The sequence below is a fragment of the Entelurus aequoreus genome, linkage group LG07 (genome assembly GCF_033978785.1).
Source record: "Entelurus aequoreus isolate RoL-2023_Sb linkage group LG07, RoL_Eaeq_v1.1, whole genome shotgun sequence".
Taxonomy (NCBI): domain Eukaryota; kingdom Metazoa; phylum Chordata; class Actinopteri; order Syngnathiformes; family Syngnathidae; genus Entelurus; species Entelurus aequoreus.
In genome coordinates, this window is record NC_084737.1 from 63,807,448 (window position 1) to 63,951,626 (window position 144,179).

Genomic DNA, 144,179 nt, shown 5'->3' on the forward strand with positions numbered 1-144,179 from the left:
CGAGCTATACCGCCCCACGTATGTGGAACTTTTTCAAACTAACGTTGTCGCCACACCCTTCTCTCTTCAGGCAATCAATCAATTGTTGAGTCAAATTAAGCCGCAGGCTCCACTCCTGGTGGTGCCCTTCCGTAAATTCCTTTAACTTTCAGCTTTGCAACCATATAACACCGCTATCAGACAACGCCAGAGAGACGGTCTCTTATTTGTTTGTGTTGAAATATTTTGCCAACAAACCTTCAGCACCACAATCTCCTCCAATATGGAAGATAATCAGGTCTAATGCCTTTAAAGCAGTGATTCTCAAACTGTGGTACGTGTACCACTATTAGTACACAGGCTCCAGATAGTGGTACGCCAATTAAATATTCAAACACAGTGTTACTCTTCAAACTGTGTAATGTTGCAGTGGCCAAAGAAACTAAATATGCTTGGTAAATAAAAACCTGCCTTGTTTTTAAATTAATACTTAGTCCTACTACGCTACTGTATTCTAATGTTGGTCATTATGTTGGTGCTTGGAGAGCCAAGTGTTTGAGAACCACTGCTGCTTAACACATGCGATTAATCACAGAAAAATGATGGCATTATTCATGTATAAACACAGAATGATCCCGTCATTTATTTTGACAGGTCCCAGCACAGGAGGTTATACGGTCAGTGATCACACGGCAAAAAAAAAAAAAGTAGATTTGACAATAAAAACTGGCATCATAGTCGCAGAATTTGACTGTAAAATTTACAATGTTTTTTTCTCCGACTTACTGCAAAATGAATATTTTTTGCCATAGAATCTCGTTCTTACAGTGTATTACTGTATGTCGAAAAACAGTGCCACTGTTATTTTTTACGGTACAATTCTGGCGACTGAGCGGCCTTTTTTTTTTTTACCATCAAATCTACGGACTTATTTTTACAGTACCGTTATACATCAGTGCAAAGATGAGTGAAGAGACTCCAATTGCTCTTCAAAATTAAAACAACTTAAAACTGTTAATGAGAGTTTAGCATAGAAATGACATGCATTCAAGTAAACATTAAAAAAAAAAGTTCCTATGTGACATTATGACAATAAAATTGCATTTGTATGAAAATATTTGGGTCTTTTTTAAAAGTCAATTCCACATAGGCAAATTAGTGCAATTAATCTAGATGAATTACAAAAGTGTGATTCATCTAAATAATTGACAGCACTATTGACAATGCACACATTTTGGTTAAACATTACTAACAGCTGACAAGTGATAAACAGTGCATTCAGTTTAAAAGTGAGGTAAAAACACAATAAATACATGTGTATTGTCATTATAATCAATAGTACACAAATCAAATTATTGAACCAGATAACTTACTTTTGGTGATGGCTAAGTGAGCTTGTGGCACACTCACTGGCTGTATTGACACGGCACTGATACTGTGTTGTTGTTTTATAATGGCACCATCTGCTGGATTTAAAAAGTCACTACATTTGACCTGCAAATGAATTGAATACTTAACAAAAGTAATTATAATGAAAGTATTATGAAACACACACACCAAGAAGTTGTATCTTATTTGGCGATATTTGATCAAAAATGACCCCACACTTTGGAATTTTTTTAAGGTGATGTGCAACCGTACAAGCTGTTACTCACAAGCCAGAAGAAGCTTCCTGATAAACACAGTTTGGCGCTTCAGTGAAACGACAACTGTATCGGTCAGGGGGTCTATTCTTAAAGTGACACACACACGGAGGTATCGTTGGACACTGTATCACTCCTTGAGTTTCATAATGCTTCAGTATCGTTGGACCCATCACTTCCTATTTTTAGTGAGCTAGTACCGTACAAACAAACCAAAGTTATTTTTACAAACACGATACTGTGTCACACTGACGGTATCACTTCTCGAAATGTCCATGAAAAAAAAATAAAGGCTTCAGCCAGGCCTGGGCAATATGGCCTAAAAATAGAATTTCAGATTTTTTTTTTCTTACTAAAAATTTGATTCATGATTTTTTTCGGACTTTTTTGTTTTTTATTTAAAAAAAATAGTAGGTTAAAAGGATACAAACAATGCAGGATACATGGCATGAGCCATTTTTATAAAATGTTTTTTTAGACAGATTAAAATTACACTTTGTATAAAACATTAAAAAAACAAAACTAAATTAAGAGTTTTCTCTGGGTGGCAAACTTCTGTTTTGAATAACATTTTAAAAAAATATTAGCATTTCGCAATGCATGAAAAGAACTAAACTAAACTCCTACATTGATATTATTATAATGCAAACAAAACAAGTATTTCTTATATATATATATATATATATATATATATATATATATAAGAAATACTTGTATATAAATAACCCGTTCATGAATGAGTATATCCGTTAGGCCACCGTGTTCAATAGAGAAGTCTGATCTACAAAATGTGCAGGCAGCATACCCCTTCCCCTTCAAGCTGTCCTGGATGACCTGAAAGTATTTTTTCCAATCATTTTGGAACTTGCAAGCGTACTTCTTCTTACTCATCGTCACCATGTCTCTTCTTCGTTCTTCTGCTTCGTCTGTGTTATGTTTTTGGACATTACTACTTGCCGTAGTTTTGAAGCAATGCATGATGGGAATCCAAATGTTGTGTGTCAGTGTATTAACGTGCCGGCTGGAATAAACACACGCTGAAAAATAGCTCCGTGCCTGCCTACTTTATGGGTTATAGATAAACCTATGGATAACGGACACATATATAATAGTCTCCTTTTCAGGTGAGAGAGGACGCTAAAGGCAGTGCCTTTAAGGCACGCCCCCAATATTGTTGTCCGGCTGGAAATCGGGAGAAATTCGGGAGAATGGTTGCCCCGGGAGATTTTCTGGAGGGGCACTGAAATTCAGGAGTCTCCCGGGAAAATCGGGAAGGTTGGCAAGTATGGGTAGTGGTGTAAAAGTTAATCGGTACAAATGGAAAACCGATTTTAACTTTAGAAATATTAATACATTGTTTGGCGAGCCGCTGGGTCGATCTATATCTAGTATGGATCAGTCCATGTCCGGTTGGAAAGTCATGAATTGGTTGATTGGAGCTCTGCTACTAAATATGGCCGCTTTAATCTTGTGAGACTTCTGTAGTGACGTAAAATGAGAGTAACGTTCTCGTTTGCAACTGACCACAGAGCGACATGGCAGACAGCACCGGAAGAGTTTACAAACAATGCAATCCCGAATCTTAAATCTAAAGTGTGGTAAATATTTTTTTTTTTTTTTTTTAAATGGTCAGTTGGATAAAAGTATGGCCATTTGTAATGTTTGGAAAGCGGCAGCACGACTAATCTTAGTACACACCTGTTGTGACGGCATGAAGACACTCAAGCGGGCAATGTGGGAGCTAGGGATGCTAATGCTAGCAGAGCTACCGACTCGCAAGACAAAGACACTGATTTGAAAGACTTCCAGCTCCGCCGCAAAGGTAATCAGAGCATCTACTTCACTGTTCATTGTGCTAAAGATGAAGGCCTAGCTGCACAGTAAGCAGCAGAGTATTTGAGCTTTTACAATAAAGCTGCTGTTTAGTTTACGTTGTGGCACTTTTTACTTCTACCACCTTAGTCACAAATCCAAACCACTGACTACATGTTTCCTTTCTTTGGAACTAGTTGGTGTTAGCATTAGCCATGTTGTTGCTGTTTGTGAATGTGTGCTAATGAGATGAAGGGAGAGGAAGCTCCTGTGGTCAAAAAGTATGCTAGAACAAGAAGAAAAAAAAAGATAGTTTAAAAAAAATTTAGATCCTCCGCCAAAAAAAAAAAAAACTTGAGTTAATCGATAAATCGCCCAGGCCTAGTTCTAGCCTTGAAGTGAATGCACAAGAGACTTCTGCAAAGTTGAAGTCAAAATACGACACCACCTGTGCCACAGGAGTCCAGTCCAGTCCAGGCTGGTTTCACCTGGAGATGAAGAGTAGCAGCGAGATGACGGAGAGGCTGAAGGACACTTTTAAAGCTGCGTTCCTCAGCAGGACCTCGACGGGGTAATGATCACTGACCTTGAGTGCCTGAGCCAAACAGAAGCACGTCAGACTGTACATGTGTCTTTCAATTTGTGTCAGCACTCTGTAACACAGAACTGTATGAAGAGAAATGTACAACCAGACAAATGGATTTGCCACCATTTTAAGTAAAGAAAAATACTTTAAAAATAAAAGATTAGGTTAAACTTATTCTTGTGGGTGGGGGTTAGGTTTGCACGATATAAACGATATAAATTATTTAAATTTGGCCGACGATGCAGCTTTTAATACTATCATCAAATCAGTTTTTGGAGAATTACTTTAATTAATTATAGTTACTCATTACTTTGCCAAAAAAGTAACTAACGGAAATTACTAGGGGAAGTAATTATTGTGGTACTTAAAAAAATAAATATCTGGCATATTTTTATTTTCATGTCTGACTCTCAACAAAGGTGGACTCCTCCCTTCTCCTGCTTCTTCGTCTTGACTTCACTTTCTTGGAGCCTGTTTTTGCACTGCTCTCCAAAAATCTAAATAACACAACTGATCAACTTGCCTCTCAACGAAATTGACAAGATCTCCTCTTTGAGACATTCAGGGGGAACCTCCCTGTCCTGATGGAACATTTGTTCCTGGACACACAATAATCTCTTGGGAGAAGTGGAGGGTCGTGTGCCTGGCGATTCTTTCAGTCAGTCGAGGACGATGAAGACATCTACCTATTCGTAATCCCGATGAAAGGAGATCTACTGATTAAGTAAGTGTTGCCCTGGCGAATCGACAAATTCCAAAGATGTTAGCAACCGTTAAAGGTACTCCAAAGCTGCCACAAATGATTGAAAGATGAACAGAGCTGTGGGCGCTCAGACTTTTGTGGTTTCTGTACTAAATCGCAAACTGGATAACATCTTGGAGAAGCTGTGTGCTCTGCAAAGCAAAGTTATGATCGTTACGTCAAAGGCGATTAATTAGGTTACTCATTACTAGTAAAAGTGATGCAGTTATTCCCACCTCTGCATATCAGTAAGTGGTTGATATTACAATGATTGAATCATTTGGAAAATTGTTTATCATTTTTGCTATTGTTTATAAACTCATGGGGCAAAAAGAGCCAATATTTTTTTTGCATTTATTTTTATTTTTATTTTTTTACTGTATTATAAATGTTGTACAGTCGAACCTCGATTTACGAACTTTTCAATTTAAGAACTTTTAGATTGCGTGGAATATGCCGTGTTTCTGTGTATTGACGCTTCATTCATTCATTTTGAAGAGATTGAGGAAGCCGCTGTTAAAGTTAAGGATTTTTGTGATTTTTGATCGTTTGTGAGGGCACCTTAGGGACTTCTGTGTGTGTGCGTGTGTTGCGAGAGCAGCACATACAGAGCCGATAAACTTGTTTCTGTTGTTTTGGCTTGTTAATAAAGAGATAGTTAATCCTCTTTGTTATGTTTGTTTGATATACAGCACTCTATAGTGTGTTCAAAGTGTAGAAACCTAAAATATGGAATATTTTTAGGAGCTATTTTTCCTGAATTTAGGATTACCTCCTCTTCTGTGAGTTGATATTCCAACTGGAAGTTAAACGGCTTGGCAGAAAATGGCACAACTGCTTTGGAAAATGCATCACCGTTCACAAGGATCCTGAGGAAACACAAATAAAAGACCCATTTAGCATCACCTGGTTTGAATACCTGCTCCATAGCTAATGTTTTACGAGTGACTGCAGAATCAGCAATACATGGAGAATATGGTGATCACCTGTCATAAGCACATGAGGTGGTTGAACGGACAGTGGTGTCCGTCTTATCCTTTATCAGCCAGGACAGATCCTTTTCTGTGAACAAGCGCAGTTTCTCCCGCCTCCTCTTGGAGAGGTAGTTGCAATCAGCGTTGAAGTCCCCAAGAAGCATCACGTTCTGTTCCAAAAGGACAATAGAGACATTGGGAATGTAGCCCAGCCAATAATTGAGGAAACAATGTGCCTGTACTTGAATTAGCTAAAAAATAAAAAAAATAAAGATAGCGCGCTATTAGTTAGCATGTGTTGAGTATCAAAATATATTAACTCTGGGTTGTACACCTGCAAAGTTAGCGAAAGAAAAGCCAGCATGCTAACAGTTAACATGTGTGAAGTATCAAAATATTTGACTCTGAGGTGTATAGCTGCACAGTTTAGCGAAAGAAAAGCTTGTATGCTAACAGTTAGCATGCCTCAAGTATCAAAATATTTGACTCAGAGGTCAAATATTTGAGCTAATGTGCTAAAACACTAACATTAGCATGCTTACAATTGACAAACATTAGCAAAGAGTAGTGATGGGTACGGCAACACCGATGCATCGGCGCCTGCGTGGAGCTCATAGAGCGATACCCTGTGTCGGTGTGCGTATCGCTTTTAGAAAGTCACGTGACCGAACACGAGCTGTTTTGGTCACGTGACCGCTCATGAGCTGTTCTGGTCACGTGACTGCTCATGAACTGTATCGCACTGACGCCTGCGCGCCAAACTGTTTATTAGGAAGCGGCGCAATGCGTGTTGTTGACGAACACCGTTAGGGCCGCTTGTTGTCACTGTCACTCAAAGTTGCATTTCAAAATTACACAGAATAAATGTGTTTATTTTGTTTAGAATTCAGATGGGTTTGATTTGGTGCGCGGCATATATTGGCTGTGCGGCGCACGGTGTGCGCGGAGGACGCTTGAGCAGTGCGCAATTGCGCAGGCGCGCACCTTAGAGGGAACGTTGCTCACAGGGCACAGAGGAGGCGTCAGTGCGATACAGTTTGCGTATCGGTCACGCGACCAAAGCAGCTCATGATCAGTCACGTGACTTTCTAAAAGCGGTACACGCACCGACACAGGGTTTCGCTCTATGAGCTCGACGCATGCGCCGATGCATCTGTGTTGCAGGACCCATCACTACTGTTACTAGAGAAGGTACAGGAATGACGGCGTGGCGAAGTTGGTAGAGTGGCCGTGCCAGCAATCGGAGGGTTGCTGGTTACTGGGGTTCAATCCCCACTTTCTACCATCCTAGTCACGATACATGTTCACATTATTTGACTGTATCTAAAAAAGATAAAAATATATTTTTATTTAAATGAAGATATGAAATAATCCTAAATGAAATACAATGACTTGGTTTATATTATTGTATATACCAGGTCATAAAATCAGTGTCAGTTGAGTCGGTCCATAGGTTGCCTGTAGGGATTTTTAATGTCCAGCAGATGTCAGTATTTAGTGACACAGTATCGACACAGTATCAATACAGTTTTGCAATGTGTCAAAACGCTTCATGAGGCCTCATCAACCCATCACTAGCAAAGAGTGTTCCCATAATAATACATGATTAATGCGATCATTTTTGTGATTTTGTGTTGACCCTTGTTCAGAGTCAAACGTGTACTCGGATCAATATTTGCAAAAATAACTTCATACCTCAGTTTTCCACATCTTCTTCACATGTTGTAAGACATCGTAAAGTGCCTCCAGCTCCTTACTGGTGTTGGTTGGACTGGTGTGTTGTGGGATGAGGACAAACTCCTTGATGGCTGCATAACGAACAACAGGTGTGTGACTGTGACTGCATGACAAACAACAGGTGTGTGACTAGGGATGATGTTTGATAAGAAATTATCGAGTTCGAGCCTATTATCGAATCCTCTTATCGAACCGATTCCTTATCGATTCTCTTATCGAATTCAGATAAGTTGTTGTATATGGAAAAAAACACAATATTTGGTTTAACAAAAGCTCACTTTTATTTTATAAGAAAAAAATAAAATAAAATAAATATTGACTGTTACCCCCCTAAAAAAAAATTTAAAAAATATTGACTGTATATTAAGTGGGATTTTTCAGAAAAACAAATATATACAGTAACACAAAAACAACCTGTCTCTGTGATCACTATAGGTGTATAAATAATAATATAGTGTTAAATAAAATCAGTCCCTTGGGCACAAAACTGAAAATAATACAGCTCTCCAAAAAGTTGCTGCTATTGGAACATACTAACTACACACACAGGCAGACAGCTAACAAACAATCCAAGACGTCTAATAAAGTTCCAAAGCAGATTCATCCATTTAGGCTCCTTATTGTTGTTGATTTTGCTTTGTCTTTTCCTATCTTTACTTTTGTCTTGCACTGGAATATACGACTGGCAGCCATTTCAAGTCCTCAAATCATCCATTGAAACAGTGCACAAAAATCGTTTTTCAATAAACATCTTAGTTTTAAATTTAACCACTTTCCACCTAATATTGAGTTACATAATTAAGGTAAACAGTGTACTTACAGATGTATCTTTTCCTAGGCTTGTAAGAGCTAACACAACTTGTCTACTTCTCAATTGTCTCATGAACTGAACTGACTCGCCAACCCGGAAGTGGCCAGACTAATGACGCGTAGTATTTTCATATCGCCACAAGGTGTCAGTAAGAGTCTACAATCAAATGGGCATAACATTGCCCATTTGGGATTTGTTCCCAGGGATTCGAATAAAGAACCAACTCTTTTTCTTTACTATAGTGGTCTCGATAAAGGGTACCTGTTCTCAAAAAGGGATTCGAGTCCGAGGACTCGGTTCTTTTCTTATCGAACAACCGGGAAAATCAGTTTCGAGCATCATCCCTATGTGTGACTGTATGACAAACAACAGGTGTGTGACTGTGACTACATGACAAACAACACGTGTGTGGGTGTGACTACATGACAAACAACAAGTGTGTGACTGTGACTGCATGACAAACAACACGTGTGTGGGTGTGACTACATGACAAACAACAAGTGTGTGACTGTGACTGCATGACAAACAACAGGTGTGTGACTGTGACTGCAGGACGAACAACAGGTGTGTGACTGTGACTACATGACAAACAACAGGTGTGTGACTGTGACTGCAGGACAAACAACAGTTGTGTGACTGTGACTGCATGACAAACAACAGGTGTGTGACTGTGACTGCAGGACAAACAACAGTTGTGTGACTGTGACTGCATGACAAACAACAGGTGTGTGACTGCATGACAAACAACAGGTGTGTGACTGTGACTGCATGACAAACAACAGGTGTGTGTGACTGTGACTGCATTACAAACAACAGGTGTGTGACTGTGACTGCAGGACAAACAACAGGTGTGTGACTGTGACTGCAGGACGAACAACAAGTGTGTGACTGTGACTACATGACAAACAACAGGTGTGTGACTGTGACTACATGACAAACAACAGGTGTGTGACTGTGACTGCATGACAAACAACAGGTGTGTGACTGTGACTGCATGACAAACAACAGGTGTGTGACTGTGACTGCATGACAAACAACAGTTGTGTGACTGTGACTCCATGACAAACAACAGTTGTGTGACTGTTACTGCATGACAAACAACAGGTGTGTGACTGCATGACAAACAATAGGTGTGTGACTGTGACTGCATGACAAACAACAGGTGTGTGACTGTGACTGCATGACAAACAACAGGTGTGTGACTACATGACAAACAACAGGTGTGTGACTACATGACAAACAACAGGTCTGTGACTGCAGGACAAACAACAGGTGTGTGACTGTGACTGCATGACAAACAACAGGTGTGTGACTGTGACTGCATGACAAACAACAGGTGTGTGACTGCAGGACAAACAACAGGTGTGTGACTGTGACTGCATGACAAACAACAGGTGTGTGACTGTGACTACATGACAAACAACAGGTGTGTGACTGTGACTACATGACAAACAACAGGTGTGTGACTGTGATTGCATGACAAACAATAGGTGTGTGACTGTGACTGCATGACAAACAACAGGTGTGTGACTGTGACTGCATGACAAACAACAGGTGTGTGACTGTGACTGCATGACAAACAACAGGTGTGTGACTGTGACTGCATGACGAACAACAGGTGTGTGACTGTGACTGCATGACAAACAATAGGTGTGTGACTGTGACTGCATGACGAACAACAGGTGTGTGACTGTGACTGCATGACAAACAACAGGTGTGTGACTGTGACTGCATGACGAACAACAGGTGTGTGACTGTGACTGCATGACAAACAACAGGCGTGTGACTGTGACTGCATGACGAACAACAGGTGTGTGACTGTGACTGCATGACAAACAACAGGTGTGTGACTGTGACTGCATGACGAACAACAGGTGTGTGACTGTGACTGCATGACAAACAACAGGCGTGTGACTGTGACTGCATGACGAACAACAGGTGTGTGACTGTGACTGCATGACAAACAACAGGCGTGTGACTGTGACTACATAACAAACAACAGGTGTGTGACTGTGACTGCATGACAAACAACAGGTGTGTGACTGTGACTGCATGACAAACAACAGGTGTGTGACTGTGACTGCAAGACAAACAACAGTTGTGTGACTGTGACTGCATGACAAACAACAGGTGTGTGACTGTGACTGCAAGACAAACAACAGTTGTGTGACTGTGACTACATGACAAACAACAGGTGTGTGACTGTGACTGCATGACAAACAACAGGTGTGTGACTGTGACTGCATGACAAACAACAGGTGTGTGACTGTGACTGCATGACAAACAACAGTTGTGTGACTGTGACTGCATGACAAACAACAGTTGTGTGACTGTTACTGCATGACAAACAACAGGTGTGTGACTGTGACTGCATGACAAACAACAGGTGTGTGACTACATGACAAACAACAGGTGTGTAACTACATGACAAACAACAGGTGTGTGACTGTGACTGCAGGACAAACAACAGGTGTGTGACTGTGACTGCATGACAAACAACAGTTGTGTGACTGTGACTGCATGACAAACAACAGTTGTGTGACTGTTACTGCATGACAAACAACAGCTGTGTGACTGCATGACAAACAACAGGTGTGTGACTGTGACTGCATGACAAACAACAGGTGTGTGACTACATGACAAACAACAGGTGTGTAACTACATGACAAACAACAGGTGTGTGACTGTGACTGCAGGACAAACAACAGGTGTGTGACTGTGACTGCATGACAAACAACAGGTGTGTGACTGTGACTGCATGACAAACAACAGGTGTGTGACTGTGACTGCATGACAAACAACAAGTGCGTGACTGTGACTACATGACAAACAACAGGTGTGTGACTGTGACTGCATGACAAACAACAGGTGTGTGACTGTGACTGCATGACAAACAACAGGTGTGTGACTGTGACTGCATGACAAACAACAGGTGTGTGACTGTGACTGCATGACAAACAACAGGTGTGTGACTGTGACTACATGACAAACAACAGGTGTGTGACTGTGACTACATGACAAACAACAGGTGTGTGACTGTGACTGCATGACAAACAATAGGTGTGTGACTGTGACTGCATGACAAACAACAGGTGTGTGACTGTGACTGCATGACAAACAACAGGTGTGTGACTGTGACTGCATGACAAACAATAGGTGTGTGACTGTGACTGCATGACGAACAACAGGTGTGTGACTGTGACTGCATGACAAACAACAGGTGTGTGACTGTGACTGCATGACGAACAACAGGTGTGTGACTGTGACTGCATGACAAACAACAGGCGTGTGACTGTGACTGCATGACGAACAACAGGTGTGTGACTGTGACTGCATGACAAACAACAGGTGTGTGACTGTGACTGCATGACGAACAACAGGTGTGTGACTGTGACTGCATGACAAACAACAGGCGTGTGACTGTGACTGCATGACGAACAACAGGTGTGTGACTGTGACTGCATGACAAACAACAGGCGTGTGACTGTGACTACATAACAAACAACAGGTGTGTGACTGTGACTGCATGACAAACAACAGGTGTGTGACTGTGACTGCATGACAAACAACAGGTGTGTGACTGTGACTGCAAGACAAACAACAGTTGTGTGACTGTGACTGCATGACAAACAACAGGTGTGTGACTGTGACTGCAAGACAAACAACAGTTGTGTGACTGTGACTACATGACAAACAACAGGTGTGTGACTGTGACTGCATGACAAACAACAGGTGTGTGACTGTGACTGCATGACAAACAACAGGTGTGTGACTGTGACTGCATGACAAACAACAGTTGTGTGACTGTGACTGCATGACAAACAACAGTTGTGTGACTGTTACTGCATGACAAACAACAGGTGTGTGACTGTGACTGCATGACAAACAACAGGTGTGTGACTACATGACAAACAACAGGTGTGTAACTACATGACAAACAACAGGTGTGTGACTGTGACTGCAGGACAAACAACAGGTGTGTGACTGTGACTGCATGACAAACAACAGTTGTGTGACTGTGACTGCATGACAAACAACAGTTGTGTGACTGTTACTGCATGACAAACAACAGCTGTGTGACTGCATGACAAACAACAGGTGTGTGACTGTGACTGCATGACAAACAACAGGTGTGTGACTACATGACAAACAACAGGTGTGTAACTACATGACAAACAACAGGTGTGTGACTGTGACTGCAGGACAAACAACAGGTGTGTGACTGTGACTGCATGACAAACAACAGGTGTGTGACTGTGACTGCATGACAAACAACAGGTGTGTGACTGCAGGACAAACAACAGGTGTGTGACTGTGACTGTATGACAAACAATAGGTGTGTGACTGTGACTGCATGATGAACAACAGGTGTGTGACTGTGACTGCATGACAAACAACAGGTGTGTGACTGTGACTGCATGACGAACAACAGGTGTGTGACTGTGACTGCATGACGAACAACAGGCGTGTGACTGTGACTGCATGACGAACAACAGGTGTGTGACTGTGACTGCATGACAAACAACAGGCGTGTGACTGTGACTGCATGACGAACAACAGGTGTGTGACTGTGACTGCATGACAAACAACAGGCGTGTGACTGTGACTACATAACAAACAACAGGTGTGTGACTGTGACTGCATGACAAACAACAGGTGTGTGACTGTGACTGCATGACAAACAACAGGTGTGTGACTGTGACTGCAAGACAAACAACAGTTGTGTGACTGTGACTGCATGACAAACAACAGGTGTGTGACTGTGACTGCATGACAAACAACAGGTGTGTGACTGTGACTGCATGACAAACAACAGGTGTGTGACTGTGACTGCAAGACAAACAACAGGTGTGTGACTGTGACTGCATGACAAACAACAGTTGTGTGACTGTTACTGCATGACAAACAACAGCTGTGTGACTGCATGACGAACAGGTGTGTGACTGTGACTGCATGACAAACAACAGGTGTGTGACTGTGACTGCATGACAAACAACAGCTGTGTGACTGTGACTGCATGACAAACAACAGGTGTGTGACTGTGACTGCAGGACAAACAACAGGTGTGTGACTGTGACTGCATGACAAACAACAGGTGTGTGACTGTGACTACATGACAAACAACAGCTGTGTGACTGTGACTGCAGGACAAACAACAGGTGTGTGACTGTGACTGCATGACAAACAACAGGTGTGTGACTGTGACTACATGACAAACAACAGCTGTGTGACTGTGACTGCATGACAAACAACAGGTGTGTGACTGTGACTGCAGGACAAACAACAGGTGTGTGACTGTGACTGCATGACAAACAACAGGTGTGTGACTGTGACTACATGACAAACAACAGGTGTGTGACTGTGACTGCATGACAAACAACAGGTGTGTGACTGTGACTGCATGACAAACAACAGGTGTGTGACTGTGACTGCATGACAAACAACAGGTGTGTGTGACTGTGACTGCATTACGAGCAACAGGTGTGTGACTGTGACTGCAGGACGAACAACAAGTGTGTGACTGTGACTACATGACAAACAACAGGTGTGTGACTGTGACTACATGACAAACAACAGGTGTGTGACTGTGACTGCATGACAAACAACAGGTGTGTGACTGTGACTGCATGACAAACAACAGGTGTGTGACTGTGACTACATGACAAACAACAGTTGTGTGGCTGTGACTCCATGACAAACAACAGTTGTGTGACTGTTACTGCATGACAAACAACAGGTGTGTGACTGCATGACAAACAATAGGTGTGTGACTGTGACTGCATGACAAACAACAGGTGTGTGACTGTGACTGCATCACAAACAACAGGTGTGTGACTGTGACTGCATGACAAACAACAGGTGTGTGGCTGTGACTGCAGGACAAACAACAGGTGTGTGACTGTGACTGCATGACAAACAACAGGTGTGTGACTGTGACTGCATGACAAACAACAGGTGTGTGACTGTGACTGCATGACAAACAACAGTTGTGTGACTGTGACTCCATCACAAACAACAGTTGTGTGACTGTTACTGCATGACAAACAACAGCTGTGTGACTGCATGACGAACAGGTGTGTGACTGTGACTGCATGACAAACAACAGGTGTGTGACTGTGACTGCATGACAAACAACAGCTGTGTGACTGCATGACGAACAGGTGTGTGACTGTGACTGCATGACAAACAACAGGTGTGTGACTGTGACTGCATGACAAACAACAGGTGTGTGACTGTGACTGCATCACAAACAACAGGTGTGTGACTGTGACTGCATGACAAACAACAGGTGTGTGGCTGTGACTGCAGGACAAACAACAGGTGTGTGACTGTGACTGCATGACAAACAACAGGTGTGTGACTGTGACTGCATGACAAACAACAGGTGTGTGACTGTGACTGCAAGACAAACAACAGGTGTGTGACTGTGACTGCATGACAAACAACAGTTGTGTGACTGTGACTCCATCACAAACAACAGTTGTGTGACTGTTACTGCATGACAAACAACAGCTGTGTGACTGCATGACGAACAGGTGTGTGACTGTGACTGCATGACAAACAACAGGTGTGTGACTGTGACTGCATGACAAACAACAGCTGTGTGACTGTGACTGCATGACAAACAACAGGTGTGTGACTGTGACTGCAGGACAAACAACATGTGTGTGACTGTGACTGCATGACAAACAACAGGTGTGTGACTGTGACTACATGACAAACAACAGGTGTGTGACTGTGACTGCATGACAAACAACAGGTGTGTGACTGTGACTACATGACAAACAACAGGTGTGTGACTGTGACTGCATGACAAACAACAGGTGTGTGACTGTGACTGCAAGACAAACAACAGGTGTGTGACTGTGACTGCATGACAAACAACAGGTGTGTGACTGTGACTGCAAGACAAACAACAGGTGTGTGACTGTGACTGCATGACAAACAACAGGTGTGTGACTGTGACTGCAAGACAAACAACAGGTGTGTGACTGTGACTGCATGACAAACAACAGGTGTGTGACTGTGACTGCATGACAAACAACAGGTGTGTGACTGTGACTGCAAGACAAACAACAGGTGTGTGACTGTGACTGCAAGACAAACAACAATTGTGTGACTGTGACTGCATGACGAACAACAGGTGTGTGACTGTGACTGCATGTCAAACCACAGGTGTGATTGTGACTACATGACAAACAACAGGTGTGTGACTGTGACACCACAGGAACTAAAAACCAGGAGCGTAGGAACACACCTGTCTTAGGAGCTTTGAAGCGGACAACAAAGGGTTCTCTGGAGAATGCGTCCTCGTCTCCCGGCCTGCTGTCAGGGTACTGATACTTACCGGTCACCCTGACCGTATCGACCCTGCACACAGTAACACACACACCTGTGTGACATTTCATACATTTATAGAGGGAAATGTGGGCCTTTTTTTGACAAACAAAAAAAAGATTTGAAATTGCACATCTTTTTTTTCTTTTTTAAAGAATCGTTATAAATCATCTTTTTGATTGCAAACTTTTTTTTGGTTGGAAATATTTTTCACAAATCTTTTTTTCTTGCATATCATCTTTTAGTCGTAAATGGTTTTGGGGGTTACAAATAGTTTTTGGCTGCCAAACTTTGTGTTTGCAAATCTTTCTTTCTTTCTGGCTGAAAATATTTTTTTCTTTTTACAATTTTTTTGTTGCAAATCATCTTTTGATTGAAATTGTTTTTGTTACAATAGTTTTTAGTTTGCAAAACCTTTTTGTGGTTGCAAATCTTTTTTTTTGTTGCAGTTTGTTCTTGGTTGCAAATGGTTTTTTGGTTATAAAAACATTTTGGGGGGTTGCAAATGTTTTTCATTGCAAATATTTATTGTGATTACAAATTGTTTAGCAACTTTTTTTGGTTGCAATCATTTTTAGTTACAATTTTGTTTCTGCTTTGCAAACCTTGTTTTTTTTGTTTTTTGTACTTTTTTTGTTGCTAAACGTTTTTTGATTAGAAATTGTTTTTGTGGCTGAAAATCTTTTTTTTTGTTAAAAATCTTTCTGTCAATTACAAATATTTTTTGTTGCAATGCATTATCTCCCCGTGACTGCGTGGGTTCCCTCCGGGTACTCCGGCTTCCTCCCACCTCCAAAGACATGCACCTGGGGATAGGTTGATTAATAATAATAATAATGGATTAGATTTATATAGCGCTTTTCTAGACACTCAAAGCGCTTCACAGAGAAGTGAGAACCCATCATTCATTTTTACAACTCATTCATTCATCATTCATTCTCCGGTGTGAGCGGCACCGGGGGCAAGGGTGAAGTGTCCTGCCCAAGGACACAACGGCAGCGATTTTTGGATGGTAAGAGGCGGGGAGCGAACCTGCAACCCTCAGGTTTCTGGCAAAGCCGCTCTACCCACTACGCCAAGCCGCCCCATTGGCAACACTAAATTGTCCCTAGTGTTTGAATGTGAGTGTGAATGTTGTCTGTCTATCTGTGTTGGCCCTGCGATGAGGTGGCGACTTGTCCAGGGTGTGCCCCGCCTTCCGCCCGATTGTAGCTGAGATAGGCTCCAGCGCCCCCCGCGACCCCAAAGGGAATAAGCGGTAGAAAATGGATGGATGGATTTGTTTTTGGTTACAAATCGTTTTTTGGTTAAAATATTTTTGGGAGTTGCTAATCTTTCTTTTGATTACAAATAGTTTTGTGTTGCAATTTTTTGTGGGTTGCAATCATTTTTTGGTTACAATTTTGTTTCTGTTTTGCAAACCTTGTTTGTTTTTTTTACTTTTTTTGTTGCTAAACGTTTTGATTAGAAATTGTTTTTGTGGCTGAAAATCTCTTTTTGTTACAAATCTTTCTGTCAATTACAAATATTTTTTGTTGCAATTTGTTTTTGGTTGCAAATCGTTTTTTGGTAAAAAAAAATGTTGGGAGTTGCAAATCTTTCTTTTGATTACAAATAGTTTCGTGTTGCAATTTTTTGTGGGTTGCAAATCGTTTTTTGATAACAATTTTTTTTGTGCAAAAATAGCATTTTTTGTCATTTAAAAAAAAAAAAAATGTTGCAAAACGTTTTTTGATTAGAAATCGTTTTTCTGGCCGAAAATCTTTTTTGGGGGGTTACAAATGTTTTTGGTTATAAATCTTTCTGTCAATTACAAATAGTTTTTGTTGCAAATGTGTTCTTAGTAGCAAATCGTTTTTTGGTTACAAATCTTTTGTTTCGGTTGCAAATCCATTTTAGTTACAAACATTTTTTTAAGGTTGCAAATGTTTTTTTGTAAATCGTTGCAAATCTTTTTGTGAATTACAAATAGTTTTTTTTGCAAATTTGTTCTTGGTTGCAAATGTTTTTTTGGTTACAATTTTTTTCTGTTTTGCAAACCTTGTTTTGTTTTTTTTGGGTTTTTTTTACAAATCTTTTTTTTGTTTTTGTAAAACGTTTTTAGATTAAAGTTAAAGTACCAATGATTGTCACACATTTAGAAATAGTTTTTTCTCTCTGAAAGTAATTTTTTTTTTTAACAAATAATTTTTGGCTGGTTACAATCGTTTGGTTGCAAAACTGTTCTGTGGTTGCCAATTTTTCTGTCAATTACAAATAGTTTTTCAATCAATCAATAAATCAATGTTTATTTATATAGCCCTAAATCACAAGTGTCTCAAAGGGCTGCACAAGCCACAACGACATCCTCGGTACAGAGCCCACATACGGGCAAGGAAAAACTCACCCCAGTGGGACGTCGGTGAATGACTATGAGAAACATTGGAGAGGACCGCATACCCCCCCTCTAGGGGTGACCGAAAGCAATGGATGTCAAGTGAGTCTGACATAATATTGTGAAAATCTTTTTGTTGCAAATTTGTTCTTGGTTGCAAATTGTTTTTTGATTACAAATATATTTTTGGGGGTTGCACATGTTTTTGTTACAAATCGTTGTTTTGGTTGCAAAACGTTTTTGAATTGCAAATATTTTGGGGGAGGGCAGGGGGGTTACAACTCAACTTAAATATTGTGAGCAGGGCCTCCAATGAACAAAATGTAAGAAGTATTTTCATTGGTCAGTCTCAGATGATGACTGCTGACTACTTCAGGAGTGAGCGAACATGACCAACAAGACGATTCCAACATAATGTTTAGATTTAAATGATGTCTTGCCCACAATATCTAAGTTGAGTCATATCTACAAAAAAAATAAAAATAAAAAAAGATTTGGGACCAAAAAATTTATTTTCAACCAAAAAGACGATTTGGAACCCAAAAAATTATTTTCAACTGTAAAAAAAAAAAAAAAACTAAACAAAAAAAGGTTTGCAACCAAAAATGGTTTAAATGGAATCTTTGTTTGATAATATGTTTTACTTCAAATTCATTATTTTTGTTGACAAATATTGCATGAAAGTGTCTCTCTACATCAATGATGTCATGTGTATTGCGTACCTGTAGACAAACACATACTGCTCCTGGTAGGATTCCGATCTACCAAGTCTCTCACTCGCCACGGCGTCATACTGGTGATGAATATCAAACCTGAATATTGAGGAAACAACAATAGTTTGATACCATGGGAGCGTGTGTGCGCTCGCGTGCGTGTGCGTGTTTAATCACTTGTTAAGACGCTCAAGCAACATGGGTATAGCTCTTTGTTTGCTGTCTCTCACTTCCTGAAGCAGACTCACATCGCACCGACTGATGATCTGGAAGTGGAGGAAGAATGACTTGTTTAGACACAGACAAGATAAATGCACTTCATCTGCAACCTGCAAATATTCATGAAGTTATTATTAGCTCACAAAACCACCCCCTCACACAACTAAGTTATGTTTTATTTTAAAGAAATGTTGTCTGACGGAAAGTGCTCAAACATACAAAAATTGTTTTCAAAATGTGTTAGCTTGATGCTAAGTTACATTACATATGACATATACTGTACATGCTACTGATTAGCATTAGCGATTCTACATGCCAATTTCAACACCTCCAAATGTGTTAATGAAAACTACAAGTAAGATGCACGTTACAATCAAACAGCTGGTGTGTAAAAAGTACAACACTTAAAATAGGGCTGTAACAATATATAGACCAGTGGTTCTTAACCTGGGTTCGATCAAACCCTATGGGTTCGGTGAGTCGGGCTCAAGGGTTCAGCGGAGGTCAAGACACACCCGACTCATCGTGTAAATAAAAACTTCTCCCTATCGGCTTATTACGGATACGGCAACAGCAGAAATCACACTGATTTGCAGGTGTGTAATTTGTTGTGAGTTTATGCACTGTGTTGGTTTTGTTCTTTGAACAAGGTGATGTTCATGCACGGTTCATTTTGTGCACCAGTAAAAAAACATGGTAACACTTTAGTATGGGGAACATATTCACCATCAATTAGTTGCTTATTAACATGCAAATTAGTAACATATTGGCTCTTAACTAGTCATTATAAGTACTTATTAATGCCTTATTCGGCATGGCCTTATTATAACCCTAACCCTCTAACCCTGGCCCTAACCCTCTAACCCTAACCCTAACCAAATAACTCTAAATTAAGTCTTTGTTACTTAGAATATGTTCCCATAGTGTCCAAAAAACTTTAAATTAAGTCTTTGTTACTTAGACTATGTTCCCCATACTAAGTGTTACCAAAAACATATAACTTTGTCTTGAATTTTAAAAAAAATGTTTTTTATTTTTCACTAAAGAAGGGTTCGGTGAATGCGCATATGAAACTGGTGGGGTTCGATACCTCCAACAAGGTTAAGAACCAGTGATATAGACAAACCGTGGTAATATTCCAGGCGGTTAGTATTACCGCTTCAAATTGTAAGTATTGTAAAACCGTACCGCACCTCGTACCCCTTGGTGCTCATTTCCTGGAGAAGCAGCTAGTACGCTGATTGCTAACAAGCTCAAATGCTACAAGACACATTTACAGTACGTCTTTTCAGCTCTGTCAAATATTTCAGTGTGTGTGTTAGTACTTTTTGCGCACATTTAACAATACCCTGATGACGATAATGATTACCTCTCAATACTTACAGTATAAACACTTTGTAGGAATCAACAAAAGACACGACTGGCACATTCAACTCAATGGCAAAGACTACTTCCTGACTACGGCAACACAACTAGGACAAACTGAAATGAATGCGTACTTGCAAATTTTAGTCAAAAGTGTAAGAAAACAAGATGTAACAACTGGACAGTACCGTTATAATCAGCTCACTGTTCAACGTTAGTGAACGAGATTTTACTATTATCAAATAACTGTATTTTTGCATAATTAATGTTAATTAATTTTAATCAATATAAAATAAATAATTATTAAACTTGGTAACATTTATTATCACCTAAAGACACACCAAAGTACCAAAAATAGGTACAGTTGAGTATTGATTCTTAAGTATCAGTTGAAATGTAAAAATTAATTTTGTAATCCCAGTCCTTTTAATACTTTAAAAAGTAACTTATATTTCAACAATGATGCCACGGTCTAAATACCAGAGTACTGTTAATAACAGGGTGTATTTACAGTATATAAGCCCACACATACACATGATTCAATGACATATTCAGGAGCACCTAAAGCACTTGAAGGTTTGGTGACTCACTAAACTTGACATAACCAATTTCCATATTCCTCATCTTCAGCGTCTGGACCCCCCCAAACCCCCAGTCCAGTTCTGAGCCACGAGTCAAACAGTTTTTCGTGTTCTCCCCTGCCTACTTCACCTTGGCCAATGTGTGCATGACGTCGTCATTCCCAGCTTTGGATTCCCCAAAGTGCTGAAGGTTGAAGGCACATATCTTGAACTCTGAGGCCCCCTGAACGCCACACGCAGCCAAACAGGCGAGCAGGAGGACCAAAGTGTGCCTCATTTCCACCGCTGTGAAAGATTGTGAGAGATTGTAATCGTGTTCCAGTAGTATGAGGCAGAGATGATTGAACATGCATTTGGTATATGTGGAAACAACAACCATCCGTGCAACCGTGTAATTGTTTGAACAACATAGTGACTCTATAGAAGTTGTAATAAGTGCTACTCTGTCAGAAGACCGCATGTAAACAAAGATGTCACATTTGTTATCACTTTTGTTGCAGCACTTGCGGTTGGTTTATTATCAGTCAGCGTTGTCATGTTAGCCTTGGAGTTGTGCTCTTAATATGAGTCACAATTTTTTTTGTAGGAAAAAAAAGCTGATAACAGACATGACAAAACTATAAACATTTGAAACGGCAACTACCTGGCTTTGAGAAACACTGACAGAAATCAAGAACATAAATTGTGGTTGTAACAGTTTCATTTTTAGATCAGAGTAAAACAATGTGGAGTTATCAATTATGAGGAGCAAATGACAGAATCAACCTCTACATATTTTTTTATTATGTATTTCTTTTTTTATTATTTATTTTATATATATATATATATATATATATATATATATATATATATATATATATATATATATATATATATATATATATATATATATATATATATATATATATATATATATATATATATATATATATATATATATATATATACGTGTGTGTGTATATATATATATATATATATACACACACTACCGTTCAAAAGTTTGGGGTCACTCAAACAATTTTGTGGAATAGCCTTCATTTCTAAGAACATGAATAGACTGTCGAGTTTCAGATGAAAGTTCTCTTTTTCTGGCCATTTTGAGCGTTTAATTGACCCCACAAATGTGATGCTCCAGAAACTCAATCTGCTCAAAGGAATGTCAGTTTTGTAGCTTTTGTAACAAGCTAAACTGTTTTCAGATGTGTGAACATGATTGCACAAGGACTTTCTAATCATCAATTAGCCTTCTGAGCCAATGAGCAAACACATTGTACCATTAGAACACTGGAGTGATAGTTGCTGGAAATGGGCCTATATGCACCTATGTAGATATTGCACCAAAAACCAGACATTTGCAGCTAGAATAGTCATTTACCACATTAGCAATGTATAGAGTGTATTTCTTTAAAGTTAAGACTAGTTTAAAGTTATCTTCATTGAAAAGTACAGTGCTTTTCCTTCAAAAATAATTTCAATGTGACCCCAAACTTTTGAACGGTAGTATATATATATATATATATATATATATATATATATATATATATATAATGTATTTTGGGGCCGTACTCTGGCTCCCGCACACACTGGGAGTCAAATGTATTGTTCATGCAGATTCACATATACTCACTTGCATACATACACACATACATAGGTACCTACGCTCCCACATACATATACAAATACAGTACATATTTACACACTCAAAGTTCGTACATTCCACACGCACTCATCATACAAACATACTGTATACACATACTGTACATATACATTCACTGTACAAACATACATATACACACACTGTACATAAACACTCACTGTACAAACACACACATACACATACTGTACATATACATTCACTGTACAAACACACACATACACATTCTGTACATATACATTCACTGTACAAACACACATACTGTATACACATGCTGTACATATACATTCACTGTACAAACACACATATACACATACTGTACATATACAAGTACATATGCACACATACACTCATGCACATAATCACGTTTCATCAAACATATATTAACGTTGTTGCCCTAGGGTAAACTGGGTATAACACATGGCACACTGACAAAGCTTAACCTATATGTTACTATAACAATCTACAAGGTTAATGTAGGTTGCTTCTCTTTCTTCCCCTCCATTTTTCTGCATTCTTTCGTATCTCAAGCTATCATTACGTATATTTATTGTTGCATTTGAACAATTGTATTGTTGATAATAAAGGTAAAGTATTGGTATTGTTTATTATCAATAGCGCTATTTCTATTGGTACTCATATTGCTTAATTTTTAATGTAATAATGCTCATTGTCATTTCTGTATTATTTTTCATTTTCAGTAACTGCTTATTTGCTATTACTTTTACCATCATATTTGTACATGTAGTATTTGCTGATGTTGCTCTGTTGTTGTTGTTGTGTTTGCTGTTGTTGTTTTTGTCTCTCTGTCTAATCCCCCTCTTGTCCCCACAATTCCCCCCTCTATCTTCCTTTTTTTTCTCTTTCTATCCCCTCCTGCTCCGGCCCGGCTGCACCAAATGATAATATACGGTAAATACATTTAATAAAGTCAAATACAAATAAGTCAACAAGAGAAGTATCCTACACTTCTCTTTTGTAAAGTAAATCTGAACAGCCGAAATGGGCATCTACATCTACTATATGATTTGCATGAGAAGCTGGGCAGGACATTATTAAAAAAAAAAAAAAAAAATTAAATTAAAAAAAAAAAAAAAAAAAAAAAAAGTACTTTACTTATGGAATCACTCAATTCTGAGCAAAAAAACGATGAAAACAAAAACAAAAAAAACAGTCCAACACACCACGAGTAGTTCGTTGCACCACCTCTGGCTTTTATAAGAACTTGCGACTTAACGAGTGACAAACAACTCTTCATCAATCTTGCACCAACGTTCTCTGATTGCTGTCGTCAGATCGCCTTGTCATCCACCATTTTCTTCTATCTACACTTTTTGTATCTTTCTTCAAGGAAACGTTTGACACTTCGTGCTTTATCCTACTCAGTGGCCTACTGGTTAGAGTGTCCGCCCTGAGATCGGTAGGTTGTGAGTTCAAATCCCGGCCGGGTCATACCAAAGACTATAAAAATGGGACCCATTACCTCCCTGCTTGGCACTCAGCATCAAGGGTTGGAATTGGGGGTTAAATCACCAAAAATGATTCCCGGGCGCGGCTACGCTGCTGCCCACTGCTCCCCTCACCTCCCAGGGGGTGATCAAGGGGATGGGTCAAATGCAGAGGACAAATTTCACCACACCTAGTGTGTGTGTGACAATCATTGGTACTTTAACTTTAACTTTAATCTATGGCAAGATGCACATTCATGTGGAAAAATGATGTCATCATCCCCAAACATGCTTTCTACTGATGGAATAGAGACACAATGTCAACTTTCATTTATTGAAGATGTAACGATGGCCCGTATCTTCAGTGAGTGTGGAAATGTGCATCTTTTCTTCAGGTAGTTGTCTTCATAAATCTCATTGGAATCAAAACCAAACAAAAGTTCCAGCATCATCACAGATTCACCATTCATCACTGAATATGACTTTCATCCAGCCACACATAGTTCACCATTGCTTTTCCTTAGCCAATCGGAATCCTTATTGTTTATGTTTAGACATCTGCGGTCCTCTCCAAAGTTTCTCATTGTCCCATTGGGTTGAGTTTTTCCTTGCCCTGATGTGGGATCTGAGCAGAGGATGTCGTTGTGGCTTGTGCAGCCCTTTGAGACACTTGTGATTTAGGGCTATATAAATAAACAATGATTGATTGATTTTCTTGTTTTCTTTTAGTCTTTCTTAAATCCAGAAAGTTGCCTTTTGAAACGACCGACAGTTTTTTGTTCACTTAAACAACTGCATGAACATCCCCCAAGTCTGCTGATTACATTTTCCTCCCGGGGGTTGTCTGATGTTAATCATTTAGATTATTAGTTATTCGGACTCTGGGGTTAAACTGAAAGCTCACCCACAGCAACCCTACCTGGCCTCCCCCTCTCCCCCTCTCCAACTCCGCCCCTCCCCCTCCCTCTCCCTCCCCCTTCACCTGGAGGACGATCAATATGCCTCTCTCTCTCTCTCTCCTCTCTGTCCTTGCTCTTCAACTTCAACAGCAATAATAACCAACAATTTTTCTGGTCAGTACCACAACACAGCGGACTCTGATGCTCTTTTTGGTTCCAGTGGACTACACATCATCCACCTTAATGTGAACAGTCTCTCTGGAGCCAAACTTGACCAAATCAGAGAAATGTTCCTCAACACGAAGGTAAAAATCTTGTGTTTCTCTGAAACCAAATTTGATCAAAGTATTTCTGACTCAGAGATAGAAATACAAAACTTTTCGGTTATCAGAAAGGATAGGAATAAACACGGTGGGGGCGTTTGTATGTATATTCACCAGGATATTAAATACATAACTCGCACTGATCTTAACCACAATGACCTGGAATCTGTGTGGGCGGAAATCAAATTTAAAAACGCTAAGCCGGTACTAATAGGGACTGTTTATAGACCCCCTAATCAGAGTGATTTCTATGGGGCTTTGGAAGAATGCTTGGCAGGGACAGACAACATGGAGAAAATTATAACTAGGGATCTGAACACAGATATTCAACGCAAAGATGCGCCTGTCTTCAGATCCTTCAGCAAGTTTTGTAATCTGCACGGTCTTTCCCAGCTAATAGCGCTACCCACAAGGGTGTGTGATTCCACCCAATCAACCATAGATCTCATTCTCACTTCAGACCGGCCTAAAATAAAAAATAGTGGGGTCATGATCTGTGGTCTTAGCGACCACTATCTAACCTTCTGCACCCGTAAAATAGCTAAACCTAAAACTAATGGCCACATAACAGCCCAATCCAGATCCCTCAAAAAATACTCCAATGACAATTTCAATTTAAAATTAGATGAGTGGGACTGGTCCCCTGTGCTCGCGAGCAACCTGGTCGATGTTGCTTGGGATCGCTTCAAAACGGCGTTCCTAAAGATATGGCTTTCACATGGCTCCCGTGAAAACAGTCAGGATCAAAGCCCGCTCGGAACCATGGATGAATCCGGACCTATTAACTGCCATAAAAGACAGAGACAGGAAATACTCTGAATACCAAAAATGTAAAACAGAAGTAGATAACCAACCCAATAATATCAACCTCAAATTACTCCTTTCAACTCTCAAAAAGCAATGCAATAAATTAAGAAATAAGTCAACCAACCTGACTAAATCCTTTAAAAAAAAATTACATTAACGACAAAATAGAGGAAAACACAAATAAGCCACGTGAGCTCTGGAAAATTCTCAACAACCAGCTTCCTGGTTGCAGCCAGAAACTTAAAACAAGACTCACCAACATGAGCATCAAGGAGGGTGACTCCCTCATTACAGACAAAATGGAGGTAGCTAGCAGACTTAACATCTTTTTCACCAGCATAGCCGCAACTCTTGTCAACAAGCTGTCCCACCACTCTGGTCGCTTTGGTGTAGAACACATTAAAGCCTTCTACAGAAAGCTAGGAGTATCCAACGATGATTTCAAATTAGAAATGGTCACAGCTGATGAGGTGTTTAAAAAATTGAGCGCGCTCACACCCTAACAAGGCCACCGGCCTTGATAATATTCCCTCCAGATTCCTCAGGACTCTGCCTCCATCATTGCCCCGATCATCACGCACATAATAAACCTATCAATTACACAAGGCCAAGTACCAAAAGATTTTAAGATAGCAAGAGTAACTCCCCTCTTAAAAAAGGAAGCAAATTGGAACCTGGCAACTACCCGACCTGTTTCTATTCTCAGTTCCGTTTCGAAAGTAATGGAGAAAATAGTTTATGAACAGGTCGATAGTTACCTTGCCACTAATAAACTCATGTACAAATTCCAATCCGGCTTCAGAACTAACCACTCCACTGACACATGCCTTCTCTATCTGACCGACCACATCAAACATGAGGTGGACGCGGGCAAATACTGCGGCATGGTCATGCTGGACCTTCAGAAGGCCTTTGACACCGTTAACCACGCTATACTGTTGGATAAGCTCAGAGCAATCGGATTTAACAAAACCTCATGGAGCTGGATGCAATCTTACTTGGAGGGGAGGGAGCAGGTGGTAGAGGTGAACGGCACCGTGCCCCCCCCCCCCCCCCCCCCCCTCTCGGTGAGCTGTGGAGTCCCCCAAGGCAGTATATTGGGACCTTTACTGTTCCTAATATACATAAACGACATGTCATCGGCATGAGACTGTGAATTGTTTTTGTTTGCGGATGACTCTGCCTTGCTGGTATCCGGCAAGGACAAGTCACAGGTGGAGAAAATCCTCAGTGCTGAGCTCTGTAGAACTTGCACCTGGCTCGCTGACAAACAAGCTATCCATACACTTGGGTAAAACAGAATCCATCCTGTTTGGGTCCCACATCAAACTTAAGAAAGTCAATGACTTCACCATAAAAGTAGGTGACATTGTTATCACCAGAAAGATGAGGTCACCTACCTAGGTTCCATTCTAGAGGCTAACCTTTCCTGTGATAAAATGGCAACCAAGGTAATCAAAAAGGTAACCAACGAACGAGATTTCTCTACAGAATTTCCTCTCTGGTCAACAAAAGCACCTTGAGGATTCTGGCGGGAACTCTCGTTCAACCCCTTTTTCGATTACGCATGCACCTCCTGGTACCCTAGCACCTCCAAAACCCTCAAATCTAAACTCCAAACCTCTCAGAACAAGCTAGTCAGGTTACTTCTAGACCTCCACCCCAGATCCACCTCACTCCTACCCACTTCTCTAAAGTGGGCTGGCTCAAGGTGGAGGACAGAGTTAAACAACTTGCACTGAGCCTAGTCTATAAAATCCGCTACACCTCCCTGATACCGAAGTACATGTCAAACTACTTCCTTAACGTAAATGACCGCCATAACCAACAACACCAGGGGGTGCTCCACTACCACGTTAAACCCAGATTCCGAACTAACAAAGGTCTTAACTCATTCTCTTTCTATGCCACATCAATGTGGAATGCGCTCCCAACAGGTATAAAAGAAAGGGCATCTCTGTCCTCCTTCAAAACCGCAATAAAAGTTCACCTCCAGGCAGCTACAACCCTAAACTAACACCCTCCCCGGATTGCTAATAATCAAATGTAAACAATCAAATGCAGATACTTTTTCTTTTTCTTATGCATTCTGATCTCTCTCTCTCTCTCTCTCTCTCTCTCTCTCATCTCTCCTCTCTCTCTCTCTCTCTCTCTCTCTCTCTCTCTCCACTACTTGATGTCCATATCCTCCCCCCCCCCCTCCACACCCCTGATTGTAAATAATGTAAATAATTCAATGTGATTATCTTGTGTGATGACTGTATTATGATGATAGTATATATGATAGTATATATCTGTATCATGAATCAATTTAAGTGGACCCCGACTTAAACAAGTTGAAAACTTATTCGGGTGTTACCATTTAGTGGTCAATTGTACAGAATATGTACTTCACTGTGCAACCTACTAATAAAAGTCTCAATCAATCAATCAAAGATGAGTCACGCTAAAAATGTGGAAATGAATTTTTCCAATTCCCGGTTCCACATTTTTCAAGAAAGACTAACCGAAGCAAATGGAGTCTTTGCTTGGCACACTTTCATACCCAGCAGAGTATTTATAGACAGGAGATTCTCTTTTTAACTGTAATGCTACAACACACACACACACACACACACACACACACACACACACACACACACACACACACACACACACACACACACACACACACACACACACACACTGCAGTGAAATGCTTCCCTGACCTAATTTGTGTGTTTTAGAAGAGTCTCTTACCCGTTTGTTCTTTGACCGCTTGTGTGTTCCTGACTGCTTCCTCATTTGTGAAACCTGAAGCCAGAGAAGCCTGACTGTTTCCTGTGGGCGGGACTTCCTGTTGCACATTACTCTGCTTTTTTTGTGACTGTGGGAGGAGACCATCGGTTGTCACTCACTCCAGTCTAGTGGAATCATAGAAGACTTTGTGGTACCTAAAAGTCAGACCTTTATAACATGTTATTACTTCATAACATGTTTATTGTTTGAAGTGTGATTGATTTGCCTACAACCGCAATACATTCAAATCAAAAGTAGTGGTTATTCGTTTAGGGACCATCAACAAAAATGTAATGAAACAATAGAATGCTTTGGAACAAGTAAAATATTATTAATACCTCAGCCATGTTGGAGACAATCATTGAATTCACATCATATACTTTTTTCTTTTTTTTTTTAAATATGCAAAACTAAAATCATTTTGGGAAGTAGTACAGCCGGTCATGACTAAAGTGCTGGGATATAATATTCCAATTATGTATCTGGACAAGATAGGATAAAATAGATCTTTAAAAGGACGGCGTGGCGAAGTTGGTAGAGTGGCCGTGCCAGCAATCGGAGAGTTGCTGGTTACTGGGGTTCAATCCCCACCTTCTACCATCCTAGTCACGTCCGTTGTGTCCTTGACACTTTACCCTTGCTCCTGATGGGTGCTGGTAGCGCCTTGCATGGCAGCTCCCTCCATCAGTGTGTGAATGTGTGTGTGAATGGGTGAATGTGGAAATACTGTCAAAGCGCTTTGAGTACCTTGAAGGTAGAGAAGCGCTATACAAGTATAACCCATTTATCATTATTTATTTATAAAGCCATCCTGTTACAAACTGGACGCCTACTCGGAATATGTGGCCGGACCTTATAAAGGAAATATGGACAAAGACTTATTTATTATAGTGGAAGTGGATCATTTATTTAGAAAAAATATGTTGGTAACAAAGCACCTTTTAAAGTATCCCACTGGAAAGGTGATTTTGTTATGTATATTTATCATTTACATTTTTATTATTATTAGAATTATATTGTGGTTTTGTTTTATTTATTTATTTTGAGTTTTGCACTGGTTTAACTAAAAATATATACAGTACCGGCCAAAAGTTTGGACACACTTTCTCATTTCAATGCGTTTTCTTTATTTTCATGACTATTTACATTGTAGATTGTCACTGAAGGCATCAAAACTATGACATCTGTGAAGTGAAAACCATTTCAGGTGATTACCTCTTGAAGCTCATCGAGAGAATGCCAAGAGTGTGCAAAGCAGTAATCAGAGCAAAGGGTGGCTATTTTGAGAGAACTAGAATATATATGTTTTCTGTTATTTCTCCTTTTTTTGTTAAGTACATAGCTCCACATGTGTTCATTCATAGTTTTGATGCCTTCAGTAACAATCTACAATGTAAATAGTCATGAAAATAAAGAAAACACATTGAATGAGAAGGTGTCCAAACTTTTGGCGTGTACCGTATATATTTTTTATTTTTTATCAAATCCATGTATATTTTATCCTTCTAAAAGCTGTAATAAAAAAATTAAACTACAATTGATCATAAACTCACGTTCCAAGTCAAAAACGGGAACATTTTAACTAAACGTCAGCAACATTTTCAGTCAGTTGTGCACTTTAAAAAAAAAATGTTAATGTATTTTTTAAATCTGTTTATTTGTTATTATATTTCGTTTTATTTTATTTAAGTGAACAAAATCCAATTGTATTTATTTCTTTCCCTCAAGTTATGCACTGGTTTAAGTAAGATATATTTATTTTAATCAAATCTATGTACATTTGTTCCTTCTAAAAACTGCAATAAAAATTAGGTAAAAAAAAAAAAAAGGTAAACAAATTACTATTGATATTAAAATCATATTCCAAATCAACAGCGAAACCATTTTTACCGTGTCTTTAGTCAGTTATGACTTTTTAAAAATTTAATTTACCGTATTTTTCGGACAATAAGTCGCAGTTTTTTTCACAGTTTGGCCGGGGGTGCGACTAATACTCAGGAGCAACTTATGTGTGAAATTATTAACACATTACCGTAAAATATCAAATAATATTATTTAGCTCATTCACGTAAAAGACTAGACGTATAAGATTTCATCGGATTTAGCGATTAGGAGTGACAGATTGTTTGGTAAACTTATAGCATGTTCTATATGTTATTATTATTATTATGTTATTATTATTGTTAGTTATTTGAATGACTCTTACCATAATATGTTACGTTAACATACCAAGCACGTTCTGAGTTGGTTATTTATGCGTCATATAACGTACACTTATTCAGCCTGCTGTTCACTATTCTTTATTTATTTTAAATTGCCTTTCAAATGTTTATTCTTGGTGTTGGGTTTTATCAAATAAATTTCCCCAAAAAATGCGACTTATACTCCAGTGCGACTTATATAGGTTTTTTTTCCTTCTTTATTATGCATTTTCGGCCGGTGCGACTTATACTCCGGAGCGACTTATACTGTGAAAAATACGATAAATTATTTTTTTAAATATGTCCTGTCCAGCCACTCAGTTAAATCATATAGTTGATGTAGATGATCTATATCTGCTGTACAGATTTACTATAGAAAAGAGAAGTGTTGGATACTTCTTTTGTTGCCTTATTTGTATTTGATTTTATTAAATGGATTTATTTCATGTCTGGCGCAGCTGGACTGTAGCAGGGACAGGACAGAGAGAGACAACAACAACAAACAAACAAATAACAACAACAGAACATCAGCAAATATACACATATGATGCCAAAAATGATAAAGAAGAGCAGATTAATGAAGTAGATAGTAATAACACAGAAATGACAATGAACATTATTAAAGTAAAAAAAATAATAGAAATAACATTATTAATATTACATTGCAATGGCTGCAGATGCAACAATACACAATTTTTTTTAATTACAAAAGAAAGCAGATAAAAGTAGGGGGAACAGACTACATTAACCTTTTACATTGTTATGGTAGAACTGGGTTAAGCTTTAGCAATGTGATGTGTTTTGTGAGTGGGTTTGTAATTGAATGAGTATGATTGTGTACACTCGTATGTATGAAGATAGGTTTGATGAAGTGTGATTGTATGCACGTGTCATGTGTATGTATGTATGTTCAGTGAATGTTTGCGTGTTTCTTTTTAAAGTATATTTATTTTTATCTATTAATGTTTTTACAAACCCCGTTTCCATATGAGTTGGGAAATTGTGTTAGATGTAAATATAAACAGAATACAATGATTTGCAAATCATTTTCAACCCATATTCAGTTGAATATGCTACAAAGACAACATATTTGATGTTCAAACTGATAAACTTTTTTTTTTTGCAAATAATCATTAACTTTAGAATTTGATGCCAGCAACACGTGACAAAGAAGTTGGGAAAGGTGGCAATAAATACTGATAAAGTTGAGGAATGCTCATCAAACACTTATTTGGAACATCCCACAGGTGAACAGGCAAATTGGGAACAGGTGGGTGCCATGATTGGGTATAAAAGTAGATTCCATGAAATGCTCAGTCATTCACAAACAAGGATGGGGCGAGGGTCACCACGTTGTCAACAAATGCGTGAGCAAATTGTTGAACAGTTTAAGAAAAACCTTTCTCAACCAGCTATTGCAAGGAATTTAGGGATTTCACCATCTACGGTCCGTAATATCATCAAAGGGTTCAGAGAATCTGGAGAAATCACTGCACATAAGCAGCTAAGCCCGTGACCTTCGATCCCTCAGGCTGTACTGCATTAACAAGCGACATCAGTGTGTAAAGGATATCACCACATGGGCTCAGGAACACTTCAAAAACCCGCTGTCAGTAACTACAGTTGGTCGCTACATCTGTAAGTGCAAGTTAAAACTCTCCTATGCAAGGCAAAAACCGTTTATCAACAACACCCAGAAACGCCGTCGGCTTCGCTGGGCCTGAGCTCATCTAAGATGGACTGATACAAAGTGGAAAAGTGTTCTGTGGTCTGACGAGCCCACATATCAAATTGTTTTTGGAAACTGTGGACGCCGTGTCCTCCGGACCAAAGAGGAAAAGAACCATACGGATTGTTATAGGCGCAAAGTTGAAAAGCCAGCATGTGTGATGGTATGGGGGTGTATTAGTGCCCAAGACATGGGTAACTTACACATCTGTGAAGGCGCCATTAATGCTGAAAGGTACATACAGGTTTTGAAGCAACATATGTTGCCATCCAAGCAACGTTACCATGGACGCCCCTGCTTATTTCAGCAAGACAATGCCAAGCCACGTGTTACATCAACGTGGCTTCATAGTAAAAGAGTGCGGGTACTAGACTGGCCTGCCTGTAGTCCAGACCTGTCTCCCATTGAAAATGTGTGGCGCATTATGAAGCCTAAAATACCACAACGGAGACCCCCGGACTGTTGAACAACTTAAGCTGTACATCAAGCAAGAATGGGAAAGAATTCCACCTGAGAAGCTTAAAAAATGTGTCTCCTCAGTTCCCAAATGTTTACTGAGTGTTGTTAAAAGGAAAGGCCATGTAACACAGTGGTGAACATGCCCTTTCCCTACTACTTTGGCATGTGTTGCAGCCATGAAATTATAAGTTAATTATTATGTGCAAAAAAAAAAAATAAAGTTTATGAGTTTGAACATCAAATATCTTGTCTTTGTAGTGCATTCAATTGGGTTGAAAAAAGGATTTGCAAATCATTGTATTCCGTTTATATTTACATCTAACGCAATTTCCCAACTCATATGGAAACGGGGTTTGTATTATCATTATTATTTTTTCTTTAATAAACTACAATGTATTTCTTTCTCTTAAGTTTTGCACTGGTTTGACTAAAATATGTATTTGTTTCTTTTAAAAACTCCCAAAAAAATGTAGTTAAAAAAAAACTAACTAGCAATTGATCATAAACTGACATTCCAAGTCAACAGCGAGAACAATTTTACTAAATTAAAGTTAAAGTTAAAGTATCAATGATTGTCACACACACACATACTAGGTGTGGCGAAAGTATTCTCTGCATTTGACCCATCACCCTTGATCACCCCCTGGGAGGTGAGGGGAGCAGTGGGCAGCAGCGTTGGCCGCGCCCGGGAATCATTTTTAGTGATTTAACCCCCAATTTCAACCCTTGATGCTGAGTGTCAAGCCGGGAGATAATGGGTCCCATTTGTATAGTCTTTGGTATGACTCGGCCGGGGTTTGAACTCACAACCTACCGTTCTCAGGGCGGACACTCTAACCACTAAATGTTAGCAATGGCTTCATTTGATCCCTTTTAAGGAGCCATATGTAATAATTTAATGTAAAGTCTTCATTAAATCATACTTGGGGGGGGGGTTGTTCGGGGGGCGTGGTTGGGGGCGTGGTTATTTACAGCTAGAATTCACCAACTCGAGTATTTCATATATATTTAATATATATATATATATATTTCATATATATACATATATATATATATATATATATATATATATATATATATATATATATATATATATATATATATATATATATATATACATATATATATATACCGTAATTTCCGGACTATAAGCCGCACCTGACTATAAGCCGCACCAGCTAAATTTAGGGGAAAATACAGATTGCTCCATATATAAGCCGCACCCGACTATAAGCCGCAGGGTTTTGATGTGTAATTACCGTAGTATATAGGGGTTCCTGCTACCACGGAGGGGATTGTCGGGACAGAGATGACTGTTTGGGAACGCAAAGCGTCCCATTTATTAACAATAAATCTGTTATGTCGTACTGGGGAAGGAGACGGCACGACAACAGGATATTAAGCTCAATAGGTTGTTGGATGGCAGACTGAAGTGAGGACAGGTCTGCACTGGGGGAAGTCCTAGCCAGAGGTCCATGCGAAGACTTAGGAGTGCCGTCTGGTTCCATTGTGGTCGGAACGTACTGTTATGTCATACTGGGGAAGGAGACGGCACGACAACAGGATATCAAGCTCAATAGGTTTTATTGCGTGCTTGATGAGTGAATGGAGTGTGTATGCTACTATATGTGTTTGCATGAGAAACTATGTAAGTGAATTTCACCATATAAATACCGTAAGGGGTGTTGAGGTGCGTGTGGAATGAAAAGCATCCAAGTCCAAAGGGAATGATCCAAAAGGGTGTCCAGGGTCATTCACCGGGAAGCACTCGCGTCAAGCCAGCTCAGCCCCGAACTCAATGAGGTTTTAACAGTGGCAGTGTCAAGCCTGCAACCCCGATTTGAAAAGCTGTGCAGTGCAAAACAGGTTCATTGCAGCCACTAATGCTGGAGTACTGTAAAACTCATGTTCACTTGCAGGGGCGCCGAAAAGGGGGGGTAAAGGAGACGGATTCTAAGGGCCCATGATGGAGGGGGGCCCAGAGAGGCCCCTAATGATGATGAAGTTATAATACAGAAAAAATAATGACACTAAGTTATTAACTAACATATAATCACACATGTTTTATTTTCCATGTCCTGGTAACAATACCTTTATTTGTTTTGGAAGCATCAACACCTGCAGGGCCCTACCTTCCCCCCCTCTATTTACGTAAAATGGTTCAGTCCGACTGGATCAGCTGCAGGTAGAGCACCGACGATTTGTCACAGACAGACAGCGCCACAGCGGGCAAAGCGGAGGAGACAGCAGTATGCCTCAAAAATCAGGCAGCCAAAAAAGAAAGGAAAATAAGATAAGAGAGAATGAGTTGAAGGGTCGACAATATGTCACCCAATATTTCCCAAAAAAAGGTGGGTTTGTTAGTTGTGGTGGAAAGTTATGCATATTAACTTTGTCCCTATCTGTGGTAATAAGCTAGCTCACTTTTCTCACCATGTTAGCTCAAGAAAACTCTGGATTTTTACATTTTACTGCTATATTAGTTAAATAATCAATCCAGTCAAACATTTATCAAGCTGTTCTTATTCAATAATAGTTGATCTCCCCTCTGTCAAAATGATGCCTCTGAACAGAGTCAAGTGCACCAGCAGCAGCAGCAGCTGTCTGTCAGCCTCCTACTCCCCCTTCCCCTGAATCAGCCCCAGTGCCCCCACATGAGGAAGGAGGTGAGCAGCTGTGTGTGTTGAAATAATAACAATAATAATACTAATATAATACATTTTACTACAGTCTCAAGAATCAGTGGTGCAGCAAATAAATGACTCAAAATGAATTCCATTGTATTCAGAATACCATTAAAATGCATAATTGTATGTAAAATAGCATCAAAAAATGTTGCCGCTGTGTTGGGGGCCCTGTAAAGATTCTTTTCATGGGGCCCAAAATCCCTAGCGGCGCCCCTGTTCACTCGCTATGTCTTGCCAAAATGCATAGCTCCTCCTTTTTTTTGCAAAGATTGCAAAGTGGCACTTTTATTTTATGTATTATTATGCATCAAGTTATTTGATTTATTATTGAACTTGAAGCAAGTTATAGCTCTTTTATTTTATTTATTATTGAACTTGATGCAAGTTATAACACTTTTATTTGATTTATTATTGAACTTGATGCAAGTTATAACCATTTTTTTGATTTATTATTGAACTTGATGCAAGTTATAACACTTTTGATTTATTATTGAACTTGATGCAAGTTATAACACTTTTGTTTTATTTATTATTAACTTGATGCAAGTGATTTGATTTATTATTGAACTTGATGCAAGTTATAACACTTTTGTTTTATTTATTATTGAACTTGATGCAAGTTATTTGATTTATTATTGAACTTGAGGCAAGTTATTTGATTTATTATTGAACTTGATGCAAGTTATACCACAGCTGCACAGTTATTTTATTTATTATTGAACTTGATGTTATTTTATGTTATTGAGTTTGAATGTATACAACTTGATGTTACTTGATGTTCAATAAATTTGAAAATGTTAAGCTTGGCATTAGCGTTCTGTTGGGGCGATGGGGGCAGGTGGGGCTTGAAAACTCCCCCTTGTCCAAAGTGGGGGATGACAAAAAAAGTTTGAGAACCACTGGTGTAGAAACATGAACTCACATTGAACCAAGAAGCCACGACAGTCTTCAAAATTTCCCTCAAAATTTTTAGGGCTAGCTATCTTAGGTTCCCGGAGGGGTGTAGCTCCCCCGGTGGCGAGTGTGTTGGGTGGGCTAATGACAGGTGTGGGGGGTGTCACCTGACCAGTGCTGAGGTTGTCGATTTTGGACAACAGGCTGGCGAAAGCAACGTCCAATTTGTCCTCCTGGGCGGAAAAACGGATCTGGTGTTGTTGGATGGCAGACTGAAGTGAGGACAAGTCTGCACTGGGGGAAGTCCTAGCCAGAGGTCCATGCGAAGACTTAGGAGTGCCGTCTGGTTCCATTGTGGTCGGAACGTACTGTTATGTCATACTGGGGAAGGAGACGGCACGACAACAGGATATCAAGCTCAATAGGTTTTATTGCGTGCTTGATGAGTGAATGGAGTGTGTATGCTACTATATGTGTTTGCATGAGAAACTATGTGAGTGAATTTCACCATATAAATACCGTAAGGGGTGTTGAGGCGCGTGTGGAATGAAAAGCATCCAAGTCCAAAGGGAATGATCCAAAAGGGTGTCCAAGGTCCAAGCGGGGTCATTGAAGGAGGGCGAAATCCAGAAGTCCAAAACAGGGTCAAGGATCAGGGAGAGCAAGCAGAGTCCAGGAGGGAAATGGCAGCGGAGGGATACAGCGAGGCTGGGACACGGGTACTGTGGGGAGGAACGAAAGACAACACGGGGTTCAGGAAATGAGGCACAAGGAAAAAGGCAAAAGAGCGAGAGCTGGAGGGAAGTCAGATACGTGAGGCTTACTGCGAGCAGAGCGACGTTCCGACGACGAGGAGTCAGCGTTGGGGCTCTTTATACTGTCGTCCCTCATCAAAGCCAGGTGCGTTGTTAGTAGAGTGTCTCCAGCTGTGGCGGAGTGTGGGCGCAGTCTGCGTGATGAGCGCGGCGGCGTGTCTGGTGCTCACAGCGGAGCCTCTGAGCGCTCCAGAAGCAGAGGGAAGCAAGGAGCGCGCGTGTGCCGTAACAAAATCTTTCAATCATTCAATCAAACTTTCACATCTTTGACATGGCGAACAGCATTCGTGCAGAGTACAAATAATACAACGGTGCAAAGTAATACAAAGTGCTCGCCTGTACGTTATCAAAATAACCAGCCTACCGGTATATGAAAAGTCAGTCTTTAATCATTGTGTCATCGTCTTCCTCCTGCGTACTAAAACCACCGAAATCCTCTTCGTCTGTGTCGGAGAAGAACAGGCCGTAAATAAGCCGCACCCTTGTATAAGCCCAGGGACCAGAACGAGGGGAAAAAGTAGCGGCTTATAGTCCGGAAATTACGGTATATATATATATGTGTATATATATATATATATATATATATATATATATATATATATATATGTATGAAATACTTGACTTTCAGTGAATTCTAGCTATATATATTTATTTTTTATTTTTATTTTATTTTATTTACATAGGAAAAAAAATAAAATACTTGAATTTCAGTGTTCCAGTGGCTATTCATTAGATGGCAGTATTGTCCTGTTTAACTTCTCCCTTCATGATGAGTACCGTATATCATTTCGGCCGCCATGTCTGTAATTTCCTCGTTCTTCTGCTTCGTCTCCTTGTTGTGTGCGCAGTTGTGCACTCTATAAAAGCCCTAGATGTTATGATGTCTTTGGGCAGGCAAGCTGTTTATTTTGTGGGAAATGTCCCCACTCAGTCTCAGGTCCGCATTGAGCTGGAGGGGGCATGGCCTCCAGCTCCGGCTGAATACCGGGAGTTTGTCGGGAGAAAATCTCTGCCGGGAGGTTGTCGGGAGAGGCGCTGAATATCGGGATTCTCCCGCTAAAAACGGGAGGGTTGGCAAGTATGCATTAAATGGCCCTAATATATGTCAAAAGGCATTAATAAATCATGTTCTTTTCAAATACCTTTATAACTGATAACAGCCTGGACATGCTCATTTGAAAATTTGATTTACAGCCCAGAAATCGTGTTATTGGTTTCATTTCGATGCCCTGCCCTCCACAGTTTGACCAATTAGAAAGTCTGAGTGTGTCGCATCCAGGTTGCCAGTTACGCACCGCCCTATTTGTCTGGCTACTGCCACTGGTAAAGTTACTAAACATGTCAGAGTAAATCTAATCTAAAAGGCGTCGTTACGATTCTCAACTTATTCATGACAAAGCCAGGGGCAAAAAGAGGATTTGTATCGGGGATGCCTTTGAAAGATGGAGACAATTGAAGGCGGAGAAGATTTTTTCATCTGACGCCAAATTTGCTAATTTCCTCCTTGATAGGTAAGTAAGGCATTTACGTTTTCTTATTACTTGTAATAAATGGAAATGTACATTTGGTATATAAACTATACTGTCCCATACAGTTTATGATCTTGTCTAACAAAGTTAGTATGTTCTTGCTACGAATGCTTAGCATGCTGGCCCGGTCAATGACACATCGACATATAGGCTAATTGGGGAAATATATGCCCGTTAGCCTGTATGTCGATGTGTATTCGTACTGACAGGGCAAAATATATTTTTGACAAATAAAACCTACGTGGATATGGGTAGTGTCAGTGCCTATTTCGTTCTCAATATGCTGATAAGCTGAGGAAATGGGTTCCAACATTAGCACAGCTGTTACGATGGCAATGTGAAACGCATGGAGACAGCCAAATCACACAATAAAATAATTCCTCATTCGTGTAGCCTATAGGCATACCTTGGTATGGACCCCGACTTAAACAAGTTGAAAAACTTATTCGGGTGTTACCATTTAGTGGTCAATTGTACGGAATATGTACTTCACTGTGCAACCTACTAATAAAAGTCTCAATCAATCAAAAAATGGTAATATGTCACATCTTTGGTTTTGCATGTACATTAGGCTGCTAAGCATGCTCTTCTTCTTTTCACCAGTATAACTATTGCTAGCGTTGGTTGTAGTTGGTTTTAGTCTTTGTTTTGTGATAGCACTAACAATAACCATATGATTGCCATTTGTTGTGATATTGTACGCAGGCATGACGTACTTCCAGCCATCCCTTTTCTACCACTCGTCCCGTTCGGAATGGCGGGGGGTGCAGGAGCCTATCTCAGCTGCATTCGGGCGGTTGGTGGGGTACACCCTGGACAAGTCGCCACCTCATCACAGGGCCAACACAGATAGACAGACAACATTCACACTCACATTCACACACTAGGGACAATTTAGTGTTGCCAATCAACTTATCCCCAGGTGCATGTCTTTGGAGGTGGGAGGAAGTCGGATTACCCGGAGGGAACCCACGCAGTCACGGGGAGAAGATGCACACTCCACACAGAAATATCCCGAGCCCAGGATTGAACCCAAGACCTTCGTATTATGAGGCACACGCACTAACCCCTGTGCCACCGTGCTGACGGCATGATGTACTTCTTCCTGAAAATAGCCTAATTTCTGTGTAAAATGTGTTGTTTAGAGATTTGTTATTGACAAAACGCTTGTCTATTCAGCTATTATGGTCTCAGCACCTCAAACCCTAGTAAGTAGTAAGTGGAAGTTTGAAATTCCTTGGAGTAGCCCAGTCCATCGAGCTGGATTCGGTTGCGTATCTGGCAACCTCAGTTGGGGAGAGGGGAAGGGGACTACAGAATTGTGACTGTGATTGCAGTACTATTTCTGGCCACATTATTACATATGGCTCCTTTAAGATGTTTTCTTTTTTAGAATGTATATTTATTCATGATTTTATTTTTTTATTTGTTTAATTTTTTTTAATAAATACACATTTCTTTCTTTCCTTCTAAAAACTCCTAAAAAAAATTGTTTACTTAATGTTAGCAATGTCTTCAGTCATTTATTCCCTTTAAGATGCTTTCTTTTTTAAATGTATTTTTATTAGTATTTTGGTATTTATTTTTATTTTTTTAAACAAATACACATTTATTTATTTCTCTTAAGTGTTGCACTGGTTTAACTCAGACAAATGTATTTTTAATCAAATCTATGTATGTTCTTTGCTTCTAAAAACTCCATTAAAAATGTATAAAACCCGTAAAACTACAATTGATCATAAACTCACATTCCAAGTAAAACAGCGGGAACATCTTTACTAAATGTCAGCAAAGTCTTCAGTCAGTTATGCCCTTTAATATTGTTTCTTTTTGAAAATATATTAATCTATTTAATTTCAAAAATTTCAGCTATTTGTTTATTTATTATTATATTTTTATTTTTATTTATTTATTTTTTTGCAAAATATAATTGTATTTCTTTTTTCTTTTAACAAATTAAGATCACCTGTAACAATCATACTGAATTACATTTGAGCTTCCTCCTGACACTCGAAAGCCTAAATATCCCTAAAAAAAAATTGTAATGTTTGTTTTTACTGGTTTCTAGTTAATAGTTGAGTAGTTGAATAAAAACACACACAGCAGCTGTTTGTATATAATATTGATTTTTGTCTGTAGTTTTATTCATTTTTACAGGCAGTATTTTTAGTAGAATACCCTTCTCTACTGAATAATACTGATCAATCATGTGCACAAAATGTTGAAAAGAGATAAACAGATGAGTGGACTAGTGGTCACACAGTCAGGCGCTTCGAGGGTTTAAATACCCGCACTTGCTGTAGGTGGGTTAGGGTGAGCAAATGAAGCGCTCCTTTTCTATTCATGCCGTGCTGTGGTAAACATTGTAAACAAACATGGCGTCGATGGTGTGGGACTTCTTTGCTGTTTCAGAGAGAGACATTTTGCGTACTATTTGCACCCATTTGTTCAGTAAAATTTCACGAGGAGGGATAAAAAAAAAAACATTACGCTTCAACACATCAAATCTTATGAAACGGCAGCATCGCTACGACAGTGTTTTGAAAGCCTACGAAGACGCCTGCTCCTAAAGAAGCCGCTCGAAACAAACCACACTTAAAGCTCTTTAAACAATGACAAATATAAATAAGTTATAAGTATCGGTCTTGAAAATCAGGAAGTTATCGGCTTTAGAATAAAATCCTGTGCTTGTTTATGTACACATGCCCTGTGACTGACTAGTGAGCGGCCTAGTGTATACGCTGTTTCTCGCCCTAAATCAGCTGGGATAGGCTCCAGCTCGCCCAAATGAGGACAAGCAGTTTCGCACATGAGGTAATCAGGCAACAAGAATATTATTAAATACAATTCATCATGCTAAGATTCAACAAATGTGTCAATAGTACCATTTTTACCATTATATTAGCAGTTTTATCACAACGCCCAACCATGAGTGGATATTACCATTTCTGAATTTGAATTAATCGTGATTATTCACAGTAAATTACTTGCTTACATAACTTAAATCAACATAGCTCAAAATAAATGAATGTAAAAAAATAATTCAAAATATATATAAATTGCGGGATTCATTTGCAACTATACATGATTGTTTCAATGTTTTTTGTGATTAATCAACTCGTTATTTTTGACAGCTCTAATTAGAAAATTTAAAAAAACTACTGCCGTCAAATGATTAACATTTTTAATAATTTTTAAGTCATACACAAACATTTGTTCAATGTTTTACTTGAATGTAAACCCAGGTAACTTTTGATGTTATAGTAAAGAAGCTCAAAATGAATTAATGTAAAAAATTATTGAAAAGACTGAAATAATTATGTGATTAATCTGCAAATATAGCATACACGATTAATGCAATATTTTTAGTGTTTAATGATGAGTTAACTCATTCTTTTTGACAGCGCAAGATGAAATATAAAACAATTTATTTTATTGTTATCAGATTAACTACACTTTTGAATTTGGATTAATTGTGATTAATCATAGTAAAAATATTAATACAAAAAAAATACCCCAATATTTTGACACAAATGTAATGTCATCATCAGTCATACAGACTACAATACAAACTACTTTTTTGTTATTAATCACTTGAGTTAACTCTTTATTCTTGACAGCCCTAGTTAGAATTTTTTATTTATTTATTTAACCTTTATTTAACCAGGAAAGTCCAATTGAGATTAAAAACTTTTTTTTTCTAATGATGTCAAATTTTATAAATAACGTTGGTATGGTATTTATATATTTAGTCAGATTATTCACACTTTTGAATTGGGATTAATATGGGAACCAACGCACGGGCATCGATTGCGAGGACGTCCCGCGCTAACGTACGTGGACATCCTGAAGAAAGATGCGGGAGCTGAAGGGTGTATGGAGAACCGGAATGATTGGAGACTCCGATGGAAGCTCGTCTGAGGACGACTGAGAGAGAATAGTGATTATTCATAGAAAAAATAAAAAAAGACCCTAATATTTTGACACAAAAGCAATTTCATAGTCAGAATGTTATACGTAGACATTTTTTTTTTGTTTTAATTTAATGTACGTAACTTATTTGCTCAAAACCTGTTAAAAAAATTGTTACAAATAGTTCTGTCCGGAATTATTTTGAAGGAAAATTATGTATGCGTAAGTATTGACCTGATCGCTGACTTTAAATAAAAGCCAGGTAACATTTGATGTTAACGTAACTCAAAATAACAATGTAAAAAATTGATAAATTGTTGCAACTATACATGATTAATGGACATTTTATTTGTGATTAATCACATGAGGTAAGATGTTATTTTTGACAGCCCTATTTAGAAAATACACAATGTAAAATCTGAGGCCACAGTAAGTGAACCGCGCTGTGGCGAGAGAACACTGAATTCGTAAAGTACAATAAAATATCTGCTCTGTCGGTTATGAATGAACTAATTTCCAGGCTGGTGAGCATGGTTTATAAATATTAAATATAAGAGTAATCTCTGATTCTTGTCCACACTGACTGCTCTGTCACCAGGTAACATAGTGCATCAGGTGTGATGTCATCATAATGTTTGGAACCCCTCTTCCAAAGAGGTCAAATGTCATTCACACTCGGGTGTTTTGTCTGAGGTCACACAAGACTCACACTCCTCGCGCAAGACTTGGTCCTCACTGGGGTCTTCAGTCAGGACGAAGACGTCATCTTCCTCGTTTTGGTCTGAGAGGACCCGATAGCTGCACCCGGCAGTCAGTCTGCTGTCAAATATCCTGCAAATATTAAGACAGAGGCATCACTTGCTGCGTATTAACGTTACAGTTTGACATTAGAGACTGGAATACTACTCATGTTCTGCCTGTTGATTTATTTTGATATAAACAAGAGGTGTGACGATAGTATTCAACATGTATGTATGACTAATGTGCAAGTATACATCTGTGTAGTACTGCAATACTAATATATCTGTAAATATGTTACTTAGAGGGGAATGATAAATGTGTCGCTATGAGAATGTCGCACTGATAAAAACAATAACATTAATAATTGTGATTAATCATAGTAAAAATATTAATACAAAAAAAATACCCCAAAATTTTGACACAAATGTAATGTCAATTACAAAATAGTAAAATCAATTGAAAAAAATACTTTAATGAGGTGAGATTACTCGTCCTGTGTTGTAAGTGGGCGAAGGTGAGCAAACCAAGCGCTTTTTTTGTACTACATGTAGGAGGTTGTAAGCGTCCCCTGAGTTTATTGTAAATTAGTGGTGTCCAAACTACGGCCCGTGGGCCAAATGCGGCCTGCCAGCGTTTTCAGTTAGGCCCGCGCGACGTCTTCAGTTTAAGGCGGTTTAAGGACGTCGTGAGTTTTATAAGTGTGTATTTCCAATTGAATGTTTAAATGTCTGACAATGGAATAGCTGCTATTTGGCCACCGACGATAACATGATTAAATCGGATCAATGACCATGTATTGTGCATTGAAGTAAACTCAGCTCAGCATTTACTTGTATGAACCAATCCAGCGAAACGTTTCCGCTCATGGCGCAAAAATATATATAAAAATGCAACCAACACAAAAAGTCAACACACATGGTCACACATACCACTGAACTTTGTGGATGCTATAAAAAAAAGTCCAAGCGCCATAAAAAAAATAAAAATTACACCCATTTAAATCCATTACAGTGTATGATGGGAAAATGTAGAACAAAAAACTTTAAGGAGGTCTTCACAGAAGTAAACAAAGTAGAGTTGAACTTTCACATACTCTTAAGATCCAATTATATTAATTATTAATTATATAGCCATTATATTAACATACCGTATTTTTCGGACTATAAGTCGCAGTTTTTTTCATAGTTTAGTGCGACTTATACTCAGAAGCGACTTATGTGTGAAATTATTAACACATTACCATAAAATATCAAATAATATTATTTAGCTCATTCACGTAAGAGACTAGACGTATTAGATTGCATGGGATTTAGCGATTAGGAGTGACAGATTGTTTGGTAAAGGTATAGCATGTTCTATATGTTATAGTTATTTGAATGACTCTTACCATAATATGTTACATTAACATACCAGGCACGTTCTCAGGTGGTTATTTATGCATCATATAACGTACACTTATTCAGCCTGTTGTTCACTATTGTTCATTTATTTTAAATTGCCTTTCAAATGTCTATTCTTGGTGTTGGGTTTTATCAAATACATTTCCCCCAAAAATGCGACTTATACTCCAGTGCGACTTATATATGTTTTTTTCCTTCTTTATTATGCATTTTACTCTTATATTGCGGAGCGGCTTATACTCCGAAAAACACGGTATATGAATTATTAATTATATACCCATCATATTAACATAATTAGTACACATATAAATGTATAGGCTGTATTTATATTGTTACTTGACGTCAGTCAAATTTTTTTAGCCCAATGCTGCCCACATGTCAAAAAGTTCGGAAACCTCTGTTGTAAACAAACATGTAGGACTTCTTCACTGTTTCAGAGGAAGACATTTACACAAGGAGGAGAAAAAAAAACATTGCGCTTCAACACATCAAACCTTATCGGCCACCTGAAACACCAGCATCGCTACGACTGTGTTTTGAAAGCCTACGAAGATGCCTGCTGCGAAAGAGGATGCCCTAAAGAAAGTTTTGTGCAGATTTTAGGATTTCTTCAAAGGGTCTGTAGTCAAACTAATGTGGTCTGTAAATGATGCAAGGCAAGACCGCTAAAACCGCACCACCTTAGAGCACAACTGTAACTTCCTGCCACTAAACCTTCAGAAAATAGTTATTCTCAGGTTTCTCTATGTTTACATTTCACACTTTGCACTATTTTCTTACACTTTATGAAATATTTCTTACACATTCCTTCATTTTAAGAGCTTATTGTTAAGTGTTCAATGTGATTTTATTATTTTGTTTACATTGTTTTAAGTGTTTTCCATACGTGTGTTCCTTTCCGCCTTCATAGCTGAGGGATTATAATCAGAGGAAGTTACATTTAAAATAAAAAAATTTACATTTCCTATATTTTTTCCCTTCTCCTTATTTTCCATAGGTCATAAAAAAATCTATTATTATCGATATCGACCGATTTTATATCCTGATACAATTTTGAGCAGTTTCGCCCAATTGTAGCACAAATCTACAGGTCACTTCATTAAATCTATCTTCGTTTGACTCTTTCTTACCTCCAGGTGTGCACACACTACAATTAAAACTACATTTAAAAATAATACAAATAAATAAGTTATATGTCTTGGTCGTGAAAAGCAGGGTGTTATCGTTATCAGCTTAAAAAAACAGACTCCTAAGCTACAATATCTAGTATGTGTGTACACAGTGTACCGGTACTATGTAAGGTGGCATCTTACCTTATAGGTACGATGGCCACAATGGACAAAATGCTGGACACTAATAGCACCAGACCAGGAAACCAAGTGAGAGTATGCTGGTATATCTTGGCGTAGAGCAAGTTGGAACCTGCACTGGACACTTTCAGAGAAAGCTGCAGCGAAGCTAGGACTTTACCTGCAAATGAGAGTGACACCGATGAAACTATTATGTTTCTCAGAAATGAACATTGTTGAATCCTTCATTTTTCAAATACCCTCACATATTTTCACATAATTTTCTTTCAATAATCTTGCACAATTTAATAAATATACGCTCACTTCACCTCCACTAGTAAGTGTTGTCTGTGTTGTTGCAATAATAAAAACAGGTGAAAAATAGGTAAAAAGAAGGGAAGATGTATATAAAAATAAAGTTAAAAGAAGGTAAAAAAAAAAAAGGGAAGATGTAGGTTAAAAAGGGTAAACAGTAGGTAAAAAGAAGATAAAGCAAAGGAAGATGTAGATAAAAAAGAAGGTTAGAAACGTAAAGGAAGAAAAGATGTAGATAAAAAGTAGGTTAAAGTAAGGTAAAGAAATGGAAGATCTAGATAAAAAGTAGGTTAAAAAAGGTAAAAGAAGGGAAGATGTAGGATTAAAAAAAGTAAAAAAGTAGGTTTAAAAGGGTAAAAGAAAGAAAAGATGTAAATGAAAAGTAGATTTAAAAAAAGGTGAAAAAAAAAGGAAAGATGTATATAAAATGTAGGTATAAAAACGTAAAGGAAGGGAAAATGTAGATAAAAAGTATGATTAGAAAAGGTAAAAGAAGAGAAGATGTATATAAAAAAGTAGGTTTAAAAATAGGTAAAAGACAGGAAGATGTAGATAAAAATTGCGTTTTAAAAAGGAAAAAGAAGGGAAGATGTATATAAAAAGTAGCTTTAAAAAGGTAAAAGAAGGAAATATGTATATAAAAAGTATGTTAAAAAAAAGTAAAGGAAGGGAAAATGTATATAAAAAGTAACTTTAAAAAGGTAAAGGAAGGGAATACGTACATAAAAAGTAGGTTTAAAAAAGTAAAGGAAGGGAAGATGGAGATAAAAGTAGGTTTAAAAAAGGTTAAAGAAGGAAAGATGTATATAAATGAAGGTATAAAAAAGGTCAAGGGAGGGAATATGTAGATAAAAAGTAGGTTTAAAAATGTAAAAGAAGGGAATATGTATATAAAAAGTAGGTTTAAAAAGATTAAAGAAGGGAAGATGTATATAAAAAGTATGTTTAAAAAGAAGGGAAGATGTAGAAAAAAAGGGTTTTAAAAAGGTAAAAGAAGGGAAGATGTAGATAAAAGTAGGTTTAAAAAAGTAAAAGAAGGGAAGATGTATATAAAAAGTAGGTTTCAAATAGGTAAAGGAAGGGAATATGTAGATAAAAGTAGGTTTAAAAAAGGTAAAGGAAGGAAAGATGTATATTAAAAAGTAGGTTTAAAAAGGTAAAATAAGGGAATATGTATACAAAAAGTAGGTTTAAAAAAGGTAAAAGAAAGGAATATGTATATAAAAAGTAAGTTTAAAAAAGGTAAAGGAAGGGAAGATGTAGATAAAAGTAGGTTTAAAAAAGGTAAAAGAAGGGAATATGTATAAAAAGGAGTTTTAAAAGGGAAAATAAGGGAAGATGTATATAAAAAAAAGTATGTTTAAAAAAGGTAAAAGAAGGGAAGATGTAGATTAAAAAATGGGTTTAAAAAAGGTAAAAGAAGGGAAGATGTAGATAAAAAAGTATGTTTAAAAAGGTAAAGGAAGGGAAGATGTAGATACAATTATGTTTAAAAAAGGTAAAAGAAACAAAGATGTATATAAAATGTAGGTATACAAAATGTAAAGAAAGGGAAGATGTAGATAAAAAATAAATTTAAAAAGGTAAAAGTAGGGAATATGTATATAAAACGTTTAAAAAGGTTTAAAAAGGTAAAAGAAGGTCATATGTATATAAAACGTAGGTTTAAAAAGGTAAAAGATGGGAGTATGTATATAAAAAGTAGGTTTAAAAAGGTAAAAGAAGGGAAGATGTGTATAAAAAGTAGGTTTCAAAAAGGTAAAAAAAAGGGAAGATGTAGATAAAAAATGGGTTTAAAAAACCTAAAAGAAGGGAAGATGTAGATAAAAAGTAGGTTTAGAAAAAGTAAAAGAATGGAATATGTAGATAACAAGTAGGTTTAAAAAAGGTAAAAGAAGATGTAGATAAAAAGTAGGTTTAAAAAGGTAAAAGAAGATAATATGTACATAAAAAGTACATTTAAAAAAGGTAAAAGAAGGTAATATGCATATAAAAAGTAGGTTTAAAAAGGTAAAAGAAAGGAAGTTGTAGATACAAATAGGTTAAAAAAAAAGTAAAAGAAGGAAAGATTTATATAAAAAGTAGGTTTAAAAAAGGTAAAGGAAGGGAAGATGTATATAAAAAGTATATTTAAAAAAAGGTAAAAGAAGGGAAGATGTATATAAATTGTAGGTATAAAAAGGTAAAAGAAGGGAAGATGTACCGTAGTAAAAATGGGTTTTAAAAAGGTAAAAGAAGGGCAGATGTAGATAAAAAGTAGGTTTAAAAAGGTAAAAGAAGGGAAGATGTAGATAAAAAGTAGGTTTAAAAAGGTAAAAGAAGGAAAGATAAATATAAAAAGTAGGTTTAAAAAAGGTAAAGGAAGGGAAGATGTATATAAAAAGTATGTTTAAAAAAAGGTAAAAGAAGGGAAGATGTATATAAAAAGTATGTTTAAAAAAGGCAAAAGAAGGGAAGAAGTAGATTTAAAAAATGGGTTTAAAAAGGTAAAAGAAGGGAAGATGTAGATAAAAAAAGTAGGTTTAAAAAAAGTAAGAAAATGGAAGATGTAGATAAAAGTAGGTTTAGAAAAGGTAAAAGAAGGAAAGATGTATATAAAAGGTAGGTTTAAAAAAGGTAAAGGAAGGGAAGATGTATATAAAAAGTAGGTTTAAAAAGGTAAAATAAGGGAATATGTATATAAAAAGTATGTTTAAAAAGGTAAAGGAAGGGAATATGTAGATACAATTATGTTTAAAAAAGGTAAAAGAAGGAAAGATGTATACAAAACGTAGGTATAAAAAAGGTAAAGGAAGGGAAGATGTAGATAAAAAGTAAATTTAAAAAGGTGAAAGTAATCTATAAAATTCACTACACTAATTCAAAACTATCCAAAATCTACCTCACTGTTAGCAATACCTGCAATAGATGCAAACAATCTCCGGCTGATCATGTCCATATGTTCTGGTCCTGCTCTAAACTATGTTCCTTTTGGGAGGACATTTTTGACACAATCAGAAAGGCATACGGTCAAAACTTTTCCCCCAACCCAATATCAACCATTTTTGGCATATGCCCCGATAACATGTGCCCAGTACCACTAAAACGCGCTGTTGCTTTTACGACCTTGCTGGCCAGGTGATTGATCTTGTTTAATTGGAAGCTGGCTCGCCCCCCATCACACGGCCGTTGGATTAGAGAGGTTCTCTACAACCTAAAACTGGAAAAACTTAGGTTTTCGCTAAAAGGCTCTGCTCAAGCTTTTAAAAGCTCATGGAGTCCTTTCTTGCTGTATGTCAACTCTCTTGATTTATGCCCAGACGCAGATGAGGAATAATCTCCCTTTTATTTTATTTTTTATTTCTCCCTTTCTCTCTCCTTTCAGCCTGTCTGTCTGTCTCTGGCCTCGTATGTGTGTGTGTGTGTGTGTGTGTGTGTGTGTGTGTGTGTGTGTGTGTGTGTGTGTGTGTGTGTGTGTGTGTGTGTGTGTGTGTGTGTGTGTGTGTGTGTGTGTGTGTGTGTGTGTGTGTGTGTGTGTGTGTGTGTGTGTGTGTGTGTGTGTGTGTGTGTGTGTGTGTGTGTGTGTGAATGTGTCTGTCTTTGTCGTCTTACTTATTATATGTTTGTGCCATATGTCCCTTGGTGGTTTGACCTGAGTGGGTTTTTGGTTTAGGTTTTGTCCACTAGCGACGCTGAGATCATTATTCATGCGTTCGTTACGTCTCGTCTCGATTACTGTAACGTATTATTTTCGGGCCTCCCTATGTCTAGCATTAAAAGATTACAGTTGGTACAAAATGCGGCTGCAAGGCTTTTGACAAAAACAAGAAAGTTTGATCATATTACGCCTATACTGGCTCACCTGCACTGGCTTCCTGTGCACTTAAGATGCGACTTTAAGGTTTTACTACTTACGTATAAAATACTACACGGTTTAGCTCCAGCCTATCTCGCCGATTGTATTGTACCATATGTCCCGACAAGAAATCTGTGTTCAAAGAACTCCGGCTTATTAGTGATTCCCAGAGCCCAAAAAAAGTCTGCGGGCTATAGAGTGTTTTCTATTCGGGCTCCAGTACTCTGGAATGCCCTCCCGGTAACAGTTAGAGATGCTACCTCAGTAGAAGCATTTAAGTCCCATCTTAAAACTCATTTGTATAATCTAGCCTTTAAATAGACCCCCCTTTTTTTAGACCAGTTGATCTGCCGTTTCTTTTCTTCTCTCCTCTTCTCCCCTGTCCCTTGCGAGGGGGAGTTGCATAGGTCCGGTGGCCATGGATGAAGTGCTGGCTGTCCAGAGTCGGGACCCCGGGTGGACCACTAGCCTGTGCATCGGTTGGGGACATCTCTGCGCTGCTGACCCGTCTCCGCTCGGGATGGTTTCCTGTTGGCCCCGCTGTGGACTGGACTCCCGCTGATGTGTTGGATCCACTGTGGACTGGACTTTCACAATGTTATGTCAGACCCACTCGACATCCATTGCTTTCGGTCTCCCCTAGAGGGGGGGGGGGGGGGGGGGGTTACCCACATATGCGGTCCTCTCCAAGGTTTCTCATAGTCATTCACCGACGTCCCACTGGGGTGAGTTTTTCCTTGCCCGTATGTGGGCTCTGTACCGAGGATGTCGTTGTGGCTTGTACAGCCCTTTGAGACACTTGTGATTTAGGGCTATATAAATAAAAATTGATTGATTGATTGATTTTAAGGGAAAGGGTGTGAAAAATTTACTGACTTTAAAATTGTACTGTTTCGACTTGCCCTTTTTTCTGTCTTTTTGAAAATGCCAATAAAAAAAGTTGGATTAAAAAGGTGAAAGTAGGGAATATGTATATAAAAAGTATGTTTAAAAAGGTAAAAGAAGGGAAGATGTATATAAAAAGTATGATTAAAAAAGGTAAAGGAAGGGAAAATGTAGATAAAAGTAAGTTTAAAAAAAGGTAAAAGAAGGGAAGATGTATATAAAAAGTATGTTTAAAAAAAGGTCAAAGAAGGGACGATGTAGATAAAAAATGGGTTTAAAAAAGGTAAAAGAAGGGAAGATGTAGATAAAAAGTAGGTTTAAAAAAAGTAAGAAAATGGAAGATGTAGATAAAAAGTAGGTTTAAAAAGGTAATAGAAGGAAAGATGTACAGTATATAAAAGGTAGGTTTAAAAAGGTAAAGGAAGGGAAGATGTATATAAAAAGTAGGTTTAAAAAAGGTAAAAGAAGGTAATATTTATAGAAAAAGTCAGTTTAAAAAAGGTAAAGGAACGGAAGATGTAGATAAAAAATGGGTTTTAGAAAGATAAATGAAGGGAAGATGTACCGGTAGATAAAAAAGTAGGTTTAAAAAGGTAAAAGAAGGTAAGATAAATATAAAAAGTAGGTTTAAAAAAGGTAAAAGAACAGAAGATGTATGTAAAAAGTAGGTTTAAAAAAAGGTAAAGAAAGGGAAGATGTACATAAAAGTAGGTTTAAAGAGGTAAAAGAAGGAAATATGTTTATAAAAAGTAGGTTTGAAAAGGTAAAAGAAGGGAATATGTATATAAAAAGTAGGTTTAAAAAGGTAAAAGAAGGGGATATGTATATAAAAAGTAGGTTTACAAAAGGTAAAGGAAGGGGAGATGTAGTTAAAAGTAGGTTTAAAAAAGGTGAAAGAAGGAAAGATGTATTTAAAAAGTATGTTTAAAAAAGGTAAAAGAAGGAAAGATGAATATACAATGCAGGTATAAAAAAGGTAAAGGTAGGGAAGATGTAGATAAAAAGTAAGTTTAAGAAGGTAAAAGAAGGGAATATGTATATAAAAAGTAGGTTTAAAAAGGTAAAAGAAGGGAATATGTATATAAAAAGTAGGTTTAAAAAGGGTAAAAGAAGGGAATATGTATATAAATAGTAGGTTTAAAAAAGGTAAAAGAAGGGAAGATGTGTCTAAAAAGTTGGTTTAAAAAAGGTAAAGGAAGAGAAGGTGTAAGTTAAAAAAAGATTTTAAAAAAGTAGATAAAAAAATGAGTTGCATAAAGCAAACAACTTTTTCAGTCCTATGTTGATAGTATTAAAAACTTGAAAAGGATCTGTCTAAGGTACAATTATTAAAGATTAAAACATTATTTTAGGTAAAACAGGGTAAAAAGTAGGTTAAAAGGGGTAAAACAAAGTCAAGAGTATGTAAAATGTTAAAAGAAGATAAGGAGTAGGTAAAAGAAGGTAAAAAGAGGTAAAAAAAAAAAAAAAAGTAGATTAATTACGAGTTAAATAAATACAATGCGATTAATCGTGATTATTCATTTGCATCTAAAAAGACACCGCAAAAAACAGTTTGTTCACACAAAACACAAAACGATGTACTTTTGTATGTGAAATTTTTACTCGGGTATGATTTTTATAGATGATGCAGACCAGAAGGAAGTGTGGTAATGTACATACGAATTACCATATGACCCCTTTAAATCATTTTTATATGAAACATCTGTAGTTTGCTATAAAGATATCAATTTGACCTCTTTAAAATGTTTGTATTTGCAAAACTGTAGTTTGTTATAAACTATATAAAAAAATCCCTCTGAGACTAAAATAGTCGCTATATTTACAGATATAAACGTTGGTACATTTGGCTAATAAATGTGATTTACAATAAAAGAATTGGCTCATTTCAAGTAGACAGCGACTGCTAACACTTTTGTAACACTCATGTTGCAGCACACAATATAGATGTCATATTTACTGTACTCACTGTATGAAGTACCACACGATATTGACATTATATTTACTGTACTCACCATATAAAGTACCACACGATGTTGATATTATATTTACTGTACTCACCATATGAAGTACCACACGATATTGACATTATATTTACTGTACTCACCATATGAAGTACCACACGATATTGACATTATATTTACTGTATTCACATTCACAATATGAAGAACCACACAATATTGACATTATATTTACTGTACTCACCATATGAAGATGTATTACACAATATTGACCTCATAATTACGTACTGTAGTCACCATATGAAGAAGTACCACACGATATTGACATTATATTTACTGTACTCACCATATGAAGTACCACACAATATTCATATTATATTTACTGTACTCACCATATGAAGATGTATTACACAATATTGACATTATATTTACGTACTGTAGTCACCATATGAAGAAGTACCACACAATATTGACATTATATTTACTGTACTCACCATATGAAGTACCACACAATATTCACATTATATTTACTGTACTCATCATACGAAGTACCACACAATATTGACATTATATTTACTGTACTCACCATATGAAGAAGTACCACACAATATTGACATTAAATTTACTGTACTCACCATATGAAGAAGTACCACACAATATTGACATTATATTTACTGTACTCACCGTATGAAGTACCACACAATATTGACATTATATTTACTGTCCTCATCATATGAAGTACCACACAATATTGACATTATATTTACTGTACTCACCATATGAAGAAGTACCACACAATATTGACAGTATATTTACTGTACTCAACATATGAAGATGTACCACACAATATTGACATTAAATTTACTGTACTCACCATATGAAGAAGTACCACACAATATTGACATTATATTTACTGTACTCACCATATGAGGAAACGTGCACCTGCTGGGACAGCAGAGATGAGATCAGGGCGACAGGCATCAGAGAGAAGAGTGTCAACGCGCGAGCTAAAGACAACATCCTGACATTAGAAATTATCTTAATGCATTTGTCAAATACAGAAACCAAACTTTATTTACTTACCTAAGTGTGTCATTGATCAATTGAAATTAAATACACGTTTTACTAAGTACATTTAGTTATGTAATCAGTTATTGATGTCAATATTTCATGATTTAATTAATGGCTGTATTCATTCAATCAATCAATCAATGTTTATTTATATAGCCCTAAATCACAAGTGTCTCAAAGGGCTGTACAAGCCACAACGACATCCTCGGTACAGAGCCCACATACGGGCAAGGAAAAACTCACCCCAGTGGGACGTCGGTGAATGACTATGAGAAACCTTGGAGAGGACCGCATATGTGGGTAACCCCCCCCCCCCCTCTAGGGGAGACCGAAAGCAATGGATGTCGAGTGGGTCTGACATAACATTGTGAAAGTCCAGTCCACAGTGGATCCAACACATCAGCGAGAGTCCAGTCCACAGCGGGGCCAACAGGAAACCCTCCCGAGCGGAGACGGGTCAGCAGCGCAGAGATGTCCCCAACCGATGCACAGGCTAGTGGTCCACCCGGGGTCCCGACTCTGGACAGCCAGCACTTCATCCAGGGCCACCGGACCTATGCAACTCCCCCTCGCAAGGGACAGGGGAGAAGAGGAGAGAAGAAAAGAAACGGCAGATCAACTGGTCTAAAAAATGGGGGTCTCTTTAAAGGCTAGATTATACAAATGAGTTTTAAGATGGGACTTAAATGCTTCTACTGAGGTAGCATCTCTAACTGTTACCGGGAGGGCATTCCAGAGTACTGGAGCCCGAATAGAAAACGCTCTATAGCCCGCAGACTTTTTTTTGGCTCTGGGAATCACTAATAAGCCGGAGTTCTTTGAACGCAGATTTCTTGTCGGGACATATGGTACAATACAATCGGCGAGATAGGCTGGAGCTAAACCGTGTAGTATTTTATACGTAAGTAGTAAAACCTTAAAGTCGCATCTTAAGTGCACAGGAAGCCAGTGCAGGTGAGCCAGTATAGGCGTAATATGATCAAACTTTCTTGTTTTTGTCAAAAGCCTTGCAGTCGCATTTTGTACCAACTGTAATCTTTTAATGCTAGACATAGGGAGACCCGAAAATAATACGTTACAGTAATCGAGACGAGACGTAACGAACGCATGAATAATGATCTCAGCGTCGCTAGTGGACAAGATGGAACAAATTTTAGCGATATTACGGAGATGAAAGAAGGCCGTTTTAGTAACACTCTTAATGTGTGACTCAAACGAGAGAGTTGGGTCGAAGATAATACCCAGATTCTTTACCGAGTCGCCTTGTGTAATTGTTTGGTTGTCAAATGTTAAGGTGGTATTATTAAATAGATGTTGGTGTCTAGCAGGACCGATAATCAGCATTTCCGTTTTCTTAGCGTTGAGTTGCAAAAAGTTAGCGGACATCCATTGTTTAATTTCATTAAGACACGCCTCCAGCTGACTACAGTCCGGCGTGTTGGTCAGCTTTAGGGGCATGTAGAGTTGAGTGTCATCAGCATAACAGTGAAAGCTAACACCGTACTTGCGTATGATGTCACCCAGCGGCAGCATGTAAATACTAAAGAGTGCAGGGCCAAGAACCGAACCCTGGGGAACTCCGCACGTTACCTTGACATAGTCCGAGGTCACATTGTTATGGGAGACGCACTGCATCCTGTCAGTAAGATAAGAGTTAAACCAAGACAAGGCTAAGTCTGACATACCAATACGTGTTTTGATACGCTCTAATAAAATATTATGATCGACGGTATCGAAAGCGGCGCTAAGATCAAGAAGCAGCAACATAGATGAAGCATCAGAATCCATCGTTAGCAATAGATCATTAGTCATTTTTGCGAGGGCTGTCTCTGTAGAGTGATTTGCCCTGAAACCGGATTGAACCTTCACTAAGTGTTCATTTAGCTGCTGTGCAACAATTTTTTCGAGAATTTTGGAAATAAATGGAAGGTGGGAGACCGGTCGGTAGTTTCCCATGAGGTCAGGATCGAGGTTAGGTCTTTTGAGCAGAGGATGAATAACCGCATTTTTGAATGCTAGGGGAACAGTGCCGGAGGAAAGTGATAAGTTTATAATATTTAACACTGATGGACCTAATAATACAAACAGTTCCTTGATAAGTTTCCCAGGAAGTGGGTCAAGTAAACATGTTGTTTGTTTTATCCCACTTACACGCTGTAATAATTCCTCTAATGTTATTTCATAAAAAATACAGAGACTATTTTGGAGGGCAGTGTCCGTCGTATATACAGTCGTATTTGTGTTAATAGAACCCAGTTGTAGCTGGGATGCGTTGTCTTTAATCTCCTTTCTAATGAGTTCAATTTTCTTATTAAAGAAATTCATAAAATCATCTGCCGAGTGGGTGGAGCTACTGGGAGGAGTCCCTTGTTGGGTTAGCGATGCTACTGTACTAAACAGAAATTTAGGATCGTTTTTGTTGAGGCGGATGAGATTTGAGTAGTATTTAGCTTTACAATAGACAAGTGGAAGTAACCAATCAGGTATTAGGACCCGCCCACAAACTTTGATGACTAAGTTTGACAGATGAAATAAGTCAATATGACACATATGTTCATGAAATCATACATTATTAAATCATGAAATTAATTACATTTTGAAATAATTAGTAAACTCATGAAATATTTATTTGAACCATGAAAAAATTAAAACCTTTTTTATTAAATATTTCAGTAAATAATTAGGTAATTATAAATGTAGCTTTACATTAAACAAATAAATAAATGGCGCATTTAACAACACACGTATGTATTTAATTCTGATGATAATTAATGAATAACACATTTAAACATCTATGTTTTAATAAAATGTTACCCTCCATGCTCATGTACAAAGAGTGTGCAGGCTCGACACAGAATCACGGTAAAGTTGAGCTGTATCAGGAGTGCAACCCAGCAGGCACAAGGCATTGATACAACGTTGATTATACGTAGATGTCCTTTAAAACTCACATCTAAACAACATTGCCAAATAGTTGTATTTGTAAATCGAGACAAGGTTGATGTCTAACGTTGGATCCACGTTGTTGATTGGGAAATTACCAAATTTCAATGGTCAAATCAAAACGTCAGAACCCAACATTGATTAAACGTTGTTAAAAAGCATGTTGTTTCAACGTTGTATTTGTGTTGTAATATATTGGCTGAAAAATGGCTGAAATTCAATGGTCAAGTCAACATCACAACCTGACATTGAATAAACGTTGTTAAAAAGCATGGTGTTTCAATGTTATGTTTGTGTTGCTTAACATCACAACCTAATAAATGATAAATGGGTTATACTTGTATAGCGCTTTTCTACCTTCAAGGTACTCAAAGCGCTTTGACAGTATTTCCACATTCACCCATTCACACACACATTCACACACTGATGGCGGGAGCTGCCATGCAAGGCGCTAACCAGCAGCCATCAGGAGCAAGGGTGAAGTGTCTTGCCCAAGGACACAACGGACATGACTAGGATGGTAGAAGGTGGGGATTGAACCCCAGTAACCAGCAACCCTCCGATTGCTGACACGGCCACTCTACCAACTTCGCCACGCCGTCCCCAAATTCTCAACATTGTTTCAATGTCTTGTGCCTGCTGGGAATGGTCTTTAGGTCTTCTCAGGTGTTGGGCTCATTTAAATACGATTTGCATATTTATAGTGGGTGTGGCTAAAATCCACATGAATTGGGATGTACAGAAGAAATGTGCTCAGAGTCATGCGGGCCAACATTCATAAATCTGGACATGTTTTCAGTCCACCACGTGTTCTGGAGTCAATTTTTCGTAGGAAAGCCACACAAAGTCTTTCTGTACACAAAGCCGGAGAAATGTGCACGGGTGCATTAAAAAAAAGGCAAACAAAATTTTCCAAAACAAACAACACGAACCAGTTGGTGGGATTTCCTATTCGAGTAGTTACGGTATGTCGGACTGAATGTGAAAGAAACCCAGCAGGAATGAAACAATCTGTTTATGAACTAATTGATGTGTTAATGCTTAACTTTGTGTTCCATAACGTTCCGCACTACTTCTTCTTGTCTTATACTGTCAAAAGTAGGTCAAAATGGTAGAAGAAGGGAAGATGTTCAGTCCCACGTCGATAGTGTTAAAAACTTAAAAATAATGTTATTAACGATTGAAAACAATTCAATAAGGTAAGATAAGTTGAAAAGTACCGTATTTTCCGCACTATAAGGCGCACCGGATTATAAGGCGCACCTTCAATGAATGGCCTATTTTAAAACTTTGTTCATATATAAGGCGCACCGCATTATAAGGCGCACCGCGTTATAAGGCGCATAGAATAGACGCTACAGGAGAGGCTGGGGTTACATTATGCATCCATTAGATCAGACCTGGGCATTGTGCGGCCGCATCCGGCCCTTTGTACGTCCCTGTCCGGCCTGCGTGAGGCCAATTATAAATTACAAAATACATTTAAAAAAGCATCTATTTCGAGTGTGCAATACAACGGTGCTGCTTTTGTTTTGAAAAGCGTTATTTGTATTACTTCCGTGTGGACGTATGCTCGTGCGCGCAGCGGCAATCTCAAATTACAAAATAAATTTAAAAAAACATCTTTGTCGTGCGTGCAATACAACTGTGCTGCTTTTATTTTGAAAAGTGTTATATGTGCGTATGTCCTGTGAGGGAAGGCGCACAGCGACAAGTGATGCCCGGTTATCCCCGAGACGCTAAAAAGAGAAAAGTTGATGACGAATGGCGTGTTTTCAACAAGACATGGACTGCCAAGTAAAGGTAAAGCCGTGTGCTTATTTGTGGTACACACGTTGCTGTGTTTAAAGAATATAGTGTAACGACCTGCTGAAGTAGATGTTGTCTTCTTGAGTTGCGTAAATAAGGAGTGAGGAGACGTGCGTGTGGAAGGAACGAGATATTTTGAGCTGTGTTAGTATAGCTTGCTCAATAAAAGTTTAAAAAGAGCGTCAGACTTGATGTGCACTTCTTCTGGACGCTACAATTGGTGGCAGAAGTAAAACTGGGAGGCATTTCATCCCACTTCTGACATCAATTGTAGCGTCCAGAAGAAGTGCACACCAAGTCTGATGCACTTTTTAAACTTTTATTGAGCATGCTATACTAACACAGCTCAACTTATCTCGTTCTTTCCAAAAGGAAAACCAATCCTCACTCCTTATTTCCGCAACAGCAACGCTTCCTCCTTCTTTGCCAATCACCTTACAGGCGTGCTACGTTCACAACAAAGAGGATGCAGGATGAAGTGACAGAAATTGAAATTTTTGTATTGTAATATACATCAGGAAGTGTTGTGTAAGAAAGTGTTAAAAATAAAACCATCAAAAGCCATCTGCTTTTGTATAAAGATAAGTTAGGTTAAATGAAAATATTATTATTATTATTATCTATCTTACGGTATATAAAAAATAATTTGAGCAAAATTTAATTGAAATATTGTCGGTGTGGCCCTCCAGCAGTGCTCGGGTTGCTCATGCGGCCCCCGGTAAAAAATTAATTGCCCACCCCTGCATTAGATGGAGCTGCGCTAAAGGGAATGTCAACAAAACAGTCAGATATGTCAGTCAAACTTTATTAATAGATTACAAACCAGCGTTCTGACAACTCCGTTCACTCCCAAAATGAATAAACAGCTGTTTTATTATTTTCCCCGAGGTAAAGTCAGTGACGTGGTATTTCGTTTATCTTTTAACAACAGCAAGGTATAACATGTAGTGCAACATTTATATCACATGGTGGAGGAGAACTTTTCCTCGATTCAATAAACACGTAAAAAACAGTGATACTGTTACGGTAAATCAAACGTTAGTGCAATCACAATATAGTAACACTCGAAATAGTGCAAAGCAATAACAATATATCAATAACTCAACGTTGCGCAAACGTTAATGTCACACAACACAACACACAAAATAAACATGTAAAGTTGAGACTTTTGTGATTTAGGGCTATATAAATAAACATTGATTGATGATTGATTGAAAGTTCACTTTATTAAGTTATTCCTCATCTACGATTCCCTCGAATTCTTCTTCTTCAGTGTCCGAATTAAACAGTTGGGCAAATACGGCATCCAACATGCCCGCTGCTGCTCTATTCCCGTGTTCTACTGCGTGACTGATCGCCTTGAGTTTAAACTCTGCGTCGTAAGCGTGTCTCTTAATAGGAGCCATTTTGGCATAAACACACAAATGGAAATGAAACGGCACGCGTCGCGCAGTCATATATCCCAGCATGCACCGCGCGCTTCTTCTTCTACGGTAAGCAGCCGCCGACTTCATTTTCCCCCTTAGAAGAAGAAGCCGCTGACTTCAGAGCTTAATAGAAGAAGGTCTCGTAGTTGCGAGACCTGTTGTGGCTCAATATTGGTCCATATATAAGGCGCACCGGAATATAAGGCGCACTGTCAGCTTTTGAGAAAATTTGAGGTTTTTCAGGTGCGCCTTATAGTGCGGAAAATATGGTAGATCAAACAAAGTCAAATGTAGGTTAAAAAAGGGAAAATTACGGCATGAACCTCTTTCATGAACCAGGAAGTAGCATAAATAACTAGGGATTGTTATTTGAACCGATACAGTACAATTTCACGGTACCTGGGAATCAATATCGGTACTCAACGGTACCAATTTTCAAAACTTTTGTGTGTTAATAAATATTATTTGGTTTTTGATGATAAATCAGCAACAATTTAAAAACTGATAATGATAACTGCTGTCCATTTGTTATGTCTTGTTTTAGTATCACATTTGCAAGTACGACATTAGTTAGTTGTGTATTAGTTGCAAGTCCAAGACGTTACACGGCAGTAGTGTGTAGTTTATTGTGTGGTTTTTTTGTTGTTTGTAACGTGCATCTTGGTTGTAGTTTTTAGTCACAACTTTTGAGGTGTTGAAATCGCCATGTAAAATCACTAATGCCAATCGGTAGCATGTCAATAGCAAAGCCAATATATATTTGCATCAAGTGAGCCTATTTTTTTTACGTCGGAGCGCTTTTTCAGTCAATTTCTTTTTCGGCATTGAAAATTGCAACATTACCCAGAGGTGGTTTGGCTGACTCCGCTCCCAGTGCTGCTGGAGAGATCGGAAAGTGCGAAGTTGGCAACTAATAGCGACGTCACGCGCAACCCAGGTACCGTAACATGAGATTGTTAGATTTTACGTTAATCAGTGCCAAAAAAAGTACCGTATTTGGTACCAAGCCCTATACCTAACTAATATATACACTTTTTGATTATGTTAACTGTAGTAGAATTTCTGACCTTTTGACCTATATTTCTTGTCTTTTAAGAATGTCCGCTCATTTTCAATACTCTTGTATTTTTGTGCCATTGAATGGACCAGTTGTGGGACAAAAGTGAATATTAAGTCGTGCCAACCTGTCTACAGAATGTGTTGACTGTCTAAAGGATTCGAGTTGTTATGGAACAGTTAGGAAAAGCAAAACAAGACATTGACGCACTCGATAAGGAACGATGACGCACAACAGACATATAAAAAATGGCAGAAGACCGGAACTCGAGGGTGATTTTGGCTTGTGTGTGTCTTGTTTGCTCCGGAGTAACTTGTGGTTTGTCTGCACGGCCAACTCAATTCAACCTGCACTTCTGATAATGGGTAAATACATTTGTTGTACTAAACTACTTTTGTTGCCTGCTTAAGCTTCGGACAATCCACAACACAAATTGGCGTCACGAACAGGATGGTTTAGAAGCTACAGGTCGACAGCCGCTCTCGCTCTCTCAGTCAGGCAGACAGTGTGCTGCACGCGCGCATAACAAGGTAAGCGTTTTGCTTAAAGTGTAAACATTTTCTGCCTGGAGAGAGCCGGCTCGATAAGACTAATTGCTGAATCTATTTTTGATAAAAGATAGGTTTAGTCAGGTTCTCCAAAAACAACCTGGACTGGGGTAAATTATGGTTGGATTGAGTTGTTTTATATGTGATCATTTGTCTGTGTGTTTGTTGAAAACTTGAGATTTCTTGTTTTTAACATTAGGGGATTGTTATTAGAATTTTGGTGGTTTGGAGTGTAGAAGCACAGGCGATGTGAGACGAAAAATGTCTTTTAACCTCTTCATCCTCTGTCGTTGCTGGCAGAGGATGCTTCTTTCTGCAAGTGCATCAGAATTAGCCAGAGTTGGACAAAGATAAATTTAAGGCAAGGGTTGCTAACTGGTGTGACATTTGGCCCATATAAAATTGATACGTCTGTGAAAGTGCGAGACACCTGTCTATGTGGAAACTGCAGCGGTCCCTAGTCCTTGTGACTCAGCGTGTAAAAAAGCCTCATATTAGGTGACCATTCAGTGACTCCGGTAAAGGAGATCAACTGAGCCAAGTTGTCACGAATCTGTTTAATGGCTGCAGAATAGACAGGTGGCGTCTCGGGCTCCATATGGTAGAGCTTTGGTGAAACTTGGTGAAACTGTATGGGACTGACCAGACACGATGTCTGTAGGTTGCTGGGTGATTCCTGGTGGTCCTATGGCGCCTTAGAGGCCAGTGATCCGTGTTGGTCAGTTTGATAACGCAGGTGCTGCTCCAATGAAACGGGTTAATCGCCGTTTTATGAGCAATGATGGAACCTGGTTTTTGTGTTATGAGACAGCCGATTCCACAAAAGCACGTGTGCATTAGTTGTTTATATTGGTCCGGACCAGGGGGGCGTGGGTTGTGGGATAAAAATGTGTGTTTTTTAAATTTATATATATATATATCTGCATAATTTAATAACTTTTGTGTAGCACCTGGTTTCTTATCTGTTTTAATTCCCCTCTGAAAAAATCAACCTCTCCCCTCACGCTTTTTTCGCACCCACGCTGATCTGCAAGAGCTGGGAAATTGTCGGTAATGTGTGTGCGTGTGAGAAAATAGACAAAGTTATGTACAGAAAACACATGAGTGAATGATCCATCCATAAAATTATTTTCTTCCGCTTATCAAGAGGTTGGATCGCGGAGGCAGCAGCCTAAGCAGGGAGGCTCCCCCTCTTGGGCGCTGCGAGCGAATTCCAGTCATTTGAATTTGTTTTTAACTATACTGGTGATTGTGACTGTGCGATATTACAGTTGTTTTACACACTGAGATTTTGAGTACGGGAAAAAAGGCTCTTGCTCGCTGGTAAATTCTCTGTGTGTGAGTGACTGTGTGACGCCTATAAAAAAAAAAAGAAAAAAAAAAAAGAAAGGAGTCTAAGCTGGAAGACATTTTGAGATAAGAGTGTGTGCGTGTGGCGAGGCTGTGTGAGTGTCAGCTGTACGAGGCGTGGGCCGAAGAGGTGTGACAATGTTAGGATAGCATTGAGCTAGGATAGCATTGAGCTAGGTTAGCATTGTGTTAGCATAGCATTGGGCTAGGTTAGCAAACGTTTGCTTACTGAGGCATAGTAAGGCTAAGTTAGCATCTAGCTTGGCATTACTAAGTGTGGTTGAACAGTTATTCTCGGTCTGTAGAGTGTGCTAGTAGTAGGTGCTTGCTAAGTCCAGTAAAATAATAGATATATGGAAAATTACACGTTTAAATATCAATAAATAAATACGGATTGTGGGACATTGAAACATTGTTTAATTCATCATTCATTTATATGTCTAGTATACTTTTTTTGGTACGGCCTTGTTGCTTATCTGATCCATCCAGTTTCTGTATGGAAGTTGAGACAAACACACATGCACGAACATCATAGATTAGGACACATTGTAACTTTGAATTAATAGTTATACAACAAATAAATTGATAATATTGAATTTAAATTTGATAAAGATAAATTGATCATACATTGACATTTTAATTTTTTTTAGGAATAAACACACAATAAAATAAAAGTTAAATTTATATTCTAATACATCTAAGGGCATCTGTGAAACATAGAGTCTGAAGAAGTACAGATAAGAGCCACTCAGCGCCATTGTCAAAACAAAACGTAGAGAAGCGTTAAACAAATTCTAATCAGAAGGAAGACAGACCAAAATATGAGAACTTAAGTAAACAGACAGCAAGTAAACCAGAAATAATAATGTAAATAAATAACAAAGAAAGCAAATTTCTATGTGACATTGGTGCATGTAGAATTACAAATAGAGAATAAAACTAAATGGAAATAACTGTCTGCAAGATGAGCATGACGTCATGAATTGTGCTCGGGTTAGTAATAGATAGATAGATAGACAGATAAAACGTTATTGATTCCTTCAGGAGAGTTCCCTCAGGAAGAAGAACTAAAAAGTAAACAGTAACTAATAAGGGTATAAATGGAAACAAAACAGAAAAATATTACAAGGAGAATAAAAATAGAACAGTAAAATAAGAGAAACTAGGCATTAACAACCATGATATAAAAAAGTATTGCACTGTTATTGTTTTGCATTCCCTGTCATCCTAGCCCCCCCAAAAAAGGAGTTGTACAGTGTAATGATGTATGAGACAAAGGATTTTTTATAGGCTAAACCAGTAGTTCTCAAAGGAGGGTATGGTGTTTCCGCCCGGATAAAAAAGGGAGGTACTTGAAGGTATGCCAAGGGGTACCTGAGATTTTAAATATTTTAAAATAGCGACAATTCAAAATCCTTTATAAATATAATTATAGAAGAATAATTCTTCAACAAAATAAATATTTAGAATTAAGTTCACGAGCCCAGATGGATCTCTATTGCAATATCCAAAGAAGGTTGATGATTGATTATATGTATAGAAATCTTTATTATAATTTAATCACTTGTTTAATTTTTAAAACGTTTTAGTTATTCTTATTTTTTTTGTTTGTCCAAATAAGTCAAGTAAGACCACAACAAATGAGCAATATGGTGCACTGTTATACAATTTAATAAATCAGAAAATAATGACATTATGCTGTATTTTATTTCTTTATTTTACTGGGAAAAAAGGTTAAAAACCACTGCCCTAAATCATATCTAAAGCTAAAATTATTTTATAAGACTGATTATTTTGGATTATTGTGTTTGTATTGTGAGAGAAGGAGAGAAAGTGACAAATGAAGGTATTCGTAAATGGTATGCTGTTGATTGTGGTTAGCTGCAAGTTTGTTTATTTGTTTGTTTAGTTGTTTGAGTGAAATGGGAAGAAATCAATAGGAATAATTACATGCAAAATGGAATAAAACTATGAGTGCGATAGATAATGAATGAATAAATGAAATAAGTTTATTTTGGTCATATAATCAACCATCAACCAATTTGTGTGAGCAGTTTAACAGTAAATTAGACATATTAACAATCATACACATTTACACACAGAAAAGAAAAGAAAAAAGTATGACCGAAAAAAAAGAATAGGCGGAAGCCAAAGCTTATATTGGCCTATGATATACAATTACTGAACATTAAATTACCTGGAACATCAACGTTAAAAGATGAAAGTAATTGTTACTATATTTTATAATGTTCAAAAAACTTTACCTTTCAAGGGTCTCCAAAACCATAACAAAAAACTACATGTGTTCAGCTCATCACTGAGGATGGTACATCATTTAACTCCTAAAACTGAAATACATTTGTGTTTTTATTTTATTTTACTTGACCTATTTCAAAAATCAATATCCCCCGTAAATGATTGTTTTCTCCTCATAATGTAAACAAGCTAAGAATACAAACTGGAAGGCTGTTGTTCTTTACTCGGAAACATAATTGCCATTGTTTTAAAATTAAATTATCTGAACATTTAACACATTATGACTTATAAAAATGGATTGGTATGATCATAATAATAATGCTTTGTGTAATATTGAAATGAGCCTTTTAATTTTAAGTATTGGGTCTATATTTCTTCTATAAACATTTCCCCAAACTTCAAAACAATATTACATATGGAAAAATAAATGAATAATATAACATGTGCAGACCTTTCTTATTCAGCATGTGTTTAACTTTATACCGAATAGCAATGGATTTGGATATTTTTCTTTAATATGTTCAATATGCGGCTTCCAACATATTAATGACCAATTATTATTCTCAAGAATGTAGTTCATATACTCTGTCAATTTCCACTTGATTCAACTTTAATATTTGTTTCACAATTTGACTTTGCACCCTGGACAGGTCGCTACCTCATCACAGGACCAACACAGATAGATAGACAGACAACATTCACACACTAGGGCAAATTTAGTCTTATTAATTTCTACATATTGAGATCTATTACTTAAAATAACTACTTAACCACTGTTGTGAAACACTTTTAATTTATGGGAGTATTGGGATAGGATTGAGGAAGATGTCTGCTGTGGTGGTGGTTAGTTTGGAAATTAATTTAATAAAAGTAACTTTAAAGTGCAGTCTGACATTTTAGTTTGGAGTAAATTATAGTTTTATTTAGACATTGCAGTACACCATACCATACGCCCGGGAATCATGTTTGGTGATTTGGCTCCCAAGTTTTTTATGGTCTTTGGTGTGACTCGGCCGGGGTTTTGAGCTTGCGACCTGCCGATCTCAGGGCGGACACTCTAACCACTAGGCCACTGAGATGAAGTAGGCAAACCAAATCTCAACAGCTTTCAGTTAGCTATAGATTTTGAGAGTATAATGCGAATAACTATAACTTTACAACCGTTTGCTGTGAATAGTGTTGAATAATAATTACAAATAACAGCCTACATTAATAATTAGAATAAGAGCCGATATGTAAAGTGTTAAAAAGAGGAGAAGTGTGACTAGGGCTGGCGCTTAGAGCATGGCCTTGTGTGTTTGTTATGACTAGGTTGGATAACCAGTCGGAGACGTGTAAGGCATGGATATGCAGCTTTGTTTGTGTGGCGTTTTTCCAGGAAAGTACAAGACTCAAAGTGCTTCACAGACAACAAAGTGAAATGAAAGAAAATAAAAGCAAAATTAAAATGCAGACAATAAAAATAAACACAGTGCGGACGTTAAAAGTTAAAAGATTAAACGATTTAGCTGAAAGATAAGGAGAAACGTGAATAAAAACATTCCTTTGTTTTGGAGAGTATCACGCACAGCGGGAGGTCAGAGTGCAAGCATGACAGCTTGCTCGCGCCTACTGATAGACAAATGATAGTTTAAATTAACTTATAGATGGTCTTTAAGTGAATTAAAAGGGTACTTAAATACACAAGAAGTAGTACGTATAATCTTTGAATTAAGGTTATTGATTAGCAATTAATGGGATAGTTATGACTGTAATTTTAAAACGTGATATGCAAAATTTAACTAACCGAGAGGATATGAAAACGATGGGTGTACATGTTTTGAGTTCCAAATTCTGGAGGAAAAAAAACCTCAACAAAACGTAAAACCATACAGACGGACTTGAGATCTGTGCTGTTTAGAGGTCAGAAAAGTATTATTAAAAGATGGAATGGTGACCTCAGACTTCTGTGCTTCTACTGTCAGATTGTTAACTTACGAACTTATTGTACGTCCACAATGATGACAAGGACTTACCCAAGAAGAAAGTGTACGTGGTGGTGACGAAGGCCATGAGAAGCATGCCGGCTGCGTTGGAGACGAGGCCTAAGGTGATGAGCGTGCGATCGTTGCACCATCGAGATAAGATCACAGTACTCAGGAAGCTTGAGAGCGTCACAAGGAAGCCGGACGCATTTCCATAGCCCACCTGCAGGGGTCACAAGGGTCCACATGAGAACATGACGACATACCAAGCAACATGCGTTGACTTTATCTTCCATGTCCCACTTGAAGTCTTTTGTTCACACTATTGTTTGTAATCAAACATCTTTCTACTTTGTTTTTGTCCTGCGCCGCACCTCGGTGTGACTCATCTTTGTCTGCTTTTGTCTCCTCTCTCGCTCTTTGTTGCTTGTCATCACAGACTCATTTTTGGCATTTCTTGCTTCTTTGTGCTTTGAAATTCTGGACTTCAACTATTTGGGGGACTGCCTGCACTTCTGGATCATCGTCTTTCTCAACAATCTCAATTCCACTGCGGCTGTTTGGTTGTTTTTGCCATGCACTAGGCTTGTCAAAATTATATATACTTTGATACCAACTCGCAAAAAATACATTGATACCTGCTTTTTTCAGTATTGTGACTACCAAATACTGTACACGTGTTCCTCTGCATAAATTTTCAGTCAAAGCCAAAGAAAAACACCTGCTGGCTTAGAAAAAATGATCCAGTGTTTCCTTTTCTTTGTTTGTTTGTGGAAGTCTGTCTGTTAGGGCAGAATTTATATTATTGTACTATAAGCCAATACGTTTTTCCTACACTTTGAAGCCTACGGCTTATAAAACGGTGTGGCTAATTTATGGATTTTTCTTCACTAGCGGCCATAATGTTTTGTGTTGAATAGTTTTCATTCAACACAAGCAGAAACACTGAAATGCGTTATTGTTTGAGCTATGGCGCCATCTTTTGGACGAGTTCACTCACAGCAGGTGCTGCGGGGTAAGAATGTACTTCCTGTTTTAATGCCTTGGACTGGAAGTAAAACCGTTCGTAGAGTTTCTACTCGAAAAGATTCGTTATCATCACTTCAAGCAACGTTTGTAAGTTTTACAATATAACTAAAACAATTCTTACTTACTAATGATGTCAGTAGTAATGCAATGAAGCTAGCGTCGTTAGCATTAGCTAATATGCTAACACATCTACGAGTGTCTGTGTTAGTATTATTAACTTACAATGGCATTCTTTTTGTATTGCTTTAGTTTCACAAATTCCTCAGTAAATTCACCAAAACGTCACCGTGGAGTTATTGAGTCTGTTTAGCTGATTGGAGAGCGAGCATGTGCAGCTAGTGGGTCCATGACGATGACTTCTGTTTTGTTTGATCAGCCGTTTTACTGCTGTGTGACCGACACCTTTTGTAAACAATTAAGGTATGTAAATAAACATTTACAAAATATTTCTGTGTAAATAACTAATTTCACAACATATATATGCGGCTTATAGTCCTATGCGGCTAATATATGAACATTTTTTGAAATTTTGGTGAGTGTGGCTTATATACCGGTGCACTGTATAGTCCGTAAAATACGGTAGTCTCCTGTTTAAACCACAATTAAAGTCTAAGTGCTTGTAAGTGTAGCTTCGGCTTCTCTGCATTGGTCTGTTTTTTGTCAAAGATAAGACACTTTCATAGCCCTTTTTATTTCCTGAAGTGCGGTGGGGATGGCTCTCCAAGGACAGAGAGTGCTGTGATGTTCTAAGATCACTACCGGTAATTAGGGTCTTAAAGGCCTACTGAAATGAAATGTTTTTATTTAAACGGGGATAGCAGATACATTCTATGTGTCATACTTGATCATTTCGCGATATTGCCATATTTTTGCTGAAAGGATTTAGTAGAGAACATCGACGATAAAGTTGCAACTTTTGGTCGCTGATAAAAAAAGCCTTGCCTGTACCGGAAGTAGCGTGACGTCAAAGGTTGAAAGGCTCCTCACATTTCCCCATTGTTTTCAATGCAGCGAGAGCGATTCGGACCGAGAAAGCGACGATAACCCTATTAATTTGAGCAAGGATGAAAGATTTGTGGATGAGGAACGTTAGAGTGAAGGACTAGAGTGCAGTGCAGGACGTATCTTTTTTCGCTCTGACCGTAACTTAGGTACAAGCTGGCTCATTGGATTCCACACTCTCTCCTTTTTCTATTGTGGATCACGGATTTGTATTTTAAACCACCTTGGATACTATATCCTCTTGAAAATGAGAGTCGAGAACGCGAAATGGACATTCACAGTGACTTTTATCTCCACTAGAATACATCGGCGAAGCACTTTAGCTACGGAGCTAACGTGATAGCATCGGGCTTAACTGCAGATAGAAACAAAAGAAATAAACCCCTGACTGGAAGGATAGACAGAAAATCAACAATACTATTAAACCATGGACCTGTAAATACACGGTTAATGCTTTCCAGCTTGGCGAAGCTTAACAATGCTGTTGCTAACGACGCCATTGAAGCTAACTTAGCAACCGGATCTCACAGAGCTATGCTAAAAACATTAGCTATCCATCTACGCCAGGCAGCCCTCATCTGCTCATCAACACCCGTGCTCACCTGCGTTCCAGCGATCGACGGCACGACGAAGGACTTCACCCGATCACAGATGCGGTCGGCGTCCCGGAGACGGAGGAAGTCAAGGTGAGGTCGCCGGCTAGCGCGTCTGCTATCCATCTCAAAGTCCTCCTGGTTGTGTTGCTGTAGTCCGTCGCTAATACACCGATCCCACCTACAACTTTCTTCTTTGCAGTCCTCATTGTTCATAAACAAATTGCAAAAGATTCACCAACACAGATGTCCAGAATACTGTGGAATTTTGAGATGAAAACAGAGCTTTTTGTATTGGATTCAATGTGTCCGCATACTTCCGTTTCAACCATTGACGTCACGCGCAAACGTCATCATACATAGACATTTTCAACCGGAAGTTTAGCGGGAAATTTAAAATTGCATTTTATAAGTTAACCCGGCCGTATTGGCATGTGTTGCAATGTTAAGATATCATCATTGATATATAAACTATCAGACTGCGTGGTCGGTAGTAGTGGGTTTCAGAAGTGCACTTTTTTTTGGAAAGGTGCATATCGTTCACATCCTTATGAGAGACAAGTACAATTATGTGTGGAACTTGGAACCAAATCAACTGGAAAATAACTATTCATAACAATTCCCGGCCAGCTGGACCAAACAGACAATTGTCTATCGAGTGAGTCACTACAATATTGATTATGATACATGCCGCACGTAACGCACATTACATATGCTGTCGAGCTAGGTGTGTACAAACAAAACATGAAATAACACTTTACAGATACTGTAATATGATTGTTCATGTTTTTCACTCAGTACACATTGTGGTTTTATATCGACAACAAGACAGCGTTATAAATGCAGCAAGTTCAATGCAGGAAATATCTTTTTACTGGTGAAAGCAACAAGCAGCACCGCACTAAAGTGAACTTGATATCAAACAGGAAGAGGCAACATCACACAACATATGTTCACAATGGGAATATTGAACAATCAATGATTGAAGTGACAAACTTGCCATCCAAACAATACACCGTGTGTTGACAAGAAGATATGACAGCCATGGAAGCACATTCAATCTCTTTATTAAGCAGAGGTAACACAATCTGGTGAAAAGATTCAAAAGAGCTGGCGTCAGAGCCGACAAACTGCCGATGCTAACTGCTAAAGCTAACCAACATGACTCCGTTGAAACCCCCGATGACATCACACGTCACTCGGCAACAGGCCCCGCCTTTTAAAAGCAAACACACTGTGCCCTCAGATGAAACGTCTCTCAACTGCATATGCCAGATATTTGAAGGTTTTCTTTTTTAAGTAACGTATAAATTACTTTCACTAGTAATTAATTACATTTATTAAAGAGTAATTCCGTTAGTAATTCAATTTGTGATGTAACATTATCAGGTAATGAGAAGGGACCTTTATTTTGAAGGCGAGTTTCTCCCTCCTCTTGTTTCCGGTAGTGTCCGTGTGACAGTCAGACGCTCACTCGTTTACACACGAGACATATTTACGTGTTTCAGCACTCCACGTTTGTTGTTTCTTCCCACGAAGTGCCTTGGAAACATTGTCTGTAAGTCCTGTGTCTGTTTTATGAGTGACATGAAGACATTGTGTGCGTGTGTAAATGTAGAAATAGTACTGTGCTACGATAGCTTGTTATCCTGTTTTAGCTTGTTGCTACTTAGCATGTAACTTCTTTGCTCGCTAGCTCACTCCTCTAAGGGAGGGTGCAATGTTTGTGTCTCTCATTCTCAGAAATAGTATTTGATGCATCTTATCCCGTGTTGTTTGCAACCATTCCATATGTAAATCTTTTTCATGTGTAGCTTTTGAATGTTACATGGGCTATGTACTATTTACATAAGTTTATGAGCACTGTTTACATGCTATTGTATGGGCTGTGTGTGTATGTGTGAAAACATGTTATGCAGCAAACATTTATGGAAATGTCGTTACTTAGTAGTGTCTGCAAGAGAGATGGTTGGCTAAGGGTTCTCAGTACAAGGAGCAGTACAATGTTTCCTTTCCCCCCTTTGCCTACTTCACCGACTTCATCTGCGGTGAAGCACGTAGAAGAAACGACCCCAGTTTTTCCCTCGCTCCAACTCCGTTGAAAACATCTAATCAGTCCCCAAAGCACGAACAGTTTGAAAGAGGGGCAAGATACGCTAAAAGACAAGTATCTACCCACAAGACAGATGTCGAAGGAAACACACATCAGAAACCCCATCCTCTGAAGAAGTGCCGGGGTTTTCGAAGCAAGCCACTCGAAGAGCGCAGAGCCTTCCTGAAAGGCAAAGGGGTCTGCTTCAAGTGTTGCTCCTCCATGACCCACCTGGCGAGGAACTGTAAGGCGGCTCTCAAGTGCAGCAAATGTGAGAGCGACGACATGTAGCCGCGCTTCATCCTGGACCTCCACCATGGGATAACGAGAACAAGGACCCCCCCTCACAGTATGGCGGGGAGAGTGAAGAGAAAGTGTCTGGGCCAGCAGTCACCTCGAAATGTACAGAAGTCTGCGGCAAAGGGCAAAGCCTCCGGTCCTGTTCCAAGATATGCCTGGTTAAAGTTTATCCCAAAGCACACCCAGACAGAGCTACTAACGTCTACATCCTCCTAGATGACCAGAGCAACAGATCCCTGGCGAGGTCCAAATTATTTTACCTCTTCCAAATCAAAGGTTCAGACTTACCTTACACTCTCCGGACATGTGCAGGAGTCACCGAGACATCCGGAAGGGGAGCCAATGGGTTCATCGCAGAGTCTCTGGATGGAAAAACAAGTGTGGTGCTTCCAACACTCATAGAATGTAACCACATGCCAGATGACCGGTCCGAGATCCCGACTCCTGAGGTCGCATGACACCACAATCACTTGAAGTCCATTTCTCACATGATCCAACGTCTGGACCCTGAAGCCCAGATACTAATACTTCTTGGACGCAACATCCTTCAGGTCCATAAAGTCAGAGAGCAGCGTAACGGTGCTCATAGTGCCCCCTTCGCCCAACGACTGGATCTTGGCTGGGTCGTCATAGGGGATGTGTGCCTCGGGTTAGCCCACAAAGCGGCAGCTGTGACTTCCTACCGTACCAGTGTGCTTGAAAATGGAAGACCATGCCTCCTCACTCTATGTCCCAACCAGCTTCAGGTCAAGGAAATGTTCGGCTATAAAGTACACAATGCAACTTCTTCTCGCAGCCTTAAATTCAGCGTCCCTGTCCTCGATGACAGCAACTTGGGCAAAACCATCTTCCAGAGCATTAAGGATGATGATCAAGTGGGACTTTTCATCGAAGATCGAATGTTCCTGGTTTTCATGGACAGAGAGATGACAATGGATGACACCAACAGCTGGGTGGCACCGCTTCCATTCAGATCTCCCCGTCAACGGCTCCCAAACAATCGAGAACAAGTACTCAGCAGACTTACCACTCTTCGTCGCACCTTTGAAAGAAAGCCAAAGATGAAGGATGACTTCTTTGCTTTCATACAGAACATCTAGTTGGCACCGCCACGAGAGGAAGGAGGTGACAGCTGGTACTTACCTATTTTTGGTGTCTATCACCCCCAGAAGCCGGACAAGATCAGGGTCGTCTTCGACTCTAGGGCCCAACATTATGGCATATCCTTGAATGACGTCTACTTACTGGGTCGGATCTAAACAACAGTTTGCTCTGCGTGTTGCTGCGTTTCAGAAGAGAGACTATTGCTGTCATAGCAGACGTTGAACAAATGTTCCACAGCTTTGTCGTTCGCAAGACAACAGACTTTTTGTGCTTCTTGTGGTTCAAAGAAAACGACCCCGGCCAAGAGATTGTAGAGTACCGCATGAAAGTCCATATATTCGGTAACTCACCCTCCCCAGCAGTAGCCATCTACGGGCTTCACCGTGCAGCAGAACATGGAGCAGAGGAACACGGGATGGATGCCAAGCACATTGTGGAACGCGACTTCTACGTCGACGACGGGCTCACGGCGCTACCCTCAGCCACGGAGGCCATCGACCTGCTGAGAAGGACACAGGAGATGTTGGCTGCTTCAAACCTGAGACTCCACAAAATAGTATCCAATTGTTCTAATGTGCTAAAAGCCTTCTCTCAGGAAGATCATGCAGAAGGATTGCAAAACATAGATTTCGACAACAACTCCACTCTCGTCCAACGCAGTTTGAGACTCAGCTGGGAGCTAAAACATGACATCTTCACCTACAGAACAATAGCCACAGAGAAGCCCTGCACCCAAAGAGGTGCTCTAGCAGTAGTGAACAGCCTGTTTGACCCTCTCGGTCTTGTAGCTCCAGTCGTCATTCAAGGGAAGTTTCTACTCCGGGAACTGGCTTGCAACTAAGCCCTCGACTGGGACGCCCCTCTACCGAAGATATAGGAAGCTGAATGGAAGATGTGGAAAGATTCATTACAAGATCTGCAGAACGTCAGGATACCTAGAGCGTACTCACCTACCACCTTGTCTACCACACAGAAGAGAGAACTTAATTTTTTTTCTGACGCTTCAGTAAAGTCTATCGCTGCCGTAGGCTACCTCAAAGTAATTGACAGCGATGGAGGGTGCCACGTCAGTTTTGTCCTAAGAAAGGGAAAACTAGCACCTCCATCCGCTCACACTATTCCAAGACTGGAATTGGGAGCTGCTGTACTCGCAGTGGAAATGGCAGAGTTGGTACAGTGAGAGCTGGACATTTGTATCGACACAATGCATTTCTATACAGACAGCAGAGTCGTTCTGGGATACATCTACAACCAGACCAGGCGATTCTACGTGTACGTCTGCAATAGGGTGCAGCAAATTAGAAGGTCAACCAAACCAGATCAGTGGCACTACGTCCACACAGCTCAAAACCCAGCAGATCATGCTACACGATCAGTTACTGCAACGGAGCTTAAGAACACTACATGGCTCACAGGACCCACCTTTCCGTACCTGCCTGATGAAGTTCCCAGCTCTGAAATGGAACATCACAAACTCATCGACCCAGACACTAACAGCGAGGTACGTTCCCATGCTACAGCACTCTCCATTCCTCACTCTAAGCTGGGATCTCATCGGTTTTGGCGATTTTCCACATGGAAGTCACTAGTACGGGCTATCACTTCCATAACCAACATGCTGGAACATAAAAGAGCATCAGTCACAACCGACGATATCACTAAACCCTGTACAGCACAAAAGCAGAGACTCTCATGATTAGTTATGTGCAAAAAGTGACTTACAGAGCTGAGCTCGACTGCTTGGAAAAACATTCTAAAAGACAGTCCCCTAAAAAAGCTGGACCCTTACATGGATGAAAAATGAGTTTTGAGGATAGGAGGAAGGCTCAAGCATGCCACACTGGACATTGGAGAGCAGTTTCCTATTATAATTCCAGCCCACAACCAAATTGGGAAGCTCCTTGTGAGACACTACCACCAAAAGGTCAAACATCAGGGTCGTGTCTTCACAGAAAGATCCATCCGTACAGCAGGATACTGGATCGTTGGTGCCAAACGGTGCATCGACAGCATTCTCCGCAAATGTGTGGTTCGCAACAAACTTTGCGGAAGGACTACTGAACAGAAAATGGCAGATTTTCCCCCTGACCATCTGTGCACATAGCCACCTTTTACCTACGTGGGACTTGATGTGTTCGGTCTCTGGTCTGTCACCAGGAGACGAACCCGTGGAGGTCAAGCTGAAAGCAAGAGGTGGGCAGTGCTATTTACGTGCATGAGCACACGCGCCGTGCACATAGAACTCATCGAATCGATGGAAACATCAAGTTTCATCAACGCTTTACGTCAATTTTTTGCACTGAGAGGGCCCACAAAGCAGATTTGCTCCGACTGTGGGACAAACTTCATTGGTGCCTGCCAAGAGTTGCACACTGTCCTTACAGATCCCAAAGAGCCTAATGTTAGGGAGTATTTGGGTGAGGAAGGGTGTACGTGAATTTTCAACCCGCCTCATTCCTCCCATATGGTGGGAGCCTGGGAACGCATGATTGGAGTCTCCAGAAGAATTCTTGACTCCATGCTTCAAGAAACCAGCCGATCACACCTTACTCATGAAGTGGTGTCTATGTTAATGGAAGAAGTAACAGTGATCATTAACGCCAGACCACTCACACCTACGTCCTCAGACCCGGAATCTCCTTTCCTTCTGACCCCTGCTTCGCTATTGACGCAAAAGTTGTGCACTCTCTCTTCCACTCCCAAGAACGTTCGACAACAAGGACCTCTACCACCAGCAGTGGAGGAAGGTGCAGCATCTTGCCAACACTTTTTGGCACAGATGGAAGCGTGAATACTTTCCCACACTTCAAAATCGCAACAAGTGGCAAGATGTCAAGCCTAACCTGAAAGAGGGCGACCTCGTGTTGCTCAAAGACAATCAAGCTAAGAGGAACGAGTGGCCCCTGGCTCTCGTCACAAAGACTTTCCCCGACCAGGACGGGAAGGTCAGGAAGATAGAACTCAAGGTCACAAGATCAGGATCTGCAAATACTTTTCTGAGGCCTGCCTCTGAGGCAGTCCTTCTCTTGGCAGATAATGATACAGGCTAAGTTAAGTTAGGTTTCTGTAATTTGTATCAAGCATGTTCCTACTGCAGTTCGAAATAGTGGTATAGTATTTATACCAGGCGGGGAGTGGGACGTAACGTTCTCATTCCAAATGAGAAGAGACCTTTATTTTGAAGGCGAGTTGCTACCTTCTCTTGTTTCCGGTAGTGTCCGCTCGACAGTCAGACGCTCACTCGTTTACACACGAGACATATTTACGTGTTTCAGCGCTCCAAGTTTGTTGTTTCTTCCCACGAAGTGCCTTGGAAACATTGTCTGTAAGTCTGTCTGTTTTATGAGTGACATGAAGACGTTGTGTGCGCGTGTAAATGTAGAGATAGCACTGTGCTACGATAGCTTGTTATCCTATTTTAGCTTGTTGCTACTTAGCATGTAGCTTCTTTGCTCGCTAGCTCACTCCTCTAAGGGAGGGTGCAATGTTTGTGTCTCTCATTCTCAGTAATAGTATTTAATGTATCTTATCCTGTGTTGTTTGCAACCATTCCATATGTAAATCTGATTCATGTGTAGCTTTTGAATGTTACATGGGCTATGTACTATTTACATAAGTTTATGAGCACCGTTTACATTGATTGATTGATTGATTGATTGAGACTTTTATTAGTAGGTTGCACAGTGAAGTACATATTCCGTACAATTGACCACTAAATGGTAACACCCGAATAAGTTTTTCAACTTAAATTGAATCTTGATACAGATATATACTATCATATATACTATCATCATAATACAGTCAACACATGCTATTGTATGGGCTGTGTGTGTATGTGTGAAAACATGTTATGCAGCAAACATTTATGGAAATGTAGTTACTTAGTAGTGTTTGACATATATTGTGTGTCTCTTTATACAGTTTTACAAAAAAGAGAAGAAAACAAAAAACGAACGGGAAACAAGGAAAAGAGAAACAAAGAAAGAAATAACCAATTAGACAAGAGGAAAGAAAAGTGCATTCTCTGTGAAAACCACTAAAGCTTCTTAAAGATAAAAGGCCTGTACTCTTTCTTCCTTTTCCTTGGGATCTTTATGTTGACTATCTGTAAACTTGTTTACGCCACGGCCACAGCCACGTAGGACGGAATACAATTACTTTTTTGGCAGAGTAACGAATTACTATAATTACTTTTTTAAAGTCATTTTCAGAACACTGGTTATATACAGGTTACAGAAAGGAAATTAGGTATTGTTGATAGTTTTTTAAAGCCTTTTGAAAGTGATTTAGAGGTAGAATTGGTTGCTACCATTAGCTGCATTGCTAGCCACCTAGAACAAGCCAATTTTTATATGTTAGAATGTCTTCTTGTCAATCATAATGATTGTGAATAGGCAACATTGCAAAAAAAAGTGCACTTCCCCTTTAAAGTTCCTCAACTTTTGGTGGAAAAACGACGTATTATGAAAATGCCTGTTTGCTCGCCACGTGCTTGAGTCTGCAACCGGACGTGACGTTCCGTGCTACAAAGTTATCCAAATATTGAGCCGTTTGATTTAACGTGAATTGACACCCCGTTGTATCGACGTAATTTGGTCGTTACCAGTAAAAGTACCAAATTCTGTACCCATCCCGATAGGTGGTGCACCAATATCATAAAGTGGTGGTTGTAAAAAAGTGATGCTCTTGACTGGAAAGTGAGCAGGCAGTAAAAGCTGCTGACTGCATTGTCGTGACTGGGAGGAGCTGCAAGAAGACGCGTGCATGCCTGAAGTCTCACACAAGGTCGGTATGGATCACAGATCATGGACCGTGACTAGACTTTCTGGTTCAGCAAGGAAACACATTTTAATATTGATAAGATATTGCTACCTGGGTCACGTTCCAGTGGAGAGGGTCCATCAGCTGGAACAGGACCAGGATGTTTCTGGTGGAGGAGTCCACGGCGTTGTAGACCATTCCTGCCACCCACAGAAGTGCAATGTCTACGACTTTGTGTGGACGTGTTGATGGGCTGCTCCTGTTCAGCGTGTGCACGCGCTCGTTGTCACGCCAATCTCCCACCTGTGTGGAACACACTTCCATGGGTTGCAACACATACCAGCCGTGTCCCGATACAACTTTGTCCACTTCTCATACCGATATTGTAGTCTGGAGTAAAAGTTAAAGTAAAAGTACCAATGATTGTCACACGCACACTAGGTGTGGTGAAATTACTCTCTGCGTTTGACCCATCCCCATGTTCACCCCCTGGGAGGTGAGGGGAGCAGTGGGCAGCAGCGGTGGCCGCGCTCGGGAATCATTTTGGTGATTTAACCCCCAATTCCAACCCTTGATGCTGAGTGCCAAGCAGGGAGGTAATGGGTCCCATTTTTTATAATCTTTGGTATGACTCCGCCGGGGTTTGAACTCACGACCTACCGATCTCAGGGCGGACACTGAGCAGGCTGGTACTATATCTGGTACTGGTACTATATATATATCGCTATTGATCTGATACAATATCAGCAGGAATCATACATAAGTGTATTATTTTGTAGTGTGTAACGAGAGGTTTGATCAAGTAAACAGAGAACAATGGTAGGTATGAAAAACACTTACCGGTAGCTATTTATAATTGACCGTTTGGAATAGACCTTAGCTGTCTTTAAGTTGAAATGGAGTGGTAATTGCTTGTTTGGTGACACCTAGTGGCCACAATAATGCATGACATTGTGCTCATGATGCAGTTTTATCACATATATTATCATGTATTATGGGAATACTCTTTCCTAAAGTTGGGACAAATGCTAGCATGCTAATGTTAGCACTTTATCACGCTATAATGCTGTATTATACTATAATACATGCTAATAATGTTGGGTCAATTGCTAGCATACTAATGTTAGCACTTCATGCTAACATTAGCTCATTTTGAAGGTAAACACTAAGTCAAATAGTTTGATACTTGACGCATGCTAACTGTTAGCCTGTCAGCTTTTCCTTAGCTAATTTTGCAGTTATACACCTCAGATTTATATACTTTGGTACTAGACGAATGCTATCTGTTAGCATGTCAGCTTTTCTTTAGCTAATTTTGCAAGTATACACCTCAGAGTTATATACTATGGTACTAGACGCATCCTAACTGTTAGCACGCTATCTTTCTTAGCCAATTTAGTACAGGTACAGTGTTCCCTCGGACCACCCGTGTATGATGAAAAGTTGAGACACTATTTATTTTGTGACTTACTTGAATATTACATGCATTTAACACCTTTAGAAGCTCTCCACACACACTTCATACAGCTTTTACACACATTTTTAAACACTTCTTATGCCCTTAAAACATTGTTTTCACACCTGTTGAGTTTTTAGCGACACCTAGTGGTCACAATAATTCATGAAGTTAAGCTCACGACGCAGTAAGTTGAATGATGCAGACACGTTTGTTACTGGATACTTTCTAATTCGCTTCGGCTTTGGAGACTTTGTATGTGTAAGTAATATTCTTTGATACTTGTTTATATTGGCAAATGTGCTGTTTTATTGTTCAATGATGATTACTTATGTCTACTTTCTGTGCTGTTGTGTGCTTAGCTGTTGTGTAGCTGCTATCTCCTAGTAACCTATAGCCTGGCATGTTTACTTTTTGTAAATGATTTTAGTAGAATAGGAGAAAAGACCAACATTTAGATGTTAACTGGCTGTCCAGCTTTGTACAAGTACGGTAAACACTCTGCAGGACTGCTTGTATCGTAGATGATATCACACACAAGTAAACACGTTGCAGGACTGCTCGTATTGCACATGATATCACATAAAAGTAAACACGCTGAAGGAACGCTTGTATCGTACATTACATCACATACAATTTTTTGTGTGGTGTTGCCGCAAGAGGCAAGGTTGTGACGTGGTGTGTTGATACTGTACGTACAGTAGCATTAATAGGTGCATGTTTTTGTTAAGGAGTGTCTTTGTGTTGATGGAAATGTGTCACTGAAAGTCATGATTGTTACACAAGCAGTAGGCTACGCTGTCAACAAATATGAAGTCTTTACAGTAAAACAAATACTGACAGAATCAGAAGTTTACTGTAAAATTCATGCTAGTTTTTAGTCCCAATTACTGTAAATGGACAAACACTATCGCTGTTGTTTATACAGTATACTTCTGGAGGATGAGCTGCTAATAATAATATTAATAATACATTTTATTTGTTGGCGCCTTTCATTACACCCAAAAAAAGACCTACTCAGTGGCCTTGTGGTTAGAGTGTCCGCCCTGAGATCGGTAGGCCGTGAGTTCAAACCCCGGCCGAGTCATACCAAAGACTATAAAAATGGGACCCATTACCTCCCTGCTTGACACTCAGCATCAAAGGTTGGAATTGGGGGTTAATTGAAATCTACTGACATTTTTTCTTTAAAGTGCATTAATGTAATTTAATAATGGTACATTTTAAAATGTATGGGTACAATTCTGGCAAAAAATCTGATTTTTTTTACAGTGCATTATTGTAAATGTAATAACGGCACCACTTTGAATTTTACAGTAAAATTTTGGCGACATTTTGTTTTTACTGGGAAATCTCCTGACATTTTTTTGCAGTGCATTAGTGCAAAACAAACAATACCTGTTGTCCTTTTAAAAGTAAAATTATGCTACATAATTTTGTGATAGTTTACATCAGGAGTCAGGAACCTTTTTGGCTGAGAGAGCCATGAAAGCCAAATATTTCAAAATGTATTTCCGTGAGAGCCATATAATATTTTTTAACACTGAATACAACTAAATGCGTGCATTTTTAAGTTAGACCAACATTTTTAGAGTATAATAAGTCTCTTATTCTTTTTAATAACATTGTTATTCTGAAGCTAACCAATAATAAATAAAATACTTCTTACCATTAATGCGACTTCTTGAACAGGTGCGGTAAAAAACGGATGCATGGATTAAAATGCATGAGAATGTTTTATATTTTGAACGTTATTTTTAACACTGTGATTACCAGCGGAATTATTCATTACTTATCGTGTTAAGCAATGTCAGCTAAAATTTATCTGAGAGCCCGATTCAGTCATCAAAAGAGCCACATCTGGCTCGAGAGCCATAGGTTCCCTACCCCTGGTTTACATGCTAGTGGTGATTAGTGAAGTGAATAAAGTCACCTGCAGGAAGAAGAGGGTGTAGAACAAGCAGAGGGCGTGAAGCAGCAAACACAGCATGATGATAAGGACTCCTGGTCCGAGGGTGGGACCACAGACGTCGTACAAATGTCCCGCTGTCATGCAGCCGACCACACCAGACAGTCCACTGATGAGCTCCACTCTCATCAAGAGTTTGGAGCGGTCCTGTCCTGCAGAGCTCAAAGACAAGAGGGTCATGATGCCGCTGCAGAACACAGTGGAACCTCCACACAGTCCAGTGAGGACCACCTCCACCCACAACACCTGCAGAGGCCAGTCCAGAACCAGCATGAGCAGCACTGCCAGCCTGGACAGCAGCAGGCCCAGCAGGGGGACCACCAACAGGCTCCTCCTCCAGCCCGCGTCGCCGAGCCACGCCAGCAGGAGGCCCGGCAGGACGGGGACCAGCTGACTCAGGACCCTGTAGGTCACAAAGAAGCCCGACACGGAGACCTGCCAGCCGTCCTCCGTCCGCGTGGAGTTGGTGGCCGCCATGTGGCGCTCCCTCAGCACCATGGGCAGCACGGTAAGGAAGAAGGAGTTCCCCAGCTGCACGCCGGTGGCCACCAGCTGGATGCCCCACAGAGAGCAGCCTGCGTGCATAGTGATGACCGTCAAATATCGACACTCACCAAATGTGCAGTGAACTTGACATGTGTGACTCCTACCCCCAGCACAGGTGTTGGAGAAAGACACGCCCCTTTCCACTCGGTGCAGGTATGTACTGTAGACATAGGCGCAGATCTACATTTCTGCCAGTGGGTGCTCAGTGTGTGCTTGGTGGTGAGAAAGAATTTGCCATCAATCCCACGTGGGTGCTCGGCATTGTCCGTGGGTGCTTCGGGGCCCGAGCTCCCACGGCGCCTATGACTGTAGACATGATGATCCTGGCAGCTGCTGTCTCTCCATAACAACTCCTAGTCAGCAATAATTAAAGGCCTACTGAAATGAATTTTTTTTATTTAAACGGGGATAGCAGATCCATTTTGTGTCACACTTGATCATTTCGCGATATTGCCATATTTTTGCTGAGAGGATTTAGTAGAGAACATCGACGATAAAGTTGCAACTTTTGGTCGCTGATAAAAAAAAGCCTTGCCTGTACCGGAAGTAGCGTGACGTCAACAGTTGAAAGGCTCCTAACATTTTCCTATTGTTTTCAATGCAGCTAGAGCGATTCGGACCGAGAAAGCAACTATTACCCCATTAATTTAAATGAGGATAAAAGATTTGTGGATGAGGAACGTTAGAGTGAATGACTAGAATGCAGTGCAAGACATATATTTTTTCTCTCTGACCGTAACTTAGGTACAAGCTGGCTCATTGGATTCCTCACTCTCTCCGAATCCACACTCTCTCCTTTTTCTATTGTGGATCACGGATTTGTATTTCAAACCACCTCGGATACTATATCCTCTTGAAAATGAGAGTCGAGAACGCGAAATGGACATTCACAGTGACTTTTATCTCCACGACAATACATCGGCAAAGCTCTTTAGCTACTGAGCTAACGTGATAGCATCTGGCTCAAATGCTGATCACAGATGCGGTCGGCGAGACGGAGGAAGTTAAGGTGAGTTCAGCGGCTAGCGCGTCTGCTATCCATCTCTGTCCTCCTGGTTATGTTGCTGTAGTCCGCCGCTAATACACTGATCCCACCTACAACTTTCTTCTTTGCAGTCTCCATTGTTCATTAAACAAATTGCAAAAGATTCACCAACACAGATGTCCAGAATACTGTGAAATTTTGAGATGAAAACAGAGTTTTTTGTATAGGATTCAATGTGTCCGCATACTTCCCGTTTCAACGATTGACGTCACGCCCATACGTCATCATAAATAGACATTTTCAACTGGAAGTTTAGCGGAAATTTAAAATTGCACTTTATAAGTTAACCCGGCCGTATTGGCATGTGTTGCAATGTTAAGATTTCATCATTGATATATAAAATATCAGACTGCGTGGTCGGTAGTAGTGGGTTTCAGTAGGCCTTTAAGTGAGTTATGATTGGTTACTGCGTGGTCACACTTTCAATGAACCTGAGACTCAGTTCAGGGGCCAACATAACCATATATAGATTTAGGGACCAACATAACCATAAATGTGTCTACAGAGAGTTGACTGAAGACGTAAAGTATTAAGGAGTAATATGGCCATCATTTTTCACCACTAATATATTGGAGCCTTGAGTATGGGCCGACACGATAACAGCAGGAATCATACTTTTATTTTTTAGTGTCCAATGTTCTAAAATGTTTGATAAAATTAGTCAGAACAATGGTAGTTGTGAAAAACACTAACATATTTATTACTAACCTTCTGCAATGGACTTATACTGTCTTTAAGTTGAAGTGGAATGGTAGTTGTTTATTTGGTGACCACAATAATTCATGAAGTTAAGTTAATGAGGCAATACATTGAATAATGCGGACACATTTGTTCCTAGATATTTTCTAATACCGCCTCGGGGTACTTTGTGTGTGTAGGTCAGAGGTGTCCAACCCTGGCATGTCCAGTTTGGCCCTGCGAAGTGTGAAGCGCTAATTAAGGACTTTTGAAATTTTGTCTTCACGATGTCCACAATCTTGTGGACATCGTGAGTAATTCAGGTTATTTACCAAGAATTGCATTTTGAAGTGTGCACAGCACAAAAACCTTTCCAACTCACGGCGCAAATAAAGAAACACATGGTCGCACATAACACAACCTGCTCACTGAACTTTGTAGATGTGAATTACAAAAAAAGTCCAACAACACGATTCAAAATTACACATTTAAATTCCCTGCAAAGCATGATGGGAAAAATACAAAACACACATATATATATATATATATATATATACATATATACATATACATACACACAATGTACAAATTAATGTAAATACATATGTACACATATACATATAGGCTAGTTAATTTGCATGCAGTCGGCTTCCAGCCCCCAGCCAAATTTCTTTAGCGCAAAGCAGCCCCCCGAGTCAAAAGCGTTGGACATCCCTGGTGTAAGAAATATCCAACTTTAATTATTTGATACTTCTCTATATTGACAAATATGCTGATTTAGACTGCAATTTTGCTCAATCATTATTACATATGCCTCTTGGCTTGTGTGCTATTGTGTGCTTAGTTTTTGCGTAGCTGCCAGTAGTCTATTGCTTGCCATATTTGACTTGTAAATGACTAAAATAGAAGAAAATTACCTTTGTTTATTTAGCATTTTTTAATATACCCAAAGCGCTTTACATTTTCCGTCACACACACACTGATGGCGGAAGCTGCTATGCAAGACGCTAACCACGACCCATCAGGAGCACGGTGGGTGAAGTGTCTTGCCCAAGGACACAACAGCTTTGACTAGGATGGCGGAATCTGGTTTCGAACCTGAAACCCTCAAATTTCTGGACAGCCGCAAAACCATCTAAGCCAGACCCACAGCACCCAGGAAAAGAGCTATGTGTGTTTAAGGAGGACATTTAGATGTTAACGGGCTGTCCAGTTAACACGCTGCAGGACTGCTTGTGGCAGACGTTAACAAACAAAATGATTAGAATATTGGTATTCAACTATTTAACAATAATAAACAGAACAGTTGTATTCTTGCAAAAGAAAATACCAATTCCAACTGTATTCTCATAATGTAATCACTTTTATTTACATTATGAGAATACAGTTAGAATTGGTATTTTATTTTGCAAGAATAAAACTGTTCTATGAGCAGAACATTTTAATATGTATTACAAGAATAAAGCTATTCATTTTACAACAGTTTGCATTTTTAGTTAACAAGAATTAAGCGATTTTATGAGAATATAATTTATATTGGAATTATTTCATAACAAAGTTTTCAAAATTTTATTTAAGAATAAAGCTAATGACTTTGACAATGAAGTCCATATTTTTGATATTTTAGAGGACTACAGCTAATAATGCTGAGAATAAAGTTTCCTTGTAGAATGCACCTTAACGGGTACCGTGTACTGGTGTTTCATCCTGGCGCCACCTGCTGGATTTAACAAGTAACATTTGACCTGCAAATAAATGGAGGCCAACTTTGATTTTAACTGCAAAAAGAAAAATGAAATGTGCAATGGATCAACAGGAAAATAACATTGAGATGAAAAGTATCAAATTTCCTTTTGGTTCTATTTCCATTTGGAGGACATCAATGAAAAATGGCGACTGGTGACGATTTGTTGGCACTTTAGTCAAATGTTAGCAGTTTTAGTCGCCAGAAACGACAGTATCCCTCCTTGTTACGTTATGCATCAATGCTTCATCACTCAGGGTTTCTGCAGCTCTAAATTAATGATTTTAATAACACTAAAAAAGACGATCTACTGCAGATTGTAGTCAAAAGCTTCACAACGGTCTGGCAAGACAATTGTAAGCATTTGACAATAATAATCTTGAATGGTTGAAACGTTTACATAGACTGTTATTTATTGAATCAGATGTGTTGTTTTTTAGGAATGTCCGATAATACCGATAAATGCTTTAAAATGTAATATCAGAAATTATCGGTATCGGTTTGGAAATTATCGGTATCAGTTTCAAAAATAAAAATGTATGACTTTTCAAAACACGGACGTAGGGAGAGGTAGAGTGTCAATAAAACTTAAAGGCACTGCCTTTGCGTGCCGGTCCAATCACATAATACCTACGGCTTTTCACACACAAGTGAATGCAAGGCATACTTGATCAACAGCCATACAGGTCACACTGAGGGTGGCCGTAAGAACAACTTTAAAACGGTTACAAATATGTGCCACACTGTGAACCCACACCAAACAAGAATGACAAACATTTCGGGAGAACATCCGCACCGTAACAACAGAACAAATACCCAGAACCCCTTGCAGCACAATATACACCACGCTACCCCCCCTCACCACCTCATGCTCTCTCAGGGAGAGCATGTCCCAAATTCCAAGCTGCTGTTTTGAGGCATGTTAAAAAAAAAAAAAAGCACTTTGTGACTTCAATAATAAATATAGCAGTGCCATGTTGGCATTTTTTTCCATAACTTGAGTTTATTTATTTTGGAAAACCTTGTTACATTGTTTAATACATCCAGTGGGGCATCACAACAAAATTAGGCATAATAATGTGTTAATTCCACGACTGTATATATTGGTATCGGTTGATGTCGGAATCGGTAATTAAGAGTTGGACAATATCGGCAAAAAAGCCATTATCGGACATCTCTATTGTTTGTTTTACTTTTTTCTATAGTGGTAGCAGCAGCTGCTAGATGTGGCGACAGCAGAAGTTGCTTTGTTGGGGATGCCAAATAAATTTGCCAGCGTTAACTGCTGGCTGCTTTTAATCGACAACCTGTATCTGAATAGTCTTGTTATAACCTTTTAAAAATGTTTAAACCTGTGATTGGATGATTTTGTACATTTGTACAAACTACTCAATATGTATATTCACAGTTTTTTGCTCAGTTATTTGACTTCTTAAAGATGAGGCGGAATGGCAGCATAGTATATGACCTAGAGAGTAAACCCGCAGTAATAAAAGCCACTTTTATTGTTGGTTCGGCTGCAGACGCCCTGGACGGCATGCAGGGCCTTCCAGCGAGACACAGGGCTTTTATTGGGGATGTACTTCACCCCACAACCATCTGGAATGACACGCTTCTCTGCCATCATGTCGTCAAAGTCGGTGGCGTTGAACTTGATGAAGCCGTACTTCTTGGAGATATGGATCTGAAAGGGAAATGGAGATGTGACCGTTATGGTTGCAAGAGAAGTATTAAAGAAATGAAATGTCTCAGTGGTCCCTTGAAGAACTCAGCACCTCACAGCTGAGGTCATACACAACCAAAGAGTTCATGTCTGCAGCCTTTGCGCGCCAGAAATGCACTGCAGCAAGACCAGTCAGATTAATAGGCTGCAAAGTTCTTTGACAACGGTTTTGTAGAGTTGAAAGCATGTGAAAGAAAGGAATAGGTAAATACCTTCTGCCGTCCAGGGAACTTGAACTTGGCTCTGCGCAGGGCCTCAACCACATGCTCCTTGTTTTGGGGTTTGGTACGCACAGACATGATCACCTGACCAATGTTCACACGTGCCCTGAGGCTTACCAAACCCACCGCTCATTCCAGTCTGGAGCCTAGGAGCCAGGAGAGCATTCAGCTTCGGTGTCAATTGAAGGTAAAGTAGGACAAGGTACGCTCACCTGTCCGCTCCGGCACAGGACAACATTTTGCTGATGGGGATGATGTGGAAGGGATGCAGACACATGCGGATGTGCAAGCCATCTTTTCCGCAGGTCTTCACCATGTACTTGTTGGCGAAGATACGGGCTGCCTCCAGAGCTGCACAAACAGCAGAAAATTGGTTAATTGCCACAAAATGACTTTGATATAGAGGCTGGCTATAAAAGCAATAATTTTGTCTTACCTTCTGAGGACAGCTGCTCGTATTCATCAGAGACCATGTGTCCGCACATGGGGAACTCATCGACCTTGGCCTTCTTCCTGCCTACGTCAAAGATTCTGATTTTTGGATCTAGAAGTGTTTTTAGTGTGTGGGATCACTTTTTTAAACTACAAATATGTAGTTGTACCAACACCGTAAGTAGCTATGACAGATTACGAGCCCGTGTACAATCAATATAATGCAAATCATTTTACACGTTTGTAGTTTTAGTTTGCAAGAATAAAGCAATTTTATGAGAATATAACTTGTATTGAATGTGAGTGTGAATGTTGTCTCTGTGTTGGCCCTGTGATGAGATGGCGACTTGTCCAGGGTGTACCCCGCCTTCCGCCCGAATGCAACTGAGATAGGCTCCAGCACCCCCGTGACCCCAAAAGGGACAAGCGGTAGAAAATGGATGGATGTATAGAATTATTTCACAAGAACAAAGGTTTTCAGTGTTAAAGAATAAAGCTAATAACTTTGACAATGAAGTCTATTTGTAATCTTATTTTGGAATAGCTAAGAATTTTGACAGTGAAGTCTATATTTGTAATCTTATTTTGGAATAGCTAATAATTTTGACAATTAAGTCTATATTTGTAATCTTATTTTGGAAGAGACTACGGTTAATAATTCTATGAGAATAAAGTTTCCTTGTAGAATGCACCTTCATTGTATGGTAGTAAAGACGCTGCACGGTACCGTGTATTGTTGGTGTTTCATCCTGGTGCCACTTGCTGGATTTAACAAGTAACATTTGCCCTGCAAGTAAATGGAAAGGCCAACTTTGTTTTAAATGTGCATATGATCAGGAACATTTACCTTGACACGAAATGAAAATGATCACATTTCCTTTGTTTTAGTTCCATGTGGATGAATGACATCAATGAAAAAGGCGAGCTGAACACAGCACTTACTGGGCACGGTTTGTTGGCACTTTATAGTCAAATGTTAGCCGTTTTAGCCGTCACAAGCGACAGTATCACTCCTCGTTTCATTATGCATCAATGATTCATCACTCAGGGTTTCTGCAGCTCTAAATTGATGCTTTCAATAACACTTCAAACAAATACTACTGCAGCTTTTAGTTAAGTTTTAAAACTGTCTGACAAGTCAATAAAAAGCTTTTCACAATGATAATCTGGAATAGTTGAAAAGTTGACATTAACTGTTTATTGTACCAGAATTTTTTTATAGATTTTTCTATAGTGGTAGCAGCAACTGCTAGATGTGGTGGCGTTGTGGCGACAGCAGAAGTTGCTCTGTTGGGGACGCCACAGAAATTTGCCAGCTTTAACTGCTGCCTGCCTTTAATCGCCAAACTTTGATTAGCTAATAAGGACAGTACTATAAACTTTATTCACCCTTAATTTTTGCAAAATAAATGTAATAACTTAATGCTCTTTATTGACCTGCAGAAACCCTGTCACTAATAAAATTGTATCACCAAAATTAAATGACTGGATTTCCTGTATCTGAATAGCGTTGTTCTAACCTTTTAAAAAATGTTAAACCTGTGATTTGATGATGGTCAATTTCTACAATTTCTACAAATTACTAAATGTCACAGTTTTTTGCTCAATTATTTGACTTCTTAAAGATGAGGCGGAATGGCAGCATCGTATATGACCTAGTCAAAGAGTAGACCGCAGTAATGAAAGCCACTTTTATTGTTGGTTCGGCTGCAGACGCCCTAGATGGCATGCAGGGCCTTCCAGCGAGACAGAGGGCCTTTATTGGGGATGTACTTCACCCCACAACCATCGGGAATGACACGCTTCTCTGCCATCATTTCGTCAAAGTCGGTGGCGTTGAACTTGGTGAAACCGTACTTCTTGGAGATATGGATCTGAAAGGGAAATGGAGATGTGATTGTTATGGTTGCAAGAGAAGTATTCAAGTAATGAAATGTCTCAGTGGTCCCTTGGAAGAACTCAGCACCTCACAGCTGAGGTCATACACAACCAAAGAGTTCATGTCTGCAGCCTTTGCACGCCAGAAATGCACTGCAGCAAGACCAGTCGGCTTAATAAGCTGCAAAGTTCTTTGACAACAGTTTTGTAGAGTTGAGAGCATGTGAAAGAAAATAATAGGTAAGTACCTTCTGGCGTCCAGGGAACTTGAACTTGGCTCTGCGCAGGGCCTCAACCACATGCTCCTTGTTTTGGGGCTTAGTACGCACGGACATGATCACCTGACCAATGTTCACGCGTGCCACGGTGCCCTGAGGCTTACCAAACGCACCGCGCATTCCAGTCTGGAGCCTAGGAGCCAGGAGAGCATTCAGCTTCGGTGTCGATTGAAGGTAAAGTAGGACAAGGTATGCTCACCTGTCAGCTCCGGCACAGGACAACATTTTGTTGATGCGGATGACGTGGAAGGGATGCAGACGCATGCGGATGTGGAAGCCATCTTTTCCGCAGGTCTTCACCATGTACTTGTTGGCGCAGATACGGGCTGCCTCCAGAGCTGCACAAACAGCAGAAAATGGGTTAATTGCCACAATATGATTTTGATGTAGAGGCTGGCGATAAAAGCAATAATTTTGTCTCACCTTCTGAGGACAGCTGCTCGTATTCATCAGAGACCATGTGTCCGCACATGGGGAACTCATCGACCTTGGCCTTCTTCCTGCCCAAATCAAAGATTCTGATTTTGGGATCTAAAAAAAATATTTTGTTTCAGTGCGTGGGAACATTATTTAAAACATGTAGCCGCTTGTACCAACACCATAAGGGGATATGACAGATTAGAAGCCAGTGTACGATCAAAAGTTTTTAAAGGTCTTTAAATTGTGCAGTCAGATGAAATTTGTATTTAGCTCCATCCATCCATCCATTTTCTACCGCTTATTCCCTTCGGGGTCGCGGGGGGCGCTGGAGCCTATCTCAGCTACAATCGGGCGGAAGGCGGGGTACACCCTGGACAAGTCGCCACCTCATCGCAGGGCCAACACAGATAGACAGACAACATTCACACTCACATTCACACACTAGGGCCAATTTAGTGTTGCCAATCAACCTATCCCCAGGTGCATGTCTTTGGAGGTGGGAGGATCCCTAATTAAGATTGTCTATAAACACTGTTAGGATCCAAAAAGGACCAGCTCAAAAGTGTCAAGTCAGCAATAAATATCGTAAATTCCGAACTATAAGCAGCTACTTCTTTCCTACGCTTTGAAACCTGCGCCTCATAAAACGAGGCAATTAATTGATTACATTAGGGTCAAAGTGTCATGTTAAATAGTAAACACAAATGTCTCAGTGGTCCCTTAAAAGAACTCAGCACCTCCCAGCTGAGGTCATACACAACCAAAGAGTTCATGTACGCAGCCTTTGCATGCCAGAAATGCACTGCAGCAAGACTAGTCGGCTTAATAGGCTGCAAGGGTGCTCAGTTAGTCTTAGGTCATGTCCACACTAATACTTTCATAAGGTGTTAAAATATCTCCATAATCAAATACTATCTTCTAATATAATATCTATACCTCCATACAAATGCATAAATAGGGCACTTAAGGACAATTTAAGCCAATCAGAAGGGTCCACAACATCTCCAGAGGAAGCACTGTAGTAAACATGGAAAGTCACGGCAAGAAAAAAACAATGTCTGTTTTTGTAAATGTAGAGCAAAAGAAGGAGTATATTAACATTAAGATATAAATTAAGTCATTTCAGTATGTTTGCCAGCATTGTTTGCTGTTGCACTTAGAGGGTGGAAATGATGGACAAGAGGCATGCTAAAATATTTCTTAAATATCTGTGTTGGTGTGGACATGGCCTAAAATGATAAATATCACTCAGACACTACTTACAATAAAAGCAGAGCATAATTCACTCACCAGGCACCCCCCTACAGAAGCGGGACTTCGGGTAGGGTTTATTCTTGCAGTATCGGTAGCTGTGGAGAAGACAATTTTGTGTTATTGCACTGTGAAATAAAATTGCATTGTGCTAATTTTCAGGGTCAAAACAAAAAACTGGCACTTTGTTACTATTGTCAACTAAACTTATATAAAACATACAATAAGCATTTCCGTCATGTCGATGTACATTTCATACTGCAGTAGTTTGTGTATTCGTCGCTGGCTGGATCGCCGCAGCAGCCACTCAGCGCATTTCATGCTTAATCACGCAATCTGAGTTCCACTGTGATGGCGTTTTCACAAACACTTGTGATGTAGAATGCATATTTTAGTTTATCCAGAATACCCAAATTTTCGGATTAGAACAAATATTTGCACCACAAAGCTGTGACAAAACTTGTCAAGTTGACACTCGACAAAACACCCCTCCAAAACATATTAGGCCGGGCCATTTAACTCCATAATGAAGAGGGCCGCAGTTTCAAGACCCCAAGGACTCAGGGGCCGGACATCAAAATGTGGATGTTTTGTTAGAAAGTGCCTCACCGGTTATATTTATTTGAGACTATGTTTATATCAATTGCAAAGTAAACACATCGACTTTCACGCTGCACTGTCAATAAATTCATTATTCTGCCCTCGCTACTCGTTTCCAGCGTGTGCAGATAGTTAAAAGAATGAATAAACCGAAGCTCTAGCTTTTGGGCTTTGCGCAAAGAAGCACATTAAAATGTAAACTATTGGATGACAAAGCAACTCATACAATTTTACCTCGAGCGTACTCCTTGCCACATCGTGCTTTGTCACTGATAAGAATATGGTAACAAATTGCCCCCCAAGACTTCCGGTAACTCTCGTGGTGCCTGTTAATACCCAGTTGCCAAACGAAGGTTGTGGCTTTGATCCACGCTCATAGTTGAAAAATATAGTAAGGTTTGTAATGGGTTTTAAAATATGTAAAAAAAAAATTTATATGCTAAACTTCAGCATATTAATACAAAAGTGGACTGTTACAAAACCATGCTGATTGTCAAAGATGTTAGGTAATATAACATGTAATAGTTCTATCTCAATGAAAGCTTTTGTTTTTCTGGACATTCATTGTGTTGCTCATGGTAACATTTATATAATGCTGGGGTCCCCATGATTCCAGCCTTCAAAACCAATTTTTTACCTCGGTATTTGTCAAATCCTAGTTACGGCTCTGCCCACAATACTCCGGTTACATTTCATGACTTGAATATTAATCAATTATTAGTGATATTGTTGATACAAACGCTAACGCAAACTATTTATAGCCTCCGACAAAAAACTGTGATCCCTTCCGTGTGTCCCTTTACATCGAGTGGTCTGCTGCTTTCTCGTTTCCTTGCTCCCTGTAAGTTTATTCTAGATCATAAATCAAGCATCTCACCTGGACATGAAACATTTGAGTAGGTATTCCGACAAGCTGGTATACTTTGACAGCCAATTAGGACCTCAAACTGGTGAGGACGACACAAAAATACGCTTGTTTTTTTAGAACGCCGAGTGCCTGGTCATTTGTTTTGTGACTCACAAGTCACGTTCGATCAGCCATGTTTACTCAAATTTCCTCACTTCCAGCGCTAATTTCACAAACTTACTGGCTCCAGCGACCCCCCGAAAGGGACAAGCGGTAGAAAATGAATGGATGGATGAGTGTGAAACCTTTTTCAGTTTCGTTTTAAGTAGGGGTGTAACGGTACGTGTATTTGTATTGAACCGTTTAGGTACAGGGGTTTTGGTTCGTTTCGGAGGTGTACCGAACGAGTTTCTACACGGACATATTAAGTAGCGTACCGCACGTTGTGTAAACAATGCACACCGAGGCACAACACACGGCATGCTAGCAGCGAACGGGCTACGACAACATGTAAAGGCCAGAGCTGGAAGATCATCCTGCCTCGTTAAGATCTCCCGTTTGGAAAAAACTTTGGCTGCGCGATACAACAATGGAGGACGGAGGTTTGCCGACATTGTTCAGCAGCTGCTTCTGACAACACGTCAAACATGCTAACCCATTTGAAGCATCACCACCGAATTCAAGCATTCCTAAAGCAATAACAAATGTTTTTATAGCAGCAGATTTAAGACCATATTGCATTAGAAACTAGATTTTGACCCACTTCTACGGTGGAAGAACAATAAGCCCATACATCCTCTTACTGCCAAGTTAGCCAGGCTGGGGAAGAAGAAAAATTTATCTTGAGGCTGAGTTGACTTGAAACTAGGGATGTCCGATAATGGTTTTTGCCGATATCCCGATATCGTCCAACTCTTTAATTACCGATACTGATATCAACCGAGGCCGATATCGATATATACAGTCGTGGAATTAACAAATTATTATGCCTAATTTGGACAACCAGGTATGGTGAAGATAAGGTACCGGTACTTTTTTAAAAAAAATAATACAATAAAATAAGATAAATTAATTAAGAACATTTTCTTGAATTAAAAAGAAAGTAAAACAATATAAAAACAGTTACATAGAAACTGGTAAATAATGAAAATGAGTCAAATTAACTGTTAAAGGTTAGTACTATAAGTGGACCAGCAGCACGAACAATCATGTGTGCTTACGGACTATATCCCTTGCAGACTGTATTGATCTATAATGTAGGAACCAGAATATTAATAACAGAAAGAAACAACCCTTTTGTGTGAATGAGTGTGAATGAGTGTAAATGGGGGAGGGAGTTTTTTTCGGTTGGTGCACTAATTGTAAGTGTATCTTGTGTTTTTTTATGTTGATTTAATAAAAAATAAAAAAAATAAAAAAACCGATACCGATAAAAAAAACGATACCGATAATTTCCGATATTACATTTTAAAGCATTTATCGGACATCTCTACTTGAAACTGTTTAATGTTGCACTTTTTATATGTAGAAGAAAAGTTTTGTCATTTTATTTAATCTGAGCAACAACTTGGAGCAGTTTAATGTTGATTAACGTGTACCCCGACTTAAACAATTGAAAAACGTATTCGGGTGTCACCATTTAGTGGTCAATTGTACGGAATATGTACTGTACTGTGCAATCTACTAATAAAAGTCTCAATCAATCAAAAAACCACTTTATATGTAGAAGGGTTTTGTTAAGAAACCATTCTGAGCCTTATCTTATTTAGTTTTTATTTTATATATGTTGACCACATTAACCCTGGCAATGGACCCTGTGTGTATTTGTATGTTATGCCATTGTTTACAAATTTGGTAAATAACCAAAACATTTATATTTTGTTGTTTTCTTACTGTACCGAAAATGAACCGAACCGTGACCTCTAAACCGAGGTACGTACAGAACCGAAATGTTTGTGTACAGTTACACCCCTAGTTTTAAGCAATATTTCCAATTATACCAACCTTCTTAAAATTGGGTAACTATTAGGAAAGTTATGACATTTGTAACAAAAAGGTCAGCTAAAATATTGAGCCCCACTGACTTAGTATTAACAGAGTTGCCCAAAAATAGTGCATTTTCACCGTTTATAAGTCCTTAACTTTAATATCTATCAGATGACTATATGTATATCACTTGAGTCGTCTTTACAAGACCTGTCTGATTATACTGGTTTTTAAACCAATTAGTTTACAAAATGTTACATATATAGCTACGTGTATAAGTATCTACAACGAGCTGGTGATGAATTCGCAAGTTTTTACATCTTTCGTCAAATCATGAAAGTCTAGAAGCGTAAAAAGGCATGAGCACCAACGTAATTGAGCACATGATAGGGGGAGGGTATGTTTTAACTTTATACAACTATTTCAATACAGCGAAACACTTACACAACTTTTGGAACAGCGCATGCTATCACCGGTATGCTAAGTTAGCCGTAGCTTTGTGTTCGCTATCAACTAGCACACTATGCTACGCAATAGCTCTATATGTTGTGAAAAAGACTAGTGACAACAAAAAATAGACCAAATTAAAACATGGTCAGGATTAGAGGGAAACTATGTTAACACATGTGCCAAAATCCTAGCATGTTAGCACAGCCCACATGTTCAGGGTGGCGATTGCTGCCATTTTAGTCAGCCTTGGCCTCTCTGTCACACGATTAAAAATGTCACTTACCATCTCGCTGGTCGGCGGCCCATGGTTGCAATCTGTAAATAAACAAACGAACACGGGTTATATGACTACGGTTTGTTTCCGTGTGGTCAAAAATAACATTAAATAGCAAAAATGTATGTAGAGCCAAAGAGACGGCGTGGCGGCCACGCACTCACCGAATGGAGGAAAGGAAGTAGCGAGCACTTCCGCTTCGTCATATGGACGTCGTTTTTTACTTATTTTTGACAAATAGCTTATTTTCTTAAATAACATCACTTGCGTTCATACAACAAGTATGGAAACGGTTTTAAAATAGATATATTATAAAATGTATGCGACTGTATGCTTAGTTTCGCCGGAAGTCTGGGAGATGTAGTTCGTGTGGACTCGATGATGTGCGCCATCTTTATTCATGAGGACTACTATTATGAATACAATACACTTTGCAGGGGTCACCAACGCGGTGCCCGCGGGCACCAGGTAGCCCGTAAGGACCAGATGAGTAGCCCGCTGGCCTGTTCTAAAAATAGCTCAAATAGCAGCCTCTATTTTTTTAATTGTATTTATTTACTAGCAAGCTGGTCTAGCTTTGCCCGACATTTTTAATTCTAAGAGAGACAAAACTCAAATAGAATTTGAAAATCCAAGAAAATATTTTAAAGACTTGGTCTTCACTTGTTTAAATAAATTCATTATTTTTATTTACTTTGCTTCTTATAACTTTCAGAAAGACAATTTTAGAGAAAAAATACAACCTTAAAAATGATTTTAGGATTTTTAAACACATATACCTTTTTACCTTTTAAATTCCTTCCTCTTCTTTCCTGACAATGTAAATCAATGTTCAAGTAAATTTATTTTTTTTATTGTAAAGAATAATAAATACATTTTAATTTAATTCTTAATTTTAGCTTCTGTTTTTTTGACGAAGAATATTTGTGAAATTTTTCTTCAAACTTATTGTGATTAAAATTCAAAAAAATTATTCTGGCAAATCTAGAAAATCTGTAGAATCAAATTTAAATCTTATTTCAAAGTCTTTTGAATTTCTTTTAAAATTTTTGTTCTGGAAAATCTAGAAGAAATAATGATTTGTCTTTGTTAGAAATATAGCTTGGTCCAATTTGTTATATATTCTAACAAAGTGTAGATTGGATTTTAACCTATTTAAAACATGTCATCAAAATTCTAAAATGAATCTTAATTGGGAAAAATTACTAATGATGTTCCATGAATTCTATTTTTAATTTTTTCAAAAAGATTCCAATTAGCTAGTTTTTCTCTTCTTTTTTTCGGTTGAATTTAAAGAGTCGAAATTGAAGATAAACTATGTTTCAAATGTTAATTGTCATTTTTTTCATGTTTTCTCCTCTTTTAAACCGTTCAATTAAGTGTAAATATCATTAATTATTCATAATAACAGAGTTAAAGGTAAATTGAGCAAATTGGCTATTTCTGGCAATTTATTTAAGTGTGTATCAAACTGGTAGCCCTTCGCATTAATCACTACCCAAGAAGTAGCTCTTGGTTTCAAAAAGGTTGGTGACCCCTGCAATACAGTATATGGTTATGGATCCCGAGACCTTTAGTCTATTTTTTTAACTGTCATTGTTAAAAAATAAATAAACTACTAGCAATGTTATTATGAATTATTTACCTATTTGAGGCCCCAAATATTTTACATGAAGTACTCCATTTTGAAATTTTTTGGGGGGGAAAACATTACATAGTTTGTATTTTTGCCAACGGATGTATCTAAGGTTGATCTATAAATATTAATAATATAAAAAAGTGTACTGTGTGGAGTTTCCATGTTCTCCCCGTGACTGCGGCTTCCTCCCACCTCCAAAGACATGCACCTGGGGATAGGTTGATTGGCAACACTAAATTGGCCCTAGTGTGTGAATGTGAGTGTGAATGTTGTCTGTCAATCTGTGTTGGCCCTGCGATGAGGTGGCGACTCGTCCAGGGTGTACCCCACCTTCCGCCCGAATGCAGCTGAGATAGGCTCCAGCACCCCCCACGACCTCAAAAAGGACAAGTGCTAGAAAATGGATGGATGGAACATAACATAGTTTGTATTTTTGCCATAAAACAGTATTTTCTTTGAATAAAAGGGCATGAAACATTTTTTTTTATGGCAACGGATATCTAAGATTGATCTATAAATATGAATAATATAAAAAAAGTGTTGCAAGTAATTAAAAAAAAAAAAGACTTATTTTTAATAATTCAATGACTAAAACCCCTTTGTGTTCCCGAGACCTGGCCCCCGCATTTTTTTTTGTTTTTTCAAACTTCATTTCAATTATCAGGCATTCAACAATGAAAACAATTATATTTTATACAACAACAAGAAAGTGTAACACACAAACAAAAGGAAAGAAGAAGAAAAAACAAAGAAAAGAAACAAGAAACATGTGCGGGGGATAATGCTTGAAAAATAAAATAAAAAGCAAATAAAAGGAGTCATTTACACATTCAATTTTTCTTTGATGGTAATCGTTTTTATAATTTATTTTGAAACATGGGAAGTTACCATGACTTTTTGTTTTCCTTTGTCATTATTAGTGAGTTATTCATTGTTTTGCAAAATTCAGAATGTAACACAAAATATTTGGTTGGCGTAAAATACCGCTGGATTTATCCATCCATCCATTTTCTACCGCTTAGTCCCTTTGGGGTCGCGGGGGGCGCTGGAGCCTATCTCAGCTACAATCGGGCGGAAGGCAGGGTACACCCTGGACAAACCGCTGGATTTATGACTATGGAATTTTCCCAGAAGACAAAACATTCATTCTTCAGGTATTGATGAAATGTACCAAGAAAAAACAGAACCATTTCGTCTTTGAAATCAAAACGTGTATTTTAAGTACTAAACAGAACAAAGAAAAAGTTCTGACCAAAATAACTGGAAGATGGGACATTTAAAAAACACATGACTCTTTTTCAAGATGACAAAAGGAGCATTCTGGAGAAACATCCTGGATGAAAAACTGTGAAGGATTTTAATGTGTACTTCTTTAACTCTATTAGGGAAATCTGTTATGTTCAGTCCAGATTTTTATGAAATTAATAATAATTTCCAGCAGGCACAAGACGTTGATACAACATTGATTATACATACTGTACATGTTCTTTAAAACTGACTTTGAAACAATCTTGCAAAATAATTCTATTTGTAAATTGAGACAACGTTGGTGTCTAACATTGAATCAACGTTGTTGGTTGGGAAATGACAAATCAACGTCACAACCTGACATTGAATAAACATCGTCAAAAAGCATGTTGCACGTTGTATTTGTGTTGTAGAATATCGGTTATGAATTAACCAAAATTCAATGTTAATGGACGGCGTGGCGAAGTTGGTAGAGTGGCTGGGCCAGCAATCAGAGGGTTGCTGGTTACTGGGGTTCAATCCCCACCTTCTACCATCCTAGTCACGTCCGTTGTGTCCTTGGGCAAGACACTTCACCCTTGCTCCTGATGGCTGCTGGTTAGCGCCTTGCATGGCAGCTCCCGCCATCAGTGTGTGAATGTGTGTGAATGTGTAAATACTGTCAAAGCGCTTTGAGTACCTTGAAGGTAGAAAAGCGCTATACAAGTATAACCCATTTATCATTTATCATTTAAAATAAACGACAGAAACCAACATTGAATAGACGCTGTCAAAAAGCATGTTGTTTCAACATTGTATTTGTGTTGTAGAATAATGGTTGGAAAAATGACCAAAATTAAATGGTAAAATAAACGTCAGAGACCAACATTGATTAAACGTCGTCAAAAAGCATGTTGTTTCAACGTTATGTTTGAGTTGTATAATATTGGTTATGAAATGACCAAAATTCAATGGTAAAATAAACGTCACAAACCAACATTGATTAAACTTTGTCAAAAAGCATGTGGTTTCAACGTTGTATTTTTGTTGTAGAATATTGGTCATAAAATTACCAAAATTCAATGGTCAAATAAACGACATAAACCAACATTGATTTAACGTCGTCAAAAAGCATGTTGTTTCAACGTTATGCTTGAGTTGTAGAATACTGGTTATGAAATGACAAACATTCAATGGTAAAATAAACAACGGAAACAATCATTGATTAAACGTTGTCAAAGAGCATGTTATTTCAACGTTATGTTTTAGTTGTAGAATATTGGTTGGGAAATGACCAAAATTGAATGTTAAATAAACGACAGAAACCAACATTGAATAAACGTCGTCAAAAAGCATGTTGTTTCAACGTTGTATTTGTGTTGTAGAATATTGGTTGGAAAAATGACCAAAATTAAATGGTAAAATAAACGTCAGAGACCAACATTGATTAAACGTCGTCAAAAAGCATGTTGTTTCAACGTTGTATTTTTGTTGTAGAATATTGGTCATAAAATGACCAAAATTCAATGGTTAAATAAATGTCAGAAACCAACATTGATTCAACATCGTCAAAGAGCATGTTGTTTCAAAGTTATGTTTGAGTTGTAGAATATTGGTTATGCAATGACCAAAATTCAATGGTAAAATAAACGTTAGAAACCAACATTGATTAAACGTCGTCAAAAAGCATGCTGTTTCAACGTTGTATTTTTATTGTATAATATTGGTCATAAAAATTACCAAAATTCAATGGTCAAATAAACGACAGAAACCAACATTGATTGAACGTCGTCAAAAAGCATGTTGTTTCAACGTTATGTTTGAGTTGTAGGATACTGGTTATAAAATGACAAACATTCAATGGTAAAATAAACAACGGAAACAATCATTGATTAAACGTTGTCAAAGAGCAAGTTATTTCAACGTTATGTTTGAGTTGTAGAATATTGGTTGGGAAATGACCAAAATTGAATGTTAAATAAACGACAGAAACCAACATTGAATAAACGTAGTCAAAAAGCATGTTGTTTCAATGTTGTATTTGTGCTGTAGAATATTGGTTGGAAAAATGACCAAGATTAAATGGTAAAATAAACGTCAGAGACCAACATTGATTAAACGTCGTCAAAAAGCATGTTGTTTCAACATTATATTTTTGTTGTAGAATATTGGTCATAAAATGACCAAAATTCAATGGTCAAATAAATGTCAGAAACCAACATTGATTCAACGTCGTCAAAGAGCATGTTGTTTCAACGTTATGTTTGAGTTTTAGAATATTAGTTATGAAATGACCAAAATTCAATGGTAAAATAAACGTTAGAAACCAACATTGATTAAACGTCGTCAAAAAACATGTTGTTTCAATGTTGTATTTGTGTTTTAGAATATTGGTTATGAAATGACCAAAATTCAATGATGGAATAGACGACAGAAACCAACATTGATTAAACATAGTCAAAAAGCATGTTGTTTCAATGTTGTATTTGTGTTGTAGAATACTGGTCATAAAATTACCAAAGTTCAATGGTCAATTTAACGACAGAAACCAACATTGATAAATCGTCGTCAAATAGCATGTTGTTTCAACGTTAGGTTTGAATTGTAGAATATTGGTTATGAAATGACCAAAATTCAATGATAAAATAAACGTTACAAACCAACATTGATTAAACGTCGTCAAAAAGCATGTTGTTTCAACGTTGTATTTTTGTTGTAGAATATTGGTCATAAAAATTACCAAAATTCAATGGTCAAATAAACCACAGAAACCAACATTGATTGAACGTCGTCAAAAAGCATGTTGTTTCAACGTTATGTTTGAGTTGTAGGATACTGGTTATAAAATGACAAACATTCAATGGTAAAATAAACAACAGAAACAAACATTGATTAAACGTTGTCAAAGAGCATGTTATGTCAACGTTATGTTTGAGTTGTAAAATATTGGTTGGGAAATTACTAAAATTCAATGGTAAAATAAACGTCAGAACCTAACATTGATTAAACGTCGTCAAAAAGCATGTTGTTTCAATGTTGTATTTGTGTTGTAGAATATTGGTTATGAAATGACCAAAATTCAATAGTACAATAAACGACAGAAACCAACAATGAATAAATGTTGTCAAAAAGTATGTTGTTTCAACGTTGTATTTGTGTTGTAGAATATTGGTTGGGAAAATGAACAAAATTCAACGGAAAAATAAACGACAGAAACCAACATTGATTAAACGTCGTCAAAAAGTATGTTGTTTCAAAAAAAATAAACGTCAGAGACCAACATTGATTAAACGTCATCAAAAAGCATGTTGTTTCAACGTTGTATTTTTGTTGTAGAATATTGGTTGTAAAATGACCAAAATTCAATGGTCAAATAAATGTCAGAAACCAACATTGATGGAACGTTGTCAAAGAGCATGTTGTTTCAACGTTATGTTTGAGTTGTAGAATATTGGTTATGAAATGACCAAAATTCAATGGTAAAATAAACGTTATAAACCAACATTGATTAAACGTCGTCAAAAAGCATGTTGTTTCAACGTTGTATTTTTGTTGTAGAATATTGGTCATAAAAATTACCAAAATTCAATGGTCAAATAAACGACAGAAACCAACATTGATTGAACGTCGTCAAAAAGCATGTTGTTTCAACGTTATGTTTGAGTTGTAGGATACTGGTTATAAAATGACAAACATTCAATGGTAAAATAAACAACAGAAACAAACATTGATTAAACGTTCTCAAAGAGCATGTTATGTCAACGTTATGTTTGAGTTGTAGAATATTGGTTGGGAAATTACTAAAATTCAATGGTAAAATAAACGTCAGAACCTAACATTGATTAAACGTTGTCAAAAAGCATGTTGTTTCAATGTTGTATTTGTGTTGTAGAATATTGGTTATGAAATGACCAAAATTCAATAGTAAAATAAACGACAGAAACCAACAATGAATAAACGTTGTCAAAAAGTATGTTGTTTCAACGTTGTATTTGTGTTGTAGAATATTGGTTGGGAAAATGAACAAAATTCAATGGAAAAATAAACGACAGAAACCAACATTGATTAAACGTCGTCAAAAAGTATGTTGTTTAAAAAAAAATAAACGTCAGAGACCAACATTGATTAAACGTCGTCAAAAAGCATGTTGTTTCAACGTTGTATTTTTGTTGTAGAATATTGGTCATAAAATGACCAAAATTCAATGGTCAAATAAATGTCAGAAACCAACATTGATTCAACATTGTCAAAGAGCATGTTGTTTCAACGTTATGTTTGAGTTGTAGAATATTGGTTATGAAATGACCAAAATTCAATGGTAAAATAAACGTTAGAAACCAACATTGATTAAACGTCGTCAAAAAGCATGTTGTTTCAACGTTGTATTTTTGTTGTAGAATATTGGTCATAAAAATTACCAAAATTCAATGGTCAAATAAACGACGGAAACCAACATTGATTCAACGTCGTCAAAAAGCATGTTGTTTCAACTTTATGCTTGAGTTGTAGGATACTGGTTATGAAATGACAAACATTCAATGGTAAAATAAACAAGAGAAACAAACATTGATTAAACGTTGTCAAATAGCATGTTATGTCAACGTTATGTTTGAGTTGTAGAATATTGGTTGGGAAATTACTAAAATTCAATGGTAAAATAAACGTCAGAACCTAACATTGATTAAACGTCGTCAAAAAGCATGTTGTTTCAATGTTGTATTTGTGTTGTAGAATATTGGTTATGAAATGACCAAAATTCAATAGTAAAATAAACGACAGAAACCAACAATGAATAAACGTTGTCAAAAAGTATGTTGTTTCAACGTTATATTTGTGTTGTAGAATATCGGTTGGAAAAATGAACAAAATTCAATGGAAAAATAAACGACAGAAACCAACATTGATTAAACGTCGTCAAAAAGCATGTTGTTTCAATGTTGTATTTGTGTTTTAAATTTATTGGTTATGAAATGACCAAAATTCAATGATGGAATAGACGACAGAAACCAACATTGATTAAACATCGTCAAAAAGCATGTCGTTTCAATGTTGTATTTGTGTTTTAGAATATTGGTTATGAAATGACCAAAATTCAATGATGGAATAGACGACAGAAACCAACATTGATTAAACATCGTCAAAAAGCATGTCGTTTCAATGTTGTATTTGTGTTTTAGAATATTGGTTATGAAATGACCAAAATTCAATGATGGAATAGACGACAGAAACCAACATTGATTAAACATCGTCAAAAAGCATGTTGTTTCAATGTTGTATTTGTGTTGTAGAATACTGGTCATAAAATGACCAAAATTCAATGGTCAATTTAACGACAGAAACCAACATTGATAAATCGTCGTCAAAGAGCATGTTGTTTCAACGTTAGGTTTGAGTTGCTCAACATCAGGACCTAATTCAACAAGTTCCCAATGTTGTTTTAATGTCTTGTCCCTGCTAGGAACAGTTTGACCGCATTCTTCAGGTCTGGATGAAATTTACCAAGTAAAAACAGAACCATTTCCCCTTTGAAATCAAAACATGTATTGTAATTACTAAACAGAACAAAAGAAAGTTCAGACCCAAATAATTGGGAGATGGGACATTCTAACAAACGGGTAATTGACTCTCTTTTAACATCACAAAAGTAGCATTCCGGACAAACATCCTGAATGAATTTGGATTGATATGAGTTACAGGGATACAATTTGTGTAGGATTTTAATGTGTACTTCTTTAACTCTAATTGGGAAATCTGTTACCTTCAGTCCAAATGTTTCTGAAATCGACATGAGGGGATGAGTTCTTCCAGAACGCAACAACCTTTGATGGACAAGTTTGACCTAAACACAAAGAGTTCCCTGTGTGTTTGTTATTGCAGTTTTGATCCAGGAAGTTTCTTCCAGCTATCGTCAAGCCTGCGGCCCTCAGTGGAAAACCCCCCGCTGTAGAATGACCACTAGGAGGCACTATTGTATGGTGAGATCCACTGTCTGCTCACTCTTCCTATTGAGTAATCATCAGTTCATCGTTGAACTAACGCAGAACAATAGACGGCCTCGAAGAATGAGAGGAATTCTAAAAACGGCTGTGATATTACTCAGCCTAATGATTGTCCAGATGTCATACTTTTTAGACGTCAGTTGTGGTTGGACCAGTACCACCCCTCAAAGACTTGTTATCTCATGAACTCTGGCTGGGATCCTGCATGTGAAGGTCAGCTATCAACTATGGGCTGCGCTATCTTGTCTAGTCCTGTTTTGTCTCAAACATGCCAGACTTTCCTGGAAATTGAGAGGCAAGGATGACATTCTGACGCATTCAAGGGAACCCGAAGACCAAAGATGGTTCTTCAGCGAGTGTTTGTTCTTGGTGGCCGCTGACACAGATGCACACATCAGGGTGTGCCTGCGAACACCTCATGTGAGAGGAAGTGTGTGTGGTTGATGCATGAGCTCGGTGCAAGGGTGGCTCTTATTTGCAGGGAACAATGTGAACGGGGGGGTCAAAGTCAATTTCACCCTACAGGAAGTGGAAAAAAGGTGTGTGTGTGTGTGTGTGTGTGTGTGTGTGTGTGTGTGTGTGTGTGTGTGTGTGTGTGTGTGTGTGTGTGTGTGTGTGTGGAATAACACTAAAAGGAGGAACACAGCCACTCAGGAGAATTCCATAGAAGTCAACATCATTATCACGTGCTCCATTTTCTTTTACCCAAGACTGAATGTCGAGTGTCAGAAGAAGAAGATCAAGACGACTTCAGGACAGAACAGTAGAAACAGATTGTGGGCTCGTGAGACATCACTGTGGCCCGTTTTACGAATGATCCGCCATTGTGTGTCAGTAATACCAGCTAAAAAGGGCACTAGCAAACTACAAACTAGGGCTGGGCTATGCGTTGGTTAAAACATTCAATATATATATATTTTTATGTGTGGGAAGAAAGCAGAAATATGAAAGCAAGGTTGGTTGTATGAACAAAGGCACTCGCTCTCTGGTAACCGGGCAAAGCAGGAAGTGATCACTGATCAGTGGGAGTGACACGTTAACAGCCAATCAGGTAACAGTATCAACTATTAGGTTTGGTTGCGTCATCTTGTTGAAGAAATTGTAGATAAAAGAGGAAAAGTCTACTGGACCGGATTTTGGATTTTTCTAAAGGTACTGTAGTCAGATCAATGTGGTCTGTAAATGATGCAAGGCAAGACCGCTAATACCTCATCACCTTAGCCGCACTCACATTTTAGAGCACAGCTGTAACTTCCTGCCACTAAACCTGCAGAAAATAGTTATCAGGTTTCTCTTTGTTTACATTTTCACACTTTGCACTATTTTCTTACACTTCATGAAGCATTTCTTACATATTCCTTATTTTTAAGAGTTTATTGTTAAGTGTTCAATGTGATTTGACTATTTTGTTGACATTGTTTTGAGTGTTTTCCATACTGGTGTTGACATTTCCTTCCCACCTTGATAGCTGAGGGATTATAATCAGAGAAAGGCTACATTTCAAATAAAACATGTTTTTCTCTTGCTCCTTATTTTTCATAGGTCATAAAAATATCAATAATTATCGATATCGGCCGATAAAGAACATACAGTATATATCGTGATAGTTTTCAGCCATTTTTCGCCCAGCCCTAGTATCAACATTTGCTATGTTATACTATCTTATGTGAGCCTTTAGTATGTTGAGTAAAACATTTTTTTTTAAAAAGGCAAACAAAAACTAAAAAAAAGCATATCATAAAAAAATGAAGAATAAAAAAAAAATTGTTTTAAAATATCAATTAAATCAAATTTAAGTTTTAGATAAATAAAGAAGTATACAATTCGACATACAACTAGTTGGCAGATTACAGAGATTTACAAAATTTAAGTTTAAACACTTTTTCTCTGTCTTCTTCATATTTGATTTAAATGATATATTTATAATTACAAAAACAGAACATTAATCATTTTTTGTTTTACTTTTACTATTTCATAATCTTTTTTTGCCATTTGCTATTTCAACGACTTATAAAAAATCAGGTTGTTATCTTTTTTGTGTGTTTTGTAGTCATTGTTAGGTTAGAATTAACTTTTCACAGTAATCATTTTGACACAGTAACACAACAAATACAAGGACAGATACAATCGGCAGTATTACACTAAAAATACAAAAACATTTTGGCCAACATTTTTAGCAAAGAAGAATTTATGAAGAAATTGGGGAGAATCTGGGTGAAGAAGAAACACTTTTTAGTGCCCCAGTTTATTAGTTTTTGGGAGCAAGAGCTGTTTCTCGGCTAATTGTTTGTTTGCAAACAGAAGTTCTGGTTACGTGCCTTGTAGCGAATGTCACAGTGAATCCCGAAATGTCTGACTAAAACATCCACTCTTACTCGCCCATTAGCTTCGAGCTAAGGATGGACATACATTGGTTTTTCTAAGCATGGTTGTGAAGAAAGAGTGCTGAGATGAATGAAATGAAGAAATAAATAATCAAAAACATGACAGAGCGTGTAGCTGCGTCGCACTGCTAGCCTGCACCATACTGAAGCAGGATGAGTCGATAACGACAGCCGAGGACGTTGAAATAACATCGTGACATTTATCCATGAAAATATGCAAAAGCTGCTGATGATGTGTTTGACGGCGAAGGAGATAGTCTAGAAGTCCGCTCTCCAAGGTAAATACTGCACATTATATTACATTACTTCATAAAATTACTCAAGTAGTTTGTACTCTTGTATTCTTTTTTTATTTCCTAAAAGTCAGTTTTTCTTTTTAAGAAGGCATGTCACATGTTAAAATCGGGCTGCTTTGAAGGGGCAAGCGCCGATGAAATTGATTTGAGTTAACATCAAAGGACGACACTGTTTTGCAGTACAACATTTTTCAAAGTATGAGCTGCGTCACGGAACGAATTAGTCGTATCAAATGTATTATTACAGTTCGGATGACATCAAAGAAACCCTCTCGGCAAAGTGGGGACAAATAACTTCTTGTCTTGGAATCTGCAGTTGTTCAGAAATGGCCCCCAAAAAGAATTGTGCAACTCGTATAAATCAACAATTCTCCTTCTTAGACTTCAACGAGTTCTTTAGACCTTCCCAGTGTTGGGAGTATTGGAAGATCGATGAGTGCGGCCAAACAAATCCTTTTACGATGCCAAGGAGACACTACTAGCTGGAATAAATCATTATCACTTTCAAGAAGTTCATCGGGCTTGGCTCTGTCAAGTTGAAAGACATTCTGGAACATTGAGAGACACTTATCATGTATATTTGTGTGTGTTTGTAAACCTCTATTATCAGACAAAATCCCAATTCAATGTACATTAAAGGCCTACTGAAACCCACTACTACCGACCACGCAGTCTGATAGTTTATACATCAATGATGAAATCTTAACATTGCAACACATGCCAATACGGCCGGGTTAGATTACTAAAGTGCAATTTTAAATTTCCCGCGAAATATCCTGCTGAAAACGTTTCGGTATGATGACGTTTGCGCGTGACGTCACGGATTGTAGCGGACATTTTGGGACACCATTGTGGCCAGCTATTAAGTCGTCTGTTTTCATCGCAAAATTCCACAGTATTCTGGACATCTGTGTTGGTGAATCTTTTGCAATTTGTTTAATGAACAATGAAGACAGCAAAGAAGATAGCTGTAGGTGGGAAGCGGTGTATTAGCGGCCGGCTGCAGCAACACAAACACGTAGAGAACTGGGACAACAGAGACTCTTACCAGGAGGACTTTGAGTTGGATACGCGCTACGTGAGTACGCAGCTGCGGCTTCCAAACATTTGATCGCTTGCCCGTATGTGCGTGCCGCTATGTGCATGTCACGTACGTAACTTTGGGGAAATATATGTGCTGTATGAACTTTGCGGAGGTGACCGGTACTTTGGGCTGTGGGATTGAGTGTGTTGTGCGGGTGTTTGATTTGTATTGGCGGGTTATATGGACGGGAGGGGGGAGGTGTTTGTTATGCGGGATTAATTTGTGGCATATTAAATATAAGCCTGGTTGTGTTGTGGCTAATAGAGTATATATATGTCTTGAGTTTATTTACTGTTTTAGTCATTCCCAGCTGAATATCAGGTCCCACCCGCCTCTCACAGCATCTTCCCTATCTGAATCGCTTCCACTGCCTTCTAGTCCTTCACTCTCACTTTCCTCATCCACAAATCTTTCATCCTCGCTCAAATTAATGGGGTAATCGTCGCTTTCTCGGTCCGAGTCGCTCTCGCTGCTGGTGGCCATGATTGTAAACAATGTGCAGATGTGAGGAGCTCCACAACCTGTGACGTCACGCTACTTCCGGTACAGGCAAGGCTTTTTTATCAGCGACCAAAAGTTGCGAACTTTATCGTCGATGTTCTCTACTAAATCCTTTCAGCAAAAACATGGCAATATCGCGAAATGATCAAGTATGACACGTAGAATGGACCTGCTAGCCCCGTTTAAATAAGAACATCTCATTTCAGTAGGCCTATCGTTACATCCTGAAATAGAAGCATTCCATTAATGACGAGGCCCTGAATTAATACAATATTCATGGTGCACAGACTATGTTTCCATGCAATTAATTAGTCTGATTTCTCAAAACATTCTGCTCCATATGACTCGGTACTTGACACATGCTAACGTTAACATTCTAGCATGCTAACTTTTTTAGCCAATTTTGCACCTAACACGTAAGAGTCATATGAGTTGGTACTTGACACATGCTAACAGTTAACATGTTAATTTTAACACACTAACATGCTCTTTTTTTAGGCAATTTTGCAGCCAAACGCCTCAGAGTCATACAACTTGGTACTTGACACATGCTAACAGTTAACATGTTAATTTTAACACGCTAACATGCTAACTTTTTAGGCAATTTTGCATCCAAACACTTCAGAGTCATACAACTTGGTACTTGATACATGCTAACCGTTGCTAACGTTAGCATTCTAGCATGCAAACTTTTTTAGCCAATTTTGCAGCCGAACACGTCAGAGTCATATGACTTGGTACTTGACACATGCTAACTGTTAGGATGCTAACGTTAACATTCTGGCAAGCGAACGTTTTTAGCCAATTTTGCAGCCGAACACCTCAGAGTCATATGACTTGGTACTTGACACATGCTAATTGTTAGCATGTTAATATTAGCATTCTAACATGCTAACTTTTTTGGCAATTTTGCAGCCAAACACCTCAGAGTCATATAACTTGGTACTTGATACATTTTAGCATGCTAACTTTTTTTTTGCCAATTTTGCAGCAGAACACCTCCAAGTCATATGACTTGGTAATTGACACGTGCTAACTGTTAGGACACTAACATTAACATTTTAGCATGCTAACTTTTTAGCTAATATTGCTGCCGAACACCTCAGAGTCATATGACTTGGTACTTGACACATGCCAACATTATCATGCTAACGTTAGCATTCTAACATGTTTATTTTTTTAGCCAATCTTTCTGTGAGAAACTTGCATGGCTGCAGTTTTTGCGACCCCAAGATGCAGGAACCAGGAGGACAACGAGTAGTTAAGAGGATTTTAATATCATTAACAGAAAGTGAAGCAGTCGTGCATAAAACAGAAGCAAACATGAATCAATCTTCGAGCACAGAGGAGTGCTCGAGACAGGCATAAATAGAACATGCTGATTGGCAGCCGGTGTGGACCGGCTGCCAATCAACAGCAGGTGAGGGAACAAACACAGCGCTCAGCGTGACAAGCAGGAAGTGGAAACCAAATAAAGAGCACTGACAGGAAGTGAATACAAAACAAGGAAACAAACAGAAATGAAGTGACAGTGACAGGACCCCCCCCCCCTCAAGGGACAGATTGCAGATGTCCCCACCCCCAAAAAAACGGAAATTGTTCAAAAGTCAAGGGAGGGCAGAGGGAGGACTTGGCGGTGGGTCACCAGGCCAAGTGTCCCCGCAACCAGCGAGGAAGAGTCAGGTGGCGGCGACGCGTTGAACGCCGCTGCATCTGGCGAGGCGGGTGACCATGGAACGGCCACATCAGTGGCCAACGAGGAGGAGAAGGTCACGTGTGGTACCGGCGCACCAGCAGCCGTAAAGGTCCGTTCCCGGGTCCTGCGCATCGCTGTCGATAGCACGGAGGAAGTCCATAATACGGCCGCCTCTGTGGCCGGCGAGGGGGAGGTCGCCGAGCCGGCTGCGACGATGCTGACGGCGTCATGGGTGGATCCGCTGCCGACGATCAATCAATCAATCAATCAATGTGTACTTATATAGACCTAAATCACGAGTGTCACGGCGCCGTGCGGAGTCCCACCGGTAATGAGGAAGATAGCGGTGCCGTGCGAAAGCCCGCCAGAGAAGATGATGTCGTGAGAGGAGGCAGCGACAACGGGGATGACTGGGGCGTGTGCTTCACAACACTGCTGCCGGTAGTAGCCCCCACTCCACTAGGCGGCTGCCAGACGCCGTCCACCACTGGGAGAAGAAGTTCCTGGTTGTCGGTATCCCACGGTGCAAAAACCATGGACGGGCGGCAAGGGGCCAGAAGGAGGGACAAAGACACGTCCCTCGCCAAGTCCCAGCAGGAGGCCAGGAAGGACATCACGGTGGGCTCCACCGGAGCCTTCGCCGGACTGGCATGAAGAGCAGGTGCTGGCGGGAGAGCAGCCGTGGTGCTGGTACTGGAAGCAGCCTTGGAGCAGTAGCGGGTGCTGGGGGCTCAGCCGGTGTTGGTCATCGTGGCGCTGGGACCGGCGTTAGACGCGGGGCTGCGACCGGCATTCGACGCGGTGTGGGAACCGGTGGTCGACGCGCCGGAACAGGCAATCGCCGTGGAACCGGTACAGGAGGTTGCACAGCAGGCGACGGAGAAGATGGCGGCAGTGGCCGCGCCGGTCGGAAAACCGGAACCGTCGGACGAGCCGGGAGGAACGTAGGCGGCGTAGGCCTAGCCGATCGGAGAACCGGAATAGGCGGCCAAGGCGGAGGGAGAAGGTCCGAGCCTGCTGTAGGCTGGGACCGCACAAACCTGGCTTTTAAGTCCCCCAAGAACTATGCGGTCCAGAACATCGGCTGAGCATCGCCGACAGAGGTCTCTTCGGGGTCACAGTCTGGCTCGAAGATTCTGTGAGGAACTCGCATGGCTGCAATTTTTGCGACCCCAAGATGCAGGAACAAGGAGGACGATGAGCAGGTAAGAGGATTTTAATATCATTAACAGAAAGTGAAGCAGTCGTGCATGTAACAAAACCAAATATAAATCAATCTTCGAGCACTGAGGAGTGCTCGAGACAGGCACAAATAGAACAAGCTGATTGGCAGCAGTTTTGGACCGGCTGCCAATCAACAGCAGGTGAGGGAACAAACACAGCGCTTAGAGTGACAAGCAGAAAGTGTAAACTAAAACAAGAGCACTGACAGGAAGTGACAGATCGTCACACTTACAGCCGAACACCTAAGAGTCATATGACTTGGTACTTGATACACGCTAACTGTTAGCATGTTAACTTTTTAAGCTAATTTTACATGCGTACGCTTCCTAGTCATATGGTTTGGTACTTAATCTATTCTAACTGTTAGCATGCTGACGTTAGCGTTTAAGTTCGGCTTGCGCATAGTAGCGGCTTGCACATTTCAGCATTCACGCACAATTTATCTCAAAATTGCATATTCTAGTTTATTTGTGTGATGTTCTTACCCGTAACATTTTAATTTTATCGTTAGAACGTGTCGCGGGCAGATAAAAACAAACTGCGGGGCACAAACTTTGGACACCCCTGCTCTTAAATAATAATAATAATAATAATACACTGTCTAAAAGAGATAACTGAAGGTCGGTGAGTTCAGCTTCATGAGACAAAGTGAAAGACAAGAAGAACAACTTTTAATAATAGGAATATTAAAGAGAGGAGGAAATTATATTATCAAAGGATATGATGATGAAATTGGTAACGGGGCCAAATATTAAGGGAGAGAATGAAAAAAAGGAAAATATCATCAGCAGACAATGAAGTGAGTAAGAGAAGTCCACGCTTAATTCTTCACCTTAGCATTGCTTGATGGTTATGTTTTGTTAAATGTGACTTTTGTCTGCCTAAATCTCAAGTTACTTAATTTCTGTATCAGATCAAAGTAAACCTTTTCTTGCAACAAACGAATGACGAGGAAAGAACGCATGGCGATATAGCTCACTATATAAATGTTTTATATTGGTCTATGTCAATAATTGTGTGAATGTCCAAGCATTCACACATTTAAGATTATACACCAAAATATATATATATATTTATTATTATTATTATTATTACATTATAATTATAATTATAATAATAATAATAATAAAAATATGTATTATTATTATTATTATTATTATTACCATTATTATTGTGTGAACGTCCAAGCATTCACACGTACAAGATTCTACACCAAAAAAAAATATATTTATTATTATTATTATTATTATTGTGTACATGTCCAAGCATTCACACATATAAGATTCTACACCAAAATAATCATCCATTTATTATTATTATTATTATTATTGAGTGAATGTCCAAGTATTCACACATAAAAGATTATACACCAAAAAAATCATCAATTTATTATTATTATTATTGAGTGAATGTCAAGCATTCACACATATAAGATTCCACACCAAAAAATCATGTATTTATTATTATTATTATTATTGTGTGAATGTCCAAGTAATCACACATATAAGATATTACACCAAAAAAATCATAAATTTATTATTATTATTATTATTATTGAGTGGATGTCCGAGCATTCACACATATAAGATTCCACACCAAAAAAATAATCTATTTATTATTATTATTATTATTGAGTGAATGTCCAAGCATTCACACATATAAGATTCCACACCAAAAATCATCTATTTAATATTATTATTATTATCATTATTATAATTGAGTGGCTATCTAAGCATTCACACATATAAGATTCCACACCAAAAAAATAATCTATTTATTATTATTATTATTATTTATGTGTGATTGTCCAAGCATTCACACATATATGATTATACACCAAAAAAATCATATATTTGTTATTATTACTATTATTATTAGTATCCAATCATTCACACATATAATATTCTACACCAAAGTCATCTATTTATTATTATTATTATTGTATGTCTGCCCAAGCATTCACACATACTGCATACGATTATACACCAAAAATATAACAAATGTATTATTATTATTATTATTATTTTTATTATTATTATTATTATTGTATGACTGCCCAAACATTCACACAATAAGATTATACACCAAAAATCAACTATTTATTATTATTATTATTATTATTGTGTGACTGCCCAAACATTCACACAATAAGATTTTACACCAAAAATCCTCTATTTATTATATTATTATTATTATTATTATTATTGTGTGACTGCCCAAGCATTCACACATATACAAATATACACCAACAAAATAATCTATTTATTATTATTATTATTATTATTATTATTATTATTATAGTGTGAAAGTTCAAGCATTCACACATATAAGATGCTACATAAAAAAATATGTATTATTATTATTAAAATTAGTATTATCATTGTTATTGTGTGACTGCCTAAGCATTTACATATAAGATTCTACCCCAAAAATAATATATTTATTATTATTATTATTATTATTATTATTATTATTATTGTGTGAACATTCACGCATATAAGATTCCACACCAAAAAATCATCTATTTATTATTATTCGCCGCAAAAGTTTTGCGCGATCCACAGCCAACAGTTTTCATCCAAACGGAACCGTTCAAGTATCTAAACGTTCGGCTTGACCGTGAGCTCCCCCCCACCCCCCCCAAAAAATAAAAAATGTATATCCCGGATTACCCAGATTTCCCGGTTTTTGGGGACAGTTTGCCCATTGAAATTGAATGGGCCAATTTTCAAATATGCCCAACTCCCCAATTTTTCACACGGTTTGAACCGTTTCTCCGTCCACACACTCCACTCACCTTGGACAATCAAACTACCAAGTTCGAAAAAAATCCAGGAATTCCACAAATTCCCAAAATTCCCGGATTGCCAATATTTTCAAAGATTCCCGGTTTTCCTGAAATTCCCCAAATTCCAGGAAATTCCCATTCAGATCAATGGTATTCATAGTTGTACATTGCCCTAAATTCTCAAAATGTTGCACCATTTTTAAACCCCATTCTGACCTTTTAACCATCCACCCACACTACTTTTCTGATTGATCTTATATGTTTTCCGTTCAACAGAACCGTTCAAGTATCTAAACGTTCGGCTTGACCGTGAGCTCCACCCCAAAATAAAAAATGTATATCCCGGATTACCCAGATTTCCCGGTTTTCGGGGACAGTTTGCCCATTGAAATTGAATGGGCCAATTTTCAAACATGCACAACTCCCCAATTTTTCACACGGTTTGAACCGTTTCTCCGTCCACACACTCCACTCACCTTGGACAATCAAACTACCAAGTTCGAAAAAATTCCAGGAATTCCAGAAATTCCCAAAATTCCCGGTTTTCCAAAGCCCTTGGAAAGATTTCACAGTCCACATTTTTCAACCGTTTTTGACTAATCCACCTTCAAAACATTGCTCTTAGTTGGGACAACAAACACTCCTATTTTTTTTGTACAAATTCACGGTTTTCACGAAATTCCAGGGATTCCGAAATACCCATTCTCAACTCAAACTGTTACTACGTCAACATTTTTCAACCGATTCCAAAGATTCCAACACCAACCCATTCATATAATCTAGGACAATTCTGCTAGTAGCAATATTTTCAAAGATTCCCGGTTTTCCTGAAATTCCCCAAATTCCAGGAAATTCCCATTCAGATCAATGGTATTCATAGTTCTACATTGCCCTAAATTCTCAAAATGTTGCACCATTTTTAAACCCCATTCTGACCTTTTAACCATCCACCCACACTACTTTTCTGATTGATCTTACGCAAAATATGTTTTTCATTTCCCAAATTTCCTGGTTTTCCCGGAATGTTCCCCCCATTGAAAATGAATGGGCATTACACAATCGACTGCATATCCCACATTTCTCATCCGATTTGAACTGTTCCAACATCCGCACACTCCACTCACCCTGGACATTCAAGCCAGCATGTTACCCGGTTCTGAAAATTCCCTGATTACCCAGAATTACCAGGAATTTCCCCCCATTGACGATGAATTGGGCAATATAAAAACCTCTCCTTATCCCACATTTCTCAACAGATTCAAACCGTTCCAACATCCACACACTCCACTCAACCTGGACATTCAGTTCCAGTCATGCGTATCGGCGGTCCGCCAGCTTACAGAAATTGCAAATTCTAGTTATCGATATTTTTTTGACCAGGACCAGGAGAAAAGTATATTAAATATATATTTTTTCAACTTAAAAGGTAACTTCCTCTGATTATAATCTGTCAGCTATCCAGGAAGAAAGCAAAGGAAATGACCACTGTGAAGTTGAGCCCCCCCGCCTTGTCAAAACCTCCCCACACCAGTCCCATTCGTTTGTGCTGCAAACATTTTTGGTCCAACTATTATAGTTTTTAAGTTGTTGCCGACTGGGACCACCTACGCTGAGACCAAAGCCAAATAGCTGTGACGTATTGAAATCTAGATTAACGCGCTAATATTGGAAAAAAATAAAGGCGCTAAATTCAGGTCAAGTCCAGGTTAGAGCTGTCAATCACGGAGCTCTGCGGGGGAGGAACAAAGCGACACATATGGAAATCATTTGTGTCTTTATGGTTCTGTCACTGATTTGTTTCTGAATAGAAGAAATACACGTGTCAAAATGAATATTGTCAGTAAATAACACACAAAAACTGCTGAGTGGACCTTTTGTAACCATAAGTGCAGACCAGGAAGTGTCGTTTCACTGTTGCTGTGGAAACCAAAGCTCGATGAAAACAAACAAAGGAGTGTGCCATCCCCACTTCTACAACGTTCCTGATTTGATGTCACGACATGTGTTGACAAAGCAAATGTCGGAGGAGTTAAAAGAACGAAAGACTGTGGCTCCTTTTCAGATGTGTGATATGCTGTCACCATGCTGAAAAACAAGGAAAGGATGGACATGTCCCGTATAGTCACCTAATAAAATTTATTTGTGATATATATATCAATCATATTATTTATATCTATTTAAATTTGTATTTATATTTAATTATTCTATTTAAAAATTGCCGCTTTCACTGAGAAATAATTCTCATTTAAATGTCAGTCTCTCTAGGGCAGGGGTCACCAACCTTTTTGAAACCAAGAGCTACTTCTTGGGTACTGATTAATGCGAAGGGCTACCAGTTTGATACACACTTAAATAAATTGCCAGAAATAGCAAATTTGCTCAATTTACCTTTAACTCTATGTTATTATTAATAATTAATTATAATTATCATTGTGGAAACACTGATCATCTTAATGATTTCTCACATTAAATATATATAGAAACAGATAAATATCAATATGCAACACTTTATTTTTATATTTTCTCTAAGTGCACATTTTTCAAATTGAACATTTTCAAATGATCACTTCTAAGACAGTCTTGTGAAATCACAATATCCCATTTTAACTAGCGAGCCACTAACATTTTTTTAACAAATCATGAATGACTTTGCACCATGTTTGTACAAATAATAACTCATGTAAAATAAAATAAAAATTAAAAACATTTTTTTTATGGAACATCATTAGTAATTTTTCCTGATTAAGATTAATTTTAGAATTTTGATGACATGTTTTAAATAGGTTAAAATCCAATCTGCACTTTGTTACAATATATAACAAATTGGACCAAGCTATATTTCTAACAAAGACAAATCATTATTTCTTCTAGATCAGGGGTCACCAACCTTTTTGAAACCAAGAGCTACTTCTTGGGTACTGATTAATGCGAAGGGCTACCAGTTTGATACACACTTAAATAAATTGCCAGAAATAGCAAATTTGCTCAATTTACCTTTAACTCTATGTTATTATTAATAATTAATGATATTTATCATTGTGGAAACACTGATCATCTTAATGATTTCTCACATTAAATATATATAGAAACAAATAAATATCAATATGCAACACTTTATTTTTATATTTTCTCTAAGTGCACATTTTTCAAATTGAACATTTTCAAATGATCACTTCTAAGACAGTCTTGTGAAATCACAATATCCCATTTTAACTAGCGAGCCACTAACATTTTTTAAACAAATCATGAATTACTTTGCACCATGTTTGTACAAATAATAACTAATGTAAAATAAAATAAAAATTAAAAAATAATAATTTATGGAACATCATTAGTAATTTTTCCTGATTAAGATTAATTTTAGAATTTTGATGACATGTTTTAAATAGGTTAAAATCCAATCTGCACTTTGTTACAATATATAACAAATTGGACCAAGCTATATTTCTAACAAAGACAAATCATTATTCTAGATTTTCCAGAACAAAAATTTTAAAAGAAATTCAAAAGACTTTGAAATAAGATTTTAATTTGATTCTACAGATTTTCTAGATTTGCCAGAATATTTTTTTTGAATTTTAATCATAATAAGTTTGAATAAATATTTCACAAGTATTCTTCGTCGAAAAAACAGAAGCTAAAATGAAGAATTAAATTACAATTTATTTATTATTCTTTAAAAAATAAATTTACTTGAACATTGATTTAAATTGTCAGGAAAGAAGAGGAAGGAATTTAAAAGGCAAAAAGGTATATGTGTTTAAAAATCCTAAAATCATTTTTAAGGTTGTATTTTTTCTCTAAAACTGTCTTTCTGAAAGTTATAAGAAGCAAAGTAAAAAAATAAATGAATTTATTTAAACAGGTGAAGACCAAGTCTTTAAAATATTTTCTTGGATTTTCAAATTCTATTTGAGTTTTGTCTCTCTTAGAATTAAAAATGTCGAGCAAAGCGAGACCAGCTTGCTAGTTGTGGGGAGGCGGGGCCGGCGGACCGACGGCGCCCGTTCCAAGATGGCGGCGAGGAGGCGTGGACGAGCGAGCGGCAAGGCGGGGTGCGCTGGGAGCGACGCCGCCATCAGCACAAGGTGCGTGAAGCGCGCAGCTGTGGACAGTGCAATCATCCTCTCGGACCGTATAAAAGGGCGAGAGACGTGAACATCAAGAAAGGAGACGGAGAAAGACGGCGGACAGGAGGAAACCATCCTCTGCTGCCACGCAAACGACGGCGACGTGCTGCTGAAAAGCAGACGGCGGACGGGAGGAAACCATTCGTGTGCTCACGTGAGAAAAAAGGCAGCTGCTGAAAAGCACGCAAAAGACTCTTTGATTGAAATAATAAAGAAGTCTAAACCGTCTCACGACAATGTCTTCCCTGGATGGTCCTGAGAACCTGCACGACAGTTAGGACTGTCACACTAGTAAATAAATACAATTTAAAAAATGGAGGCAGCTCACTGGTAAGTGCTGCTATTTGAGCTATTTTTAGAACAGGCCAGCGGGCGACTCATCTGGTCCTTACGGGCGACCTGGTGCCCGCGGGCACCGCGTTGGTGACTCCTGCTCTAGGGTTTTGCAGTATATATATATATATATATACAGTATATATATATATATATAAATATATATATATATCCATCCATCCATTTTCTACCGCTTGTCCCTTTTGGGGTCAAGCGGTATACATATATATATATATATATATATATATATATATATATATATATATATATATATATATATATATATATATATATATATACACATATATATATACATATATATATATACATATACATATACATCCATCCATTTTCTACCACTTGTCCCTTTCGGGGTCACAGGGATATATTTATATTTATATATATTTATATTTATATATATATGTATATATATATATACAGACGCTTGGTCCCGCCATGCGTCTGTCCATGTCTCCCAGTCTGCAGGTCATATATATATATATATATTTCGTTTTCTGCTCCTTTTTGGTTGGTTTCCTGGCGTGGGTTCGTAGGTGAGGGGGAAGTTGTATCCGACAAAGCAACCCCCCCGTACCAAAAAGCACTCGATGAAAGCGGATACAACTTCACCCTCACCTACGAACCACCGCCAGGAAACCAACCAAAAAGGAGCAGAAAACGAAACAACATTATCTGGTACAACCCCCCATACAGCAAAAACGTCTCAACTAATATTGGCCACAAATTCCTCACCCTGATCGACAAACACTTCCCCAAAGGCAACACCCTAAGAAAAGTATTCAACAAGAACAACATTAAATTGAGCTACAGCTGCATGAACAACATACGACAAATCATTTCAAACCACAATAAAGCAATTGAAAAGGAGCCGTCCACCACCAGGCAGAACGACTCCAAAACCGACAAAGGCTGTAACTGCCGCAAGAAACCTGATTGCCCTCTCAACGGGGGGTGCCTACAACCATCAGTCGTTTACCAAGCAAAGGTAACACGCAAGGACATTAACACATCCGACACATATGTAGGATTAACTGAGGGAGCATTCAAAACCAGATGGAACAATCACAAAGCCTCGTTCAGAAGCAACAGCTTGCGGAACACTACAGAACTCAGTAAACACATTTGGAATCTCAAAGACAATAATGTTGAATATTCGATAACATGGCAAATTCTTGCATCCAGCACACCTTACAACAGTGGTAATAACAGATGCAACCTATGCTTAAAAGAGAAACTGTTCATTATATACAGTCCAGACTTGTCATCCCTCAACAAGCGCAGCGAAATTGTATCAGCATGCCGTCACAGAAGGAAACACCTCCTAGGTAACACATGAGCCAATCACCACGCCCCTACGCCTGCCTGTACCCACCCGCCCTGTGCCCTATATAAACCATGGTATGTGAATGCTTCCATTAAAATCTCCTGATGATTGAGGAAACCCTCATGAAACAGGCCTGTAGAGATGAAATAGTCTTGTGATTTTTTCCCACACATACATATATATATATATATATATATCCATCCATCCATTTTCTACCTCTTGTAGGTGGGTTACGTTTCACCAATTTCTGACTCTGACCACCTTTAGAGGATCTTAGAGATGACATGGGAGCTATCTGACTGGATATTGGACAGTGCTGATTAGTGTTGTGTCGTTCGCGAACGATTCGTTCGAAAGAACGAATCTTTTGAGTGAACGTACTGAACCGAATCACTTCATGAACTGATTCGTTCCTTTCTCAGTTCAGTTGAGCTCCGCCGCGACCATGCCGGTATGAGTGGAACTGGCGCATTCTGTGACTCACTGAACCCTCGACGTCGGCGAACGACGCAGCCAATGAGAGGGCGGGGGGAGGGACTGAGCGAACGATTCGTTCACCGCGGATTAACGACATCAATCACTCAGTGAACGTCAACGCTCTCGCTCTCTGCTCTGCTTGCCCCAATGCCGCGAGTGATTCTCCCCCCGTCGCGGGGATATGTTTCATGCCATTGGCCTCCGTTCTCCATTCATTCTCCAAGCTAACGGCTAATGTTGACTCAAGCCACATGAAAACAAACACACGTCCCCATTATCTCAACACATAAAGTTAAAGAAAATCCGTGCAGGCTGAGCAGCAGCGACGCGAGGGGGAGGGGCGGAGGGTAACGTGTAGGGCAGGCTGTTTTGAGAAGATTTAAAATAAAAATAATAACTAATGTATGTACACATGCATAGGCTATTATTTACACAGTTATTGTAACAAAAATAAATTTCTCCTTGGGGATAAATTCTGATTCATATTATTATTATTATTATTATTATCCATTCTACTGCAACTGTTGTTGTTGTTGTTGTTTAGTAGCTATCATCATCATTATAATAATGCTGATTTGCAATTAAACTGTACTGCTGCTGCAGAAGTGATTCGGTACATGTACTGAACTGGCCACCGTGTGGCGTTGTCAGTCACTGATTCTAGTGATCCGTACTGTCAAAAGAACTGCAGAAGAGATTCGGTACACGTACTGAACTGGCCACCGTGTGGCGTTGTCAGTCACTGATTCTAGTGATCCGTACTGTCAAAAGAACTGCAGAAGAGATTCGGTACACGTAATGAACTGGCCACCGTGTGGCGTTGTCAGTCACTGATTCTAGTGATCCGTACTGTCAAAAGAACTGCAGAAGAGATTCGGTACACGTACTGAACTGCGGCCACAGTGTGGCGTTGTCAGTCACTGATTCTAGTGATTCGTACAGTCAAAAGAACTGCTGATCCCATGAAAACAAGCCACATGAAAACAAAATGAGAGTAGACCAGTAGAGGAGACAGAAAGAAGGGGCGGGGGGTAAAGTGTAAGCAGGCTGTTTTGAGAAGATTTAAAATCAAAATAATAACTAATGTATGTACACATACATAGGCTATTATTTACACAGTTATTGTAACAAAAATACATTTCTCCTTGGGGATCAATTCTGATTCATATTATTATTATTATTATTATTATTATTATTATTATTATTATTATTATTATTATTATTATCCCTTCTACTGCAACTGTTGTTGTTGTTAGATTAACGCGAGTCCCTACGCAGTGCGCGAATGTCTGCACTGTACTGTCTGTACTACGCACGCCCCCCCCCCCCCAATTTTTTTTTTGGGGGGGGGGGTGATTCGGTGAACAAATTTTTTGAACGAATCAATTTAAGGAACTGATTCTAGTGATTCAGTACAGTCAAAAGAACTGCCGATCCCATCACTAGTGCTGATCATGATGTGTCTGTGTGGATCAGGGGTCACCAACGCGGTGCCCGCGGGCACCAGGTCGCCTGTAAGGACCAGATGAGTCGCCCGCGGGCCTGTTCTAAAAAAAAAAAAAAAAAAAAAAAAAAAAAAAATTACAAATTTTGTTTTATTTTTTTTTATTTTTGTTTTTTAAATTAAATCTACATAGAAAAAACACAAGATACACTTTCAATCAGTGCATCAACCCAAACAACCTCCCCCATGCACACTCATCCACACCCACTCACACAAAAGGGGTTATTTCTTTCTGCTACCAATATTCTGGTTCCCACAACATAGACAACACATCTGCAAGGGACACAGTCCCTGAAGCACACATGATTGTATAGGCTGCTGGTCCACTAACATTTTCATTAATTACTATTTTTTTATGTAATTATTTTTATATTGTTTTACTTTCTTTTTTATCCAAGAAAATGTTTTTTATTTATTTATCTTATTTTATTTTATTTTTTTAAAAAAGGGCCTTATCTTCAACAGACCAGGTTGTCAATGAAATTAGATTTGTTTAAAGGGTTTTTTAAACCAGGCCCAGTCCAGATAATGTCCAAGTCGGACTCAGCAACACACACCTTCATTCATGTACACAGAAAAAAATTAGGGAACACAACAGATTGCATATAATTTATAAACAAAATTACATTTTCAAAATAAGCATTTATGTACAGTCCAGATTATGTCCAGATCACGCAAATTAGGGAACACAACAACAGATATCATATAATTTATAAACATAATTATACTTTCAAAATAAGCCTTTGAGGACTTCTCATCTTTTTTTCAATGTTTTTTGGCATCATTATCGTTTTCAACCATGTAACTTTCTAAAGTTAGAAAATACTGAATAAATGTTTTAAAGAAAGTAATACTAAGTGAATATCTGTTTTTGGCCTTAAAAATAAACATTTTACAGAGTACTATAATTAAATCGACTAAATCATGATTGTCAATGAACTCTCCTAAAATAACAGAAACCACATTAAGCTTCATAAACAAACCAATCCTTAAACACATTTTTTCAACTTCCACCCAAAACAAAGACACAATATGACAATACCAAAACAAATGCAGGGTGGATTCAGGCTCCTGACAACAAAATCGGCAATCATCTGACTCTGTCATATTCCATAATTTTAACATTTTCCCTGTGGGTAAGAAGTTATAAATAATTTTAATTTGAAAATAACGATTTTGCACATCGATAGTGGTTTTATAGATTAGTTTGAATATGGCATCCCATGGCAACGGGCAGTCAAAAAAGTCCTCCCATTTTCCATATGTGTTGTATGGGGCAGCCTTCAAAGATTTCTTTATTAAATACAAATTATATATTTTTATATTTATTTTAGTTCCTTTTTGCCAACTAGAATTTCTTATTAGAGGTTTACAAACTAATAATTTAGTAGTTCCATAATTAATTATTTGTTTCCATCTTTTCCCAATTACTCCAGTTAGTTGATAAAATGAAAAGCTTGAGCAAGCATCACCATACATAGCTCTAAATTCATCATACTTCATAATTTTACCATTCTCATTGATAATATCATTGACAAAAATGATTCCTCTTTCAAACATATTTTTCCAAAAGAAAGGCTTTCCATCTATTACAATATTAGAGTCCATCCATATTAACTGCTGCAAAATATTGTCTCTTTTTTCTGGCACATAAAATTGAAAACACCACTATGAGTGGATTGTTTCCTTTATGAACCCTGCCATGTTTCCCAGCAGACTCTCTGGGAGGGGATCACTTGTAAAAAAGGATACAATTTCTTTTTATAAAGTACATGTTTTTTGTCCAACAGGACACTTGTGTACCACTCAATGTTTAAATACATCTTTGGAACAATTAATGCTTTTAAAGACAGACACATAGCTTCAAGGTTGAGAAGTTTCAGGCCCCCATATTCATACTCTTTGTACAAAACCTTTCTTTTAATCTTTTCTGGTTTGCCGTTCCAGACAAAATCGAAGACCCTCCGCTCATAAATCTTAAAAAAGTTTTGTGATGGAGCTGGTAATGACAAAAACAAATAAATAAATTGAGGAATAATTAACGAGTTGGCAATAGACATTTTACCATACAAGGTTAGGGATTTCCCTTTCCATAATTGCATAATTTTGTCCAGCTTTCTTAGTCGATTATCATAATTTACTGAGCCTAGAACTTCCAGATTTTCTGGGACAACAACACCAAGTATGTTAACTGGTCCATCTGTCCACAAAACAGGCACTTTGCATTCCATTCGAAAGGACGTTCCCTTTAGATTTCCGATCCTTAACATTTTACATTTATCATAATTAAGCTTAAGGCCAGATTGCTGTGAAAATATGTCCAAAAGATTAAGAAGGTTCCGCAAACAATGAGGAAAAATCTTATCTTTGTGAATCAGCCTTTTCTGATATGAACTTCATCAAGAACAAACACAGAACACGCCTCACTGATGCACATCTGCAAGACTCACTCAGAGTTGCAGTGTCAAGTTACACACCAGAGTACAACACACTAGTTAACAGTGTGCAATGCCAGGCTTCCCACTAACTGACAAAGAAACAGATAACAGATTTGGTGTCCAGTTCAAAGTGTGACATGATTTAAAAATTTGAGAGTTTACTTTTGTATTTTACATGAGTTATTATTTGTACAAACATGGTGCAAAGTAATTCATGATTTGTTAAAAAATATTAGTGGCTAGCTAGTTAAAATGGGATATTGTGATTTCACAAGACTGTCTTAGAAGTGATCATTTGAAAATGTTCAATTTGAAAAATGTGCACTTAGAGAAATTATAAAAATAAAGTGTTGCATATTGATATTTATCTGTTTCTATATATATTTATTGTGAGAAATCATTAAGATGATCAGTGTTTCCACAAAGATAAATATCATTAATTATTAATAATAACAGAGTTAAAGGTAAATTGAGCAAATTGGCTACTTCTGGCAATTTATTTAAGTGTGTATCTAACTGGTAGCCCTTCGCATTAATCAGTACCCAAGAAGAAGCCCTTGGTTTCAAAAAGGTTGGTGACCCCTGGTGTGGATACTCGACTCTCAGCTCGCATTACACAACATTCACGTGAAGAACAGTTCAAACTCTGTATGAAACACAAAGAATAATAAATGTGCTCGGTCCCGCCATGCGTCTGTCCATGTCTCCCAGTCTGCAGGTCATGTCTCGGCAGGTCTGCACCGAGCTCAACTGCTTTAGTCATGAGATCATATGATGTCATCCCCTTCCTGCTGAACCCGTGTGAGTGCAGCCAGGGAGAAAGAACAACTAACAAGACTTCCAGAAATATAGGTTATGGCTGACTGGAAACTATCAGAGATATTTACCATTTAGGATACAGTATTTTAAGGTTGTTACTATACTGGCATTCACACTATATTATTCTACACCAAAATGCATCTATATATTAGTATTCTGCCGCAGTGTTTTTCCTAAACCATTCATCTGATTAACCCCGTTCAAGCGTCAAATTGTTCGGCGCTTTCAGGACATGCAGGCTCATTCAACAAACGTTCCCCAGTATTACAGTAATTTATAATGCTCTCATATTTTTTCTTTCGACTACTCCTCCCACATCTTTCAACCAATTCCAACCAAATCACCATCAAAACATTCGTCCTGAGTAGGACAATACAATTTGGTATTATTTGAACCAAAAATTCTCCGTTTTTACAGTATTCATTATTTTCCAACATATTGGACAATTGCTACTCCTCCCACCATACTTGCCAACCTTGAGACCTCCGAATTCGGGAGATGGGAGAGTTAGTGCTGCAAGGGGTTCTGGGTACTTGTTCTGTTGTGTTTATGTTGTGTTAAGGTGCGGATGTTCTCCCAAAATGTGTTTGTCATTCTTGTTTGGTGTGGGTTCACAGTGTGGCGCATATTTGTAACAGTGTTAAAGTTGTTTATACGGCTACCCTCAGTGTGACCTGTATGGCTGTTGACCAAGTATGCTTGCATTCACTTATGTGTGAGTAAAAGCTGCATATATTATGTGACCGGGCCGGCACGCTGTTTGTATGGAGGAAAAGCTGACATAACGATAGGTCGTAGAGGACGCTAAAGGCAGTGTCTTTAAGGCACGCCCCCAATACTGTTGGAAATCGGGAGATTTACGGGAGGGGTATTGAAATTCGGGAGTCTCCCGGGAAAATCGGGAGGGTTGGCAAGTATGCCTCCGACCATTTTCACTTGCGGTTGCCCTTTTTTATCCTAAAACTAAACTTGACTGCAAGTAGATGCTCCACACTATCAGAAAATATATTTTTTGTAGTAAAAAAACAACATTTATTTAGTCTGATATTAGCAAAAAAATCAATACTTAAGCAGAAATGCATCCTGGGTAATGCTGTCATTTTGCATTAATAAGGAACAATGGCAGCCATCTTTGTATTTTAAAAAAAACTCCCTTTTTGCATGTTCTCCCCGTGACTGAGTGGGTTCCCTCCGGGAACTCCGGCTTCCTCCCACCTCCAAGGACATGCACTTGGGAATAGGTTGATTGGCAAAGCTAAATTGGCCCTAGTGTGTGAATGTGAGTGTGAATGTCTTCTGTCTATCTGTGTTGGCACTGTGGCGACTTGTCCAGGGTGTACCCCGCCTTCCGCCCGAATGCAGCTGAGATAGGCTCCAGCACCCCCTTGACCCCGAACGGGACAAGTGGTATAAAATGGATGGATGGATTCCATTTTGTGGCTCATTTGCATTATGTTAACGTTACTTTATTTATGCATTAAAACATTTATATACCGTATTTTTCGGACTATAAGGCGCAATTAAAATCCTTTCATTTTTTCAAAAATCGACAGTGCGTCTTGTAACCCGGTGCGCCTAATGTACGGCATAAGTCTGGTTGTGCTTACCGACCTCGAAGCAATTTTATTTGGTACATGGTGTAATGATAAGTTTGACCAGTAGATGGTAGTCACACATAAGAGATATGTGTAGACTGCAATATGACGCCAATAAACAACATCAAAACTTAAAATGTTCCATTGAAAATAAAGAACATTACACATTGCACTCAAAAATCTGTTAAAAAGTTGTAGTGTGACTTTGAAGCTGCACCGCTGATGGATTGTCGGCCCATTACGGCTACCGTAGTCAGAGAGATAGATGTGTGTATGGGCCGCAAAATGGCACCCATTAGCATACATATTATCTGGCGTTGTGTTTCACAATATTATGCTAAACCGGGGGTCGGCAACCCGCGGCTCTAGAGCCGCATGCGGCTCTTTAGCGCCGCCCTAGTGGCTCTCTGGAGATTTTTCAAAAATGTATGAAGAATGGAAAAAGATGACGGGAAAAAATCTATTTTTTTGTTTTAGTATGGTTTCTGTAGGAGGAAAAACATGACACAAACCTCCCTAATTGTTATAAATCACACTGTTTATATTAAACATGCTTCACTGTTTCGAGTATTTGGCGAGCGCCATTTTGTCCTACTAATTTTGGCGGTCCTTGAACTCACTGTATAGTTTGTTTACATGTATAACTTTCTCCGACTTTCTAGGACGTGTTTTATGCCACTTCTTTTTCTGTCTCATTTTGTCCACCACACTTTTAACGTTGTACATGAGTGCACAAAGGTGAGTTTTGTTGATGTTATTGACTTGTGTGGAGTGCTAATCAGACATATTTGGTCACTGCATGACTGCAAGCTAATCGATGCTAACATGCTATTTAGGCTAGCGATATGTACATATTGCATCATTATGCCTCATTTATAGTTTTTTGGGGGGTAATTTGGTTTCCTTTAAGTCCTCTTAATTAAATTTATATCTCATTATACATGTAATATATCTCATGATACATGTAATACGCCGGACAGATTTGTTTTTGTATTTTTGGTCCAATATGGCTCTTTCAACATTTTGGGTTGCCGACCCCTGTGCTAAACCAACATTTTGTTACCTTCTGGTACCTGCGGATGTGTATTTGGGATCTGCATAAGTCCTGAAAATTTGCGCAAGTCCACCACTGTAGTCCGTGATGACCAAGTAGTTGATAAGCTTCTTCTTTTTCACTATCTTTTTGTTATGGGACATTCATCCTCCGCTGTTGCCATTTCTAATATAAAGTAGTGTAAAGTTCTAACTTATAATTCGCTATGGAAGCGCTAAAATATACCGGTGTAGTGAGTTTACATTATTCACCCACGGACCTTTAGTTATTGGAGAATTCCGGTCGGACGGCTTTTCACGGGACACATTTCCGGCGTTGTTGCACTACTGAGCCACGGATGAGGAGATGCGGCTCCGTTGTTGATTTAAGTGAAGTCTGAATGTCATTAAAACAGTTAGCTCCATCTTTTGACAACAAAGATGACAGGGAGAGACGCTGTCGAAGGTGAGCCACGTAAATAAGACCGCCCACAAAACGGCGCATTCTGAAGCGGCTGTCAGAAAGCAGCTTTCTGCAGCTTGAGAATGATCTGTAAAACATAATCTATGCAACATTTTGACCAAAGAACCACCGTTACATGTTATGTAGACCACAAGGAAGTGTTTTCAATTTAGAATTTTTTTTTTTTTTAATGACCCCTTTAATGTGTTTTATAATTCGGTGCACCTTTTGTATGAAAAATAACCTGAATAGACCCGCTCATCGGGAGTGCACGTTATAATCCGGTGTGCTCTGTGGTCCAGAAAATATGGTAATTGTGCAACATACCTTTTATGAAGCTTCACGGTAAAGCATACTCAGTTTCCTACACCAAAAAGTAATGCGTTACTGTGAAAAGTAACTATTTTGTTACTTATATATATATATATATAATTTTTTTTATTTATTTATTTATTTATTTTTTAAGGCCCCCTTTAATGCCCTTTTAGCCTTCATTTCAGTACTGTTATTGCACTGGAGAATAATACAATCTTTTGATCAATTTAACATGCATTTGCATCACTGAACTCTGCTAAGCAATGTGGTCTACATACAACACACAAAGACAAAGGTCCAATTTGTTTCAGGCCAGAACAAATTGACAAAACTATTTTAAATAGCTGCAACATAACATACATAAGTAACAAACAGCATATCAACAACATAGCTGTAAACCAAGGAAGGCACACACTACATACACAAAGCCTAACCAGGCTTTTTTTCTCTCTCAAGGAATTCTGAAATAAAATCATGTTTGAAGCCCAGAACACTCTACAAATTTCCCCAGTTTTAATTTAGAGATAAGGAAAGATTGGCCTGGCCCACTAGCATCCCTCTTTATGTTTGTGAACTTTATAGTCTATACATTTAGAGTGATGTGATAATCAAACACTCTAGGAGTCTAGAATGAAAGAGCAACAGTATATAAGAGAATTGACAGTGTGTGTACCTTCAGTGCGCAGTACCTCGTTAAAATCCAGCCGCTGTTGCTTAGGAGGTGAAGTGTGTCTCTCTTTACTAGCTTCGTCGAAGCATGTTGCTTTTGTAGCTGTTTCAGCAGATTTGAATTGCTAGGATAGGATCTTTGATCCAAGACACAACTTACATTTAACTAAAATGTTCTTTTCTTTGTGGTAGACAAAAGAAAAGTAGTGAGAATATCTCCATGTTAAGAAACTCGGCTTCGGGCTTTGCCATGTCTTGTTAGCAAACAAGACACGCCCTCTCCCACACACACACATACACACACAGTGCGCGGCACGCCTCTTCCTTGTCGCCTTTTCTGCAGCACTCCAATAAAACACTCAGATCTTCTCAGTTTCTAGCCGATACTACATAAAAAATAACATAAAATAACGCAGTAACACATCATGTAGTAACGGTAACTGAGTTACTGAATATAAAAAATAACTCGTTTGATTACTATTTACCGCCGAAAGTAACAGCGTTACAGTAACGTGTTACAAAGTTAGTCCCAACACTGGTGGTGAAGCATGTCATTTTAGCTGATGTAGGCATTCAAGCACAAGACAGTGTTATTTAGGATGGAACCTCTTTATCTCCTCAAACATTGTAAGTTATGGTTTCAACTTTTTTATTACGTGAGCTTGTTTTCAAGTAATTGTTTAATACAATCAGGTAACATAATTTATTGTTAAAAATATGTTGCTTTATTCCACAGGTTTACTGAAAACGTTTTACTGTTGAATTCTGGGTAATTAGATGTAATTTTCAACTGCTGAATCGCTCCCTTTAACATCCAAAGTTGGACTTTAAAGTTGGCTGTTTGGCTAGGAAGATAACACACATGATTTTCACCCCAGTAAGATAAGTTTGAAATCCGGAAATGACCAAAAGCACAAATCTTTTTTTTGGCAAATCTGAGTCATAAAGTTTAAGTCAAACTATTATGATATTCATTTATCACTTCTATAATCATAGTACGTTCTGTACAGTTTCCAATCTTTAACATTAAAATGATTTTAACATTTTCAAATCAGCCCGGAGTGGCTGAAAGCAGGAACCCTTTTTTAGATAATTTTGAAGCTGTATATCTATAAGTCATAGACTTTAATTCCAACTCTCACAACATACATTTATCATTGCTATATTCATAATACGTTCCTTTAATCCTAACTCCCTTATTTTGATTTTTTTTTTTTTAAATCAGCACACATTGTTTTTTTAATTTTTGTTTTGTAGATTAAATTGTTTTATATATTGTGCTCCTGAGTTTATTTATTATATATTTATTGGGTTTATCTAATTTAATATTTCCGACGGTTCAAATTGGTCAAAAATGTTTATAGTTTAAACACGTTTTATTTTATTTTTATTTCAGACAAAATTTATGTACTTTAAAACTTTTCTCTTGCAGACTAAAAAAAACATCTATTAAATGTTGCTGCTCGGTCTAAATGTTTGGAAAAGAGAATCGGGCAAATATTTTGTCCATTCCATCAGAAAAAGCCAAAAAAGACGTATTTCTAATTCTGACACAGCTCACCAATCTTTGCATATAAAACACAGCAAGACTTGTTTTGTTACTGTGTGGGGTTTTTTAACTGCCTTTTCCTTTTTAAAGTTCCCTTCTTGCCCAGAGCAGCATGATAAATTCCCTCCTCAAACATCTGGGTTTTGTCATGCCATCATTTCTCGCATGAAAAATGCATTTGGAATGTGGAAAAGCATTTTTAAAGTGTTGCAGTTTGAACAGCGTGGTAGTTTTGTTGGACATGGCAGACGCCGCCTGACACGACAAAATTAGCAACTGAAGGAACGACTTTAAAGCAGTGTTTATGAACACGAGGGCGGTACTCAGTTGTAATACACTTTTCCACCACTTGTGGCAGTAATGACAATCTCAAACAAACAGAAGAAATCCGGAGCTAAAGTCATAGAGAAGTTTTTTCAGCACAAACAATATGACTAAAGTGGTGATTTTAATTTGCACTTTAATTTTATTGATAGTTTATTTCAGAAACATACATTATTACTATTTATTAATAATTTTGTTAGAAAGTATATTTTCTAGCACTGCATGTGAATGTGTTTTTCATCACTTTTTACGATTAGTATTTATTTTTGTAATCAGCCTGGCCTAAGCTTTGATAATAATAATTGTGATTAACACATGCTTTCAAGTTTTATCGTGTTAAACTGTAAGTAGGTTAGATAATAATGGGCCGCTCTGTAGTAGAAAAGTTGGGCCCCGAGGTCAAAAAGGTTACTAACCCCTGACTTAAAATAAAAGGATTGTTATTAAATTTGTAATAATTATACATAATCCACCGTGACGAGGTGGCTACTTGTCCAGGGTGTACCTCGCCTTGCGGCCGAAAGCAGCTGGGATAGGCTCCAGCACCCCCGTGACCTTGAGAGGGACAAGTTGTAGAAAATGAATATATATATATATATATATATATATATATATATATATATATATATATATATATATATATATATATATATATATATATATATATATATATATATATACATATATATATATATATATATATATTTATATATATATATATATATATATATATATATATATATATATTTTTTTTTTATATATATATATATATATATATATATATATATATATATATATATATATATATATATATTTATATATATATATATATATATATATATATATATATATATATATATATATATATATATATGTATATACATATATACATATATATATATATGTGTGTGTAAAGTGTATATATATGTGTGTATGTATATATATATATATATAAATATATATATATATATATATATATATATATATATATATATATATATATATATATATATATATATATATATATGTGTGTGTATATATATATGCATATATGTATGTATATGTATATATATATATATATATATGTATATATGTGTGTATATATATATATATATATATGTGTGTGTAATGTGTGTATATATATATATGTATGTATATATGTATATATATATATATATATAAATATATATATATATATATATATATATATATATATATATATATATATATATATATATATATATATATATATATATATATATATATATATATATATATATATATATATATATATATATATATATATATATAAAATATATATATATATATATATATATAGGTATATATGTATATATGTACATATGTGTATATATATATATATATATATGTAGTCAAAAAGTTTGGACACTCCTAGTGTAGATGAATACTTATCTCAGTACAGTTGTGAGCAAGGAGGGCGAAAGTAGAAACGATATGAATACCAGATTGAACAAAGCAAGGTCAGCATTCACAAAACTAAATAACATTTGGAACTCAAATCAGATTAGTAAGAAAACCCAAATCAAACTGTACAAATCTAATGTCAGAGCAGTTTTACTGTATGGATGTGGGACGTGGAAGACGATGAAAGTGAGGAAGTTAGACTCTTTCCAATTCAAATGTCTTAAAAGAATAATGAAGATTTTTTGGCCAAATATAATTTCAATTGATGAACTCAATAAACTAATTAAAGGCCTACTGAAATGAATTTTTTTTATTTAAACGGGGATAGCAGATCCATTCTATGTGTCATACTTGATCATTTCGCGATATTACCATATTTTTGCTGAAAGGATTTAGTAGAGAACAACGACGATAAAGATCGCAACTTTTGGTATCTGATAAAAAAAAGCCTTGCCCCTACCGGAAGTAGCGTGACGTAGTCAGTTGAAAGGCTCTTCACATTTTCCTATTGTTTTCAATGCAGCTAGAGCGATTCGGACCGAGAAAGCGAGGATTACCCCATTAATTTGAGCGAGGATGAAATATTCGTGGATGAGGAACGTTAGAGTGAAGGACTAGAGTGCAGTGCAAGACATATCTTTTTTCGCTCTGTCCGTAACTTAGGTACAAGCTGGCTCATTGGATTCCACACTCTCTCCTTTTTCTATTGTGGATCACGGATTCGTATTTTAAACCACCTCGGATACTATATCCTCTTGAAAATGAGAGTCGAGAACGTGAAATGGACATTCACAGTGACTTTTATCTCCACGACAATACATCGACGAAACACTTTAGCTACGGAGCTAACGTGATAGCGTCGTGCTTAACTGCATATAGAAACTAAATAAATAAATCTCTGACTGGAAGGATAGACAGAAGATCAACAATACTATTAAACCATGGACAGGTAAATACACGGTTAATGCTTTCCAGCCTGGCGAAGGTTAACAATGCTGTTGCTAACGACGCCATTGAAGCTAACTTAGCAACCGGACCTCACAGAGCTATGCTAAAAACATTAGCTATCCACCTACGCCAGCCAGCCCTCATCTGCTCATCAACACCCGTGCTCACCTGCGTTCCAGCGATCGACAGTGCAACAAAGGACTTCACCCGATCACAGATGCGGTCGGCGAGACGGAGGAAGTTAAGGTGAGGTCGGTGGCTAGCGTGTCTGCTATCCATCTCTGTCCTCCTGGCTGTGTTGCTGTAGTCCGCCGCTAATACACCGATCCCACCTACAACTTTCTTCTTTGCAGTCTCCATTGTTCATTAAACAAATTGCAAAAGATTCACCAACACAGATGTCCAGAATACTGTGGAATTTTGAAATGAAAACAGAGCTTTTTTGTATTGTATTCAATGGGGTACCAATACTTGTATCAACCGTTTACATCACGCGCATACGTCATCATATCTAGACGTTTTCAACCGGAAGTGTGGCGGGAAATTTAAAATTGCACTTTATAAGTTAACCCGGCCGTATTGGCATGTGTTGCAATGTTAAGATTTCATCATTGATATATAAACTATCAGACTACGTGGTCGGTAGTAGTGGGTTTCAGTAGGCCTTTAAAAGTCACATAGAGAAGATGGACATGTATTGGTCACGTATAAAGAACGCCAAATAATCACCATTAAATGGTGGCCTTGAAGAAGAGTGGACACCAACATGGAGAAGGACTATGGAGACAGAGAGAGAGGAGGGAGGATGGAGGAACTAGAACAGACCTGGGCATTCTGCGGCCCGCGGGCCGCATCCGGCCCTTTGTGCGTCCCTGTCCGGCCCGCGTGACGCCAATTATAAATTACAAAATACATTTTAAAAAGTATCTATGTCGAGTGTGCAATACAACGGTGCTGCTTTTGTTTTGAAAATCGTTATTTGTATTACTTCCGTGTGGACGTATGCGTGTGCGTGATTGTGAGTGAATGTGAACAGCTGCAATCACAAATTACAAAATAAAGTTGAAAAAACATCTATGTCGTGCGCGCAATACAACTGTGCTGCTTTTATTTTGAAAAGTATTATTTATGGGCGTGTGTCCGTGTGTAACCTGCGAGTGAAGGTGCACATGCAGCGACAAGTGATGCACGGTTTACACCCGAGACGCTAAAAAGAGAAAAGTTGATGAAGAATGCCGTGTTTCCAACAAGACATGGACTGCAAAGCAACGTTCCCTCTAAGGTGCGTGCCTGCGCAATTGCGCATTGCTCAAGCGTCCGCTGCGCGCAGCAAATATATGCCGCGCACCAAATCAAATCCCATCTGAATTCTAAACAAAATAAACATATTTATTCTATGTAATTTTGCAATGCAACTTTGAGTGACAGTGACAACCAGCGGCCCTAACGGTGTTCGTCAACACCGTTCAATTGAACACCGTTCAATTATTGTAACGTCTATCGAGATGCTTCGAGGACAGGAATTATATTGATCACTTTACTGAGCAAAACTGTTTATATTCGGCCATAACCACACCAAAAACATGAGTAAAAAACGTATATCTCGAAAAACTAGTCATTTTCTGCCGTACAAACCAGGCCAAAACCAACTTGTCATCTGTCACCAACACGCATAGCACTAAACCACTGGTGCGTTTATGGCCACTCAAAAAGTCAGACAACTCAAACACCACACAAAGTTACACTATGACTCCTCAGTCATACGTGTGCTTATTTTACTGTCATTTATTATTAATGTTAATTTATTTGTATTAGTCATGGAATGCTGTTACACACACTATGTTGAAGTATTACTATTATTATTAATTATTATTATTATTATTATTATTTATCTTACGGTATACATCAAAAATAATATTGAGCAAAATTGAATTGAAATATTGTCGATGTGGCCCTCCAGCAGTGCTCGGGTTGCTCATGCGGCCCCCGGTAAAAATTAATTGCCCACCCCTGAACTAGAAGGAAGTCAGGAGGCATCACACCAACACCACACAATGAAAGAGGAGCCACAAGGCACCAAGAGGATTGGTAAAGTAAAAGACTTTGTTAGTTACGCACTTTTCATTGAAATCAATCTTAAAGTGCTGCAGTACAAACTAATACTTTAAACAATAAAAGCTTAGCCATTAAAACCGATTAAACACTAAGACTGAAACACTATCAGTGAAGCATAAGAAACACAAAACATGCCAAATAGTGCCTTGTCTAATTTATTTGAGATATTTACAAAAAAATAACTTGGTCAAAAGAATAAAGTATTTTTGAGCACATTTAAATATAAACTGTGACGATTTTAGTCACAATAACTGTGATATGAAATGTTCATATTACAACTACTTATTACTCTGACCGTTCACATATACAAAGTTTTATACCAGTCTCATTGCCGTTACGGCTGCTTACACACACACACACACACACACACACACACACACACGCACACACACACACACACACACACACACACACACACACACACACACAGAAACAGACACAGACACAAAGACACACAGTTCATCACATCCAGACTGCATGCTTCCGTTAATCTGGCATATGAGGTCATGACGAGTTTCTCCTTCACAGAGCTCACAGTGAATCCAGATGCCAGCAAGAAGATTCGGTGTCAACTTACATTTCATCACACACTCCTTTGGCCCGACGGACCCAAAGGTCGTGTGGATACACACACACTCCAGAGACAATGACACATGTTTGTGTCACACAGGTGTGCCGTGTTTGTTTCAGGTGCCTCTGTTATTTGAGACAGAATGCACATAAATCACAATCTTGTCTTTGAATGACGCACACACACACGCACACTAAATACACACACACACACACACACAACTGACGAGTCGTGTGGGGTCACGATGATGTCATAGATCGGGGGTGTCCAAACTTTTTCCACTGAGAGCCTCACACTGAAAAATCAAAATATAGGTCGGCCATTTTGACAGTTTTCATTTTCAAAACCAATACAATATATTGATTTTGTTTACCTTGTTTTATGCCCTTTTTGTTATAGAAAATGTTTTTTTTATGGCAAAAAAACAAAATATGCAATATTTTCCCCATAAAAAATGTCAAAGTGTTGTATTTGATGTGAAGTAAATAGGTCAATAATTCATAACAACATTGATTTAAATTCATTATTGTCCAGGGTGTACCCCGCCTTCTTGGGGCTCCAAACGGGCCCCACTCATAAAAGTGTTAAAAATAAGTCATACCATTTTTTTTTTACTGTCAATCAACTTCAGATCTATCCATCGATTATAAGTTGTATTGTTTTTAATGTTCTTTTATTCATTTGTTTTATGTACTTTATAAGATAACTTAGTTTTTTATATAGCAAAGACACAAAATATGCAATTTTCCCCCCAAAAAAATATTTAAAGGTGGAATATTCAAGAATGTGAGCACAAAAAAGGAAAATTGAAGAGAAAAGTAGGAACATTTCTATCAACACAAAGTGCTACCACGCAAACTCTGAAAGAAAACTTTGAAAATCAAGACTACATCTGGGCGCATTTCTACACCATATTTTACCTTTCGATTTATTCTCACCTACCGACCTCTTTTAGTTGTCTTTTTGACACGTACATGTCACATTTAATGTACCTCACAATTTTTACTAAATCAATATTATCATTCAAAAGGTGAAATTCTACTGCGATGAGGTGGCGACTTGTGCAGGGTGTACCCCGCTTATCGCCCAAATGCAGCTGAGATAGGCTCCAGAAACCCCAAAAGGGACAAGCGGTAGAAAATGGATGGATGGAGGTCAAATTCTATAACATGCATGCAAATAACTCAACTATTTTACAGCCGCGCCCCCTCAGGTAATATAATTCCTGTGTTGTGACCTCTGTTTACATTGTCACGTCAAAAATAATACCTTCTGGCTGGCTACTGATAAATACTCTAAGAACTAGAACTGGTTGGGAACTAACAGTGTTGGGATTGTAATCATCCAAGTATGATTAGCAGCAAAGTAAAAAGCCGTCAACGTTGTGGCTCAAAGAGCGAATGCAGGCGACAACAAGCGTCCTGCCATTCAGTGCGGCGTTTAGGCAAGAGGAACAGCGAGTACCTGCGGCTAAGGCGAGAATTCAAAAAATATTGTTTGGATAGTATTTTTGATATTTCATTAAACAAAACAAAAACTGAGATTTCTGCGTTTTTGTGGAAATTTCACATGCCAGAATATTTTATGTGAATTAATTGGAGCCTTGCATAGATAAATACATCATAACAACATTGATTTTGATTCATTATTATTTTTTGAACAATGACAGCTTTCAAGAGAAAAACAGTCTATATATATATATATATATGTACACATATATTTACATATACAGTCGTGGTCAAAAGTTTACATACACTTGTAATGTCATGGCTGTCTTGAGTTTCCATTAATTTCTACAACTCTTATTTTTTGTGATAGAGTGATTGGAGCACATACTTGTTGGTCACAAAAAAACGTTCATGAAGTTTGGTTCTTTTATGAATTTATTATGGGTCTACTGAAAATGTGACTAAATCTGCTGGGTCAAAAGTATACATGCAGCAATGTTAATATTTGGTTACATGTCCCTTGGCAAGTTTCACTGCAATAAGGCGCTTTTGGTAGCCATCCACAAGCTTCTGGTTGACTTTTTGACCACTCCTCTTGACAAAATTGGTGCAGTTCAGCTGAATGTGTTGGTTTTCTGACATGGACTTGTTTCTTCAGCATTGTCCACACCTTTAAGTCAGGACTTTGGGAACGCCATTCTAAAACCTTAATTTTAGCCTGATTTAGCCATTCCTTTACCACTTTTGACGTGTGTTTGGGGTCATTGTCCTGTTGGAACACCGAACTGCGCCCAAGACCCAAACTCCGGGCTGATGATTTTAGGTTGTCCTGAAGAATTTGGAGGTAATCCTCCTTTTTCATTTTCCCATTTACTCTCTGTAAAGCACCAGTTCCATGGCAGCAAAACATGCCAGAGCATAATACTACCACCACCATGCTTGACGGTAGGCATGGTGGTCCTGAGATTAAAGGCCTCACCTTTTCTCCTATAAACATATTGCTGGGTATTGTGGCCAGACAGCTAAATTTTTGTTTCATCTGATATCACATGGACAAAGATAAGACCTTCTGGAGGAAAGGTCTGTGGTCAGATGAAACAAAAATTTTGACCATGACTGTATATATATATATATATATATATATATATATATATATATATATATATATATATATATATATATATATTATATATATATATATATATATATATATATATATATATATATATATATATATATATATATATACATATACATATATATATATATATATATATATATATATATATATATATATATATATATATATATATATATATATATATATATATATATATATATATATATATAATTACATGAAATGCTGTCGACTTTTGGCCAATGTGGCCCACAAGGCAAAAGGTTTTTGGACACCCCTGCACGATCCATACGAGGGTCTGTATAAACATGTAAGACACAAGTGTCACACTTCATTGTGCTGGCTGCACAAACGAACACAAGAAAGGAAATATAGTGATTGTGGAGGAATTGGAGCACAGAGATCACAGGAGGTGAGAGGGAGGGAGAGAAGGCATGGAGGGAGCTGCTGTCTACATTCCTGTCCCCTTAAAAGGACAAAACTACTGGAGCTCATCTCTCCATCCACGTCCTGGAGCTCCTCATCCCCAATATCAGGAACTGTAAGGTGTGTTCTTCATAACGACGCAACGTGTGAAGAAAGGAGAAAAAAAACAACTTTCACATCAAGTCCCTCTTATGATCCGTTCACAGACCTCCCGGTCTACACGGTCCAACAAGACCCGAGAGGGACATGGCGGTCAGCAGGGATTGGACCCTGCTTGCTTGGGGAAAGAGCCAAAGACAAGGAACAACAAAACAACTCAAGACGGGGAAGTGAAAGGGGGGTTGCTAGCAATGGGAGGAAAGACAGGCAGAGAGAGAGGAAGGGAAAGCTTTCCTTAAAAGGCTGTGTTTGTAGATGGAGAAGAAGGGCGTCTCACTTTTTGAACGTGCAATTCCCAAGATCTTCTCTCATCTGTTTGGAACAGGTGGCATCAACAGGTCCAACACGCACCACTAGATGGATTTATGTACGCATGGTGCCATTACAGATTGTTTCTGGGGATGGACTTGTTTGACAAGGCTGCTATTGTACAAACACAACAACAGTAGTACCTCAACCTCAAAACCTCCATGGTTCCTTCACTGAGCTCCCATCTCAATAAACCTTCACCGGGTAGCTTCATATTACTCAGTTGGTTCTTCAACAGGGTTCGTAAATAGAAAAATTTGTGTAGTGAAGCAGATTACTCCATAAGAAATATTGTAATTATGAATAATGCGTTCCAGCATCGACAAAAGTCCATATTTTAGTGAAGGTTTGCTACACTTCGAAAACAATATAAAGTGCTGCGCAGTAGGGGTGTCAAAGAAAAATACATTTCCGAATTAGTCGCAATTCTTATTTGTAACGATTCTTAATCATTAAAAAAAATAAAACAATCCTAAATCAATTTAGGAAAAAAAACAAAACATACATATATATATATATATATATATATATTTATATATATATATATATATATATATATATATATATATATATATATATATATAATTATTATTTTATTTATTTATTTGATGATTTTAGGTTGTCCTGAAGAATTTGGAGGTAATCCTTCTTTTTCATTGTCCCATTTAAAGCACCAGTTCCATTGGCAGCAAAACAGGAACAGAGCATAATACTACCACCACCATGCTTGATGGTAGGAATGGTGTGCCTGAGATTAAAGGCCTCACCTTTCTCCTCCAAACATATTGCTGGGTATTTTGGCCAAACAGCTCAATTTTTGTCTCATCTGACATCACATGGACAAAGATTAGACATTCTGGAAGAAAGTTATGTGGTCAGATGGAAAAAAAATTAGCTGTTTGGCCACAATACCCAGCAATATGTTTGGAGGAGAAAAGGTGAGGCTTTTAATCCCAGAAACACCGTCCCTACCGTCTAGCATGGTGGTGGTAGTATTATGCTCTGGGCCTGTTTTGCTGCCAATGGAATTGGTGCTTTACAGAGAGTAAATGGGACAATGAAAAAGGAGGATTACCTCCAAATTCTTCAGGACACCCTGAAATCATCAGCCCGTATGTTGGGTCTTGGGCGCAGTTGGGTGTTCCAACAGGACAATGACCCCAAACACACGCCAAATGTGGTAAAGGAATGGCTAAATCAGGCTAAAATTAAGGTTTTAGAATGGCCTTCCCAAAGTCCAGACTTAAAGGTGTGGACAATGCTGAAGAAACAAGTCCATGCCAGAAAACCAACACATTAGCTGAACTGCACCAATTTTGTCAAGAGGAGTGGTCAAAAATTCAACCAGAAGCTTGCCAGAAGCTTGTGGATGGCTACCAGAAGCACCTTATTGCAGTGAAACTTGCCAAGGGACATGTAACCAAATATCAAAATTGCTGTATGTATACTTTTGACCCAGCAGATTTGGTCACATTTTCAGTAGACCCATAATAAATTCATAAAAGAACCACACTTCATCAATGTTTTTTGTGACCGACAAGTATGTGCTCCAATCACTCTATCACAAAAAAAAATAAGAGTTGTAGAAATGATTGGAAACTCAAAACAGCCATGACATTATGTTCTTTACAAGTGTATGTAAACTTTTGATCGCGACTGTATATATATTATTAACTATTTTATATATATATATATATATATATATATATATATATATATATATATATATATATATATATATATATATATATATATATATATATATATATATATATATATATATATATATATATATATATATATATATATATATATATATGTAAGGTGTGTATATATGTATATACTGTATATGTGCACATATATATACTGTATATATATATACAGTATATACACACACATATACAGAAAAGTCTGTTCTCATCACAATTTTATTTTTTTTAAATACAATTTAATGTGTCCTGTATTGTTGCCTTATTTGTGTTTGACTTTATTAAATGGTTGGGAAGCATTTTACTTTAAAAAAAAAAAAAGTATATATATATATATATATATATATATATATATATATATATATATATATATATATATATATATATATATATATATATATATATATATATATATATTTAAAGTAATATAGAAATGTATCATCACTGTTTATCTATTTTATGGAGGAATGTAGTCAATCATAGAACTGGCACCCAATGTTATTAAAAAAGTATTGATTTTGAATTGAGAATCGATTCTGAATCGAGTCGTTACCCCCAAGAATCGAATGGTGCGGTGCCCAAAGATTCACAGCCCTACTATACAGTACTGTATATCAAACAAACATAACAAATTAACTATCTATTTATTAACAAGCTAAAACGCCAACAACGACAAGCTGAACTGTCCTGTATGCGCTGCTCTGCCAACACGCGCACACACACAGAAGCATACTTGCCAACCTTGAGACCTCCAATATCGGGAGGTGGGGGGGGGGGGCCTTGGTCGGGGGTGGGGGGCGGGACGTGGTTGGGGGCGTGGTTAGGGGCGGGGGCGTGGTTAAGAGGAGAGTATATTTACAGCTAGAATTCACCAACTCAAGTATTTCATATATATATATATATATATATATATATATATATATATATATATATATATATATATATATATATATATATATATATATATATATATATATATATATGTATATATAAATACTTGACTTTCTGTGAATTCTAGCTATATAAATAAATATATATATATATATATATATATATATATATATATATTTATTGTATTATATATATAAATAAAAGAAATACTTGAATTGTATTGTTCATTTATTTACACATATACACACACACACACAACACTCATCTACTCATTGTTGTACTTGAAAGTACAATGCTTTGTTAAGGGTTGAATTGTCCATCCTCTTTCTATTCTCTGTCACTATTTTTCTAACCATGCTGAACAGCCTCTCTGATGATGCATTGCTGTGTGGCACGCACAAAAGTGCTTTCATCAAATGCACGAGAGTGTGGAATCTTCCATCTCTCCCTAGCATGGCCCAAAACCGGTCAATCCTTGCTTCCTGGGGAAGATCTTCCCTGGCAAGCAATTGGTACTCCAGTACTTGTACCCGGAGGCTGGTCAGGTCCAATCGCAGCTGCGGCAGACTTTTTTTGGGGGGGGCGTGGCCTCCAGCTCCGGCTGAATACCGGGAGTTTGTCGGGAGAAAATCTCTGTCGGGAAGTTGTCGGG

At 38.3% G+C, this 144,179-nt stretch overlaps 3 protein-coding genes, 3 non-coding genes and 1 pseudogene across 6 annotated transcripts in view; all 7 read right to left on the reverse strand.

The window, feature by feature from the left end:
* dnase1l1 (deoxyribonuclease I-like 1) overlaps positions 1-28,792 on the reverse strand; it is a 30,170-nt gene extending 1,378 nt beyond the window's left edge. Inside the window, exons 1-9 of the mRNA XM_062054194.1 lie at positions 28,745-28,792; positions 21,005-21,159; positions 18,887-18,975; positions 18,719-18,808; positions 15,543-15,655; positions 7,432-7,544; positions 5,749-5,906; positions 5,535-5,631; positions 1-4,029 (exon numbers count right to left, since the gene is read on the reverse strand). The exon at positions 1-4,029 is cut by the window's left edge and continues 1,378 nt beyond it. Coding sequence (XP_061910178.1) covers positions 3,919-4,029; positions 5,535-5,631; positions 5,749-5,906; positions 7,432-7,544; positions 15,543-15,655; positions 18,719-18,808; positions 18,887-18,975; positions 21,005-21,151 — 918 coding nt within the window. The 5' untranslated portion in view covers positions 21,152-21,159; positions 28,745-28,792 and the 3' untranslated portion in view covers positions 1-3,918. The remainder of the gene's footprint in view (positions 4,030-5,534; positions 5,632-5,748; positions 5,907-7,431; positions 7,545-15,542; positions 15,656-18,718; positions 18,809-18,886; positions 18,976-21,004; positions 21,160-28,744) is intronic.
* A 7,615-nt stretch (positions 28,793-36,407) lies between these two features.
* Positions 36,408-82,751, reverse strand: LOC133654401 (solute carrier family 46 member 2). Its single transcript, XM_062054717.1, has 9 exons — positions 82,131-82,751; positions 78,853-79,044; positions 67,912-68,083; positions 54,359-54,442; positions 46,464-46,620; positions 43,719-43,840; positions 37,578-37,755; positions 37,273-37,475; positions 36,408-37,134 (listed from the first exon to the last, which is right to left on the reverse strand). The coding sequence occupies exons 1-7, from the start codon at positions 82,749-82,751 to the stop codon at positions 37,610-37,612; spliced, it is 1,494 nt and encodes a 497-aa protein (XP_061910701.1). The 3' UTR covers positions 36,408-37,134; positions 37,273-37,475; positions 37,578-37,609.
* A 4,393-nt stretch (positions 82,752-87,144) lies between these two features.
* Positions 87,145-88,662, reverse strand: LOC133654137 (large ribosomal subunit protein uL16-like; annotated as a pseudogene).
* On the reverse strand, positions 87,921-88,053 carry LOC133654432 (small nucleolar RNA SNORA70). The gene has a single exon (XR_009826887.1). It is a non-coding gene; the product is annotated as a small nucleolar RNA SNORA70 (small nucleolar RNA).
* A 1,570-nt stretch (positions 88,663-90,232) lies between the features above and the next one.
* On the reverse strand, positions 90,233-96,674 carry rpl10 (ribosomal protein L10). The gene is made up of 6 exons (XM_062054193.1): positions 96,549-96,674; positions 92,422-92,480; positions 91,135-91,242; positions 90,911-91,049; positions 90,682-90,844; positions 90,233-90,429 (listed from the first exon to the last, which is right to left on the reverse strand). Exons 1-6 carry the CDS (start codon positions 96,569-96,571, stop codon positions 90,274-90,276), a joined length of 648 nt encoding a protein of 215 aa, XP_061910177.1. The 5' UTR covers positions 96,572-96,674; the 3' UTR covers positions 90,233-90,273.
* LOC133654430 (small nucleolar RNA SNORA70) lies at positions 90,487-90,620 on the reverse strand. Its single transcript, XR_009826885.1, has one exon. It is a non-coding gene; the product is annotated as a small nucleolar RNA SNORA70 (small nucleolar RNA).
* LOC133654431 (small nucleolar RNA SNORA70) lies at positions 91,834-91,967 on the reverse strand. Its single transcript, XR_009826886.1, has one exon. It is a non-coding gene; the product is annotated as a small nucleolar RNA SNORA70 (small nucleolar RNA).
* Positions 96,675-144,179: the final 47,505 nt, after the last annotated feature.

Bases quoted from the DNA above. Each gene is read 5' to 3' on its own strand.
- LOC133654401 (XM_062054717.1), bottom strand. From the start codon at position 82,751: ATGCACGCAGGCTGCTCTCTGTGGGGCATCCAGCTGGTGGCCACCGGC. The intron at 79,045-82,130 runs GTGACTTTATTC...TGTTCCACACAG, and splicing joins ACACCCTCTTCTTCCTGCAG to GTGGGAGATTGGCGTGACAA. The intron at 37,756-43,718 runs GTGAGTCTTGTG...CTGCTTCTGGAG, and splicing joins CCAAGTCTTGCGCGAGGAGT to CGCTCAGAGGCTCCGCTGTG.
- rpl10 (XM_062054193.1), bottom strand. From the start codon at position 96,571: ATGGGCCGCCGACCAGCGAGATG. The intron at 91,243-92,421 runs GTGAGTGAATTA...TATTTTTTTTAG, and splicing joins CTTCTGTAGGGGGGTGCCTG to ATCCCAAAATCAGAATCTTT. The intron at 91,050-91,134 runs GTGAGACAAAAT...CTGTTTGTGCAG, and splicing joins CGAGCAGCTGTCCTCAGAAG to CTCTGGAGGCAGCCCGTATC.